Source organism: Procambarus clarkii, chromosome 77 (genome assembly GCF_040958095.1).
Source record: "Procambarus clarkii isolate CNS0578487 chromosome 77, FALCON_Pclarkii_2.0, whole genome shotgun sequence".
Taxonomy (NCBI): Eukaryota; Metazoa; Arthropoda; class Malacostraca; order Decapoda; family Cambaridae; genus Procambarus; species Procambarus clarkii.
Genome location: NC_091226.1, coordinates 16,876,356 through 17,013,008, shown reverse-complemented (window position 1 = coordinate 17,013,008; position 136,653 = coordinate 16,876,356). Strand labels below are relative to the sequence as shown.

General features: G+C 40.6%; 4 protein-coding genes across 10 annotated transcripts; 2 read left to right on the top strand and 2 right to left on the bottom strand.

The window, feature by feature from the left end:
• Positions 1-18,002: 18,002 nt before the first annotated feature.
• dgt1 (dim gamma-tubulin 1) lies at positions 18,003-42,648 on the bottom strand. Of its 5 annotated transcripts, none has more exons than XR_011224900.1 (10): positions 42,343-42,632; positions 38,928-39,065; positions 38,509-38,648; positions 36,730-36,872; positions 35,890-36,122; positions 29,383-29,479; positions 27,336-27,472; positions 22,386-25,247; positions 20,485-20,613; positions 18,003-19,180 (listed from the first exon to the last, which is right to left on the bottom strand). XR_011224900.1 is itself a non-coding variant. In XM_045729211.2 (10 exons), exons 2-10 carry the CDS (start codon positions 39,024-39,026, stop codon positions 18,950-18,952), a joined length of 1,341 nt encoding a protein of 446 aa, XP_045585167.1. In that variant the 5' UTR covers positions 39,027-39,065; positions 42,512-42,648; the 3' UTR covers positions 18,003-18,949. The 5 variants fall into 5 exon arrangements, 4 of the variants coding, with proteins under 4 accessions (XP_045585167.1, XP_069170051.1, XP_045585168.1 ...); XM_045729211.2 differs by having other exon boundaries at positions 25,116-25,247; positions 42,512-42,648; XM_069313950.1 differs by having other exon boundaries at positions 25,116-25,247; positions 36,730-36,869; positions 42,512-42,648.
• A 411-nt stretch (positions 42,649-43,059) lies between these two features.
• LOC123747172 (cyclin-T2) lies at positions 43,060-78,179 on the top strand. Of its 3 annotated transcripts, XM_045729208.2 has the most exons (8): positions 43,061-43,250; positions 46,809-47,019; positions 47,158-47,281; positions 53,618-53,663; positions 65,440-65,530; positions 69,651-69,939; positions 71,266-73,421; positions 76,650-78,179. In XM_045729208.2, the coding sequence occupies exons 1-8, from the start codon at positions 43,105-43,107 to the stop codon at positions 76,698-76,700; spliced, it is 3,114 nt and encodes a 1,037-aa protein (XP_045585164.2). In that variant the 5' UTR covers positions 43,061-43,104; the 3' UTR covers positions 76,701-78,179. The 3 variants fall into 3 exon arrangements, with proteins under 3 accessions (XP_045585162.2, XP_045585164.2, XP_069170050.1); XM_045729206.2 differs by lacking the exon at positions 76,650-78,179 and having other exon boundaries at positions 43,060-43,250; positions 71,266-73,957; XM_069313949.1 differs by lacking the exon at positions 53,618-53,663 and having other exon boundaries at positions 43,063-43,250.
• A 14,402-nt stretch (positions 78,180-92,581) lies between these two features.
• On the top strand, positions 92,582-117,317 carry LOC123747171 (tubulin alpha-1A chain). The gene is made up of 8 exons (XM_045729205.2): positions 92,582-92,743; positions 107,185-107,407; positions 108,868-109,040; positions 110,257-110,385; positions 112,563-112,762; positions 115,300-115,474; positions 115,909-116,061; positions 116,317-117,317. Exons 1-8 carry the CDS (start codon positions 92,741-92,743, stop codon positions 116,614-116,616), a joined length of 1,356 nt encoding a protein of 451 aa, XP_045585161.1. The 5' UTR covers positions 92,582-92,740; the 3' UTR covers positions 116,617-117,317.
• Positions 117,318-117,481: 164 nt separating this feature from the next.
• On the bottom strand, positions 117,482-135,500 carry LOC123747169 (inositol monophosphatase 3). The gene is made up of 7 exons (XM_045729203.2): positions 135,347-135,500; positions 132,422-132,645; positions 130,718-130,864; positions 126,674-126,839; positions 125,481-125,632; positions 123,446-123,566; positions 117,482-123,082 (listed from the first exon to the last, which is right to left on the bottom strand). The coding sequence occupies exons 2-7, from the start codon at positions 132,605-132,607 to the stop codon at positions 122,826-122,828; spliced, it is 1,029 nt and encodes a 342-aa protein (XP_045585159.1). The 5' UTR covers positions 132,608-132,645; positions 135,347-135,500; the 3' UTR covers positions 117,482-122,825.
• Positions 135,501-136,653: the final 1,153 nt, after the last annotated feature.

Genomic DNA, 136,653 nt, shown 5'->3' with positions numbered 1-136,653 from the left:
TTACTCTCACATGTGTATCCAACATACATGCCCAGATACTTGTACTTCTGAACACGGCTCAGTTCCACACCATTTAGAGTAAGTGTTATATTTCTTCGTTTCCTATACTCATATTTGGTTTTATCTGCATTTATAACTAAGCCTAACTTGTGACAGGTTGTACCAAGTATGTTAAGAGCCGTTTGAATTTTGTTCCCGGAAGTGCCTTATTGTATAAGAATGTCATCAGCATATAAATAAATAATAAAATAAATAAATATGTTTATTCAGGTAAGGTATATACATACAAGTGATGTTACATTAATGGATTGATATATAGATAGAGCTAGTACATACAATGCCTAAAGCCACTATTACGCAATGCGTTTCGGGCAAGAAAAACATTAATATCTAGAACTTAATACTAATTGAGCATAAAGAATAAAAAGTGTTGAGAACAAATACAAATAAAGATAAAAAAAAAGGGGGAACATGACTGAAAAAGCAGCACAAATACATTAGGTTGACAGTGTTGATTAAACAAAAAAAAATTAGACATGGGTTGACAATAGAGGAGTGAGGTAGGTTACAGGGAATTTATTAGGTAGTGTTTAGTTTTTATCTTAAACTGGTTGAGAGAGGTACAGTCTTTAACATGGTTGGGAAGGTCATTCCACATTCTGGGCCCCTTGATTTGTAGAGCATTTCTAGTTTGATTAAGTCGTACTCTAGGAATATCAAAACTGTATTTATTTCTGGTGTGGTGCTCATGGGTTCTGTTACAACCTTCTATGAAGCTTTTGAGATCAGGATTGGCATTATAGTTTAGCGTTTTATATATGTATAATACACATGAGAGAATGTGCAGTGACTTAATGTCTAACATATTCAGAGATTTGAGTAGGGGTACCGAGTGATGTCTGGGGCCAGAGTTGGATATTGTCCTAATAGCAGCTTTGTGTTGGGTAATTAGAGGACGTAAGTGATTTTGGGTAGTAGAACCCCAAGCACAAATACCATAGTTGAGATATGAATAGATAAGGGAGTAATAGAGAGTCACCAGGGCAGGGCGTGGTACATAATATCTGATCTTAGAAAGAATGCCCACAGTTTTTGAAACTTTTTTTGATATATTTAGAATGTGTCCCTGGAAATTCAGCTTGTGGTCAATGAGAATGCCAAGGAATTTGCCATCTAATTTGTTACAAATTTGGGTATTGTTTATTTTGAGATTTATTTGACTAGAGGATTTATTGCCAAACAGAATATAGAAAGTTTTGTCAATGTTAAGGGTGAGTTTGTTGGCAGTTAACCAAAGATGGACTTTATTTAGCTCAGTATTTACTGTGGCATTTAGAGCAAGGGGGTCAGGACTGGAGTAAATGAAGGTTGTGACGTCAGCAAATAGAATTGGTTTGAGGTGTTGGGAGGCATTTGGAAGGTCATTAATGTAGATGAGAAAGAGGAGAGGGCCAAGTATGCTGCCCTGAGGAACACCAATGTTGATGGGTAGGGTGGGAGAAATTGTATTATTCACAGAAACATATTGGAGCCTATCAGTAAGGTAGGATTTGAGGTATTGTAGGGAGTGTCCTCTGACTCCATAATGATGTAATTTAAGAAGAAGGTTTTGGTGGTTGACAGTATCAAAAGCTTTACGCAGGTCCACAAATAACCCAATATATATAACCCAATATAATAACCATATATGATCGTCGTGACCCCTGGAGGATACATCTCTGATGCTAATCTGTTCATTAATACATTAAATAAGGTGGGACTTAATACTCCCCCTTGTGGGGTACCTAACTGAAACCTCCGTTCCTCAGACATGTATCCCTGATAATACACCTGACCTTTTCTGCCTTGTAGATAATCCCTTATCCAGTGTAGCAATCTCCCTGTTATTCCCAGATTGGCTAATTCGTATAAGATTACTTCCCCATTGGCTTTATCAAATGCTCCTTGTAGATCAACAAAAACTCTACAATTGTCATCCATATTAGACAAACACTTTAAGAGACAATCCGCAGTACTTTTGCCTTTGATAAAACCAAAGAGATTACTGGACATGTTATCACCTACAAGGTAGAGTAGCCTATTTAACAAAATCCTTTCCATCATTTTACAAAAGCAGGATATTAAGGCTGTAGCCTCCGTTTGACTTAGGGATAGGAATGATGACAGCCTCTTTCCATTTTCTTGGTAACTTTCCCTCTCTATAACTCATATTAAACAAATCAAGTAAGGGACTAGGTTTCATACCGGCTAAATAATTAAGAATGTCATACGTTACTCCATCTTTCCCAGGAGCAGTAGAGCTGCCACTTTTTATAGCATCCAGTAGCTCATCGTGAGTTATCTCAGTGCACGCTATAGATCTTGTATTTAAGGCACATAAAGTTACTCCATTTCTAATATTTTCCCATGACTCAATGGTGACTGTCGTGTCTGCAGGTAAGGACTCCATACCAGCAGCACTAGCCCATTTATCTACTAACTCATTAGCAACCTTCCCTGGGTCTGAGTGAGCAATGAATTTGGTCTTACAACCCCTGACTTTATTTACTGCTCTCCATATGTCTTTAAGGTTCTTAGTATTACCAATGGACTGAGCAAAGTCTTGCCAGTATCTGTCCCGCGCCTCCTTCCTCACCTGACTGCATTCCCTAGCCACTTCCAACATTGTATTTTCTCTTCATCCCTCATTCCATTTTTTAACCATTCTTTATGTGCACTCCGTAGCATTCTCTCCCACCCCTTGACTTGCTGATCATTGGAATATTTAAATTTCTTAGGTCCATGCGTCTTGCTTCCCCTGCCCCCGTTATGTTTCTGAAGAGGGGGACAAAGAAACAGTTGCGCAGTGCGCCCTGCGCAGATGCGCGGGAAGTCTGGGGGCATATAAATTCTGGGGTAGAGAGGGGCTCACCATAGCCCGTGCTACTTGGAACTTTATGTTCCAGGTAGCGAATCTTTAACAACAACAACAGGGGCTCTCCCTCACTTCCACCCGACCGTCGCAGTACTCGAAACTGCTAGGCTTAGGCTTGGCTACAAGTACCTCTGGGAGTTTGTATAACATCTGCTGATGTAGATTTGACTAAATGTAAACTCTGTCAGCAGAACTACTCGCATACTTTGCGTCATTATATAATGGAATGTGAAAAAATCGCGGAATTTAGAGATAACACATTCAATAGTGTCCAAGAAATGTGTAAGTACTTCATTCATAATGATGTGCTGCCCGAAATTTTAGCGAAGTATCCAAAATTTGCTTACTGTAGGTAATGCATGCACATGACTGTAAAGCTGCCGCCCAGTTGGGTGGGTGTGGAGCACATGACTGTAAAGCTGCCGCCCAGTTGGGTGGGTGTGGAGCACATGACTGTAAAGCTGCCGCCCAGTTGGGTGGGTGTGGAGCACATGACTGTAAAGCTGCCGCCCAGTTGGGTGGGTGTGGAGCACATGACTGTAAGCTGCCGCCCAGTTGGGTGGGTGTGGAGCACATGACTGTAAAGCTGCCGCCCCGTTGGGTGGGTGTGGAGTACATGACTAAAGCTGCCGCCCAGTTGGGTGGGTGTGGAGCACATGACTGTAAAGCTGCCGCCCCGTTGGGTGGGTGTGGAGTACATGACTGTAAAGCTGCCGCCCAGTTGGGTGGGTGTGGAGCACATGACTGTAAAGCTGCCGCCCCGTTGGGTGGGTGTGGAGTACATGACTGTAAAGCTGCAGCCCAGTTGGGTGGGTGTGGAGTACATGACTGTAAAGCTGCCGCCCAGTTGGGTGGGTGTGGAGCACATGACTGTAAAGCTGCCGCCCAGTTGGGTGGGTGTGGAGCACATGACTGTAAAGCTGCTGCCCAGTTGGGTGGGTGTGGAGCACATGACTGTAAAGCTGCCGCCCAGTTGGGTGGGTGTGGAGCAAGACTAGTAACTGTGTGACTCACCATAGATGTAAAGTGCCTTGTATAGTGACTGTTGTGAGCCTCTTGTTGAATCACTTGACACAAAAGATTATTGATGTGTGTATTTGTGTGGGCGATTAGATATGTATGTGTATGTATATATGTATACGTATATATATATATATATATATATATATATATATATATATATATATATATATATATATATATATATATATATATATATATATATATATTAGTATATTTTGGTGGCAGTCTTTCCTGTAGACATATATTATTAAATATGACCGAAAAAGTAAGATTAATAATTCTAACACGAATTTTCTCAATCTTTCGTACATTTCTTTTCACTGTTGGAGGTAAATAAAAAATCAATTCTCCAAAATTCATTTTTATTTCTAGTCTAACGCGACACGAGCGCGTTTCGTAAAACTTATTACATTTTCAAAGACTTTTAGTTTACAAATACACAACTGAATAGAACTTACGCATCTCCGATTTTATATCTACATTTGAGTGAGGTGGATGGGGTGAGGTGGCATTAATAGGGTATTAATTTCATCAACACAAGACAGAACAAGAGGTGGCATTAATAGGGTATTAATTTCATCAACACAAGACAGAACACGAAACAATGGGTATTGAATAGAAGTGTTTGTAGAAAGCCTATTGGTCCATATTTCTTGATGCTTCTATATTGGAGCGGAGTCTTGAGGTGGGTAGAATATAGTTGTGCATTAATTGGCTGTTGATTGCTGGTGTTGACTTCTTGATGTGTAGTGCCTCGCAAACGTCAAGCCGCCTGCTATCGCTGTATCTATCGATGATTTCTGTGTTGTTTACTAGGATTTCTCTGGCGATGGTTTGGTTGTGGGAAGAGATTATATGTTCCTTAATGGAGCCCTGTTGCTTATGCATCGTTAAACGCCTAGAGAGAGATGTTGTTGTCTTGCCTATATACTGGATTTTTTGGAGCTTACAGTCCCCAAGAGGGCATTTGAAGGCATAGACCACGTTAGTCTCTTTTAAAGCGTTCTGTTTTGTGTCTGGAGAGTTTCTCATGAGTAGGCTGGCCGTTTTTCTGGTTTTATAGTAAATCGTCAGTTGTATCCTCTGATTTTTGTCTGTAGGGATAACGTTTCTATTAACAATATCTTTCAGGACCCTTTCCTCCGTTTTATGAGCTGTGGAAAAGAAGTTCCTGTAAAATAGTCTAATAGGGGGTATAGGTGTTGTGTTATTTGTCTCTTCAGAGGTTGCATGGCGTTTCACTTTCCTTCTTATGATGTCTTCGACGAAACCATTGGAGAAGCCGTTGTTGACTAGGACCTGCCTTACCCTACAGAGTTCTTCGTCGACTTGCTTCCATTCTGAGCTGTGGCTTAGTGCACGGTCGACATATGCGTTAACAACACTCCTCTTGTACCTGTCTGGGCAGTCGTTGTTGGCATTTAGGCACATTCCTATGTTCGTTTCCTTAGTGTAGACCGGATGGGCACATGTATAAGCAAGTAGATGGGGTCGCCATGGGTTCTCCCCTAGGTGTCCTGTTTGCAAACTTCTACATGGGTACCATCGAGCAAAAAGTCTTAGTCGACATGAACTTGAAACCGGCCATATACTGCAGGTATGTTGACGACATTTTTACACAGGTACCTGATGTCAGGCATCTGCAGGAGCTGAAGGAGGCATTTGAGCAGAGTTCCGTGCTGCGTTTCACTTTCGAGATGGAAAAGGATGGGAAGCTGCCCTTTCTAGATGTAACAGTCATGGAAAAGAGCGGAGGTTTCCACACTGCAGTCTACACTAAGGAAACGAACATAGGAATGTGCCTAAATGCCAACAGCGACTGCCCAGACAGGTACAAGAGGAGTGTTGTTAACGCATATGTCGACTGTGCTCTCAGCCACAGCTCAGAATGGAAGCAAGTCGACGAAGAACTCTGTAGGGTAAGGCAGGTCCTAGTCAACAACGGCTTCTCCAATGGTTTCGTCGAAGACATCATAAGAAGGAAAGTGAAACGCCATGCAACCTCTGAAGAGACAAATAACACAACACCTATACCCCCTATCAGACTATTTTACAGGAACTTCTTTTCCACAGCTCATAAAACGGAGGAAAGGGTCCTGAAAGATATTGTTAATAGAAACGTTATCCCTACAGACAAAAATCAGAGGATACAACTGACGATTTACTATAAAACCAGAAAAACGGCCAGCCTACTCATGAGAAACTCTCCAGACACAAAACAGAACGCTTTAAAAGAGACTAACGTCGTCTATGCCTTCAAATGCCCTCTTGGGGACTGTAAGCTCCAAAAAACCCAGTATATAGGCAAGACAACAACATCTCTTTCTAGGCGTTTAACGATGCATAAGCAACAGGGCTCCATTAAGGAACATATAATCTCTTCCCACAACCAAACCATCGCCAGAGAAATCCTAGTAAACAACACAGAAATCATCGATAGATACAGCGATAGCAGGCGGCTTGACGTTTGCGAGGCACTACACATCAAGAAGTCAACACCAGCAATCAACAGCCAATTAATGCACAACTATATTCTACCCACCTCAAGACTCCGCTCCAATATAGAAGCATCAAGAAATATGGACCAATAGGCTTTCTACAAACACTTCTATTCAATACCCATTGTTTCGTGTTCTGTCTTGTGTTGATGAAATTAATACCCTATTAATGCCACCTCTTGTTCTGTCTTGTGTTGATGAAATTAATACCCTATTAATACCACATCTTGTTCTGTCTTGTGTTAATGCCACATCACCCCTTCCACCTCACTCAAATGTAGATATAAAATCGGAGATGTGTAAGTTCTATTCAGTTGTGTATTTGTGAACTAAAGTCTTTGAAAATGTAATAAGTTTTACGAAACGCGCTCGTGTCACGTCAGACTAGAAATAAAAATGAATTTTGGAGAATTGATTTTTGATTTACCTCCAACAGTGAAAAGAAATGTACGAAAGATTGAGAAAATTCGTGTTAGAATTATTAATCTTACTTTTTTGGTCATATTTCAGATTCAGATTCAGATTCAGATGTTTATTCAGGTAAGGTATATACATACAAGTGATGTTACATTAATGGATTGATATATAGATAGAGCTAGTACATACAATGCCTAAAGCCACTATTACGCAATGCGTTTCGGGCAAGAAAAACATTAATATCTAGAACTTAATACTAATTGAGCATAAAGAATAAAAGATGTTGAGAACAAATACAAATAAAGATAAAAAAAAAAGGGGGAACATGACTGAAAAAGCAGCACAAATACAATAGGTTGACAAACAGTGTTGATTACAAAAAAGAAAAAAAAAAAAAAAAGAAAATAACAGACATGGGTTGACAATAGAGGAGTGAGGTAGATTACAGGGAATTTATTAGGTAGTGTTTAGTTTTTATCTTAAACTGGTTGAGAGAGGGACAGTCTTTAACATGGTTGGGAAGGTCATTCCACATTCTGGGCCCCTTGATTTGCAGAGCATTTCTAGTTTGATTAAGACGTACTCTAGGAATATCAAAACTGTATTTATTTCTGGTGTGGTGCTCATGGGTTCTGTTACAACCTTCTATGAAGCTTTTAAGATCAGGATTGGCATTATAGTTTAGCGTTTTATATATGTATAATACACATGAGAGAATGTGCAGTGACTTAATATCTAACATATTAAGAGATTTGAGTAGGGGTACCGAGTGATGTCTGGGGCCAGAGTTGGATATTGTTCTAATAGCGGCTTTGTGTTGGGTAATTAGAGGACGTAAGTGATTTTGGGTAGTAGAACCCCAAGCACAAATACCATAGTTGAGATAAGGATAGATAAGGGAGTAATAGAGAGTCACCAGAGCAGGGCGTGGTACATAATATCTGATCTTAGAAAGAATGCCCACAGTTTTTGAAACTTTTTTTGATATATTTAGAATGTGTCCCTGGAAATTCAGCTTGTTGTCAATGAGAATGCCAAGGAATTTGCCATCTAATTTGTTACAAATTTGGGTATTGTTTATTTTGAGATTTATAAGACTAGAGGATTTATTGCCAAACAGAATATAGAAGGTTTTGTCAATGTTAAGGGTGAGTTTGTTGGCAGTTAGCCAATGATGGACTTTATTTAGCTCAGTATTTACTGTGGCATTTAGAGCAAGAGGGTCAGGACTGGAGTAAATGAAGGTTGTGTCGTCAGCAAATAGAATTGGTTTGAGGTGTTGGGAGGCATTAGGAAGGTCATTAATGTAGATGAGAAAGAGGAGAGGGCCAAGTATGCTGCCCTGAGGAACACCAATGTTGATGGGTAGGGTGGGAGAAATTGTATTATTCACAGAAACATATTGGAGCCTGTCAGTAAGGTAGGACTCGAGGTATTGTAGGGAGTGCCCTCTGACTCCATAATGATGTAATTTAAGAAGAAGGTTATGGTGGTTGACAGTATCAAAAGCTTTACGCAGGTCCACAAATAACCCAACAGGGAGCTCCTTTTTATCAAGGGCTGTATGAATCGAGTTAAGCATACTAATGAGTGCATCGTTAGTGCTTTTTTTGGGTCTGAAGCCATATTGGCAAGGGCTAAGTATATTGAGTTTGGCTAGATATGAGTAAAGCTGCTTGTATATAAGTTTTTCAAAAATTTTTGACAAGTTTGGCAGGATTGATATAGGTCTGTAGTTGTTAACATCTGTGGGATCACCACATTTGTGGACAGGCGTTACTCTCGCTTTTTTTAGAATATCTGGAAAGGTTTGGAGTTCAAGTGACTTGTTGAAGAGCAAAGCAATAGCAGGGGCTAAAGATCTGGAGGCTTTTTTGTATATTAAAGTTGGTATCTCCTCAAGGGCACTAGACTTGGTTTTAAGGGAAAGGATTATCTCATTGACGTCAGTGGAATTAATAGGCTTTAGGTACAGAGACTGTGGATAGTTACCTGTAAGATAGTCCTTAATGTCAGTACTGGAAGATGGAATATCATTTGCAAGGGATGAACCAATGGAAGAGAAGAACCTATTGAACTCAATAGCAGAATCAGAGGCTGAAAGCTGACCATCGTTATTAGACAGGAGAGTCGGTTTGTTATTTAAAGATTTCTTTGATCCCAATATTTGTGAAATTGTGCTCCAAGTTTGTTTAATGTTGCTCTTTATTTGAGTAAATTTATCTTCGTAGTAATTAGTTTTGGCTCGTCTAATTATCTTAGTTAGCAATAATGAGTAATTCTTTGAGAATTCTTTGGAGACAATTCCTAACCTATACTTCTTCTCAAGGTCGTGTTTTTTGTTAATGGATTTCAGTATTCCCTTTGTAAGCCAAGGATTGTTAAGCCTTTTGCTTGTGACTTGTTTTGTAAGCCTAGGACAGTGGGTGTCATAAAGGCTAAGAGTTGTTTGTAGAAAAGATTGCACTGCTAGGTTGATGTCCCCTATGTTACCTAACTCGGACTCCCAGTTGACATTATCAGCAGCAGTTATAAAATTGTTTATAGCAGTTTCATTGTGCAGCCTAAAGCTTAACTCCCTTGTTTCTAGAGGTGGTTTGCTAATGTTAGTTAAGAGAAATGTGGGGTAGTGGTCTGTAGTGCTATCGGTGATTATACCTGAAGTAAGCGGAGAGGTTATGTTGGTCCAGATGTGATCTAGAGTCGTGGCAGTGCTATCAGTGATTCTAGTAGGTCTAGTGATTAAGGGTATGAGGAGGCAGGAATTCATACAGTTGAGGAAGCTAACAGCAGTAGGGTGTTCTGGCTCGCAGAGGTCAATATTAAAGTCCCCTGCGATAATTAGGTGGTTTTTGTTCAGTCTGTTATCAAGTATTAGATTTCTAAGGTTTGAGTTGAATACAGACACATCAGTGTTGGGAATTCTATAGACTGCACCCACAGACAGGACAGACTCAGCACCCTTGACTCTGAAGCTGGCGAAGATATACTCCCCATAGCAGTCTCTAGTTCTAATTTCTTTTAAGCATGTTAGTTCTTGGTGGTAGTAAAGAGCAGTGCCACCACCTCTCTGAAGTTGACGACAGTTGTGAATTGCTGAGTAGTTAGGCATGTTAAAGAGTTGAGTAGTATCCTCTTTCAACCATGTTTCAGTAAGTATAATAAAAGAGAATTTGTTGCCAATAGTTTCAATCAAGGCACTAACATCATCGAAGTGTTTACCTAGGGATCTAACGTTCAAATTGATTACAGAGATATTGTGATTATGAGTTAATACATTGTTTACATCATGTGCTGCAAAATATCTGCAATTTAGATCATTAAAGTGATTATTGTCATAGATAGTGGATAAGAGGTTAAGTTCTGGGTCTATACTTGACTGCATAAAAGAAGCTGATTGTAGAATCAGAAATAAGTAGAAAAAAGCTATAAAATAGGGAAAAAAATATACACAATACTGTACAAAACAAACACAAAAGGGGCTTACAGGGGTACAATGGAGTAAGGGAGTATGGCTAGGCTAGGCAACCTAGGCAATTAATGAGATTAAAGAAAAAACATGTAAACATGGACTATACAAAACACAAGATATGGAAATACAAAACAAAAATATAAGCAAGACTAAGCAATACAAAAAAAAGAACAAAAAAACAAATTGAGCAAAAAAGAGGTAGATTGCTTACGAGTACTCACAGGTACACTGTAAGTAACAATTTGCAATTTGAGATGCAGGCAAAGCCAGGGGTACAATGGAGTAAGGGAGCATGGCAAGGCTAGGCAACCTAGGTAAAAAATGAAATCAAAGAAAAGTTGAATAATAAACATAGGCAAATTTGAGCTAATGATTAATAACTATAGATAGTTCAGTAATGACTGTATAATTAAAAAGACCTGAAGAACTACTTTAATAACTCAATTAAATAATTTCGGTAAATGACTAGGTAAGAGTAAGTTAAAAATTAAGTCAGAAAATGAACCAAGGAGACTTAGGATACCTAGCCCCACTAGTTGACAGGGGGTTAATTAAGTTAATTCATTGGGAGTGATAGGGTGAGACAAACCACATTGGGAGAGGAAAGTGTTGAGGTTTTCTTCTCTAGTAATAGTAAACATTTTGCCCTCTGCGGTTTTTCTCACCTTTATCAGACCATCTCTAACGAAGCACTGATGAATAGCATCTGGGTTTTGTTGTATATTTAATAATATATGTCTACAGGAAAGACTGCTACCAAAATATACTAATATTAAAGCGCACGACCCAGCAGCAAGGAATCAAGCCTTCACGATAAAATATCGCCAGGATCTGATTCGTGATCAGATATACAAGGCAGAGAATGAAATCAAAGACAACAAAACGCAACTACTTCATGCTACAAACGAGTGGAGAAATAGCAACATCGACGATAGTATCCGTACCTGCATTGAACAACACCTCGACATCCTCACAGACCAACATCACCTCAGCACTGAAACAAGGATTATCAAGAAACTAACAACATTATATGGAGGACCTATGGCAATTCCACGACCAAGAGATGGCTTCCTGAACCTTGCAGGAATTAACCTCACTGAGGACCAAGTCACTCTCCTAAATCTGGGCATAAACTGTCATGTTATGTCCAGACCGAGTGAGATGGCCCGGAAAGTAGAGTTGGAAATTCTGTTGCACGACATATTCGACCTCGAGACACAAAAGAAGGTCACTACCAAAGATACCTTACAAGCAGAACTTATTGCAGAAGGAGGAAAGAATCGAGGCAATTACTGAAGCACCATACTGTCCCCCGAGCTTAAAGCGGCAGCTAAAAGCCTTCGTGAGAACTAGGAGATAGTTGTCAGCAGAGGTGACAAGTCGCCAATATATGTCATTCTTAAAAAAGACGAATATCTGGCGAAAATGAACATCATACTCTCTGACCAAACTAAGTTCCAAAGGGTAACGAAGGACACTACAGCCGAATTAAAAGCAAAGGTCAACAAACTGATCGAAACTGTGAACGCCAAGAAATCCGGACTCCACCTGCCAAAGATCATTGGGGAATATAAACCTGGATATGCGTATGGAAATGTCAAGACGCACAAGCCTGGAAACCCACTTCGGCCAATCATTAGCCAGATACCCACACCCACGTACAGACTGGCGAAGCGACTCAACGGCCTGCTGACTCCTTATGTTCCTTGCGCCTTCAGCCTGAAGTCTCCAAAGGAATTTGTTGACTTACTGCGGGGCACACGGGCCACAGGGATAAGAGCCTCGTTGGACGTAGAATCGCTGTTTACCAACGTACCTGTGGACGAGACAATCGGAATGATAGCCGACAGAGTGTATCGTTATCCAGCCTGTACTCCTCTTGACATACCAGAAAATATTCTGAGGAAACTACTCCAAGCTTGTACTAAAGAGGCACCCTTCTTGAGCCCGGATGGGCACATGTATAAGCAAGTAGATGGGGTCGCCATGGGTTCTCCCCTAGGTGTCCTGTTTGCAAACTTCTACATGGGTACCATCGAGCAAAAAGTCTTAGTCGACATGAACTTGAAACCGGCCATATACTGCAGGTATGTTGACGACATTTTTACACAGGTACCTGATGTCAGACATCTGCAGGAGCTGAAGGAGGCATTTGAGCAGAGTTCCGTGCTGCGTTTCACTTACGAGGTGGAAAAGGATGGGAAGCTGCCCTTTCTAGATGTAACAGTCATGGAAAAGGGCGGAGGTTTCCACACTGCAGTCTACACTAAGGAATCAAACATAGGAATGTGCCTAAATGCCAACAGCGACTGCCCAGACAGGTACAAGAGGAGTGTTGTTAACGCATATGTCGACCGTGCTCTCAGCCACAGCTCAGAATGGAAGCAAGTCGACGAAGAACTCTGTAGGGTAAGGCAGGTCCTAGTCAATAACGGCTTCTCCAATGGTTTCGTCGAAGACATCATAAGAAGGAAAGTGAAAAGCCATGCAACCTCTGAAGAGACAACTAACACAACACCTATACCCCCTATTAGACTATTTTACAGGAACTTCTTTTCCACAGCTCATAAAACAGAGGAAAGGGTCCTGAAAGATATTGTTAATAGAAACGTTATCCCTACAGACAAAAATCAGAGGATACAACTGACGATTTACTATAAAACCAGAAAAACGGCCAGCCTACTCATGAGAAACTCTCCAGACACAAAACAGAACGCTTTAAAAGAGACTAACGTCGTCTATGCCTTCAAATGCCCTCTTGGGGACTGTAAGCTCCAAAAAACCCAGTATATAGGCAAGACAACAACATCTCTTTCTAGGCGTTTAACGATGCATAAGCAACAGGGCTCCATTAAGGAACATATAATCTCTTCCCACAACCAAACCATCGCCAGAGAAATCCTAGTAAACAACACAGAAATCATCGATAGATACAGCGATAGCAGGCGGCTTGACGTTTGCGAGGCACTACACATCAAGAAGTCAACACCAGCAATCAACAGCCAATTAATGCACAACTATATTCTACCCACCTCAAGACTCCGCTCCAATATAGAAGCATCAAGAAATATGGACCAATAGGCTTTCTACAAACACTTCTATTCAATACCCATTGTTTCGTGTTCTGTCTTGTGTTGATGAAATTAATACCCTATTAATACTCTTGTTCTGTCTTGTGTTGATGAAATTAATACCCTATTAATACCACATTTTGTTCTGTCTTGTGTTAATGCCACATCACCCCTTCCACCTCACTCAAATGTAGATATAAAATCGGAGATGCGTAAGTTCTATTCAGTTGTGTATTTGTGAACTAAAGTCTTTGAAAATGTAATAAGTTTTACGAAACGCGCTCGTGTCGCGTCAGACTAGAAATAAAAATGAATTTTGGAGAATTGATTTTTGATTTACCTCCAACAGTGAAAAGAAATGTACGAAAGATTGAGAAAATTCGTTAGAATTATTAATCTTACTTTTTCGGTCATATTTAATATATATATATATATATATATATATATATATATATATATATATATATATATATATATATATGTGTACATGTATAACTAAGAACTCCATGGGTTAGGTACATATATTAGAGGATTATGCACTCACTGCAATGAGTGGTCTTGCCGCTCTAGTGTCTTTATTTCATGTGTAGCCTTCTGGCTATTTTCCTCATGCTGTGCCTTGCGGAGTTTGTGGGAAAATAAAGTATACCTCGGATATATGCAGCATTTGACCATTACCCAGGATGCGGGCCACAATAGTCAATTTAGGAAATGTAGATGTTTATCTCTCAGAACCTACCTACCTACCTAGGTAGGTAGGTAGGTACCTACCTACCTACCCTGTAACCTACCTTACCTCTCTATTGTCAACCCATGTATGTTTTTTTTTTGTTTTTTTTTTGTTTTACAAATCAACGCTGTTTTAATGTAATTTTCTGTAATAATTTGTAATTGTATTTGTGCTGTTTTTTCAACAATGTCCCCCCTCTTTTACCTCTATTTTTATTTGTACTCAACGCATTTTTTTCTTTTTACCCATTAGTTTTAAGCTTTAGTCAGTAGTGTTTTTTCCTGCCCGAAACGCTTTGCGTAATAGTGGCTTTAGGCATTGTATGTACTAGCTCTTATCTATAAAGCCAACAAACTTTAAAATCTCTTTATGTATGTACCTTTGCCTAAATAAAAATTATTATTATTATTATTATAGAATGTTTCGTAATATGTTTATTGTGATGTGTTTATATGTATGTATTAACACGATGTACTGAACGGGGTGAGAATAGCTTGAGCTACCTCATCCCTTTGTGTGTATTTTACCTCAATAAACTTATTTCAATTTCAATAGTCGATTTGGGATGGGACGGAGGAATGGTTCCCAACCACTATGACGGTCGGGAATTGAACGCCGACCTGCATGAAGAGACTCTTGCTCGACCGTCCAGTCAAAGTGGCTGGATGTCTCACATGAAAGGTCTTCAATTTATCGACATTAAAAAGCATTTATCAGTCTTCTGACCATTTATGTACTGTATATCTCTTTGTAAGGTCTAAATATAATTTTCACTCCCCACTTTACCTTAGATTTTAGCGTCATCCGCAAATTTGATGAAGTAGTTTACAATATTCTTATTTAGGTCACTCATGTATATAGACAAAAAGGGTTGGCTCCCTTTTGGGAGCCAACCAAAAGGTTGGCTTGGTTTGGTTGAGTTTATCTTTGTCCACCCTGTCAATTCCCCGGAGAATTCTGTAGGTGGTTATCATGTCTTCCCTCACTCTTCTGTTTTCCAGGGACGTGAAGTTCAGCTCCTTTAGCCTTTCCTCGTAGCTCACCTCTCAGTTTTGGGACGAGCCTGGTGGCATGCCGCTGAATCTTCTCTAACTTTGTCTTGTGTTTAACTAGGTATGGACTCCAGGCTGGAGCTGCATATTCCAGGATTGGGTTGACATAAGTGGTATACAGGGTCCTGAACGATTCCTTACACAAGTTTCTAAAGGCAGTTCTTATGTTGGCCAGTCTAGCATATGCCACAGATATCCTTTTGGGTGAAGCCTTTACAGCGCTGTGGTTCAAACAAAAGCAGTCAGCGGAGCACTTGTTCTGGAAGTGATTGGATGTCATCAGCCGAGAGTTGTGTAAACTGTTTTTCATTTATAAGCAGGGGGTTTGGCAGTTGCATGGACTGGATTTTGGCCTTTGTTTATGAGGATATTCTGCCTGAAGGCCATCAGAGGTGCTTCTAAAACTGACACTCCTAGCTTCTGACTATTTATACTCTTATTTCATAGTCTGTCGAGTCTAGTCCATCCAAGGCTCGATAAAAGCCCTACTTCCATGAGGTGACACTAATGGGAGGGGAGAGGGAATGCAAACAAATTATTGTCTGCTTCAACGGAGTTTCCAGTCTCACCTGCAGTGAATGACCAGTTGTCCTGACAATTGGCTTTAGAAGCAAATTCTGAAGGCTGATTTGCTATTGTTAGGAGTTCTTGTGTCACACTTAAATACACTGAAGATTGATAACCCAAATGAATTCTGTATGAATGTGATACCAACATCAACTCATATATCAGATGTCACTTTTAACTCCACTTTATTTTGAAGAAGCCATAGACAGTATGCCTATTCACTGCACCAGGCTCCCAATTCCTGGAACTCCATATTCATCAAGAACTGTAAAAGAAACACTATTGAAGGTCCTAAACATTTTTTGGAGACGGAGCTTAAATACTGGTGTTATCCCCGATATACTAAAAACAGCACCACTCCGTAAAGGAGGGAATAAAGCAGAGGCAAAAAACTATACGCTGATAGCACTAACATGCGACATCATAAAAATCTTTGAAAGTGACAAGTAGTAAGATCACAAACCACATGGACTTACATCGTCTACATAACCCCAGAGAACAGTTTCAGAACATTGCGCCCTTGCCTATCACAATTGCTAGACCACTATGACATGGCCTTAGATGCCATGGAAGACAGACAACATGCAGATTTCACAAAATCCTTCAACAAATGTGAGCATGGTGTTATTGCACAAAAAATGCGTTCAAAAGGAATCGCTAGTAAAATAGGCATGTGGATCTACAATTTCAAAACTAACAGAACCCAGCATGTAATAAGTCAACAAAGCAAAATCTGGACCATCAACTGAGAAGAGCTCAGTCCCCCAGGGTACTGTGCTTGCTCCTGTACTCTCATTCTATCGGACATGGACACAAACCACAGAACAATGTCCTCCTTTGCAGATGACAAAGATTTTTATGAGAACAGACAACATAGAGGACACAGCAAACTTCCAAACTCATGTAAATCAGGTTTTTCAATGGGCCACAGAAAATAATATGGTACTTAATATAGATAAGTTCTAGCTCCTGCACCATAGAGAAAATTAAAATATAAAAAACTACATACAAAATGCAGTCAAATCATACTATAAAATGTGAAATGTAAAGCATTTAGGTGTAATAATGTCAGATCTTGCCTTTAAAAAATACAATAAAGTCAGTCACAACTACAAGAAAAATGACAAGTTGGATAACAAGACGCTTTCAAGCAAGAGATGCCGTACCAATGATAATTTTCAAGACATCAGTGCTCTCTAGAATGGAATATTGTTGCACAGTAACAGCCCCATTCAAATCTAGTGCTTGCATAGATCCTTTACTGCTAAAATCCACTCATAAACCATCTAAATTACTGGGACTGACTAAAATGCCTAAATCTGTATTGTCTAGAGCGCAGGTGGGAAAGCTACATAATTTACACATGGAAAATACTAGAGGGACTTGTCCCAAAACTGCACACAGAAATAACATCACCAGAAACCAGAAGGTATGGCAGGATGTCCATAATACCTTTGTTGAAAAGCAGAGATGCAGTAAGTATGCTGAGAGAGAGAGAAAACTCTATTATCAGAGGCCCAAGGCTGTTTAGCACGCTTCCACTACACATAAGAGGTATAACTGGCTGACCCCTCGCAGCATTCAAGACAGAACTTGATAGACACCTTCAAATAATACCTATCAACCAGGCTGTGAGCAGCTGCATCCAACATTCTGGTTGACCAGACCATTAACCAAGAGGCCTGGTCAGAACTGGGCAGCAGGAACCTGACACCCAGAATCAATGCAAGGTAACTGCCCCCATCTCCACACCATACAAGTGTTACTTCCCAACCCCCCCCCACCCAGGGACACAACCATTGGGTAGGCTTAACTCTCAAATGTAAGAACATAAGAGCATACGCAGGTCTCCATACACGGCCATCATGTATTTTGAACGTGCACTGCCACAGTACACAGGAGTTACCCCCCAAATTGCGGGCGGCACATAAGCGCCACCCCTCACTGCGTCAACGCACCTTCCACTGAAGATAAGCATGCAATTAAGTAATTATCAAAAGAAGGCACCAAGCCAGGAAGGCTATGTAGCACCATCAAAGTGCTGAATAATCAGAGGGCGCTAAATATCACCAAAGATGCCAATACGAGAACAAAAACGCATAAGGCAAACGATATCAAAAGTATCCGAGTCACCAAGAATTCTATTGAGGGACAGGTGACCGCGTGAAGATAAGCAAACCATAAATTATGTAGATAATGCACATAAAAGTAAAATTCCCAGGTTTAGAATGTTATGTGAAGGATAATTACAGGCACTAAAGGGTAACAATATTTTTATCTTTTTTTTTCCAAAGCTGTGCTGGCATTTTGAAAAATGAGGAATGACCATCAAAGCTGGTCAGTGATACAAGAATAACATTTATCTATAGACACTAATTTACAGCTTGTAGATATTAAACTCTATACACAGATGTAATCAATGTAACACTGAGCAGAATATATATGCCATATTACCATGAAGCAATGAATGTGATTTTAGAAAATTAATAAAAATCTATATAAATGACAGTTTCATTGTTTTGTAGATATTCCTAACCAAAAGTCTTATAGACAATAGGCAAGTATTAGTTTTTTAATTGGAAGCAATGTTATTACTTTGTATTTTAGCATTTGATAACTGTGCCAATATAATTGTCCCTTAAAATTTTGTAGAGGTACTGTATTTACAATTAATTACCAACTGATTTTGGTCATATTTGTGCTATATATGCATTATTGTTTTTTAAGGAACCCTAAAATAAATGAATTTGACCAAAAATGGCTTCCAAACTATGTAAGACGCAAGTCATTGAAATGAATTTGTCTCGGTTTCACCAAGGATATATTGCACAGATTGCGCCACAGCACAACTTTATGGGAGCCAGTCGGCCGAGCGAACAGCACGTTGGACTTGTGATCCTGTGGTCCTGGGTTTGATCCCAGGCGCCAGCGAGAAACAATGGGCAGAGTTTCTTTCACCCTATGCCCCTGTTACCTAGCAGTAAAACAGGTACCCGGGTGTTAGTCAGCTGTCACGGGCTGCTTCCTGGGGGTGGAGGCCTGGTCGAGGACCGGGCCGCGGGGACACTAAGAAAAGCCCCAAAATCATCTCAAGATAATCTCAAGAAGATACATCCACAATGCTGGACCAACATTATCAATGTCGGCTCAACCTCACTTACACATCATTATCCATCTTCTACACATCCATTATCCACTTATTAATTTATTCTTTAGTATTTACAGGAAGTGGGTCATCAGTTTCCTCGCCATCACCTTCCATGACATTTTCAGGAGGCAACTCTGTCACAATAAAGCTGTGACTCTCAGAGAGATCAATAATCTCCTGGGGTCCAGGAGGGGGCAGCTGACTAGCACAACTCTGAATACTGAGCTCTTCTGCACCCGTGTCTACACTGCTGCTCTCAGTGTCCTCCACCGCTGCTAAGCTCACTGCCTGTAAAAGATCAACTATTATCATCAGAATATCAACTTTAGCACGTGCGTGTGTGTATGTCTATACACACGGCCTATAAAATATGGTGTTTAGAACTCTAATAAAGAACGAGCCCTAGGGGTGGTTTTGTATAGTAAGTGTTCCTTTGTGTTCCTCTGTCGCCAGAGGGACACAAAGAACATTGTAAGAGGAGTGTATGCATCGCTTTCCAACTTCACACTTGCTTTTAATTATATGGATGGTGAAACACTAAAGAAACTGTTCATGACTTTTTTAAGACCAAAACTGGAATATGCAGCAGTTGTAGAGTTCCCAAATCTTAAGCACAAAGAAACTGGAAAAGATGCAGCAGTATGCTACAGGAGAGGCTACAGACATTAAACACACCAAAACTAGAAGATAGAAAAAAATAGATGATATGATCACCACATATAAAATTCTTACAGGAAATGACCAAATTGACAAGCAAGAATTCCTGAAACAAGCAACATTCACGAACAAGAGGACAGATTCAAGCTAAGAAGGAAACAAAGGTGCCAAAAAAACATTAAAACATTTTCTTTTGCAAACATAGTAGATGGTTGGAACAAGGTAAGTGAGGTGGTGGTGGAGGCCAAAACCGCCAGTAGTTTCAAAGTGTTATACGACAAAGAGTACTGAGAAGACGGGACACCACGAGCATAGCTCACATCCTGTAACTCCACCTAGGTAATTACACACACATACACACACAAGGCTAACGTGTATTGTAGAGGCTAACTCCATTCATAACTTTAAAAACAGGTACTGTATGATAGAGAAATAGGCCAGTAGTCATTGCATTAGACAACCAATGGCTAGAAAAGCAGAGTCCATGAGCTAGAGCGCGATCCTGCAGGCACAAATAGGCGAGTACACACACACACACACAAATGGGTAGTTTCTTTCACCCTAATGCTCCTGTTCACTCAACAATAAATAGGTACCTGGGAGTTAGACAGCTGCTATGGGCTGCTTCCTGGGAATGTGTACTCACTTATTTGTACTGGCAGGATCGAGCATTGACACTAGGATCCCACCTATCTAACCATCGGTTGTTTACAGCAATGACTCCTGTCCCATGTGTGTGCGTGTGCACATGTGTATAAGAGAAATATATATACTTAGACATAATACAGGAAAATTCAATTGGTTAGAAAGGCGGGGGTCCAAGAGCTAATAGCTCAATTCTGCCGATACAAATAGTAAATACACACAATCAAAATATAAATATATATATATAAATAAAATTTTTGGTGAGAGAGATTGAGAATGTTGATACTAACCAAAGGATCTGGTATGGGAGTATGATAGATACAAGTGGTTGTATAAGGCAGGCACATCACTGGCACAGAACACTGGTCGTCGCCACATCTCCTCACACCACACGCTCCAAACAACACTTGATTAGGATCCTGCAAGATTAAAATCCCCATAAAGTACTCCATGAAACTGCATCCTAATAATGCGTTAACTCATAAAATGCAGATCTTGCCATTTTTATCTTCCATATCATAAATATGCTCCAATAGTTCTTATAAAATGCCTAATATAAAATTAGAAAAATATTAAATATAAAGTAAAATTATAAATTTCAGCAAAACAAATGAATGCTTGTTCATTACATAATGTTTGCACACACATTTATTTTTACATATATACACACACATTTATTCATGTTTGTTTATTTACACACACACACACATCCACGCAGAGAAAAAAAAAGTATGAAAATGATATAGCAAATGTCACTTTCTTCTCAATCATCAATCACTTCTGTGATTGATGTGGTGACTTTTAGTATGAATAATCTTGACAAGATAGCTTTAGGGAGCCAATCATCCCCCCACAGAATATAGGTTATAGATGTTAATAAAACATTTCATGAGGCATCATGAAATGCCTCATCAGTCACAACCCACTACTTCATTAGACTAGATATACACTGTGCTTTTTGTGAACGGCAATTCATTGCACACCACTTCCAACCAGCCTTGTCCCTCATGGTATCATGTGCGATATCTATACTCTGCTTCCTCACCGACCATGTCCATCTACTGTCTACACTCCAACTTACTCGAGTAATCTCTCTGCCAGTCTACCATCATCCATTCTTTCAAGCTGCCCAAACCACTTATTACAGTGTGCTGTAGTGAACTTATGGTAGTGGGAATAATAATGATACACCTGCCCATCTCCGTATCTATAGGTGTCTATAATTTCTAGTGCACTAGGTGCAGGGGTGAAAAACAATGATGGCAAAATCTTTTTACACATATATGCTGCCGATATATATTCAATATAACAGGTCAAACTTGAAGAATTTGCTCAGATTGTTTGCATAGAATATAGGAAAAACAACTGTATAAATGGTATCTTCTGCAGTTTTGCTTAATGAAATTTGGAGATGCCCCTATATTTTCAAGAGCAAGACTAAAATTTCTACAATTTACAGTAGCCAATGAAACTGAAGGTGGCCCACCAATTTTTGCCATTCATGAATCATCATTATCATCTACTGCCTCTTTCTCTAGTAATTAGACTTCTTCACTCTTCATAAAGTCAGATAAGCTGGATAATTTGTATTTCCCATTATTCAATGTAAATACAAAGTCTATTAATGTAACTGTCCACCTATATTTTTGTTACGTTCTTTTTTGGTGGTTCAGGTACACAATTGCCCTCCATTCACAGCATGGGAGCCGGTCGGCAGAGCGGACAGCACACTGGACTTGTGATCCTGTGGGCCTGGGTTTGATCCCAGGCGCCGGCGAGAAACAATGGGCAGAGTTTCTTTCACCCTATGCCCCTGTTACCTAGCAGTAAAATAGGTACCTGGGTGTTAGTCAGCTGTCACGGGCTGCTTCCTGGGGGTGGAAGCCTGGTCGAGGACCGGGCCGCGGGGACACTAAAAAGCCCCAAAATCATCTCAAATCAAAATCATCTCAAGATAACATCTGGATCCAATTTACAAATGACCAATCTGCAAACATGTTTCTCAAAATGCAACCCATTTTAAAAGTTTGGGACACTGTATCTTCGAACTGTGTCAATGTATACATAAACACTTTGTGTGATACTGTATATACGATCAGTGTTTCCTTGAAAGTATTATTTATATTTTTAAATCTGATTTGAGCACCAATAACTTGCATTAAAAGGCCAGATACTGGCAACTTTACCCTACCAAATGTACAGTGCAGTAGTAGGCATCCTTCAGTCTCGGGAGACTATGGAGTTGCGCCCTAGTTGTCAATCCTGGTGCAGCGTCTGGTGTGACTGATGAGGCCAATCCGAGAGTGGCAGTCCATCCCACACCGAGCACAAACGAAGTCCGATTCTGGTCTGTCTTCCTGGTTACCGGCTTTCCTTCTCTGTCTCTTTGCCTCCGATTCCTTGGCAAGTGACTCCTCGAACTTGGAGAGACCTCGTTGAACAGACTGCCTCCAGGCTGAACGGTCTGCAGCCAGTGTCTCCCATATAGCAAGATCGACGTCCATGGCTTTCAGGTCCCTTTTGCATACGTCTTTGTACCGTAGCTGGGGCTTGCCTACTGGACGCTTTCCCTGCCTCAGCTCTCCATACAGGAGATCCTTGGGGATCCTGCCGTCGCCCATTCGCACAACGTGCCCGAGCCAGCGCATTCGTCTCTGTTTCAGCATTGTGTACATGCTGGTGATTCTTGCTCTCCCCAAGACGTTGTTGTTTGTCACCTTGTCCTGCCAGGTGATGTCCAAGATGTGTCGAAGGCAGCGCATGTGGTAGGCATTCAGCCGTCTTTCCTGACGGGCGCGGAGTGTCCAAGACTCACTGCCATAAAGGAGAGTGCTCAGGACACAGGCTCTGTAAACCTGAATCTTAGTATACTCAGTTAGCCTATTGTTGGCCCACACTCTCTTTGTCAGTTTGGACATGGTAGTAGATGCCTTACCGATGCGTTTGTTTAGCTCCGTATCAAGAGAGAGGGAGTCAGAGATTGTGGAGCCCAGGTACACGAAGTCGTGAACAACTTCCAGTTTGGAATCAGAGATGCCGATGTCAGGTGGGGAGTCCACTCCTTGTCCCATGACTTGTGTTTTCTTCAGACTGATGGTGAGTCCGAAAGCCTGAGAGGCCTCGCTGAAGCGGGTTATGAGCCATTGGAGGTCTTCAGCTGAGTGGGCAGTGACTGCTGCGTCGTCGGCAAAGAGGAAGTCGCGCAGACACCTCAGCCGAACCTTTGTCTTGGCTCTCAGCCTGGCGAGGTTAAAGAGCTTTCCATCTGACCTGGTCCGGAGGTAAATGCCTTCCGTGACAGATCCGAAGGCGTGCCGCAGCATAACTGCGAAGAAAATCCCGAATAGGGTTGGAGCCAGTACGCAGCCCTGCTTTACTCCACTTCGGATGTCAAAGGCGCCTGATGTTAGGCCATCAAAGACCACGGTGCCCCTCATGTTCTCAGGGAAAGATCTGATGATGCTGAGGAGCCTGGGTGGGCATCCGATCTTGGGGAGGATCTTGAACAGGCCATCCCTGCTGACGAGGTCGAAGGCCTTCGTCAGATCTATGAAGGCTACAAAGAGTGGCTGCTTCTGTTCCCTGCATTTCTCCTGCAGTTGTCTGAGGGAAAAGACCATGTCGATGGTGGACCTGCCAGCTCTGAATCCACATTGTGATTCTGGATAAACTCTCTCTGCAAGTACTTGGAGCCTCTTCAATGCGACTCGAGCAAACAGCTTTCCGACAATACTGAGGAGGGAGATTCCACGGTAGTTGTTGCAGTCGCCCCTGTCACCTTTATTCTTATACAGTGTGACGATGTTGGCATCCCTCATGTCCTGTGGCACCTCTCCTTCTTCCCAGCAGAGGCAGAGAATTTCGTGCAGCTCCATGAGCAGGCTACCTCTGCAGCACTTCAAGGTCTCAGCAGGAATGCCATCTTTGCCAGGAGCTTTACCAGAAGCAAGGGAGTCTAGGGCATCGCTGAGTTCTTCCAGGGTCGGTTCACTGTCGAGCTCCATTAACACAGGCAGACACTCAATGGCGCTCAGGGCATCTTCGGTGACCACATTGTCCCTGGCGTATAGCTCAGAGTAGTGCTCGACCCAGCGCTTCAGCTGCAGTGTCTGGTCCTGAATCACCTCGCCAGTGGCAGATTTCAGAGGAGCGGTCTTCCTCTGGATTGGGCTGAGGGCCTGCTTGATGCCGTCATACATTCCCCTTACATTGCCTGTATCCGCTGCAGTCTGTATCTGGGAGCAGAGCTGGAGCCAATAGTTGTTGGCACATCGCCTGGCGCTCTGCTGCACTTTGCAGCGGACGGCCCGAAGGATCTGTAAGTTGCGCCGACTTGGGCAGGCTTTGTAGGCTGCCAAGGCGTTTCTCTTCTCTTCGATTACAGGTGTCATCTCTTCCGAGTGAGCCTCGAACCAGTCTGCCGACCTGCTGGTCTTCTTGCCAAAGGTGGAAATGGCAGCGTTGAACACAGCGTCTCTGAAGTGCTCCCATCTTTTACAGGCAGTGACCCCAGCTGGGCCAGGGAGAGCTTCCTCGAGCACGTGTGCAAAATCTTCCACCTTGTCCTGGTTGCGGGTCTTGGTGGTGTCGATGCGAGGTCTGCCCGCCTTTTTCGAGTGATAAATCTTCTTTGGTTGCATCTTGACCCTGCTACATACCAGGGAGTGGTCGGTGTCACAGACAGCACTCTGGTAGCTACGCGTAATCTTGACGCTGGGTAGACTTGCACGCCTGGTAAGAATCAGGTCAAGCTGGTGCCAGTGCTTGGATCTGGGGTGTCTCCAAGATACTCGGTGTTGAGGCTTTGTGCCGAAGAACAAAGCCTCATACTGTAATTACATTACAGTATGTAAATTACATACTGTAATTTATACATTCTTTCTTTTTGCTAATCAGAAACTACTATTATGTATAGACTTACATGTAAAATATGTTTTGAACAATACTTTGACAGAGGAACAGATTTTTCCCCACAACGCCATGATCCCTCACTGTACACACATTTAACGCAGCCAACACTTGCTCCTGGCTTGTAGTTCACTCCCTCGGTCACCTGAAAAGAGATAATGAGAAAAAAAATAACAAAAAGATCACCTCAGAATTTATTTGACAGTAATGAGTACACCAGTACCATTGTTGAACAGAAAACATGAGACAAAATATTCCAAGGGCGTTCCGCGAACGCTTTGTCATGGGTTCGTATCCTGGCCAGGGAGGATTTACTGGGCGCAAATTCTTAACTGTAGCCTCTGTTTAACTCGACAGTAAAATGTGTACTTGGTTGTAACAAGGATTCTTCGCGGCGGGGATCATATTCCAGGGACCTGCCCAAAACGCTACGCGTACTAGTGGCTGTACAAGAATGTAACAACTCTTTTGTGTGTGTGTGTGTGTGTGTGTGTGTGTGTGTGTGTGTGTGTGTGTGTGTGTCTCTCTCTCTCTCTATATATATATATATATATATATATATATATATATATATATATATATATATATATATATATATAGAGACACACACACACACACACACACACACACACACACACACACACACACACACACACACACACACACACACACACACACACACACACACACACACACACACACATATATATATATATATATATATATATATATATATATATATATATATATATATATCTCAAAAGAGCATTCCAGTGGTTGCATATTCCTAAAAAGGGATAGAACCTATCACCATTATTCCATTATGTCTACACAAATTAATTACTAATGCTGAATGTGGCATCTAGCACATGCAGGATTTGTACGGAAGATTAATATATTCCCCAGTCAGTCTTTCAAAATATTAACAGGGTGAAGTTATGGGTTGAAACCTATTTCTACTTAAGAAAACTTAAACCTATTTCTACTTTGCTGCAGGTAGCGCGCCTGTTTATTTGTATCTTATATGCATATATCCCTTCAGAGAATTCTATTGCAAACAATTTGATACCAAAATGAGCGATGTAACACAATAAATTGACATAAGAAAACTGAAAAAAAAGAGTACCGTACACTCATTTTAGTGCGGGTTAAGTGCTCATGGGTAATGGTTGGCCGATTTTCGGGTCTGCTGCGGGTGGCAAGCGGGGTTTTTTGACCTTATATGGATATATCCTTTTAGAGAATTCTACTGCGAGCAATTTGATATCAAAATGAATGATGTAACACGAACATTGATAAGAGAAAACTGAAAAGAGTATACATATTTTAGTGTGGGTGGACACTCACTTGAAATGCTTGGCCCACCCCAAGGGGCGCGCACGCCGGAGACGCGAAAGTGTTAAAAGCGATTCTGAAGTTGGACAGTACAGCTCTTGCAGCCCTTCACAGCTCCCTTAACCAGTAGAAATGTACACATCTATATGTTTTTGTTTTCTTACATTTAAAAAAAAAAAATTAATAATCACGTAACAAAAATGTTGGGATTTTGTTAATTTTTGTGTGTGCATGACCTCCTTCCTTTGAGAGTGAGGTTTTGAGGCTAGGGCAAGGGAAATATGCTAGATGTGGTGTAAGCGCATTGCAGACAGGTTCTCTTGGTAGATTCTTTCATATGATTTGTTGAAATTACAATTTTGCTCACTGAAATTAGCCCATAGAGCATGGAAAATATTAAGATATGAAGGGTAACTCCCTTAATATGGCTCCAATCATATTTTTAATGATTTTTTGTAGATGGGAGCCAGATTAGACGAAAGAAAAACTAAGGAAGCAATGTATTTTTATCTTGACAAAATAAGCTTTCTCACAACACTTGATTAGAAAGGCTAATCATTATTGAATGCTTGTCCATTAACCTAAAGTGGGCTAATGGAAGCCCTTCTGGAGATGCTCCAGAAGGCATTTCTGGTTGCAACGAATCCCTAACTCCAATAAATCACGTTTAATGCAGCATAGTTTACCAAATTAACGTTCCAAACGTACTAGCATAGCTAGAGGTATCTGTATAATTAACTAAAATGGTTAATTTTTTATCTGAACCCCCAGCAAATCTTTTAACTCACAACTAGCACCAGAACAATTCTTGACACCCATGCTCCTACCTTTCACCAGGATGTATGTTGCATAAGTAGGTCAGAACTACCCACGACAGAAACAAGGTAAAGTTACACACCTGGAGACGACGTTCGAGCTGCTGCCGATAAAGGAGCGAATGTGTCCCGAGGTGCTTGTGATACCGATTCATAGCTCTCAGCTGATTATATGCTGCTCTCTCTTCTGGGGTAGTTTTAGGCTGAGCATGTATACTAACTGAGGATTGACAAAAACAAATTGCCTTAGAATGTAATTCACTTCAATTTCTTAATATTCTCAATTCTGCTAGAGGTAAAATGTTTATAATTAGCACCTATTACATATTTAGCTATTGCAAAATATGCTAAAATAGCAACTAAATGACATTAACACATTATGAGTTTAAAAACGACACTACTGTATTTAAATTTCCATATGCCATGCAATTGTCAATGTTTATTCCAGACAAATCCACAGAAAATTTAAAATTAAATTTAAAGTTTTTGTAATGCATGTGAGGATAATAAGTAATGTATTTTTAACCACAAGTCAGACACTGAAACTGAGGTTACTTATTACAGTATTTAGATTTAAACAAATCTAACAGGTAAATATAATTCTAGTTTATTAAAAATCCCATTAGCTGGAAGTAAAACTTCATAATCTTGTATGGTAAATCATGGTGCGTGTTCGTGGCATACTGGCCGACCCCTCACAGTGTTCAAGAGAACTTGATAAGCACCCCCATAGGATACCTGATCAATCAGGTTGTGATTCATATGTCAGGCTGTGAGCAGCCACATCCAACAGCCTGGTTGACCAGTCCAGCAACCAGGAGGCCTGGCTGACCAGTCCAACAACCAGGAGGCCTGGTTGACCAGTCCAACAACCAGGAGGCCAGGCTGACCAGTTCAACAACCAGGAGGCCAGGCTGACCAGTCCAGCAACCAGGAGGCCTGGTCGAGTACCGGTCCTCGGGAATGTTGAGCCCCAAAATCATTGCCAGGAAAGATAAGGCAAGGTGGCTGAGCTGGCTGACTAGGTCCTCCCCAACAATACAAATGGCTGCTTATTGCCAATTGGTGGGTCAAGTGTAGGGATGCATTATTTGTTGGGGTTGTGCTACATTTGAGCAGCCTAAAGCATATGGCATCTATGATGAGGTTCTCAGAATATACTAATGTGTCACAAGGGCTTTATGAAATACCACCCCTTGCTGTATCTTGAGGTTATCTTGAGATGATTTCGGGGCATTTTAGTGTCCCCGTGGCCCGGTCCTCGACCAGGCCTCCACCCCCAGGAAGCAGCCCGTGACAGCTAACTAACACCCAGGCACCTATTTTACTGCTAGGTAACAGGGGCATAGGGTGAAAGAAACTCTGCCCATTGTTTCTCGCCGGCACCTGGGATCGAACCCGGGACCACAGGATCACAAGTCCAGCGTGCTGTCCGCTCGGCCAACCGGCTATGGTTAGTTAACCCTCATGTACCAGGATTGTACCTAGAGTGGGTTCTTGGAGTAGTAGTTCTCCCAAAGCCCAGCCTGGAGTCAGGCTTGACTAATGAGAGATTGCTCCAACAGATTTGCTTAGTGACCCACAGGCCCACATGTCCACTACGGGGCCTCGTAGCCTGGTGGATGGGGCCTCGTAGCCTGGTGGATAGCGCGCAGGACTCGTAATTCTGTGGCACGGGTTCGATTCCCGCACGAGGCAGAAACAAATGGGCAAAGTTTCTTTCACCCTGAATGCCCCTGTTACCTAGCAGTAAATAGGTACCTGGGAGTTAGTCAGCTGTCACGGGCTGCTTCCTGGGGGTGGAGGCCTGGTCGAGGACCGGGCCGCGGGGACACTAAAGCCCCGAAATCATCTCAAGATAACTACAATCCAGTTGGTTTGGCACTTCTTGCACGACAATATTTTGATCTTAAAGAAGTGCAATATTGTTCCAGGATATTTCTAATACTTGCTGGTCAGTTAACTCCTATGCTAATTTGATGATTCAACAATTAGGCAAGTCATGAATAATTCTTGATAACTTTTTAATTTAGTAAACCATACTCTTTAATTAAACAAAAAAAAAAACCTACCCCAAAACCATATAGCTACAACGTATGATAGGAGCGGAACACAACGATAAAAACTTACCCATGCTTTCCTTCTCTAAACGTATTGCCTGTAGATATTTTCTCCTGCTCTCTCGTAAGATGTGGGCAAGCCTTTTATACTCTCCTATATACATGGACTGCAGAAGAAGAAAATTGTGTAAGTATATAAATAACAAATATACTAAATAAACACATTAGCAAAAAGACAGAACACCTATTATTAGTCATTCTTGAATTTGCGGGTTGGTTTCGTGGCTTTGTTCACCTTACTTGGATTTATTCTTCACTAGTGACATTATTAACAAAATAAATATTAAACAATGTAGGCACATTTGCACCTAATAAGGGATAGAAGTTGTTAAATGTACTGTACAGTTTACTATTAAACAAAAAACATTACTTCAGACCAATTCTGACAAACATATTGACCTAAAACTTGACCTTACTCCACATACGTCATTGTGATGCTCAAACTTATTTTAACCATACTTAAAAAACAAATTTTGGGGACCCTCATGCACCAGGAAGCTGTCTCGTGTAAACAGGGGGCACAGCCATTGAATCTAGCTCCCCCCCCCCTCTCCCAACCACTTGGGCTGGACGGTAGAGCGACGGTCTCGCTTCATGCAGATCGGCGTTCAATCCCGACCGTCCAAGTGGTTGGGGGCACCATTCCTTCCCTGCCCCGTCCCATCCCATCCCATCCCAAATCCTTATCCTGACCCCTTCCCAGTGCTATATAGTCGTAATGGCTTGGCACTTTCCCTTGATAATTCCTTCCTTCCTCCCCCCCCCCTCACTTTCAACCACAACTCGGCAGGCTTTACAATTTACACCGAGAATATTCATAATTTTTTAAATACTGTATATTATTGGAAAGAAAAAACTTTTATTACAGTATACAGGCAATGATACAACTTTCACTGATGTTTCCTTGATTTACTGCTCGTATTGGGGCTATAGTTTGCAAAGTCATTTACTCAGAAATGATGAACACACTTTGTTGTTTGACTGCTCAGTCTTTGGTCAGGCAGACGCTGAAGACCAATAATGTAGCTGCTGGATTGGATGCCTAGAAGCACAAGTGTGGTGGTGATGGTGTTTATACTGGCTTGGTAACAGTTCGTTGACTCCCATCCACACCTTGAGTACAGTATATTAAAAGAAAGTTTTCTTTTCCAAACAAAGTGGTAGACAGTTGGAACAAGCTAAGTGAGGTGGCGGTGGTCAAAACTGTTAGTAGTTTCAAAACTTTATATGACAATGCTGGGAAGACGGGACACAGCGAGTGTAGCTCTCATCCTGTAACTACACTTAGGTTATCTTGAGATGATTTCGGGGCTTTTTAGTGTCCCCACGGCCCAGTCCTCGACCAGGCCTCCACCCCCAGGTACCTATTTTACTGCTAGATAACAGGGGCATAGGGTGAAAGAAACTCTGCCCATTGTTTCTCTCCGGCGCCTGGGATCGAACCCAGGACCTCAGGATCACAAGTCCAGCGTGCTGTCCGCTCAGCCAACCGGCTAGGTAATTACACTATTTCATCAACAGCATTCTGCAATGTTCTTTCAAAACACCAGGGATGTCTCGAAAAGGCCTTCAACTTCAACATGTTTCACAGCAAAAAAATCTACGTGTTTATATTTTTAGTGCACATCGTAGGAAGCCAGATGGGCGAGTCGTTGGGTCTGGACTGCCGGAGAAGCAATTTGCTGACTAGTCATGCAGGTATAAGAGCTGTGATGTTCAAGTTTAAGGAATTACATGCTCACTTTCACTTGAGTTTACACAATACAGTATACAGAATTACTCTATGTAAACATAAATGACAAAAACAGTAATGGAGTACTGTATATAGGCATACAATGTAAAATATACATCCACATTGAAATTAAATCTGTTGCCAGCCCAGCTCAAAGGAAGATGCTTGCCATTATGTCTGGGAATGTCATCCAGAAATGTGGAGATTCAAACACTGGCAGAAACAACCAAATTGTGATTTGATGATAATTGCAGGCCACTAGTATATAACCTCATTCCATTATAAGCAATTAAAAACAATAGGCATACTTTTTCATGAGTCTAGGTTAACGCTCTTACATCAACATAGATGTATTATAACTATATATATATATATATATATAATTTCTATAAAAAATGGGGAATAATAACCTAGATATAAAAACTGCAATACCCCTGGGGGATCAACATATGATGATACCTGCACTTTAAGCCTTCAACTGCACATAGCGATAATGGTTGCTTCATCACATGCACACAGCAACCAGGGGACAGTTTCAGGAACAACCGTGGACATCTTCAAGAGAACACTAGATAGTTTTCTTCAAGAAGTGTCGGACCAACCGGGCTGTGGTGGATATGTGGGCCTGCGGGCCGCTCCAAGCAACAGCCTGGTGGACCAAGCTCTCACAGGTTAAATATGGCCTCGGGCCGGGCTTGGAGAGTAGAACTCACAGAACCCCATCAAGCAGGCCAGATTTAAAGTTCCTGCAGGTACACAGTCTCACATCCTCTTCATCAGGTGTTCAGTAAACAGATGCCTCCTTGGTGTGAGGGCCTCAGTACTAACACAGCAACATTGGGTAGCAAGCGATGAGTCACAATAACGTGGCTAAAGTATGATGACCAGACCACACACTAGAATGTGAAGGGACGACGACGTTTCGGTCCGTCCTGGACCATTCTCAAGTCGAACATCGACTTGAGAATGGTCCAGGACGGACCGAAACGTCGTTGTCCCTTTACATTTTAGATCCTGCCATTTCAAAAGTGAGAAACAGCCACAACACAAAGTTGCAGTTTCTCACCTCTGCACATCATGCAATGGGTCATATGTTCATTTAGAAAATGAATGTGAACCTTATTCATATTCAGGATTTAGTGACCACGATCATGATGAGTGATCATAAACCAGTGACATCACGATATTCTCTCTCTCCACCATAGCCAAAACTACATACAATTTTTTTTTAGTTTCCTGTGATCAGGGAACATATATTCTGATATGTGCAGGTGTCCAAATGATACTTCCTTTTGATCTCTTCTTCTCCATTCCATCTTCACTATCATACACTTGCCATGGTGAATATCAAACATTCATATGACCACACACAACATATTAAGGAAGTTCTAAAACACGGGTGGTGATGGTGGTGTCAGTAGTGGTGATGGTATTGGGGGTGAAAGAGTAAGTAACTGTATGTGTGTCATGATGTAATGACTGGCCAATACAGAGTAAGCAGGAAGAAACATTACTGAAAGGCAGTCAACTGGTGGATGTTTCATGCCTGCACACTTCAGTTTTATATAAAATACTTAAAATACTATTTTGTCCGTTTTCAACATTATTTCAAACCAAAATTATTGTTAAGCAATTTATTGAATGAGCTTCACTGCTGAGCCCTTAGATCTCTATTATTAAAGGTTGTGCTCGGCAACCTAACCCCCTTTTACAGTGGGCCAGAGAGTGAAACAATCAACAGAACTCCATACCCACCCTGCACACAAGGCTTGGTCAACCAGATTCATGAAGCACACAGCCTTCCTCTGGAAGTGGCCAACTATATACACAACCAGAAGTGGGGTGCTCCAAGGTGTACTAAGATATTCCATAAATAAAATGAAAACACATCGAGGAATATCATTTTCCCGTGTACCTTACAGTTACCCAAATAATACAAGCCAGCCTCCACAAGAAGCCTACCTCAACAAGCAATGCCTTGTTCTGCAACCTTTCCCGCTCCTCGTCACTCTCTCAAGCCAGGTACCAAGCTACTGCTTCCTGCTGTCCATCTTGTGTATAATGCCCTCTTCATAGCAACCAACCCATCACCTCTATGCTAACAGCCTGCAACATAACAGCACTGAAGCATCAGCACCACCAGTGTTACCTAGCCCTTCACAACACCTTGTGTGTAGCATCACACCAGCTATTAACCTAATGTGGACTAGTATTAGTATTAGACCTAATGTGGACTAGTATTAGTATTAGACCTAATGTGGACTAGTATTAGTATTAGACCTAATGTGGACTAGTATTAGTATTAGACCTAATGTGGACTAGTATTGGACCTTGCTTGCCAGTTTTACCAGTCAGGCTGCGAGCAGCCGCGTCTAACAGCCTGGTTGATTAGTCCAGCAACCAGGAGGCCTGGTCGACGACCGGGCCGCGGGGACGCTAAGCCCCGGAAGCACCTCAAGGTAACCTCAAGGTAGTACTGTCCTGTCAGATTGCACCTTCATCACTTAAACAAATTGATTCACAAATGTTGAGTGCGTATGGCATTCACAATGGTATAAATGGAGCTACGCTTTCCAGATAAACAAAACAGAATTACATCAGGGTTAATGCACTTCTGGACAATACAGTATTATAACATTTGTCTCTCAGTGCTACAGACTAACCATTTTAATCATTCAAATTAATTCCAAGGCAGATCACATGGTGCCACAGAACCAACCTTGCTTGCTAGTTTTACCAGCAATTATTCAAAATTAATGGTTATCTTGCATTTTTCAGTCATACGTTTTTACAGGTAGCAGATTGAGAAAGGTTTAAAAAAAACAGGTGAAACTGTCTTCCATGTCAATACATAAAAATGACAGTACTGTACTTTATTTCTCTAAAACTCCAATTTTATCATAAATACAGGTAATATTGGTTTTTCAACTGTGCTTTAGCAAACTACTGACAGAAATGAACATGTAACTACCTGTTCAAGCCAAATTCTTTCCAAGGTGGAAAATACTGAACAGAACATGAAGCCTTAGCTAAGTATGGGAAGTCAAAGATATCAAAGACATCTCTACAACTTCCTAGCTGTTATCTCCTTGTTCAAAGGTAAGAATCTTGTTATGCATTCAATGTGTTCGAAATATCAGAGCAATCTCACACGTAGGACTTCACTGAATGCTTCTCATGGGACCGAAGAGATTCAGCCAACCCTACCATTTCTCTGGCACAATCTGGGATCATTATAATTATAGAAAGTTCAAGAGCCATGGTCTTGCTGCCATAAAAACAAAATTTATGCAACCCACTTAAAAATAAAAAAAAATTACTTATAGCAACTATTGGTGGAATGCACAAAAATATACTGTTTTACACAAACAAAATCACATTTCATACTACTGGAATACCACAAAAGGCATGCAAGCACTGGAACATTACCTATACAACCTAACCTATCCTGGGCATAGGTAAGTAACCCTAAGCGTAAAACATACCATCTGAGGCTAATTCAGTACATGTAATATAATCTAGGTCTAATAAAATTTAGATTTAGTTGCCGTTTTCTTTCTCGTGTCTTATGAAATTAACAGTACAAATCGTGATTTTTTGGGGGGCAGTACAACAATCCATTTTTGTATGTTCTACCCATACAAAAATAGAGGAACATACAAAATTGTAGGGAGCCGGTCGGCCGAGCGGACAGCACGCTGGACTTGTGATCCTGTGGTCCTGGGTTCGATCCCAGGCGCCGGCGAGAAACAATGGGCAGAGTTTCTTTCACCCTATGCCCCTGTTACCTAGCAGTAAATAGGTACCTGGGTGTTAGTCAGCTGTCACGGGCTGCTTCCTGGGGGTGGAGGCCTGGTCGAGGACCGGGCCGCGGGGACACTAAAGCCCCGAAATCATCTCGATATATAACCCATAGCTGTAGTAAGTACTAGAATTTTTGGATGACAGGTTGAATTGTTATAGCGTTCCTTCAATAATTTTCCACTATTTAGTTTTGTTGCCTTTAAAAGTATTTTGGCTACTACACTGGTCAATAAAGGCAGTATATAATTTAGTGCTTCTTCTCTGTTGGATGTTTTTATAAATATGAATGAAATATGTCATTTTCCATGAGACTGCTAGTGTTCTTGTTTGCAAACATTCTTAAATAAACCTTAATGGATAGCTTTAAGTCATGAGCACATTCTCTCAGCACCAATGGTGATACATTATCTGGTCCTACAGTCTGGTTTCTGCCGAAATCCATGAGCAATTTTTTGGTGTCGTCTATTAAATCTAAATATTACTGTTATGCTCCAAAATCCATGGTATATCTGGCGCTGTTAATCCAATACTTTGCATAAGCTTTGAAATTGATCATTCAATGCTTGATACATTTCCTCCTCATGTTACCACAGAACTGTTATCCACTCATAATTTACAGAATAACCTGAGTTGTTACTGAAACATTTTAGACAGCTTCCTCCTCCTATCAGTCATTATTGAGGGTAGAGGTTAATTAAAATGACACCCCCATTGCAAATGACATAAGTGGGAAAGATGTATGTACCAGTATTATATAACCTTTCAAGCTCGCATCAAATAGTATTTTGAGAAATATTAATTGATGTGCTTTACTTATACTGTAATAGCTTAATGGCAATTATTACAAGCTGTAAAAGGTGAAATTTGGAGACCATTCTGACTGTGCCATGACTGCTTTAATAAGGGGCATCACACCTTCATTTACAGTAAATGTGCAGAAAGCACACATTTTACATCAGTAAATCTTCAGAGCACACCCACCTTTAATCTCTGAAGTTTCTCCAGATATATTCTTGTTATTTCCTCAGTAGTAAACACTTGTGCATGTTCAAGGGGGTCGGCATCAGAATCTGCAGAGTCTAACTCGCTATCAGCCTCACGTCGAGGAAGGGAGTCGTGGGGAAGTGCGGCTAATTCCTCTTCACTGTCCGTCTCGCTTGCATATTCCAGGGAGGCCGAGGCAACACCAGTCACACTTGCAGGGTCAGGAATGGCTGTAAATAGTAACATACATAAATGATGTCATTTCCTGTAATATTCTATGCAATACTGATGTTACATGAAATCAACGGGAGCTCTAATGGAAAATACGAAACAACGGAATCAAAGAATAAAATACTAATCTTATACAATGTATTACAGTAATTGAAGGACTAAATACATTATCCTTAAACAGTGTAGTTAGTAATGTACTCAATCTGTTTTTGTAATTTACATGTACATAAATCTAGCTATTCAATACAAATATGATTGTGAATGAGCTAGAAAGTGAAGAAACAATCATAGAAACAGCCAAGGTCAACTCTGGAGTCCTCTGCTACACATTGCAGTACTAGTACGACACCAGATTTAGTGCTTACAGATTCAGCTTGGCGCATCACCCACCAACCTTCTACAGCTCAACAAGTAATTATGTAGATATTTACATTTAAACTTTTCCTTACATTTTACATCCAAATTTATCATTCTACAAAGAAAATATATATATTTTTTTTACACGTTTTGTATACCTGGGCATACGTGGGTGAATATCCATATCCATATCTAAGGGTTAAGCAAGAGGTTTTTATGAGTACAAAGTTAAGCAGCAAGTTTAATTACCATTTTGACCAGCAGTTTGTGTATCCATCTGATGGTGACTTAATTGATTGAGAAGTGTCTCTGGGGTTTCCCGGGGTTGACTCCTGCGTGCTGCTCTCTGTCTTGAGACCAGAGATTGCCTCGAGTGATCGCCACAGTACCTGCTAGACGCAAAACAATACGCTTCAAACTTCACCTTGGTATAATGTTAATTTTCATTCAAAACTATATTAAACATTCTATTACTGCCACCTAACTACAAGCTTAGAGAACATTATCCTTAATTGTTTTGTAGAACAGCAAGTGCAATACGTTCCTTTGTATTCACTTAGTGCTTGTGGGGGTTGAGCTCTGCTCTTTCGGCCTGCCTCTCAACTGTCAATCAACCGTTACTAACTACAAATATTTTTTAACCCCCCCCCCCCCCAGGAAGCAGCCCGTAACAGCTGTCTAACCCCCAGAGTTAGACAGCTATTATGGGCTGTCTATTTACTGTTACGGGCTACTATTTACTGCCAGATCACAGGGAAATCGAACCTCGGACCACAGGATTACGTGTTCAGCGTGCTGTCCACTCAGCCACTGGCCCCACCGGTGTCATAGTGGACAATTTTGTTGTTTTGGATGCCGTTTTGCACTCCACTGTGCTCTCTGCCCCAATACAGTAATACTTAACAATATCTTTTTAGAAGTTACTTTTATCAGTGGGGTTCACTTAAGTAATGTGCTCTCTTGCTGCATCAATACTCACATCACTACTCAGTCAATGATAAACCGAGATGATGGGACTCATGACAAGGAGCAAGCAACACAGCACATCATATCTCAAGAAGGAAGTGGATGAAAGGAGAACAGCACTCATGGTTCAACAATGTAAGGAGGAAGAATATGAAGACTATCAGTATTAAAGCAACACAGGTCACCAAGATGGGCACACATCACCTTAACACCTACCACGCTACCTCCCACCCTCTGGGGATAGAATCCTAGCCTAGCGAGTCCTCTGGGAGGTTGCCGAGGTCCCTGTGTTTTGACTGGTACACATGGGGGTAAAGTGCTGACTTCAGTACAAAAGTAGAGGAGTGCAGGGAAGAGAAAAGGATTCCCTGGTGAGCAGCGAGTGTGCGTGTCTCAAGTAGATACTGTTCCTCCTCTTCCCCCGTAAGTCTGCCACCTTGATAAATATGGATTTATACTGTTCTTTACGTATTATCTGCATTCTGATCAAAGATGGATCTTTATCTTTTCTCAATGAAAGGTACACATTTATGCATATTTTGCATACTTCTAACACTGATGTCAAAACAATGTTGGAGCCAGAGCTCAGTGCAGTTTTCCAAGGTACACAATTCCTGCTCATTTCAACCAAGTCAATACTGTACATATGCTACCGCTTGTTGTGTGTATGCTTAAGTCATAAATTAGAGAAAAGCTTTTTAAAATTGCAGATGATTCACAATAACATGGCTGAAGAATGTTGACAAAACCCGGGGGGGGGGGGGGGGGGGGGGGGAGCCAGTCGGCCGAGCGGACAGCACGCTGGACTTGTGATCCTGTGGTCCTGGGTTCGATCCCAGGCGCCGGCGAGAAACAATGGGCAGAGTTTCTTTCACCCTATGCCCCTGTTACCTAGCTATAAAATAGGTACCTGGGTGTTAGTCAGCTGTCATGGGCTGCTTCCTAGGGGTGGAGGCCTGGTCGAGGATCGGGCCGCGGGGACACTGAAAAGCCCCGAAATCATCTCAAGATAACCACACACACATCTGTTGTCAATAAGATTGTATAATTGCCTTAACTCACCCCTCTTTCCTATCACTGGTTGGTGCTGGACGCAGGCACCGCTTGCCAGTGCTTGCATATATGTAATTGCATTGTCGAAATGGCGCTCCTTTGTCCTCAAGAATATGTCGGCTACAATACTCAAAACCATCCAATCTTGTCTGAAGGAAATAAATCAAATCAATCTTTTAAATTACCAACTATTGTAGAACTTAAATATTACACAGTTGTAAAAAATAACTGTATACCCTATACACACACAATAATAATACCCATAATGATAAACTTGTATAAACAACATGCATAAGACCATGACTGCCAGTGATCTTTTTTTAATTAGCACAGTACAGTTTAATTAATTGGCTTACACAGAAAATTTGCATTAAAAGGGCCACTAATATGCAAAGCGTTTTCGGCATTGTGAACAAACCCCCACGTACCATTGAACAATTATAGGTGGAGCAGGCACAAGCTGCCTCATTGGATGGCCGGCTGAGAGTCCTCACCGTCTTGACCACACGACCACTGCGAACCGACATCTTTACTACAATTTCTAGGTCCTTATGTAATTTCTCATTCTGAAATCAAACATTTAACAATTAGTGTGAAACAAAATTATGCATAATCAGGCCCCCCTCCTAATTTTTTTGTTTTAAAAGGCATAAGTCAAAGTAAATGTGATTGCATGAGGGTATTCAACCATCCTGGGCTATCAGAATATGAACAGGCGGGAGAAAGTACAGAAAAGGGCAGACACATCCGAAATGGTGCAGGTGATGGTCAATGTGATTCAAGAGATGGTTGAGGAGCTGCATTGAGCAGCCATAAGCTGTCAATATGGCAGAAAATGAAGTATAGAGCCAGTAAAGAGTAGAGGTGCCACAGGCTCATTCAGAGAACACTGTAGGAACATCAGAGGTAAAAAAAAAAAAAAAAAAAAAGTTCCTTATCCTCCAAGCTAATGTAAATATACACAAGTTTGCAAGAACAAGAGTACACACCTAGTTGTGCTTGCAGGGGTTGAGCTTCAGCTCTTTGGTTCTACCTCTCAACTGGTAATTACCTAAGTGTAATTGTAAATGTGTAATGTGTAAATGTGTAAAACCTAAAGTGTAATTGGTGTACAGGTTTCTGAGCCTATTGGGCTCTATCATATCTATATTTGAAACTGTGTGTGGAGTCTGCCTTCAACATATCACTTCTTAGTAGATTCCATTTGGTAACTACCCTGACACAAAAAAATTATTTCTAATGTATCTGTGGCTCATTTAAGAACCAAGTTTCCTTCAGTGACCCCTTGTTCGTGTTCTGCCCATGCTAAATACTTTGACTTCAATTGAAAAAAGTGCTGGACCAACCAGGTTGCAGTGGATATGTGGGCCTGCACATTACCCCAAGCAACAACATGTTTAATAAAACTAATAAACCAAGTCTGGTACTGGACAGAGCTTAGGGAGTAGAACTCCCAGAAACTTATCTAGGTACAATCCAGGTACATATAGATACTCATCCAAATCAAACAATCAAATGCCCACCTACACGAGACCTTGCAAAGGAAGATAGAGAAGCTAAACAATGTCTAAATGGGAGTAGGAATGGAAAAGAAATATTTTTTCTACAAGGTGATAATCAAAGCCTGTGAAATGTTACTTAAAAACCAACAAAATTATAAGTGAAAGGAGGAGTAAAGGACAGAGGCAACATGTTCCTGAAAATTGTATTGTACAGTATATACTATTTATTTATTTATTTATATACAAGGAACATTGGGTTTGTGAGAATACATAGCATAGTACAGTATTTACAATCTTGTAAAGCCACTAGTACGCACAGCGTTTCGGGCAGGTCCTTAATCTAACAGATAATTTTAAGTAGGTAAATTCTATCAGAATTAATAAAATGATAAATACATTGCAAGAAAAAAAATAAGATGAGAGAGATTATTAAGTATATTAAAGCACATTGGTATATTAAAGTTCTGATTGATTACATTGACAGCTTGATTGGTAATTTAAACAAGATTAATAGACACCATACAGCAGATTGACAGCACATATAAGAAGACAGCAATGATCACAATGATAAAGATGTTCAGATTGGGTACATAAAGATTGGGAGATTGGGTAGCAATAGATACAGTACAATTTTAAAGCAAAAGGTAAAAAACTATGAAGATGAAATTAGGTACTTTTTAGTATTGTTTTTGAATGACGCAAAAGTTGGACAGCTTTTCAATTCAATAGGCAGCGAGTTCCATAAACTGGGTCCCTTTATTTGCATAGTGTGTTTACACAGATTAAGTTTGACTCTGGGGATATCAAAGAGAGATTTATTTCTGGTGTGGTAATAATGGGTCCTGTTATATCTGTCCAGGAAGAGTTTCAGACAAGGATTTGCATTTAAGAACAGGGTTTTGTAAATGTAATTGACAAGAAAATTTGTGGAGTGAGATTATGTTTAGCATGTTTAGGGAGTTAAACAAGGGGACTGAGTGTTGTCTGAAAGCAGAATTTATTATTCTGATAGCAGATTTTTGCTGGGTAATGATGGACTTGAGGTGGTTTGCAGTGGTTGAACACCCATGCACAGATACCATAGTTGAGATAGGGATAGATTAGTGCATAATATAGAGAGATGAGAGCAGAGTTAGGTACATAATATCTGATTTTGGAGAGTATACCAACTGTTTTAGAGACTTTCTTAGTTATGTGTTGTATGTGGGTACTGAAGTTAAGTCTTTTGTCTAGGAATATGCCAAGAAACTTTCCATCATTTTTATTGCTAATGTTTACATTATCTTTCTGAAGCTGAATTGCATTTGTAGATTCGCTTCCAAATAAGATGTAGTAGGTCTTTTCTATGTTAAGTGTTAGTTTGTTGGTTGACATCCATAACTGGACTATTTTTTTAGTTCATTATTAACAACATTATTTAGTGTATGTGAGTTGGGGTTATAGTAGATGAGGGTAGTATCATCAGCAAACAAAATAGGTTTCAGAATGTTAGACACATTAGGCAGATCATTGATGTATATAAGAAATAGAAGAGGTCCCAAGATGCTGCCCTGTGGCACTCCAACGGTTACTGGTAGTGGGGGAGAGGTTATATTATTGATGACTACACATTGGTGTATCACTAAGATAGGATTGGATATAGTCCAGTGTATGGCCTCGGATTCCATAATGATGGAGTTTACGTAAGAGGTAATTGTGATTAACAGTATCAAAGGCCTTTCTCAGGTCAATGAAGAGTCCAATCGGAAACTCATTTTTGTCAAGGGCTGAGTAAATTATATCAAGGAGACTAATAATTGCATAGTTGGTACTCTTATGGGAGCGGAAGCCAAACTGACAGGGGCTAAGAATGTCGAATTTTACGAGGTAGGAGTAGATTTAGATTTAGGAAAGACTTGGGTAAATACTGGTTCAGTAACAGTGGTTGATTAGTGGAACCAATTACCACGTATGGGTCAATAGGCCTTCTGCAGTTACCTTTATTCTTATGTTCTCATTTAATGGAGTATTAAAAGTCTCAACACAAGACAGAACACGAAACAATGGGTATGAATTGGACAAGTTTAGATTTAGGAAAGACCTGGGTAAATACTGGTTCAGTAACAGGGTTGTTGATTAGTGGAACAAATTACCAGGTATGAGCCAATAGGCCTTTTGCAGTTACCTTTATTCTTATTTAATGGAGTATTAAAAGTATCAACACAAGACAACACGAAACAATGGGTATAAATTGGACAAGTTTAGATTTAAGAAAGACCTGGGTAAATACTGGTTCAGTAACAGAGTGATTGATTTGTGGAACCAATTACAAGGTATGAGCCAATAGGCCTTTTGCAGTTACCTTTATTCTAATGTTCTTATGTTAAGACAGCCAGCTTGGCTGCCAGACATGATGAGCCGCCGCTCAGCTAGAAGCCATTACAAGCCAACATTAACACCAGCTGCCTTACACAACACCTCCCACTGACAGTATACCCGCAGCTCCTCACTCCCCACACACTCCTCGTCACCTTAATACACTTCTCTCCCAACGCCAGCACTTGACATCTCGTGTCCAGTGAAGCCAATACTGTGAGGGGGAGGCGAGAGGCGGCGACACAGTCCTCACGTCACGACACTTAGGAGTAAACTGTCGCAATTCTTTCCAGGAAGGTGAGTGTCTTGCCTTCACCCAACGCTGAGGTCTTCTTTTAAAATATATATAACAATCCCTTTTTTCAAATATATAGCAATATATTGGAGTGTAGGGAAAGATATAGCATTTATATGATGTAGATTATAGTTGATAGAGAATTATTGTGGCTAAAAATCAGCATTATCTTTTTTCCTACTGCTAAATATGGGAAAAGGCCATAGTATTTGTGCTTTAATATATACTTGTAAAATATGTTTAGTTTGACAACAAACTTCTCATTTTATCTTTGTATCACATCATATTACCAAACTCATATTTAAAAATACTAATACCAACATTTCAAGCTAAATAAATAGCTTAGAAGGTGAAATTAAGTGAAATACTCAAGTCAGAGTCAAATTTTGTTAGAAAAGTTTTTGGAACCCTGGAGTTTCCGGCGTGACGTCACAGCAGTCCGGTGTTGTGCTCATGGCGGCGGAGGAAAGATGGTATTTTACCAAGGAAGAATTAAACAATTCACCCAGCAGGAGATGTGGAATCGACGCGGAAAAAGAATTATCGTATCGACAGCAAGGCGCAAATCTCATCCAGGATATGGGCCAGCGGTTACAAGTGTATCCTTTCGTACTAAAGTCTTGAGGTGTTTGTCGGCCTTGGCCAAGGTACTCCGTCATGTTAAGTAGAATATTGATTTAATCGCGGGTTTGGCTGGTGTATCTGGCATGCAGTGAGGACCACTAGAGTCTAAAGACAAGCTTGGCCGTAATTAAAGGTTACTGTGGCGTGCGTGGTGACTTAAAAAGAGGAATGTTGTTGTGGTTCATCTCGAGGATGTCAGGGGCATGGCAGCCATGTTGGTTCACATGACCTCTTAATCGTCAAGTATTTAGCCTTATTACGCTGCTATTAACACCTCTGAAGTGTCTGGAGCTACTTATCTTGCACGATAGCTGCTGTGGTTCACACGTTGGGTTGGAATTCGTGCTCAGAGGTCTGGTTGGTGAGAAATGGGATGGAACATGCGTGGCTCTCGTCCAAGCAACATGTTCAATATGCAGGATGGATGCGATTCGAGTGCAATATTTAATTATTGGCTACATAATAACGGTCTAACTGATGTTAACACATGTATGTCAAGTCAATCATGCTTGTATTAAACTTTGGCAGGAGTGGAATACTTATTCCTGTTTGAGTTTGATGTTACTATTTGCAACCTTGATTGCATGATATAATGTTAATTGAAATTGAAATTGAAATAAGTTTATTGAGGTAAAATATACACAAAGGGATGAGGTAGTTCAAGCTATTCTCACCCCGTTCAGTACATCGTGTTAATACATACATATACACACATCACAAGCAATAAACATATTACCAAACATTCCAAGAGAATGTTAATTGTATCTGTTTGTGAAGCTCAGAATTGTTTCCAGTAGATATATTGACTGCTAGGAACTATTTTTATTTGGTTAATTGGGTTCAGTATGTGTAAGCTAACATAACTTGAACAGTTTGTTGTGTAAACAAGAAATATGGATTGCAGAATTTGTATGGCTTTATCAGTGATGTTAATAATTCCCAGTCAGATATCTGGCACTAGGCCGGTCGGATCTGGCGTGGGGAGCCGGTCAGCCGAGCGGACAGCACGCGGGACTTGTGATCCTGTGGTCCTGGGTTCAATCCCAGGTGCCAGCGAGAAACAATGGGCAGAGTTTCTTTCACCCTATACCCCTGTTACCTAGCAGTAAAATAGGTACCTGGGTGTTATTCAGCTGTCACGGGCTGCTTCCTGGTGGTGGAGGCCTGGTCGAGGACCGGGCCGCGGGGACACTAAAAGCCCCGAAATCATCTCAAGATAACTTCAAGAAGGCATTTGCCATTCCTAAGGAACACTTGCAAATGGATAACCTGCTTGTGAGCAGTTAATCCATAGTTAGTTCCTATGAAATTATATTTTTCTTTGAATGATATAATCGTATGGTTTTACTTTTTAATCTTGCTAAGAAAAGGCTTTAATAATCCTTTTGTCATATTCTCTTCAAAAGTATGTAAATATAGAAGAAAGGAATACTTTAAGAAGGACCAATTTGTGGAACCAATTACCACAATATTATAGAAGTAGGATCCCTTGATTGTTTCAAGCATAGGTTAGACACACACATATGAGATTGGGTGTATATTAATGGGAGCTGCCTCGTATGGACCAATAGGCCTTCTGCAGTTACTGTCATTCATATGTTCTTAATGCAGGGTATGGTCAAATCGTACATTAGTAGGTGTTCAGGTTCGTTCATATTTCCCTGTAAGAGGAGGACTCGGAGGATGGCATCTGTTCTAGCTGCTCAGGCTTTGGCTCTGTTACCTCACAAGAGGTAACTCCCCCATAAGAAAAATACCAACCCAGAAGGGAAATACTAAGGATAGTCAATGAAATTGCTTGAATAATTATGTCATATCATGCTCACACACACAGGGTGATGCACATGATCAATGTGGATGCAGATCTTTGGCTACAGGAATGTTCACAAATTAACTTATTTTTACAGTTGCAGTTCATGTAGGAGCTCGGCACACAACTGAAAATGTGGGAGACCTACAGGTCGTCTGATAATCCACACTAAATGTTTGTAATGTTGACATTTTCCCACTCAAGAATATGGCATTAAGGTCCTAACCTGAATACCACAGAATTTGACTTATTTTTATACTATTTTCTTTTTCATTATACAATAGTACAATAAGATAATTACCTGTTCTTTCCAGTGGTATAATTAAACAGAATGTTTTTGAGTTCATTTATTTGTTGACTTTGCTGTTCTCATAACTCAACACCAAACCATAAGTATTCCCTAGAAATAAAATGTTGATATGTAATATAATTTTTGTCCCTGGGCAGTAAGTGTTATTTTCTAATTGCTTTGCCTCCAAATTACAGTACATATATAAAATATTTACCTGTATTTTCCCCTCAAATTTTACTTATACCTTTACCCTAGACAGCTCAAGAAATATGTTTTGGAGGTTACAGAGCTTCTGTAACTGGAAGGCTGCTGACTCCTTATCTGGAGCTGTGACAAGTTGTCACAGATAAGAAGTTGCCAATCTTCAAGACATCTTCCCTTAGCCGTCTAAGGCACAAGTAAAAAAGAAGCAAAGTTTGAGAGAGAATAATAATAGAATAATAAAAGGGCTGGTTCCTTTCTCCCCAATGCTTGGAGACATTGTGGTGGTGGGCTCTGGCCCTCCTTTATCTTTGAGATTGAGTGGAGCCATGTGTGGCGCCTGGATTTGGGAGACTATAGGTGGGTAGCTCAAAGATATTGAGGGAACCCGCTAGAGAGAGATGATTCATATTGTTGAGTGCTAGGTTTTACACTAGAAAAATTGCTCCAAATACATTGAATACCATCATACATAGATGAAAGGAGCTTACCTGGAACCACAAGCCAGAACCTGGCCCCCTCAGAGGCACAAGGAGCAATGGCCTACAGAAACCCCCGTGTGGTTGGAACATTTTATGTCTGCCATGTACTGTGTTATGCACCCAGAAAGGTAGGCGTCTCAAAACAGACTCCAACTGGTGAAAATTGCTACCAAAAACCGAACTATCAAGCACATGGGGGTTTCTATAGGCCATTACTCCTCGTGTCCATTTTATGTCTGCCATCTACTGTGTTATGCACCCAGAAAGGTAGGCATCTCAAAACAGACTCCAACTGGTGAAAATTGCTACCAAAAACTGAACTATCAAGCACATGGGGGTTTCTATAGGCCATTACTCCTCGTGTCTCTGAGGGATCCAGGTTCTGGCTCAAGGTCCCTGGTAGGCTAGAACTCTAATCGAATTGACTGATGCCACGGTCTAATATATGCATATCAGCCCGTTATAGCTCCGAGGAGCTGGAGGGGAATCTCCACAGAAAATGGCATTTTAAAACATTCACTGCTGGTTTTTTCCTTATTAATTTGTTTTTTCCGGTTTATTTTGAATAAGAAAATGATTATGAATATTAATTAGGGGCAAGCCATTGTGCCCTAAACCTTGGTTCATTTTATTGTATTATTAACCTTTGTCTTGTGTTTGCTGGTATGCATGTTGTGTGTAAGTTTTATATATATATGTTAGTTTTAAAATACAGTTTAATTCAGTATATTCCTTAACCATACATCAGTAACCAACTAGCAATCAATACCGCCATCGTATATATGCATCGTTTCTACATGTTTCATCCCTTCACTCGTTTTCATCGTAATTCTATAGCACCCGCTGCCCTCTTTCTGGCTGCCAAAGTGGAAGAGCAGCCAAGAAAGTTGGAGCATGTAATTAAAGTCGCCTACCATTGCCTATTTCGTGACCAACCTGCCTTGGACACTCAGTCGGAGGTCAGTATGTTTAATTTAATGTCTTTTAAGTCTGAAATATCATGTTCTAAATCTTATTATTTTAACACATGAAGATCCATTTAGTAGCAATATGAATTCTTGTCTAATTTTTATTTAGATATTATTCAACATCTTCAGGGCTATTTGGAACGTGCACAGGAATTGGTTGTAAATGAAAATATCTTACTCCAAACTCTGGGATTTGATGTTGCCATAGACCATCCTCATACGCACGTGGTCAAGTGTTGCCAGCTCGTCCGCGGTGAGTACACATAACCAATCTAAAGAGTATTTTCGGAAACGGAAGGATCTCCACCACCCGTTGTCACTGCAAAGACTGTAAACTTATTTTAGAAATGTATATTTTCCTCTCATTGTTCATTATTGTCCATTGAGTTTGGTTTTGAAATGTTAGCTATATTGATTTTGAATACAAATAACTGATGTACATTTGAAGTCTGTCACCATGACCTCATTATTTGTATAAGAATTATTTCATATGGTTGAACCTCAATGATTATTACTTAGTCATTCCTTGGTATAACTGCCTCCTCAGGTTTAAACAAAAAAGTGGCTTGAAACTAAGCGAGATCAGTTGTAAAGGCTTCTTCAAAAGATGATAATAGGTTCATTTGGGTAGGACTTTTGACCAACTTGTAACATAAATACAACCTGTTCTCGCAAAATTCGTAAAGTAAATATTGACTTATTAACTACGTGCATAGGTGATATACTAAACATAATAGATACCCTTAAAAAGATTCATAGAAAACACCGACCTTACCTAACCTTGTTAGTATCTTAAGATAAGCATCTTATTGCTTCGTAATTACAATTATTACTTAACCTATACCTATTATAGGTTAGGTAATAATTGTAATTACGAAGCAATAAGATGCTTATCTTAAGATACTAACAAGGTTAGGTAAGGTCGGTGTTTTCTATGAATCTTTTTAAGGGTATCTATTATGTTTAGTATATCACCTATGCACGTAGTTAATAAGTCAATATTGACTTTACCAATTTGCGAGAACGGGTTGCATAAATACCATATGGAGAAAGAGCATGCATCTGGTGTCAGGGTACTGGCAGGCATCCCCCTAATCACTTAATTTTATACCTGGCTTCATTTCTCATTAAATAACCCCAAGTAATGAATTCTCTAAGTGATCAATTTATGTACACTGCAGTAAATAATATTTATTATTCACCCAACAAATTTGATACTTAATGTTCCTATGTGTTTTATTTATTTTATTCAGGTTATAGCAGTATTTATCTTTTGTTAAAAAACTTTGAATCACATTTTATATTTTAACCTGTCATTCAAATGCTTTGTTTGCAAGGGGTACTGCATGTGTAATTTTCATGTGATGTGGTAATTATGGTTCTTACCAAAATGCTAAACTTAATTCACAACACTATGTTAACGTATATATTTATTTAAACTCGTAGTCCCTCTCATGCCCTCCCCAGTAGCATGACCATTATTAGTGAGTTTGTACTTTTGTCCTCTTTAATATTTGGGTTCCTGCAGTGCACTTTCCTCTATTGAGTACCCCTTTGGCTGCACTCACTTGGTAATGCCACTTTGTGGTCTCCTACGTTTTCTTCACTTCCACATATAATTGTACGCTATTAACTCGTTCTTTGTCTACTCTTTTTCCATTACCTTCTCCGGGATTATTCTAGGATGTCCATTGGATACGTCATGGATAATTATTGGTGTGCCCAGTATTTTTATTTAGCTAATTACCGTATACAGCATCTTGGAAGTGTTAAAATAATTAATAATTCCAAGCTCTTTACTATTTTTTTAGAAATAATTTTCAAGGCAATCAAAAATTATATTTGTATAAATGTACAAATTAAACTATGGGTTGATAAAATTTTAAGTCGCTAAAACCACTGGTCGTTAAGCAAAACTACTTGACGTAAAGCACATTTGCAACCACCTTTTACTCGCATAATATATTGAGCCCAGGAGCTTAGTACTTAGTACACAAGTACTAGGTAATTACATAGGTTATACAGGTACTTCTATAATTACAAGCGCACACGCGTGCACACATTCATTCAGTCATTCACTTTAGGAAATTCCATTTAGATAGAGTATGCCATCATAGGCAGAATACTTCATATCGTGATGGTTGTGGCCATCACTGGTGGCTATCTTCTTGAGTTATCTTGAGATGATTTTGAGGCTTAGCGTAATTACTTAGACTTAGCGGCTAGTTTAATGCTGTATTGTGCTCCCGATACTCTTCCTGTGAGCAATAGCGCCAAAAATTTTTTGAGCATAAACGTTCTTAGCCACTGCACTGCGCCGTATTAAAATAGGACAACACTGTGGTGTGCCGGAAAAAATTATTTAAAAAATGTATATATTTTCTTGCATTGTTAAAATGCGTTCTCTGATCACAGGAAATTTGAAAAAAAAAGTATTGTATGTGACATACTGTAGTAATGATGGAGCAGAGAAGTTGAGCAATTTATGAGCACTGGGTGATTAGGTACAATACTCAGAGACACTTAGCCCCAGTGACCCCCGTGTGGCGGTAGTTGCCACGAATATTATATCTAGTTCGATAGTGTGTAATTTGTGGAATTTATAGTTAAAAAATGTGGAAGATTGCTTTAGCACCTTTAGGCACTATGCACATAGGGTCTTTAGGTACTATATGCACCAGTTGAGCGGCTTTAGGCATTATATGCACAGGTCGCGCGCCTTTAGGCACTTACTATATGCACCAGTCGAGCGCCTTTAGGCACTATATGCACCCGTCGAGCGTCTTCAGGCATTATGCGCAGTGCAGTGGTTAATCAGACCTTAGTTGATGTTATTGGACATTGAAACAGTTTTCATATACATTTCACATATATTTAATCATAATGTTCTTGCTATGCTTATCACCATTTGGTAAAATATTGTAAATTGTGATGAGATAATACTAAAATTTTGAACAATTCGGATACCGATGCTAATTTCACCAAAAAAAAAGTCTTCTGATGTGATTATTGATTCCAGTTCTTTAAAAAATTATATAGTTGGATACTTATTTTTCTTAAAATGTTGTATTTTACTTTTGAAAAGTTATTTATATTTTGAGCATGGAAAATTATTATTTATAATTGATTTAAGAATAGAAAACAATTTGGTAAATTCAGCTTAATCTTATGACATAAACCGGAGAAGTGAGAACATCTCATTATCATGTGGATATCTATTTGAAATAAAGTTAATATTGCAGCACTAGGGCAATTAAAGCATGGATTTATATACTTTTTATTGAAAAAGTAATCCTTAATCTTCAAAGTACACAATAAGAATCACTGGAAACATTCCACTACCCATCACAAGTGCATATCTTATACAGGTATACAGTTTCCAATACAATAAAAAAAATTATTTTATTTAACTATAAAGAATTACCGTGCAAGTAATTCAAGTAAAACAAAATTCATTTTTAACTTGTACTGAAAAAGCCATGTTTAACCTATATAATGCATACACTGTACAGTACAAGTGAATAAGAAAAAATTATACATATATGAACCCTAAGACTTAAATTGTAATGTACAAAGTTAGCATCTCCTGTTTCTTTTTGGTGAATATATTTGTTATTAAATGTTAAAGAATCCTTTTAAGAATCGGAATAGTGATAAAATCAATTCGCGATAACGATTCAGATTAGTTCCGTCACCAATTGTAGTATAAACGATTTTTCCTGGTGAGGATTAGTTTCTTCAAACTAAAAATATAACAAGACAGGTTTTACCAGTGTACTCTACTTCCTTAGCCATCCTTGAGGTTATCTTGAGATCCTCTTTTTATAAAAATCATCGGTAAAATGATTTAAATTTGAGTGAGTCATATGCTGTACAGTATTTATTTCCATAAAAGTTCATTCATATACAAATCACTATACAGTACTGACATGGGTAGATTCCACAGTGAATTTTCACTTAAAAATAATTATTCTAAATTAACTATATATGTGGGTTAAGCAATTACTTCATTGCCATAACTGCTAGAATACTACAGTGGTAGTTATATATGTATTATGTTTTATAGTGCTTCCCTGATCACAAACAGATGATAACATTAAATTCTTTGATGTAAAGCAGCAGTGTAAGATGACCTGGTACTTGAATATTAAAATATTCGGTGTAATGTTCATTAAATGACAGGTGTCCAGTCATATACAGGTTTCAATGGGTGGGAAAACGCACCAGCTGGTGACAGGCTCTCATCGGAGACTGAAACAAACTCGGTTTTAAAATATTATATTAGTGTGTGTGTATGCGCCACGTACAGAAATAAGTAAATAATGAATGTACAGTAATGTACATTTTTCTTGGTAATGGTGTGTTTAAATTGTATAATACATTTGGTTGTATAGTGACACTAAATTGATTGTCCCAGTGTGAGATGTACTAGATAAAGTTATGTATTCACCAAAAGAGAAACACAGGTGCCAGTGATACAATGGCACAACCTCGAATTATCCCTTTTGAAAGATGTACACATTCTTGCTTCTCATTGGAATCACTTGACTGCTAGTCAACAAGCAGGTAGAATTCTTTGACACTTTTATGCTCATTGGCTTTATGGTATTTTTTCCTTCCCTCACTTTTATTATATTTTAGCACAATATATAAGATGTCTTAAGAAGGTTCAGCCAGCACTTATTTACTTGTTCAGCACTTTGTTAAGAGTTTTGTTAAGGAAGTAGTATTACATATGATTAAGAAGTTCTACCGTAATAATCTTGTGATGAAAGAAAGATACCTGGATCCATTTCTGTTTTGAAACGTGAAGTTTCTTGGCAGCATTGGAGGGAGGTGACATATCTTTAGCTATAATGGTATTTCATGCACAGTCCTCGTGTTGAGAGGCTCCATGTTGCTATGTAGAGTTATGGTTATAATTGGGAGTCTGTACAGTTGTTGGACCATTTTGCAAGATTAATTAACACTAATAATGTGTTAATTGTCTTTATAATATGGTTATTCATCCCTCAGCTCAGCACTAATATCATTAATTTGACAGTCTTAAGATTGCTGTCTTACAATATACTGTAGTAAGCTTTTTGTATAATTTTATAATTTCATTTCTTTCTGCTGTGTCTTATTTTGTAGTGGTGGCTAATGAAATGCAAACAGTTTTTTGCTGTTCTAAATATAGTTTTTAATTTGTGTTGTATAACTGTTGCTTAAAGTGGAGTATAGTATCTCTTAGTTTTCACTTGGTACAGTTGTTATCCTCTTAACTATGTAGAATCACTTGCAACATGTTTTAAGTTTATGTGGCGATATATGTTCGCTACTATAATTATTCAATCTTGAGTGATTATTTGTTTTAATTACAAAAGACAAACAATGTGTAACTGCATAGCCACTAAATATTGAGTACAATCCTAAACCTTACTCACTGGATATCTAAAATAATGAGCTAAAAGTTTACAGTATTTGGTTGAGAACAACTCACGAGTGTCCGAAAGTGGTGTAGTTTTTGTTATAGTCGAAGCTTTTTCTTGAATTTTAAGGCGGTCACTGTGTGTACTGGACTTACAAAATGTAATGGCTAGGCTCCAGTATCATTTTAATATTGGATATATTAGGTTATCTCTGGCCATTCTCAAAATTGACCAGTTTTGTAACGTGAGATAGGTTTTGCAGATGACAAAAAAATATGTAACTTGCTCTTATCAGTCTTAGTGATCAGCCTTTACCCTTTTGGAATATACCTTATATGTAAATGATTTACATGTATTTATATCATCATGTGGAATATTGGCCAAACATCAGGTCACTTGGGGTTACAATGTTGGTTGTAGCTGCGGATTTTCTTATGTATTACTGGTTATTCTGGAATGTTTCTTTTTCCTTTCATGTTCATATCATTGAAATGTTAAGCTTTAAATCCAGTGTGGCTTCAAGGATGGGTTGCATTTTAAAGTGAATTTAGTAAGATATTATGTAGTTTTAGATAAATATGTTTTAAATCATTTGATTAGATTTAATAATTGTGTGCAATGAATGGATGAACCTTAATTATGCATTTGCATCAAGTTTTATAATAATCTTTGATTTTCACGCTGTCATTATGACATTTTAAACATGAGCGCTTTTCTTAAATCAGATCTTGTAATTTATCGTAAACTGTTGCAATTAAGATTCATCCTAAGGTCAAGTAAGTACAGTATATTTATGGTGCTAAAGTTTGTTAGTTATTAATATAACTAACTAAACATTGTTAAATAATAGAGGTAATTATGATACCAATATATTGTCAGTGTTGCTATGTGCCATGATGAGATGTGAGGTGGGTAACATTTGTAAGTATGCATATTTAGATAAGTACGTTTAATGCTGATATTTAATCGTTGGCTGTATAACGCACTCGGTAAGTAAGGAGTGAAGATCCTGGTCAGGTGTTGTAAGGCAAAAAAACACACGAGGTAATGCAACATTATTCTAAAAATGTTTGTCTTTTCTTTTCCCGGTGGTTGGCTGCCCTGGTGGGGCGGTCGGCTGCGGGTCACCCACTACCTGTGCTGTGGTGCTACTGTCCTGGCGTGCGCCCCAACAACAGCCACCAAAGATTTGGCCCAAACCTCGTATTTCATGGCTACTAGCAGGTTATTATCACTGGCTGACTGTTTGTCACTACTGCCAGTAACAAGTTTCAGTGGGCCCCTCCTAAATTTAATAACTGTCCAATAACAAGATGGCGGACCACCAAATGTGCTGCGCTATGGTCTACTGCTGTTACTTGTAATGGTAGCTCTGTTATTGGTGATTGTAGCTGTTACTGGTGATGGTAGCTCTGTTATTGGTGATTGTAGCTGTCACTAGTGATGGTAGCCCTGTTACTGGTGATAGTACCTCTGTTACTGGTGATTGTAGCTCTGTTACTGGTGATGGTAGCTCCGTTATTGGTGATTGTAGCTCTTACTGGTGATGGTAGCTCTGTTACTGGTGATGGTAGCTCCGTTATTGGTGATTGTAGCTCTTACTGGTGATGGTAGCTGTTGCTGGTAGCCCTATTACTGGTGATAATAGCTCTGTTACTGGTGATGGTAGCCCCAGTTACTAGTGATAGCTCTGTTACTAGTGATGGTAGCTGTTGCTGGTAGCCCTATTACTGGTGATAGTAGCCACAGTTACTGGCAATAGTAGCTCTGTTACTGGCGATGGTAGCTGTGTTACTGGTAATAATAGCTGTTACTGGTGATGGTAGCTGTGTTACTTGTAATAACAGCTGTTACTGGTGATGGTAGCTGTGTTACTTGTAATAACAGCTGTTACTGGTGATGGTAGCTGTGTTACTTGTAATAATAGCTGTTACTGGTAATAATAGCTCTGTTACTGGTGATGGTAGCTCTGTTACTTGTAACAATAGTTCTGTTACTGGTGATGGTAACTGTTACTGGTAATAATAGCTCTGTTACTGGTGATGGTAGCTCTGTTACTGGTAATAATAGCTCTGTTACTGGTGATGGTAGCTGTGTTACTGGTAATAATAGCTGTTACTGGTGATGGTAGCTGTGTTACTGGTAATAATAGCTGTGTTACTGGTAATAATAGCTCTGTTACTGGTGATGGTAGCTCTGTTACTGGTAATAATAGCTCTGTTACTGGTGATGGTAGCTGTGTTACTGGTAATAATAGCTGTTACTGGTGATGGTAGCTCTGTTACTGGTAATAATAGCTCTGTTACTGGTGATGGTAGCTCTGTTACTGGTAATAATAGCTCTGTTACTGGTGATGGTAGCTCTGTTACTGGTGATGGTAGCTGTGTTACTGGTAATAATAGCTCTGTTACTGGTGATGGTAGCTGTGTTACTGGTAATAATAGCTCTGTTACTGGTAATAATAGCTCTGTTACTGGTGATGGTAGCTCTGTTACTGGTAATAATAGCTCTGTTACTGGTGATGGTAGCTCTGTTACTGGTAATAATAGCTCTGTTACTGGTGATGGCAGCTCTGTTACTTGTAACAATAGTTCTGTTACTGGTAATGGTAACTGTTGCTTCAGGATAGTAGTTCTCTTACCTATTAATTAATAGACTACCATGCATACCTAATTTTGATAAGCTGTACACACATCCTGTTTAATTTTGTTTATATTTTTGGCCATTTTCTGTTATTCCTGTTAATGTGCACACAATAACCTTAAGTTTTAGTTGTAAACTCTTAACACATTGACACTTTAGTGATTCAAAAAGGTGAGATAGAAATATGTATTATTTGAATATTGTTTTTATTACTATATATATATATATATATATACATATATATATATATATATAGAATACATTTGACTGGGTAAGCCCATTTTACCTTGTTTTATTGGGAATAGAGAAGGGCTAAGGAATTTCTTGGCTAAAGGCATAACATGGACTGACTTGGTAATTTGTAATTCTATTATTATTACGCATTCATTTAGCCCTTTCGCTGATAATTACGTAAGTGTAGTTACAAGATGATTGCTACACTCGTGATATTCTGTCGTCCCGGGACTCTGTCATATGATGCTTTGAAATTTACTGGCGGTTTTGGCGTCCACCGCCTCCTCACTTAACTTGTTCGAACCATGGACCGCTCTGTTTACAAAAGAGATCTTTTTAGTATTTTTCAGCACCTTCGTTTCCTTTATTTGAATTCGTGTGTCCATTGATCTGCATTCCAGTGATTTATCCCAGTAGGATAGTACCGGGTCCCAGTAGTACAGTCGGGTTCATTCTCGACTCGGAATCAAGAATTTCGGGTTCGGGCGGGACAGAAATGGTTGGGCACATTTCCTTTCACCTAATGCACCTGATCACCTAGCAGTAAGTAGGTAATCAGGAGCCAGCCAGCTTGCTGTGGGGTTGTATCCTGGGCGGGATCAGTAATTTGACCTGGGGGTGGGGAGGGGACGCTTGAAATAAGCCTAATGTGTATGAATACACTCTGGCTCCCTGTCCCCCAACATAATGAATTATTCATAATTATGATCACTGACAACTTTTGTATATCGTCAACTAATTGTTTCCGCTATAAATAAAATTTGGACTTGTAAGGGCTCGGTAATACGAATAAATTTATGTTCGTCGTTTTTGAGCAAACAGCATAAGTAAGCAGATATGCCATGGAATGAGCGGGTAAATGGCTGTAATAACCAGTTAAAGTGCTAAAATGAAGCAGGTAAACAGTGAAAAGGTGAGAGTAAATAGTGGGAATAGCCAGGTTGTGACCGGAAAAAAATATAAATGTTAATTTTTAGGATTTTCCTGGTAAGAAATTTGAATGTTCGGATTATTGAACTTCGACAGCATTTCAGTTCACCCTACAAATTCATAATTTATTTGGAAACCATGTAATTTATATAAAAAAAATGCTCTGATATCTAAGAAGTTTGCCAGTAGGTTTCTGATTTGTGAGAATTTCACAATTTCAATTCAAATGTATAGTGAGTTATCATTCATGTGACAGGTATTTAGTTTTAAATGTCTAGGAATAGAGTACAGTATGGTTATTATTTCAGTTCTGCAAATCTTAAAGTATTATGCTTTTGGCTGGAGTTGAATTGTTTCCATCTCATAATGGAAACTTAAGATTTTTTTGCCTCTTATTTCCATTTCAAATAGATGCACCATTAAAATTGTACCCTTTTTACCACAAGAAGGCCATGGAATACATAAGCATTGCCTGTGATGGTCACACACCCACGGGTGCCGGTCGGCCGAGCGGACAGCACGCTGGACTTGTGATCCTGTGGTCCTGGGTTCGATCCCAGGCGCCGGCGAGAAACGATGGGCAGAGTTTCTTTCACCCTATGCCCCTGTTACCTAGCAGTAAAATAGGTACCTGGGTGTTAGTCAGCTGTCACGGGCTGCTTCCTGGGGGTGGAGGCCTGGTCAAGGACCGGGCCGCGGGGACACTAAAAGCCCCGAAATCATCTCAAGATGACTGCTTTAGAGGAAAAATTATTATAAATACAGTACAGTACTGTATTTCTAGAAATTTAGTTACAATGATAGGAATATAGATACAGTATTGCAATTTATTTGCTTGTATTTGTTGGCCATTCTGGTACAGTATAAATTTCTCACTTGCAAATAAGAGTTAACAATCTGGAGAATTTTAAGAAAAAATATACTGTACTGTACAACAAAATTCGTATACAATTACGTATCGAGAATTAAAATGTTCCTTAATTCTGATTATGGTCTTGATGGAGAGTTGCGCCTTAATTGTACCTTTTTCTTTTTTATAGGATTCATGGAAAATATAAAATATTTATAGATGAATGAACAAAAGTATCAAAAGTGACGTCAAATTTATTTTCCACAATAAGTGTTTTTGGGTACAACGGTGCCACATGCTCCAACGGTGCCACATGCTCCAAAGAGAGTTCTTTTGATTAATGGTTTTATGTATAATAACAAGGTTATAATTTGATCAGGTAATAATAGCCAGAAAGATGTCAACTCTTGGTAAATATAGGGATTGATAAGCTAAACCCAATATCCTTAAATATCTATAATAAAAAATTATAAGAAAGCCGCGTGTAGCGTGGGCGATTAGTTATTACTGTACATTCTTTGAACAATAAAACATAGTTTGTTCTGTTATTACACTATATACTCTCACAATATATACCTATCTACATTTTTATGCACCATAACTAACGACAAGACACACTTTATGGGTGTGGTAATGAAATCTGCACACAGCATTGAGCCACATGCTACAAGCCGATGATATCAGCTGATGCATCAAAATGCCTCCAGTACACTACGCACAACGCCATGTCTAGCTACAACAGTGTTTTTACCATCAGATACCTGTTATTAAATCATGAATACAAATCATTTTCCTCAACTTGATTTTCTAAAGGAACATGAGGTCCCATTGGATGATACATAGATTCCTGAAACAATGGCTGTGTGCTGCGAATGTGTGGTTCCTGCTGTAAACATCATAGCCTGTGTTCACTGATATCTTAATCTTGTACATGGTTTTTATCACAGAATCTTCTATGATACTATTGTCGCAAAATAATTGCAGTTACGTATTTTATTTCGTTGTTATCAAGTGATACTGTGAGCATAAGTTTTACAGTGATGCTGTGACTGCTGCGGCATGTGCTACTAGTGGTCACCCTCACAATACTGGCACACTCACCCAGGAGGGGTGCCTACAATTTTTCTTTTTATGGCATTTGTTTACTGGAAACCTGAGGAAGTGGATGAGAGCCCCATGTACCGATGGAAGTTTTAAATCTAAAGCTAGACCTGATTGCCAAGTGCAGTTGAAGGTTAAGGCATACTGATCATTCACTTTATCTGGAAATTTTATATTATCTTCAATGTTAATTGCAGGCGATGAGTCACAATAACGTGGCTGAAGTATGTTGACCAATCCACACACTAGAAAATGAAGAAACGACGACGTTTCAGTTCGTCCTGGACCATTCTCAAGTCGATGAGTCACAGTCGACTTGAGAATGGTCCAGGACGGACCGAAACGTCATCGTCCCTTTATTTTCTAGTGTGTGGATTGATCTTCAATGTTAAGTCTGTGTTAATATTTTAGTTAGTAAAGGTAAAAACTTTATTGGATTAGATTTGGCCAAGATACATAAATAATTTGTTATTTGTCTATCTTTAATACTGTGTTCCATCTGGAATCTATCCTTTATTGTGAGTGTGGGTCATGTGTAGAATATTTTCTAGACATCTTGTCAACAGACAGACAACTGACTTCAGGTGTTAGGGGGATTTGAAGAAACACTGGAAACAAATGGAGGAATTCAACATGCTTGTTTGGCTGTCATATGTTTGAAACAGTCATTAACTGTACAGAGAAGCAAAAATGTGGTAAAGAACAAATTGAAATTGCCTTAGCAATGATAGGTAAAGAATTGGCAAGCAATGATAAGAGCAAATGGTAAATAATGTAAATTAAGGAAGATGAAGATTAGGAAAATATTGTCCTTTGTAAGGACAGTACAGTAGTTGAGAAGATGTAAGAGACCACTGGGTGTCGGTGAAGTGCGAGTATAACGGAGTGAGTTGTCATGGGTGGTCATTGGCTGCCATTTTCTGACATCTTGATACTTTGAGCAGCAAACTCTTGTAACCAGTATTATTATTATTATTATTCTCTTTTCTGTGCTGCTTATTATTTGTGACAATAGCATAGTATGTAGCTTGCACAATTGAAGTGTTTGATCGCCATACTGCGCACCTGGTTTCGGCAAAGACTTCATAATGCAATTGTCACTGACATATTTTTGTTGTTTTTATAAATGTTCAGGTAAAGTTAATGTCAAGATGTTTCCAAACTCAACCATTTTCATTTCAAAACACAAAGAGTGATGAAAACATTAAAAAACATTAAAATATAGGCTAATTAAAAAATAGCACAACTCTCAGAGCGCCTTAGGGCCTTTAACCACTGCACAGCAGAATGCCTTAGGGCGCTCTGCACAGTACAGTGGTTAAAGGTCCTTACAATTTTACATTTAACAGCATTTGTATACATGACCTCCAATAATTCCATTCTATCTGCTATACAGTATCTGTCTCTATACTTTGTTTTTTAATTTTAACTCACGTGCTTTGCTCATTTCCATTTCCCCTCCTTGCTGGTATTAGAGGTTTAAACAAAAATAATAGATTTTCCCCCACTTTAATCGGTAAAGAGCCAAGTGGGGGAATGATGGTGTCTGTGGACATTTTGATACAGTACATAGTTTTGTGTCTTGTCGTTTAGGGTCGGGCGCTCTGATGTTCCAGTGAAATGGTTTTTCTCTCTTTCACCTCACTTTACTCAGTGTGTGGAATAAATTGATATGTACACACTACCGACAAAAAAGTAAATAAAAGAGTACAAATTGTGTATAGCTCTACAATGTAATATCAAATCAAATTAGACTATTCATAAATGGTTGTACATTTAACATTGGGAAATGATGCTGAGCTTACACTGGGGGAGTGTTATGTAATGAGTAACGATGTCAAACCTTAGCAAATGCTCCGACAAAAGAATCGTTTACGATTCCTTTCTGCAGCCGAGAAAATCGGGCTATTAATTATTTGTTTCAATTTTATTTACTGAAATTTTACCAATATTTATTTGAAATTAGAATTTGCTCAGTTTTGTTGTTTGCAGTAAAGAAAATAAACGTGCCTCAATAAATTCAGTAACATAATGAAATTCAAAATAAACTTTAGTCATCAATAAAGGCCTAATAAAAATAAATTGCACCTTTATCTTGAGGTTATCTTGAGATGATTTTAGGTCTTAGCGTCCCCGCGGCCCGGTCCTCGGCCAGGCCTCCTTTTTGTTACACACCCCCAGGAAGCAGCCCGTAGCAGCTGTCTAACTCCCAGGTACCTATTTACTGCTATGTGAACAAAGGCATCAGGGTGAAAGAAACTCTGTCCATTTGTTTCTGCCTCAGCCGGGGATCAAACCCGGAACCTCAGGACTATGAATCCGAAGCGCTATCCACTCAGCTGTCAGGCCCCTTTATAAAGTACAAGTTCATAAGAAAATATCAGAGATAACCCCAGAACAAAAATATACTAATCTAAAAAATATATTAATTTTTCAAGGGAGATTTGGACAAGGAAAAAGTCACATTTTGTTTAATTGAACATGTCAACTGACCGACCTCGTGGTTGACAGAAAATGAACTGAAATAATTAATTGTATTTTTTAATATACCGAACACTATATTTATAGTTGCTGTAGGCAGGATAAAATCTTGTGGTGGTCTGTGGTTTGGAGACCTTTTCTAGAGTATAATCCCGGTTTGGTGCCTTCTGTTGATAATTTACTTACTTCTAGAATATAAATGTAATAACAGGTGTATTAATAACAGATTGTGTAATGGCACTGAATATCTGAACGTTTATGAATATTTCAGTGTTCTTCATTTATAATTTAATGTAAATCAAAAATGGAAATACCCTGTATGTTCATGTGATCTGTTTATATAGTTATAAAATAAAAATAACTCAAATATTTCCATCAGTTAATTTGCAAATCCAGAAATAAAATATGCACGGACAGAGTAATGAATGATTTGGGTGATGGGGTAGGTGGTGTCTGATCAGCTGGCTGCACACTCCTTGTGGTTCAAGAGTTCCCCAGGAAAGTGCAAAAAAAATTCTTAAGTAATTTTTGGAAACTTAGCACTAATGCTAATCTAGGTTAATTTTTGTATTTAACGTAATTTACAGCAGCTTTTTAACAAGTTGTTTAGAGAATTTTATTGGAAAGACATTCTTAAACAAGGAAGTAAATGAGATGCGTGTCAAATTTTTTTAGGTACTGTATATGAAGGCTTTGTGCCTTATTCTTACATACATACATACATACATTCATGTACAGCCACTAGTACGCGTAGCGTTTCGGGCAGGTCCCTGGAATACGATCCCCTGCCGCGAAGAATCGTTTTTTCATCCAAGTACACATTTTACTGTTGCGTTAAACAGAGGCTACAGTTAAGGAACTGCGCCCAGTAAATCCTCCCCGGCCAGGATACGAACCCATGACATAGCGCTCGCGGAACGCCAGGCGAGTGTCTTACCACTACACCACGGAGACTGTGAATTCTATACCAAAACAAATGCAAAACTAGAAAGCAAGATTCATTGAAGAGAATTGCATGAAGGCCATGAAATAAGAGACAAAACAAAATATGGTTTTAGTATAGGAAGAGGCCGAACTCTTTAACATACCAGTAATACAAAAAAACAAGAAACCAAGGGAGCCGAGTGGACAGCACGCTGGACTTGTGATCCTGTGGTCCTGGGTTCGATCCCAGGCGCCGGCGAGAAACAATGGGCAGAGTTTCTTTCATCCTACGCCCTTGTTACCTAGCAGTAAATTAGATACCTGGGTGTTAGTCAGCTGTCACGGGCTGTTTCCTGGGGGGTGGAGGCCTGGTCGAGGATCGGGCCGCGGGGACACTAAAGCCCCGAAATCATCTCAAGATAACCACTACACTGCAGTGAGAAAAGCGGCAGAAAGAAGCTTTGAGAAAGGGGTAGTTAACAAATGTAAAACAGAACTAGGCTTTTTTCTACACATTTATTAAAAGCAAGTTGCATATAAAGGATAAATTCCAGAGAGAATTGTGGACAGATTCACAGATTCTCCAGCTATGAATGGAGTTTGCAATAATCTACCTTAACGCTAGTGTCTTAAAGTATCATCATCGGTATGACATCTCTTGTTTGAAAGGTTCTTGTTATTCAACCTGTCACTTGTAGTTGTGACAGCTACTTTATTGTGTTAATTAAAAGTATGGTCTTCTGGTATGATTACTTCCAAATCTTTTACGTTGCTATTTTTTTTAAATAGTTTGGTTTGACTGTTTTATATGCGTTTTCCATTTGATATTAATTTATTCCATGGTGCTGCAGCTGAAACTTATCCTTATTAAACATTCATATTGTTTTCTGTGACCTATTGAAAGACCTGGTCATTAAGTGTGTGGAGCAACAATTGTCAAATGGAATTCGATGTGAATAAATGTCATGTTATGGAATAAGGAATAGGAGAAAATAGGCCCCCACACAACCTACAAATTATATTGAAAGACATTAAGGAACTTTAACTTTGAAGGAAAAAAAAGGGATATGGGGCTGGTTCTGGAGTAGACTGTCAATAAAGGGTCACATATAGGACATTGTTCCAGTAGTATATACTATGCTTTCCAATTTTATAATCACTTTTAAGTACAGTATATGGATGATGAAATATTAAAGAAACTGTTCTCAACCTTAGTGAAACTTAAGTCGATATCTCAAGAAGAACATAAGTGAACTTTATGAGGTGCAAAGACCTCTAGCTAAATGGCTTCCAGAACTAAAAAGAAAGGAGCTACAAGGAGAGACTAGAAGTGTTAAATATACCAAAGTTAGAAAATAGAAGAACAGAGATATAATCACTACAACAAAGTAGTTACAGGAATTTGCAAAGAATAGTTATTGAAACCTGTAACATCAAGAATAAGAGGTCATAGTTTCATACTAATGAAATTAAGCTAAAGAAAAAATCTAAAAGTTTGCTTTTGCAGAGCGGTAGGCGAAACAGGTTAAGTGAGGTGGTGGTAGAGGTCAAAATTGTCAGTAGTTTCAAAGCGTCATGTGACAGATTACTGGGAAGATGGAACACAACAAGTGTAACTTGTAACTACATTTAGGTAATTGCTCAACACTAATCTTCACACCCATCACCAACTACACACACATTCACACCACAATACTTATCTCAAACCAACAATTGCATACCCCACTCCATTCATACCAGTCATAACCCCAACAGCATTCACACTCGCCCATACCTCATCTGGACGTTTCCCACACACCCACCATCCAGCCACTGCCCACACTTCATACCTAGTCGCTGCCTCCCACACCTACCTACCCTCCCGAAACCCAGCTGCCACTATCAACCACTACCACACCTAACCACCACCACACCTAACCACCACCCACCCTTCCCACATCCATCCCCTGCCACCTACCCACACCCAACCCCAGCCACCGACCCCTCCCGCACCTACCCACACCCAACCCCAGCCATCGACTCCTGCCACATTTACCCACCATTTCCTTAATCTGCTACAATAAAAAAATATATAGTTTGTTTTCTCACCTTTTTTCCGAGATGTATTGATGGTCATAATTGCATCTCTATTGAACAAATAATTATATTGAGAAAATCAGGAGCCATGAGGAGGATTTGAACCCACACATTTGGTTCTCCCGAGCACTCTCTGATACATCACATTAATGTGATTTCATTGTGCAATAATCATACTTCATTTCAATTATTTAAGCTTTATTTTTCAAAGTTGTGTTAATTTTTCCCAGCTTGGGATTCATGATGCTATCTCAACACCATTTAATTTATTTCTATATTTGTGAGAAGATAGTGTTACTCTGCTAGATCTTGCATGTCAGTCAGTTTTTTCTGGATGGAGAGGTACTGTTGACTAGTAGACATGCACAGCCATACTTGTTTAGCTGGACAGATGTGATTGAAAATGTGAAGGGCATGGATGGCTCACTCTAACTTGTTCCTGGTGGCACTGGGCTAGCTAGTGCTCCGCTCCTCTCTCTCTTGCTATACATCTGTTTATTGCACAAGAGCCAACTTCCCTCATTGTTGAACCTCTTGGGTCAACAGATATGGGTTCTTTTTACTGTTAAGTTAACTCAGAGGGAGTGGATGTGCAGCTGCCCTTTGGCTGATGAGTATTCAACAGTGCAACGGCCTGCTCACTACCCGCCCATATAGTGCAAGCTACCAAGCCTTATGGTGATCATCATAGCTGAAGTGGTCAAAGGCACATTACTAGTTATTTGCAATCATAATAACACTATTAGAAATTATTTATGTAAAACTAAAATTTTGACTGTACAGTATTTACTTACATCAATGTCTGTATTTGTTGCAATAACGTTGATAACATTAGCTCATTTTGAAACTTTGATATTCAGGATTTAGAATAAGTATGTTAAAGTATTAAGTTAATATCAATTGCATGAGGTGTCAATAGTGTAGACCAGATACTGGACATATAGCTGGGGTTTATTTCTTTTATTGAAGGTTCCTAACAAGCAGGACTCTTAGTTTATTAGTTAACCAGTTAAGGTTATTGTTAACTTTATTTCAACCCGTGATGAGGATGGGGAATTATGCGCAGCAGCTCTGCACGTTGTCTATAAATTTTCAGGATAATTAACTAATCTTTTCATAGGGGGTTTTAAAACTGAGAATACAATAGTGTTGTATAATATTTGAGTGTTTTAATTATTAGGTGAATTGGGATTTTGATTATTCATTTTATGAATTGATGAAGTGTAATATTACTTATCTGTAAATGTTTTGTAGTGAATGGTTGTGACTATTCATGTCATTACAAATGAGGGTTTCTCTAAAGTAACAGTTTGCTTAATGTAGCTTTATCATAAACCTCATCATTAAGTAATGAAGACTTGAGTGGTATTATGTAGAGGGTAAGGCAAATGGCTGGTAATGTGCTTGTTACCTAATCGGCTGATGATTCCTTCAGTAACTGACTTCCGCACCATAACTCGAGGGCAAACATTTCATGGGGCTCCCACTGTCTTTGGAGGTTAGATCATATGTATATGCTAATCTTTTTTTTTTTATCTGCATATAATCTTCTCTCTTCTAGGTGTTCAGTCATTTTGTGGCTGGAAGGTTTTGCTTTACTATTGACACCTCTTATTGCAGGACTACTACTATCAGATCCTGACCAATGGGGCCATTCACAATTTTGTCACACAATCAAGACAGCTTCCGGGTTCATTCAGTCAAGAATATATATTGTGTTGCTCAGGAAGTTTGTTGATTACCCATTTTCTTTTTCCTCAGTCTTCATATGACGACGATGTGTTTGCAGTACAAGCCCACTGTAGTGGCCTGCGTGTGCATCTACATTGTCTGCACATGGAGTCATTATGAGGTGAGTTTTTGTTACATATTTGGCAAAATGTCGGTGATAATTTAAAAAAAAATAAAATGTTTATTTAGGTAAGGTACATACATACAATAAATTTTTACAAAGATTGGTTGACTTATAGGTAGAGCTAGTACATACAATGCCTAAAGCCACTATTACGCAAAGCGTTTCGGGTTTTTGTTGTGTGATAGAGGAACTGTATCGTCTAGGACCACCAATGTGGGGGAAGTGTAACAGGCACCTATTACCAGGTTGATGGGGCTCTTCCTTGGCTAAACATAAGCCACAATTCTCCTTCATGTTAACTATTTATTAAATATTTAGTTTTTTATAATAATGTTTCTTTTCCACTATTGTTTAATAGTTTAAAGTTTCCATGATTAGCCACTACTTCATCAAGAAATAGTAGTTCTCATATAGAACAAAGCATCAATAGACAGATAAATAATTGTATTATAAATTTATATTGTCAGCTTACTTTTAGGTCCTTTGCCAATTTTTGTAAACGGTTAGTAACATTAATTCTAAATATGTAGAAAAAAAACTTTCATTGAGCACTTTTCATGTATGGTTGCAAAGTTTGGGTCAAAAATTGCAAGAGGGCCAGAGACAGGCAAAAATGAAATCAATATAGGAAGAGGCCAAACACCCAAACATACCAACGATACAAAGATGCGAGAAACAACTACACGGCAGTGGGAAGAGAGGCAGAAAAATTTTGAGAAAGGGATAGTGGACAAATGTAAAACTGAATCCGGCCTATTCTATAAATGTATCGACAACAAATTGCAGGCAAAGGATAATTCTCAGAGGTTGACTATAGGAAAAAGATTCACGGAAAATGAAAAGGAAATGTGTGAAACATTAGGCAAAATGTTCCAAAGTGTGTTTGTACAAAATTAAATCTTCAGGGAACCAGACACATTTAGAATTCCAGAGAACAACAGAGCACATAGGTGCCTAGAGATGAAGTGGAAAAAATGCTCAAGGAGCTAAGTAAGAACAAAGCAGTTGGTCCAGGGGTTTCACCATAGGTTCTGAGAGAATGTGCACCTGAGCTCAGCATTCCACTTCAGCTGATTTTTCAGGCTTCCCTGTGTACAGGAGTCATAACAGATGTGTGTAAAATGTATAACATAGTTTCAATCTACAAAAATGACAGCAGGGAAGACCCTCTCAACCTGTATCATTGACAAGTGTAATAGTCAAAATATAGGAAAAAATAATTCAAATTAATGGGTAGAAAACCTGGAGAAAACTATAATAACACAGTATGGTTTTCAATCTGGAGATCCTGTTTAACAAATTTAATCAGTTTCTATGATTGTGCCACAGAGATATTACAGGAAAGAGATGGTTGGGTTGACTGCATCTATCTGGACCTAAAAAAGGGCTTTGGACAGAGTTCCACATAAGAGGTTGCTCTGGAAACTGGAACATATTGGATGGGTGACAGGTAGGCTTCTAACATGGATGAAAATTTTTCTGACAGAAAAATGAGGGCAGTAATCAGAGGCAATGTATCGGACTGGAGATATGTCACAAGTAGAGTACCACAGGGTTCAGTTCTTGCACCAGTAATGTTCGTTGTCTACATAAACGATCTACAAGATGGAATACAGAATTATATGAACATGTTTGCTGATGATGCTAAGATAATAGGGAAGATAAGAAACTTAGATGATTATCATGCCCTTAAAGAAGACCTGGACAAAATAAGTATATGGAACAGCACTTGGCAATGGAATTTAATGTGAATAAATGCCATGTTATGGAATGTGGAATAGGAGAACATAGCCTCCACACAACCTATAAATTATGTGAGAAATCTTTAAAGAATTCTGATAAAGAAAGAGATCTAGGGGTGGTTCTAGATAGAAAACAATTACCTGAGGATCACTTAAAGAACACTGTGCGAGGAGCCTTTCTTTCTACACTTTCTAACTTCAGAATTGCTTTTACATGCATGATGGCAAAATACTAAAGAAAGTGTTCACGATTTTTGTTAGACCAAAGCTGGAATATGCAGCGGTTGTATGGTATCCATATTTTAAAAAGCACATCAACAAACTGGAAAAGGTGCAAAGGCATGCCACTAAGTAGATAGAAAGGAGACGAGAGAGATACCAAATAATATACACATGGAAGATACTGGAGGGCCAGGTCCCAAATCTGCACAGTAAAATAATATTGTACTGGAGTGAACGATATGGAAGAAAATGCAGAATAGCACCAGTAAAGAGCAGAGGTGCCATAGGCACAATCAGAGAACACTACAGTATAAACATCAGAGGTCCATGGTTGTTCAATGTCCTTCCAGGGACTATAAGAAATATTGCCAGAACAACCGTGGACATCTTCAAGAGGAAACTAGACTTTTCTAAAGAAGTTCCGGACCAACTGGGTTGTGGTGGATATGTGGGCCTGCGGGCCGCTCCAAGCAACAGCCTGGTGAACCAAACTCTCACAAGTCAAGCCTGGCCTCAGACCAGGCTTGGAGAGTAGAAGAACTCCCAGAACCCCATCAAGCACGTAAATGGCTCCCAGAACTGAAGGACAAGAGCTACGAGGAGGCGATATGATCACTATGTACAAAATAGTAACAGGAATCAATAAAATTGATTGATAAGAATTCCCGAGACCTGGAACTTCAAGAACAAGAGTTCATAGATTTAAACTAACTAAACAAAGCTACCGAAGAAATATAAGAAAATTCAGTTTCGCAAACAGAGTGGTAGAGGGTTGGAACAAGTTAGGTGAGAAGGTGGTGGAGGCCAAGACTGTCAGTAATTTCAAAGCGTTATATGGCAGATTGCTGGGAAGACGGGACACCACGAGTGTAGCTCTTGTACTGTAACTACATTTAGGTAATTGCAAAACGTATTTATAGATTTCCCAGCTTGATGTCTTCTTTTGGTAATTACTACTTTCTTTGGAATGGAAAAATATGATGGTACAGATTTGTATTCTTCGCTTAGTAAAAGAGAGTAATTGAAAAGTTTGTATAGTGCAAGTATTTAATGACTGTACTGGGAGAGAGAACGTAACTCCCAAGTTTCTGAAAACAGTCATTGTGTATTGATAGAAAATCAAATGATTTACCTTTGGGGAAAATCATTAACACAGGTTTAGATGTGAAATCAGGTTAACTGATCAGAAGGTTATCTTTCCTTCAAATTGCATCAAGAATTTTGATAGGAAGAATATAAATTTGTGAGAGGGTATGGTTGACTAGGCTGTTGGGGCAGTTACCCTCTCAGAACCATTTACCAAAAGGTAAGTTAAGCAGGGAGGGAGCCGGTGGCTGAGCGGACAGAACACTAGACGCATGATCCTGTGGTCCCGGGTTCGATCCCTGGCTCTGGCGAGAAACGATGGGCAGAGTTTCTATCATCCTGATGCCCCTGTTACCTAGCAGTAAATAGGTACCTGGGTGTTAGTCAGCTGTCACGGGCTGCTTCCTGGGGGTGGAGGCCTGGTCGAGGACCGGGCTGCGGAGACACTAAAGCCCCAAAATCATCTCAAGATAACCTCAAGATAGCAGTACAGTGATAGTCATAGTCTTGAAAAAGATGGAAGACTTTTCTGGAGTGAAATCTTTGGTGAAATATTGTTTGACCTGAAGTGACTCCCCAAGTTTTTGTAATTACTCGTGGTAATCATTTAGAGATAGAATTTTTATTACTTTTATTACAAATCAGCTTTAATATATTTATCAAAACCTTAATTATAATTATGTTTGCTTTCTAAGTGTCTTACAGAAACTGAAGATGAGCCATAAGTGCTTCATAACCAGCATGTTCCAGCTCGTGGCCTTGGCCAAATTCAATTATTCAATTAATTAAGATCAGGCGTGAAGATAAATGTATTTATTATTTGACTTGTAATTGAAGAAGTTTACTGTATTTAGTCACACCTGTATGTACATACACATACACAGTACATGTGTATGACTGTTGGCCATGCATTCTGAGGTCCAAGGTTCCTATGTATATCCAGTAAATCATCTTTCTTTGTCTACCCTTATGTAGTCTCCATGCTTTGCTTCTTGAAAAAATTATCATATTAGATGTAAGTGATTTTGTAAGTTAATTGATAAACTAATATGTTACAAACCCAACAGATTCAGCGGGTAACAGAGGGCAAAGATTGGTTTTGGTATGTTGACAAAACTGTGACCCTTGAGCTACTAGAGACACTGACAGCAGAGTTTCTTGCCATCCTTGATAAATGTCCAAATCGGCTCAAGAAGATCATGAATTCATCACAGCACACAGACGATCGGACCAAAGGCAGCCAGCCAGGATCCTCGTCCACAGTGCCTTCATCACGCTCCATTACAGCAGTGGGATCGTCATCGTCATCGGCCATACCTTCACGTGCTCATGATCACAATTCACACAGTAAAACCGGTAATGTAGTAATACATACAATTATTTTTTCTATTCATTGATTTTGTATAATGTTTTGTGCATTTATGTTTGAATTGGTGATTAGTTTAACAAGGGTATTATATTTTATTCTTGCAAATGTATACTGTTTCTTTTTTCTTAATTACTGTAATAACTAACAGGAACAGTCGTTTATCTTCATCAGCTCGATCATGAGGAAGGGTTTTGAGTGTCGGTAAATCCGTCACAGAAATATTTATATTCTACAGTATTTAATTAAAGTGTCATTTTGTTTCATAATGGGGAGAAGTAGAATTGAGTTTAAATTTATGGCAATATTTGATATCTGTTTTCCTGTGGTTCCTTGTCTCCTAAGTGCCTTAGTCATCCATTACTGTACACAAATGGCTTAATGATGTTCATTCCCTTATGAAAATGCTTGGCCATCTTGCATTTGCTTGTACTACTGTTAAACAGCATTAACAACATTTGTAACTTAAGGCTGGCTGACTGTTTCCTCTTCTGTATTGGTATATCAATCTTGAAGCATAACAAGCATAGGTCTTAGATACTACTAATTTTTTTTACAAAATAATATGGTATAGGGGTGAAATCTTCAATGGTTGCGGAGTGCACAAGAACAACAGTCTTAATTTATATTTTTGGAATGAGAGGAGTAGGTAGGTATATGGTGCTGCAGCCATGTCTTACAGGGCAAATAAGTTGTAGTTATTATCAATTATAGTAACATGAGTCTTCTACATCAGCTCTGGACCTCCCAATTGTTGCGTATTTTTAAATCTACCTCAAAAGTGGGTAAAGAGTTCATGATCAAGTATATTGTATATGTATTTCAGTCGGTGATATTTTAGATAATTTGGACTAAAAGAAATTACTTTTAAAATTTAGATTAACTTAGAAAATTATTAATGTGTGAATTTGATATATCAATAAGTTCCACAGAGGAATCACACTAACATTATATATATATCAACGGGAAAGTCAAGTGAAGCTCGGTGGCGACTCAAACCCGCGACCGGAAGACTCCCAGCCGATGACGCTAATCACTGGACCACCCTGTAACAAGTCAGGGTGGTCCGGTGGTTAGTATCAGCGGCTGGGAGTCTCTTGGTCGCTGGTTCAAGTCACCTCCGAGCTCTAGTTGATTTTCTCATTTCTTATATCAATAAGTCTTTGAAGTTTGAATTAGCCCACTTGATAGTCTACTGTCATTCCCTGTATTCTGATTTGCAGCGCATTAAATTAAAATTGTGATGATTTTTGATAAACAGTATATAATTTTGACCATTTTAAAATGTCTTATTTTATTTTATTTGTGTTTACCAGGTTTGAAGGTGCCTCCATCACAACCTCACCAGCACCAGCAACCACCAAAGCTGAACCTAAAGGAGTATAATGAGAAACGAGAGAAAGAAAGACGCGAGAGGGAGAAAATGAGAGACCGAGATTGTATCGATCCACGTGACAGCAAACAATTCACCATAGTGGCGACGTCTCACTCGTCCCAAAATGTAACTTCTACCGTAGCGTCCATTGCTTCCACTCATGCAGCCTTGCATTCATCTCTCCCCATGCGTGCTAAGAGTGGGAAGAGTAGCAGTGGACGAAGTGCTCACCCCGAGCACGTCAAAACCTCGGCGGTTCATAGCAGCAATCATAAGGCACATGGCCACGGTGCCGCTCAAGTGGCACGCGACTCGCAGCCATCTTTGGAGGCCGTGCGTGTCGGTGCAGAAGCTCCACGTCCGGAGCAGCGGAGGGATATTAGTGCACGTTGTGATAGTGAACGTTATGAGAAGGGTAACAGGACTAGTAGCAGTGTTGTTGATGGCAGGTTGCCAGCAGTGGACATTAAGCCTAGTGTATCTGATATTAGACAACAGCAATTATTAGATGTAAAACCCTCTAGACAGTCTTTAGATTCTTCATTAATAGATAGAAAAAAAGATATTAAAGTTGAACAAAAAACTGCAGATCGTAAACCTCCCGAGGTGAAGCAAGAGCCAGTGAAAGTAAAAACTGAAATAAAAACAGAAGTAAAGACTGAGCCTAAAGAAGAGGTAAAATCACAGTACAACACAATTTATAACAACAGTGAAATGCCTGAGTTTGCACTTGGTGATTTTTTGATGAGTGAAAGTACTTTTCTTAATTTGGGCGATGGTCCCCCAGACGAGCTGTTTGACAACTCTGATACAGAAACTAAACCTGATATTTCTGCCATATTAGAAGGTAATAGTTTATTACCTTCTGCAGCTCATCAAAAGAGCAAGTCTCCTGCATCCTGCCAGCAGCAAGTTGGACACCAGGCTCAACTTACACACAGCAGCAGTAGCCATGTTGCAGCAAATGTTAGTAGTGTAAGTGGGAACGGTGACCAACGGGTTAGTGAAACCGCTGGCTCAACAACAGTACCTAACTACCATAGTGCGCGACACCACCATACCACCACAAATGGTTCAGTACCTGCTCCCCAGCCCGCCCAGATCACTTCTCAGTCTTCAAAGAGCTCCAGTAGTAGAAAGTCTCGTGATAGCGAAAGAAGAAACAGTGAACGTGGCGAGGCTGAGTTGGTTCCTATGGTTACCAAGTTGGAAGACACTAGGTATCGTACTGCTCTTAGTGATCCGGGTACTCCTATCAAAGTGCGCGCTGAAGCGGCCATTGCAACTGCTGCAGTTTCATCCTCCAAACCACCATCTGCTCCATCCTACAATACTACTGCAGTGAATGCTGAGCCAACACAGAAGACTCCTAGTGATCCAGTATTACGTGTGAAGGTGCCTCAGGCAGAGCATCTGAAAGTTCAGGAGCCCCAGACTGAGCCTGCACCTGGTGTTGGTAGTGGTGGCGTTGGTACAGAAAAGAAACACAAACACGACCATCCGCACCACAAGCGCAAAGAGAAAAAGAAGCATAAACATAAAGAAAAAGATAAGCACAAGGATAAGGACCACAAAGAACATAAGGAACACAAGGAACATAAAGAACACAAAGAACACAAAAAGGATAAAAAGCACAAAAAACACAAAGATAAGGATAAAGAAAAAGGACGTAGTAGTGGGGAAGGTGGAACTGGGCCTATTAAAATTACTATTCCTAAAGATAAAATTTTGTTTACACCTGAACAACCATTAGCTCCTTTGCGCCCTAATACAACCGCAGCACCAGCCACTGTTCCTCTACCAGCTGCCACTCCAAATACTACTCCAGGTATCCCAAAGTTTAAGATTACAAAGTCTAAACTTAGCAAAAAGGATCTATTTGGTGGCACTTCCTCCACTTCTCCAGAAAGTAGTCCTGCTGGTGACTTGACTCGCGACAATCCCACTACCTCTTTAAAGATCAAGATCAGCCGGGACCGCCTTCGTCCAGATAAGGAATCCAAGAAACGAGACAGGGACCGCAGCCCAAGTGATGTCCATCCTGCAAAGATCCCACGCAATGGAAGTGAAGCACGGTCCACCCATGCAGCCCCTCAGGTGGGTGGTGGTCAGTACAGACCTCGAGGTGGTGGGGCTGCTGCTCATCGCCTATATCCCCAACAAGAGCAGAGGAAGCACCTACCTCCCCACCACATGAGATCCCAACATCCCCAATATCACAGTGCTCCCCTTCCATCTGGCATGATTCCTATGGTTCAAGCTGGACCTTATCCATACCAACAGTTCTACCCATACCCAATTCCTCCGCCCAATTTTAACTACCCTCCACCTCCATATCATCATCCACTACACCACCCTCATGCACCTCTGCCTTTCATGCCAGCACCACCACCAGTCTACATGCCAGCTCTGCCGCTGCCTTCTCACATGTCTTCAAGCTCGAATCCTCCTCTTCCTACAGAACCACCCCCTCCCACACCTCCCCCGCCTCCCCCTGAATAGTGATAGTTTTTTGTTAGGTGGTGGTAGTTTGTGTACATTATGCACTAATGTAAATTATATCTATATATATATATACATACAAACATACAGTACATATATATGCAACAATGATCACAAAAACACTGATCCAAGTATGCGGAAAAACCACATTTGAAAAATAGATAATGCTTAACGTGTTTTCGGCTAATTTGCCTTCAACGGAGCGAATTAGCCGAAATTAGAATTCGCACTTCATTCTTGTTTGCTCTGGTGAAGGTTAATTAACCGAAAACGCATTAAGCATTCTCTATTTTTCAAATGTGGTTTTTCCGCATATATATATATTTAAAAATATAAATATAAATATAATTTTGCCAGTGTTATAGAGCAAAAAAAAAATTATTTATTTTTTTATTTGCTACTGCTCTTTTTTTCATATTATGTCATACGATAGAATTCCATTCCAACCCCAAGCTCAGGTGTTAACATATAAACCTAAAACGTGCTGCACGCATGCATGGCCACATGCATTACATGTATGTATGTATGCATGCATATATACATACATACACATAGTATATATTTATATATATGAAATGAAACACTAATATGGTAAAGAAATGTTTTATGTAAATACTGTATATAAATCTTGACAATATTGACTCAATATTATACATAAGCTACACTGCACAACGGTGCCATTAATTAAATACATATCCTTACTTAACTGTATCGGGAGTCGAGGGTTAATTTAATATGCTGTGTATGTGGTTTATTACCATATATGTATACCAGCATGCAAATATGTATGCATGCATGCATTTTTTGTACATGTACATAAAACTTATTTAATGCATATATAGGATTCTTGTTAATCTTTTGTGTATTATATAAGATTTCCTTTGCTGTAGCAGAACAATGCTTTTTTTTTTTGTGTGTGTGTGTGTGTGTGTGTGTGTGTGTGTGTGTGTGTGTGTGTGTGTGTGTGTGTGTGTGTGTCTGTGTGTGTTTACTAGTTGTGTTTACTAGTTGTGTTTTTGCGGGGGTTGAGCTTTGCTCTTTCGGCCCGCCTCTCAACTGTCAATCAACTGTTTACTAACTACTTTTTTTTTTTTTTTTTTTTTTTACCGCACCACACACACACCCCAGGAAGCAGCCCGTGACAGCTGCCTAACTCCCAGGTACCTATTTACTGCTAGGTAACAGGGGCACTTAGGGTGAAAGAAACTTTGCCCATTTGTTTCTGCCTCGTGCGGGAATCGAACCCGCGCCACAGAATTACGAGTCCTGCGCGCTATCCACCAGGCTACGAGGCCCCTAAGTGTGTGTGTGTGTGTGTGTCTGTGTGTGTGTGTGTGTGTCTCTGTGTGTGCACTATTCACTATTGAACAAACAGTAGAGTCAATTCCATGCAAACTTAATACTTACTTCATATTACAAGTGCATTTTTCTTGATTTTTTCATTATTTACATCAAATATATCAAAACTCGTGGTATTAATGTTTGGTGTAATTTTGAAAATGTATCTGCGATTCACTTTGTAAGACAACACACAGGTCTTTCTAGTTATTTACATATGCAGTTGAATTTAAATAACAGGTTACTGTTGAGAATTTTTGTGAAAGTGTTGGTCATAGAAGTAATCTTGTGTACAGTATATCATTGTGTGATGGTAGTATTCTCATTTACAGTAAAAAGTTCCTTCTTGCATGCTTCTGCCTCTAATAACGTATACAAGTATAATCAAAATTTATAAAGTTCTTTGAGTTAATAGCCTCTAGTTCTTAACCACTGCACTGCGCATAGCACCTTAAGGTCCTCGACCCATGGTTAAGAATGATTGTTAAGTGTAGGAGTTGAGAGTGATTGTTTTGAAAGTTTAAAGGGAAGTCTTAAGCTTAAAATTTCTCGCCGAATGTTGAACCGACTCTGAATAGCATGGCACATGAAGAAAATTCCATGGAACTCTGTACGTCCACTTATTGTGATAGTATAGCGATGTACTAAACATTTTTGAAAGTCCCAGTTAGATTTTGTTAAGGATCGTAATATTACTGCCAAATAAAAGTACCCGAGAAAAAAAAATAGGTTCACGGGAGCAGGTGCATTAAAACACTTAGAATGCAAAATGCGTTTGAAGTTAAATGCAGTTGACATTGATATGCTCCGTAATTGAAGACAAGCTGATTAATACGTAAAGTATGTATATTTATACAAATCACCCAGTGCTCAGCTTTAAGTTTGTTAAATATAGCATTTAATGCAAAAAAAGTGAGCTTTTCATGTTGATATGGATGTGCCTTTTAGTTTTTGCATGTGTGGCTATGTTTGTGTGTTTTGTACATAAGCTTCAATCTTTTGCCTATGGGAGTGGTGTACCATTTATATATTCTTACTTTTCTTCTCTATATGTATTTTATGTATTTTCTTAAATACTCAGACATTCATATTACACTACTTTCATTGTCATTGTTTCCTAAAATCACATTCCATCTTGTGTGTGATTATATTTATTGAAATTGTTTATATATTTTTATATATATATATATGTACAGTATTGTAATGTGAAGTTGTTCAATAAGCCATCTTAGTCTTCCTAGTGTATTGTAGTAACTGGTGTTTTCTGCATGTGTGTATATATGCTTTCTTATCTACACTGTAGACTTAGTCTCTTGTTATTGCTTTGGTTATGCCTTTATATATAGACATCACTTCTTAGAGGGACACACTCACATGTATTATCTATATAGTATATGTATACATGTTTCTTCTTTGTCCTTGATTGTGGTGTACTAATAAGCTGTTTCCCTGGTGGTTTCTGAGTGGTGTTTGGATGCTTTGCAGGTACCCATAAAGGACTTGGATCCCAGTAGGTGGAGCTCTCAGAGGCAGTAGTACTGGCAAACATTTGTAGGCAACTGACCTGACATGACCTAGCCTCCCTGACCCAACATGAGCTGGTGTTATGTTCCCTTACCTGATCTTGGCCACAAGGCATTTATATCAATGGCACGTACAATTTAGTGCCTGTTATATAGAGTTGTGAAGGGCTAGTAGATATCTTCAAAGTAAACATAATGTTGATTCATTATTAGATATAATTTTGGTACATGAAATGTGTCAATAGTTTTGTGAGCCAGTCGGTGAGAGGGGGAGTGGTGAGGACCAGCTCGGGAGGGTCAGGAGCGTGGGGCTGTGCTGGTGGTGGGTGCAGGTGGTTGGATATGGCCTCACAACACACGTGTAGTGTATTCTGTTGGTGTCTGCTTAGTTTGGGTATGGCTCTTGGCCAGCCTGCACTGGGAAGTCCTTGTTGCAACTCCATGTTTACACACAATCTTTGTTTCTTGTAGCACACTTACGGGTCAATTGGCAGGCAGTTGTGAGTTTCTTAGACAGCTAAGCATTCCATGACTAGTCGAGTCAGTTTTAGCACGTCCCAAAATTAGGGTGCCCCAGACCCTTAGCCCCGCCCATCCTTTGCCACTCGCTCCCCACCACCTGCAACACCAGCTTGGGTAATACCAAAACTCGTCCATGCTTGGTCAGTGTGGCAGCGTGTCAGGCTCAGTGCACATTTACTTGCTAGTACACACAAGAACCCTGAGAGCCACGGGCTGCTGCAGAAACCAACCTTCCTCTGTGGCTGTTCGGGATCTTCCTCAACACTGGAGGACGAGGCGCTGCACAGGTCTTCTGGTCATCGGCTGTGATGAGTCACTACCACGGTCCAATACTGCTACTGCGGCTGTGGTTGTGACATCTTTAACCTCAACATTTTCACTTTATATAGATTCATTTTTCTTTCCCCACAACATGACTTTTTAGAACCAGAAAGTCATCTATACTTAGAAATGTTTAATCTTGAGCCGCTCTTTTTTTTTTTTTTGTATTGTACTTACTACTTATGCATCATAATCATAATCATACTACGCAGAGCTTGTATCATCAGCATGTATGTGTTATGTTGTGAGGGTTTTTTAATTTTGAAAATCATCTTCTCTGTGAGAAGATTTGTTGGAACTCCGTTGTATGTGTAATGGAGTTTCTCCCCCTAGTTTCCGTATGTCCCAGTGACTTTTGGAAGCTAACTTTGGTTCATACGCCTCAGGTACTCTCATGGTAACACCAGCAGTCATATTTACCCTGCATAACATGAAATAACCATTTCTGTTTATATATATTTATTATTTACTATTAATGTTATTCTTGTGTTGTTAGTTTGTGGAGCGAAAAAAAATATTGATGCATCAGGCGAAGGAAACTGTTCAAGTTTTGCTCAATGCTTTTTGTGATGAAACATGGACAAACCACATGCATTAGTTTTTGTATAGCAGTTGTTGTACAAAATGAAACAATGTTTTTGTAAACTGACTTGCTTTTTATTTCCATTTGCCTCATGTTATCAAAAGCATATATGAAACAGCAGTTAGGAACACACATTCTAACTGGTAGTAGAAATGCTGGTATAGTGTTTGTGAAATGACTAATTCATTTTCATTTTTTCAAATACTATTAGACAGTAAATGATTACAATTTTGATTTTTAGTGATATAAGGAAGGTTGTGTGGACCAACATTTCTTCAAAAGATCTATATTTTGCCTTGCAAACCCTAATGCAGTATTGGTATACTCCAAATTGGTAATGAGCCATGAGATGCTTCTGAATTTGATCTTAACTTTAAATTGCTCAAGTATTTTCTATCTTGTATTAATCAGAGATTGTAAATATCATCATGTGATGCATCTGTTGCTGAAAGAGGCACGTTGATTAGAAATAGTCATAGAAATAGAAAATATTCTCTTGAACTATAATTCCAATAAAAGTCATTACTTCATACATAAATGTTTGAGAACCAATCTGTATGTTACATGTTTTTTATTCTAAGTGTCAACTTTAATTACAGTAAAGATGTACATTTTATGGGCATTGATTAAATATTTAATTTTTTATTTTTGTTTGCCTAAAGATCAGGCTAGAAAATACTAGAAAACTATATTTAATTTAAAATGTTAAAAGAAAACAATTTAGGCTCTGAAGACAAGTCTGTCATTTATTGATCTTAGTAGGAAGCTAAAGATGATAATTTTGGTAACTTGGTTGTGGTAGATTAAGGAGCTTAAGGAGGAGTTAAGGAGCGTTGAGGAGGATTGAGGTTACGACCTTGTTATGACCTTGAGCAATACTACAACAAAATATAAATATAACTTTACCAAAATTTGAAGAAGTCCTGATGCCGGGGGAGCCGGTGAGCCGAGCGGACAGCACGCTGGACTTGTGATCCTGTGGTCTTGGGTTCGATCCCGGGCGCCAGCGAGAAGCAATGGGCAGAGTTTCTTTCACCCGATGCACCTGTTACCTAGCAGTAAAATAGGTACCTGGTTGTTAATCAGCTGTCACAGGCTGCTTCCTGGGGGTGGAGGCCTGGTCGAGGACCGGGCCGCGGGGAAACTAAAAAGCCCCGAAATCATCTCTAGATAACCTCTAGATGCCATGGGTTGTTTCCAGACTGGGGCAGGGTTTCAGAGATTTTCTATGCAATATTCTACTTTTGTAAGTTGGTCTTAAACTGCTGAGGATAGGCATCTAGTGATTTATATACAAGGACTAACCAGATTTAGAATGTCTATTTTGATTATCAGCACTTTAACCATATCATTTGTGGTGATTAGCAGCTCTATGCAGCTGACTTACCCCATTTTGCAGCCTGTTTTATATTACATCTGTAAATATTGAATTTCAGTATTCATTCCTCACTCTCATAATGATCTTTTGTGGAAGTTTTAGTTAAAGCTGCAAACATTGCATTTGTCTCATTTAGGAGAACAGTTATAAAGGGGACATTGTTTTGCATGTTTTGATGCCTTATATGTTGCTAGAGCACTTTGTCATGGGTTCGTATCCTGGCCGGGGAGGATATACTGGGCGCAAATCCTTAACTGTAGCCTCTGTTTAACTCAACAGTAAAATGAGTACTTGGTTGTAAAAACGATTCTTCGCGGCGGGGATCATATTCCAGGGACCTGCCCGAAACGCTACGCGCACTAGTGGCTGTACAAGAATATAACAACTCTTGTATATATCTCAAAAAAAAAAAAATACAAAAGATGTTATCGTGTTTGTGGAAGTGTTGGGTATTTTTTCTTGATATTAATATTTGTGGCTCTGGTAGGGGTGCCACTTTGTGTCCTGTCTAGTGTTTGACCAAGTTCATGGTAGAGTTTAGACATTTCTTGGCATATTTTTCCTCTCTCTCTTAAAAATCTCCCTGGTGTGTATGGGTGTTACTGTATTCATAATGGCATTCTTTTGATTTTATTTACTTGGTTCCTTTGATATGAAATGCTGGGCAATCTCTCTTAAAACATTCCTTCTTGTTTAGTGACTTTACAGTTTTGGGTGGAAAAATTTGCAATTTTCAGAGCAACAGGTACCTATATTTTGGATAGTTCTGAAATTTGTTGGGTGTTTATAATTGCATGTTCCATTAGTTCTTCCTGATAACCCATATTTACATACACGCCATGCATAATAGTGGCAGGTTCCAGGTGATGCATTTAATCTTCACTGACTTATTGGATCCATGACCTCAATATTAACATGGGTAACTCTGGGCACTTAATGGATCAGAGATCTGTTTCTTACTGCCAGAGCTACATTCTCCTGCTAACAGTCACAAACCTCTTGGAAATATCCTGATGTTCAGGATCAGCCATTTTGCTTTACTATTTTGATCAAATTGTTAGTGAATCTGATTCCCTTTAACATCACATGTTTATGCCTTTCTGCTCTCTTATTGGCATTCTGAACTTTTGAACAAGCACAGATGATGCTTGGCATTTTCTTTTGATAATTGCTTTGCTCAGTATTAACACATTTGCTCAAGGTAAGGTCGAGTTTGGTGGTATACTAAATGGCTTTTGCACTCTCCTGCCATGTATGGTAGCATAAAAAATGCATAAGGCTGACTGTCCTGTGAAAGGCCGTTCCTATTTAAAACATCCATGAACTGCAACTCTCACTTATACAATTTATGCCTGAAACTTCGTAACTAGTTTGTTTATACTTTCATAGGCAACTCACGCAACATCTGTAACCCTATTTGTGAACAAGTGTTTACCAAAATCCAAACTTAAAAAATTTAAGTAAACCGTGTTGTGTTCTAATTTGGATTAATTATATAGAACTTTATTTATTCCCTTTGTTAAACCTTTTTTTTTTTATCCATTTGTACATTTCAATCATGGTCCATCTTACTCACTCAGCAACTTTAAGGGAATGTAAATTTAATTTTCTTGGACTTGCAATAAGTAATGTTCCTAATGCCTGTGATTGACCTAGTCATAGTCGATTGACCTGTGTATCCTCAAGCATTAAATCCATTTTGTATTACAGTGCCCAAAATTGCATTTTAAAATCCATGTGGTGTCTTACCAAAGCAAGATTAAGTTTATAGTAGGCATCCATCAGTCTCAGGAGACTATGGAGTTGTGCTCTGGTTGTCGGTCTGGAGTGGCCTCACCAGGGCGCAAAGCCTGGGTAGGTTGATATGGAGAAGCTGTTACCCAGGCAGCAGGTCCCCCCTCTCCACGGTACTGAAAGTCTCCAATGGAAAGGCATACACCAATACGATTGGTTCCAGCGCCGTCGCAGAGATTAAGTTTAGGAATATTGTAACATTAAACCTTTTATTATTGTAGAACTTAATATGAATTCCAGTATTCTTTTTGTCTTATTTTGAACATTCGCGCGTTTTCTTCTTGGTTTTAGATCCCTACTAATCATGACTCCGATCCTTCACAATTTACTTGGGGCCATTTCACTGTTGTTTAGTTGATGTCTGGTACTTGCTTCTTATTTTCCTAGGTTTAGAACCCTAATTTATCAGCACTGACTGGACTGAAAATTTTCAGTCTAATCTGAAAGTGTTTAGACCCGGTAACATTTTTTGTCTTTGCATTTATTCCCTGCCCTAATTTAGTGACCACACACATTTGGAAACCACTTGTCAATTTTTAATCAATTCTCTTAATTCTGAGATATACTGTACAGTACAATACAGTATATGATAATCCAACCCATATACAGTATATGAAATGAGAGGACTCTTATGAAGTCGAAACTGCAGTACAGGGAAAGGAAGCCATTAACAAGGCCAGATAATAGGTGAGATTACAGCAGAAGTGTTGAGGTTATCTTGAGATGATTTCAATGCTTAGTGTCCCCGCGGCCCTGTCCTCTACCAGGCCTCCACCCCCAGGAAGCAGCCCGTGACAGCTGACTTAACACCCAGGTACCTATTTACTGCTAGGTAACAGGAGCATAGGGTGAAAGAAACTCTGCCCATTGTTTCTCACTGGCGCCCGGGATCAAACCCGGGACCACAGGATCACAAGTCCAGGTTGACCGGAAAAAGTAAAGTATGAAAAATGCTGCTGAAGATAGCGCCCTAGATGAAAATATCTTAGAGGAGTTTAGTTTCTCTTCATCTAGCCTTTAGCTCCATTTTTTATACCTTACTTTTTTTTTCATTTGCACATCACCTCATCCACTCTGGCTTCCTTCCATTGTATATCTGAGATTTGAATTCATAAGGGACCTCTTTATCTTCTACTTCTTCAATGCCTTTAACCTTTCCTCGTAACACTTGTCTCAGTTTCTGCAGCTATTTAGTTGCATGTCTTCACCTTTTCCAGTTTGTTGATGTGCTGCTTAAGATATGGGCACAACACAACTGCTGCATATACCAAATTTGGTCACACACAGGTTGTGAACAATTTCTTTAGTATCTCACCATTCATGTATTTAAAAGCAATTCTGAAATTGGAAACTGTAGCATAGGCTCCTCACACAATGTTGATTGTGTGGTCCTAAGGTGACAGTTTTCTGTCTAGAAACCACCTATCTTTCTATCAGAAACCGCTCTTTCTATCAGAATTTTGTAAAAAAAAAATTTTCACATAATTTGTATGTTGTGTGGGGTCTATGTTCTATTCCCCATTCTATAAAATGGCATTTATTCACATTAAATTCCATTTGCCAAGTGGTGCTCCATATACTTATTTTGTCCAGGTCTTCTTGAAGGGCATGACAATCATCTAAGTTTCTTATCTTCACTATTATCTTAGCATCATCAGCAAACATGTTCATATAATAATGTATTCCATCTGGTAGATCGTTTAAGTAGACTGTGGTTGTATCAGAAATTAAGTAAATTCGTTACACAGGACCTTCCAAATCGAATACCATACCATTTGCCCCTGTTATTGTATAATTTTGCTCTAGGTTTTCTACCAATTTGGCTTTAATTATTTTTTGCAATATTTCGACTACTACAATTATCAATGATACAGGTCTATAATTAAGGGGAAGGGTCTTCTCTACTGCCACTTGTGTACACTGCAACTATGTTAGCATTTTTCCATACATTTGCCAGGACATAGAGATGCCTGAAAAATCAATTGAAGTAGAATGCCGAGCTCAGGTGTGCATACTCTCAGAACTTAAGGTGAAACTCCATCTGGGCCAAATGCTTTCTAATTAAGCTCTGCTTTGTTCTTGGCGCCTCAAGCATTTCTTCAATTTGGTCTCTAGACACCTCAATGTTGTTTTGACATTTGTCTACTATCCTTTTCTCCAAATTTATTTTTCTTTTCACAATAACATGTAGTTGTTTCGTGCTTCTCTCTATGGCTGGTATTTTTAAAGTATATAAAATCTTATATAGTACGATGGTAATCCTAAAAATCTCATTAGTTTAAGAGATGGCTGTGGCTACTGCTGGATGGCTTCAAGGTGTACATTTAAAGGTGCTATACTTCCATTGCTAGTGACATGACTAAGATAACGCACTTTAGCTTTAGCAAATGTGGACTTATCCAAATTAATGGTGAGGCCAGCCTGGAACAGTTTGCAACTTAGTTGATGCAATCGGAGTAGGTGTTCTTCCCAGGTGTTGGTGGCAACAACGATGTCATCCAGGTAGGCGTAGGTGTCGTCGAGGCCTTGGATGACGACGTTGACAGCTCACTGGAAGGTAGCCGGGGCACTGCAGAGTCCAAAAGGTAAGTGTTCGTACCTAACGTGGCCAAAAGGAGTGGTGAAAGCAGAGATATCCTTAGCACGCTCAGTGGGTCATTTGATAATAGCCCTTTAAGAGGACAATAACTTAGCATTCCTGATTGCATTTAGGATGTCATTGCGTGGCAAGGGGTAAGAGACTTTACCTGTGGCAGAGTTCACTTTTCTATAGTCAGTAGACAGTCTTACCTTGCCATGATGAATGAATACCATCAAGCAAAAATACAATTTGTATTTTGTATTTGTATGAGGGATGGATACCAGGATACAAGGCCAGCCCCAAGGGGGACTCACAGGGTGTAGCTAGTCCATTGTTACAATGTACCTGTTGTTACACACGGAAATTACAGTAGCATGGTGCATCAAATGAACAAATCTACAAGGAGGGTAGGTTCGAACCCTCGTCACGGCCCTTGTGGATTTGTTAATTTACCTGTTGTTGGTCTTGCGGATACATGTCATATCGTACACATGAATCGCTTGTGGATTTTGAGACCTATTTAACTTAACCTAGCTCAACCTAACCTAACCCTCCCTCAACCTGAGCTAACACAGCCTAGCATAACTATATATACGGTTTTAACAAACACAAAACTAGCTTCGAGGAAACGTCTCGTGTACGGAAGGACCAGTTCCCGTTCTTGCGATAAGGTCCTGAATATTTGCTTTGGAAAGGAGAGCTAGAGAAAGGAAAATAGGCAAGTACATAGTCGCCCACTTTATATTTACTTTAGATTGTTTATAAACTTTCATATTATTCTGAGAGGGTAACAAATTAAAGCAAACTTCTGAACTTGTTAAAGCTTATGTCTTTTTAAGAAACTAAGAGACATTGAATGAATCACTGAAGGTGTTAGAGGTTAATGAATCTATAAAAGCCTTACGGGCGAAGAACATCTCATAAGGAGATACTCCAAGGGATTCATTAGGAGTGTTTCTGAAAATAAGCATGATGAGGTCTAATTGAGTATTGCAATCTTTCTCAGTACTGATGCAGAACTTCTTTAGCAATGACTTTATGGTCTGATGACTATGTTCTAAAGTTCCTTTCGACTGTCTGTCACAAGGAATGACAGACTGTCCATGTACGTCTGAACTTCAATTAGGTTGTGATCTGAGTAACATGTATTTGTAATCATTATGTCCCTAATCAGTTTATCATTGTAAAAATAAGATATGAGGTGTTTTCTTCCCTAGATGGTTCTACTCTTTGCTGGTTTAAGGCAAATCTGTCACACAGTTGCCAGAGGTCATCGGGGCGTGTCCCGATGGACAGGTGTGTCTGGCATGGGACAGATGTGCCTGGCATGGGACAGATGTGCCTGGCATGGGACAGATGTGTCTGACATGGGACAGATGTGTCTGGTATGGGACAGATGTGCCTGGCATGGGACAGATGTGCCTGGCATGGGACAGGTGTGCCTGGCATGGGACAGGTGTGCCTGGCATATGGGACAGATGTACCTGGCATGGGACAGATGTGCCTAGCATGGGACAGGTGTACCTAGCATGGGACAGATGTGCCTGGCATGGGACAGATGTGCCTAGCATGGGACAGGTGTACCTAGCATGGGACAGGTGTACCTAGCATGGGACAGATGTGCCTGGCATGGAACAGATGTGCCTGGCATGGGACAGGTGTGCCTGGCATGGGACAGGTGTGCCTAGCATGGGACAGGTGTGCCTGACATGGTAGTGATGTGTCTGGATGAGACAGGTGTGCCTGGCATGGGACAGATGTGCCTGGCATGGGACAGATGTGCCTGGCATGGGACAGATGTGCCTGGCATGGGACAGGTGTCACTGGCATGGGACAGGTGTGCCTAACATGGGACAGATGTGCCTGGCATGGGACAGATGTGCCTGGCATGGGACAGGTGTCACTGGCATGGGACAGGTGTGCCTAACATGGGACAGGTGTGCCTGGCATGGGACAGATGTGCCTGGCATGGGATAAGTGTGCCTGGCATGGGACAGGTGTGCTTGGCATGGGACAGATGTGCCTGGCATGGAACAGGTGTGCCTGGCATGGGACAGGTGTACCTGGCATGGGACAGGTGTACCTGGCATGAGACAGGTGTGCCTAGCATGAGACAGGAATCCCGTCATTGGCACTATTTGTGACTCGGGGAGTAACGATTTTCCTACGTAGCCTCGCCCGCAATGCAGACTGGCGCCTGCCCTTCCCTCTGCCCCCTCCCCACCCTCCCCCTTCCCCTCCCCACGCCTTCCCCTCCCTATTCTCCCCACGCTTCCCCTTCCCTTTGCCCCTCCCCACCCTTCCCTCTTCCCACGCCTTTCCTTCCCTATTCTCCCCATGCCTGCCCTTCCCTCTACCCCTCCCCACGCCTGCCCTTCCCTCTACCCCTCCCCACGCCTGCCCTTCCCTCTACCCCTCCCCACGCCTGCCCTTCCCTCTACCCCTCCCCACGCCTGCCCTTCCCTCTACCCCTCCCCACGCCTGCCCTTCCCTCTGCCCCTCCCCACGCCTGCCCTTCCCTCTACCCCTCCCCACGCCTGCCCTTCCCTCTACCCCTCCCCACGCCTGCCCTTGCCCTCCGTGGTGGACAGTGTCCTGGTGGAGCCTGTAAACAATATGGACAGTGACAGACGCAGGGTTCTTGTGTCAGGGGACGGGGAGTGTGGACAGTTACAGGTAAGGGTGAGAGGTGGCAATGTCTCCAGCAGTGTTGTTCACACCCCGGCCGCTCCCTCTCACCTGATACACAACACATAAGGCTCACGGTAAACTTGTTCCAGACATCTTAGATCTCGGTGGTACAGTCGGGAACACACACTCCAGAATTTCGGGTTCGAATCTAGGACGGGACAGAAATGGTTGGGCATGTTTGTTTTCACCTAATGCCTATGCTCACCAAGCTTGCAGTGAGTAGGTACTCAGGAGTTAGTCAGCTTGCTGTGGGATTGATCCTGGGCTGAGTCAGTAATTCGGCTTTGAAGGGAAGGGACTTCGATATAAGCCAAACGAGTATGAATACACACTGGCTTCCTGTCCCAAGACACAATGAATAATATCGCCTGTCCATCTGTGTCCATCTCTGGTACTCATTTTCCTCCCACCTTCCTTACTCGTAAGGAAAGTATACTTCTTGAATCTCATCCATTGAACTTTCGCATTTTCCTACAGCTGCCCTTTAACGATCTTCTCTGTATGAGAACCCCGGCCTGTCCCGCCCCTCTGGTATTCTACAGAGGTGGGCTCACACGCTCTGTGAGAACCCCGGCCTGTCCCGCCCCTCTGGTGTTCTACAGAGGCGGGCTCACACGCTCTATGAGAACCCCGGCCTGTCCCGCCCCTCTGGTGTTCTACAGAGGCGGGCTCACACGCTCTGTGAGAACCCCGGCCTGTCCCGCCCCTCTGGTGTTCTACAGAGGCGGGCTCACACGCTCTGTGAGAACCCCGGCCTGTCCCGCCCCTCTGGTGTTCTACAGAGGCGGGCTCACACGCTCTATGAGAACCCCGGCCTGTCCTGCCCCTCTGGTGTTCTACAGAGGCGGGCTCACACGCTCTGTGAGAACCTCGGCCTGTCCTGCCCCTCTGGTGCTCTACAGAGGCGGGCTCACACGCTCTGTGAGAACCCCGGCCTGTCCTGCCCCTCTGGTGTTCTACATAGGCAGGCTGACACGCTCTGTGAGAACCTCGGCCTGTCCCGCCCCTCTGGTGCTCTACAGAGGCGGGCTCACACGCTCTGTGAGAACCTCGGCCTGTCCCGCCCCTCTGGTGTTCTACAGAGGCGGGCTCACACGCTCTGTGAGAACCTCGGCCTGTCCCGCCCCTCTGGTGTTCTACAGAGGCAGGCTCACACGGCGTTCACTTCCACATGTTCCCTATGGGTTTCCCCCATTATCCTGGCTTTTTGGACGTATGGTTAATGTACATGTAATGTAAGTCTTAGAACATTATTGCCAGTCTTCCCCTCTTAATTTACCTATCGCAGCTAGAGTATCAGTATGACTGATGTCTTAGCTGCCAAGAACTCCTTGTTGCCCCTCATTTTGATCTGGATAAGTCTCGTGACACCACCTGGAGATACAATATTTTATCCCAATTGTTCAACTTGCCTATTGGTGTCGTGTCGTCCTGTGCCACCAATTACAGCTTCAGGTTCTCTACAACTAGGACTTGTGTTATGACTTATGCAGTAGCTGGTCATTCTTCATCCTCCATTGTTGCTCTATAGCAATTCCCTCCTTTATAAAGATTCTACTAAACATTTGGGGTTCATGTTTGATACTGGTTAGTCTTGGTCGTCCCATATTACTCAGTGAGCCGAATAATCTAAGGTCTTTACCTCACTTAAAGCCTTGTCCAATACTTCGTGATGAGCTGATAGATGCTCCTCTATTTGAACTACACCCTCGTGCTGTCTGAGCTCTTATGGCTGTCTCGCCTACTCCTCCTCCTCTCCTTCGATTCTTCATCACCTTGATGCTCTGCACCACACTAGGTTACACCTCAGCTCTATCTGTCTTTCGTCCCCTACGCAGAGCTTTTATGATGACTCCGGCGTCCTTTATAGAATCGTGGTGATGGTTAATGCCTTCACTACCTCACGATCCCTGCAACATCCTCGCTCTTGTCTATACCACTCATGTTGGCCTTAGTTCTCCTCCATCACCTCCTTCTCTTGTATGGATGTCTCACTTGCACGATTCCCTCTCGGTTCACATTTGTCTCTCCTCGTGTTCTTCTAGCCTTGCCCCCCTTGGAGGACCCCACTTGCAAAATTGTACAAGTCCTTGAGCCGCGTGGTAAAGGCTTCTACCCTCTAATACGGTTATAAACCTTTCCCCTTGAGCTCCTGTCTTCGCACTCCCGCTCCATTGCCCTATTGACTGCTGTAAACCCATCAAAATGTGTCGACGGTGTAGGCTACTCCGTTGTCTTTCCTGGCCATAGCTGTATGTCCTGCTCGCCTCCGGAGACTACGATCTTCACGGCGGAACTTTTCCAAAATAAGCAATTTTGTATGCTATTCGTCAACTGATTCCGCAACGCCAACGTTGTTTTCTTATTGTTATTGAGTCTTGCAGTGCCCTCGTGGCTCTGGAGTCATTTAACTGTTTGCATCCTGTGGTAGTCGTTGTTTGTTATTGACTATTTTAGTTATTGAATCATAAGCCAAGGGATGAAGTACTTAATATCCACCTTAGAATATGCTCTAGTACCCATTACATGAGGCTTCCAAATATCTATTAATGAAACCGCTGCGCTCGACACAATCATACGCCACATTAACTGATTTTTAGATGTTTGCCTGAGCCGTTTTGGGCTCCCAATCCAGCCCTGCAAACAGGCAAACATAAAACAGAGGTGCAATTGCTCTACGCTCACAGCTTTAAGATCAGATTCGATAGAGGACTAGTTGGTGGCAAGACTTGCCCGGTGCAAGTCTAGCTATTACTACAAGTCTAGCTAACTACCAAGTCTAACTAGGAGGTAGAGCCCGAGAGCTAGAGCTCTCGAATCTTAAAACACAGGTACACACACACACACACATACGAGAGTAAGACAGCTGGGCGGACATTCGATATACAATTATAAGTAGCCTATCAACTATTACACTGAGTCATGGTAACGGTATCAACACAGGGTTGCCATAGTCACAAGCAAGAAACACTCGCCATGTGCTATATTATAGCGTATATATCAACTATATATATATATATAGCGTATTGTATGATGTATTCTACTGTTTCCTCTATAGTATTACTTTTTGTCATTGTTGTGCAATGGTCCATTTTATTGTAGTGCAAGGTTTCCGCAGACCCCGTGGTGTAAGGAACATGGGCGTGGGCAGACTCCGGGGTTATCTTGAGATGATTTCGGGGCTTTAGTGTCCCCGCGGCCCGGTCCTCGACCAGGCCTCCACCCCCAGGAAGCAGCCCGTGACAGCTGACTAACACCCAGGTACCTATTTTACTGCTAGGTAACAGGGGCATAGGGTGAAAGAAACTCTGCCCATTGTTTCTCGCCGGCGCCTGGGATCGAACCCAGGACCACAGGATCACAAGTCCAGTGTGCTGTCCGCTCGGCCGACCGGGTCCCAACTCCATGGTCTGAGGACCATGGGCGTGGGCAGACCCCATGGTCTAAGGAGCATGGTCGTGGGCAGACCCCATGGTCTAAGGACCATGGGCGTGGGTAGACCCCATGGTCTAAGGACCATGGGCGTGGGCAGACCCCATGGTCTAAGGACCATGGGCGTGGGCAGACCCCATGGTCTAAGGACCATGGGCGTGGGCAGACCCCATGGTCTAAGGACCATGGGCGTGGGCCATATGACCACTATTACAACCATTGGCTCATCCACCTCATCAACTCACTTCCCGCACTTGTCTTGCGTCTCGTTCCTCCCTCCCGGCTCTGGCTTCCTCTTCATGCTCTCTTATCACCACAATTCTTTTGTTTTTTTTTGGTGTAATTAACGGAAGTTGCTCACCAAAACTGCATTTGGCATACGTTCTGATGTTCCAGAGTTTGGCATATTATGGTAATTGACGGTTTTATAGGCATATGATTGGTTAACAAGGAAGCCATTCCGTTGTTTATAACATCTTGCGACATGACGGAGGAAGATGGCGCGCTAACTGGTAATTTTTAACAACTTTTTCTATGTCATTTGGTAGTTTGGTTTATTGTTCTTACAACTATTTAGACCAGAGGTTGAGTTCCCGGGCAGGGGTAGGCATTAGGGTACGTTTAACATGTGAATCACCGTCTGGGATGCTCCCGGACGCAGGTTCGAATCCTCATCACGGCCGTTGTGGATTTGTTCATGTGATTCACCTAGTATAGTAGATAGATACCCGAGGAGGAAGCCAACTGTTGTGTATTGTATCCTGTGGAGTGTCAACTGTCTCTATAACCTTAACAGGCCTCCTAGTTGTTCCCGACAATACGAAAACATTTAATTTCTTATCGATTTAGAATATCTTTATTATCAATTAGTAAAACAAATGACCACACCAGAAATAATAGATAATAATTAATATAACATCGAGCACACCAGAAATAAATATATCTTTGATACCCCAAGAGTCAAACTAACTCTGTGCAAACATTCCATGCAAATAAATGGACCCAGTCTACAGAACTCACTCCCTAATGACTTAAACAAATTGTCCATCAATTTGTAGAACACAAAAAGTACCTAATTTCATCCTTATAGTTTCCTACCTTGTGCTTCAAGCTCATACGGTATCTTGTACTGACCATTGCCTCAATGTGAGTACTTAAGACATGAAACTTCCCCAGTTTAATCCTCTTCATCAATTTGTATTGTAGTTATTATGTGGAACTCAAATTTTGCTCCACTGCACCTAATTTTACCTTGTCTCTTAGATAAAGGACCTGCCTCCAACGCTATCCATGTTAGTGGCTTTGTAAGAATGTAAAAACACCAGTGTTATGTATTCTCACAAACATAATGTTCATTCTTGTATATAAATAAATAAATAAATACAAATAACTCAACCCATCTACCTAATGTGATAGTACATTATAGAAAGTATTTGGTCAAACGTACAAAAATTAACCATTGCCGCCAATAATGCATTATTGGTATTATTATGTCTGGTATTATTAGTCTTATAGAGGGCACAGAAAAAAGCCAAATCCAAATGTTCCTAGGCTTAATATAGCATATAAGTTAAGGGCCAATAGGCCTTCTGCAGTTGCCTTTGTTCTTATGTTCTTATAAGTTATACGTATACTATATTAGGCTTAAGTATTTGACCAGATAGTCGCTATTAATACTATCATTATTCGCGGATGGGCTTAACTAGTCATGAAGATTAATATCTAGCAAATTAGCAAACTAATTAAATTTTGCGAAAAGTTCATTCTTAAAAACGAGAGAGAGAGAGAGAGAGAGAGAGAGAGAGAGAGAGAGAGAGAGAGAGAGAGAGAGAGAGAGAGAGAGAGAGAGAGAGAGAGAGATAGAGAGAGAGAGAGAGAGAGAGAGAGAGAGAGAGAGAGAGAGAGAGAGAGAGAGAGAGATAGAGAGAGAGAGAGAGAGAGAGAGAGAGAGAGAGAGAGAGAGAGAGAGAGAGAGAGAGAGAAAAGTGATATATATAATATTTTTCAGGCCAGAGGCCAGCCTACTGAGGCGCGCCACACCCAATACACCTCCCGCTTGCTGAATATACATAATTGAGCACTCACACGCCGTCAGTCAATTGGTCAGGTGTGTGTAGCGTGTACCAGTAAGGGCGTGTCCCTGCCTCCTCCTCCCCCAGCAGGGGGGTGAGGTCTGGGGTGAGGGGAGACTGGGCTAAGGGCCTATCTACTACATGTATCCTCTCCCCCTCCCTCCGTCTCCTTCCCTGGTTCTGGAAGGCCCATAATGTCTCCACGTGATCATGAATTTTTTATATAGTATCGGTAATCTATGGAGGAAATCCAGACTAAAATTCAGGCGCTCGGTGTTCATTATTGGAAAGCAGTTTTCGGTCTCCCTGATCGTATTCATTTCCATATGAAAAAATACAGTTTTGGCTTTAAAATCATGCATTAATCTGTTTCCAACAAGGTATTATAATTATAAATTTTGAGTAAATAGTGTAATTGGTTTGGTAAATGGGCTATAGTGTGGATAATGGTAGTTAATGGGGAGGAAGAGTATATGGGAGTGGCGGCGCGCGCACCGCCCACCGGACCACAAAAGCGCCCCACCCTGGAGCCAACGAGCAGTTAAGCCGTGAGTGTTGCGAGGGCTGCTTCTCATAGTTCTTGCAAGCCCAGGGCACTACAGCTCCCTCCCCCCTACACACACACACACATCCTGCTAGTTCTTCCTTTCGTTAACGGGACATTCGTAAAGCTACAAAAATGGTGAGTATAGGGACCCGCAAGTTTCTTTCTGTTGGTGATGTGTGATGGCCCCGCTAGGCTGGTGGGTGTCTGGCCGCCCTCTTCTGGCATCGATCTGCTGAAGGTTCTCTGCAAGAGGAGACCTGTCAAATTTTACCACCATAGGCCTCCTGTCTGCCTGTCCCTTCCTTACCCTCTACCTGCTCTACTATATGCCAACCCGTACCCAAGAGTTAACAGCTCTATACCTATATGGTATATATTAAACTAAACTCTATATACTCAGTATATTTCTGCTCTTCAACCTATCATAGGGGGAAAAAATCCAGTATTGAATCGGGATTTAAATTTTGTATTGGGAACGTCAGCAACAAAATCCGATACGACTGCAAATTCGAGTGATTTAAAGCTTGAGTAATAGATGTTGCAAGGAGCCATAGTGACGGCTTGAGCAATAGATGTTGCAAGGAGCCATAGAGACGGCTTGAGTAATAGATGTTGCAAGGAGCCATAGAGACGGCTTGAGTAATAGATGTTGCAAGGAGCCATAGTGATGGCTTGAGTAATATATGTTGCAAGGAGCCATAGTGACGGCTTGAGTAATATATGTTGCAAGGAGCCATAGTGACGGCTTGAGCAATAGATGTTGCAAGGAGCCATAGTGACGGCTTGAGTAATAGATGTTGCAAGGAGCCATAGAGACGGCTTGAGTAATAGATGTTGCAAGGAGCCATAGAGACGGCTTGAGTAATAGATGTTGCAAGGAGCCATAGAGACGGCTTGAGTAATAGATGTTGCAAGGAGCCATAGTGACGGCTTGAGTAATAGATGTTGCAAGGAGCCATAGTGACGGCTTGAGTAATAGATGTTGCAAGGAGCCATAGTGACGCCTTGAGCAATAGATGTTGCAAGGAGCCATAGAGACGGTTTGAGTAATAGATGTTGCAAGGAGCCATAGTGACGGCTTGAGCAATAGATGTTGCAAGGAGCCATAGAGACGGCTTGAATAATAGATGTTGCAAGGAGCCATAGTGACGGCTTGAGTAATAGATGTTGCAAGGAGCCATAGTGACGGCTTGAGTAATAGATGTTGCAAGGAGCCATAGTGACGCCTTGAGCAATAGATGTTGCAAGGAGCCATAGAGACGGTTTGAGTAATAGATGTTGCAAGGAGCCATAGTGACGGCTTGAGCAATAGATGTTGCAAGGAGCCATAGTGACGGCTTGAGCAATAGATGTTGCAAGGAGCCATAGAGACGGCTTGAATAATAGATGTTGCAAGGAGCCATAGTGACGGCTTGAGTAATAGATGTTGCAAGGAGCCATAGTGACGGCTTGAGTAATAGATGTTGCAAGGAGCCATAGTGACGTAAGGCAGCCCCGCCTACAAAGTCATCCATAGCATATCTCCGGTGACTCACTTTTATATATTTATATATACAAGAGTTGTTACATTCTTGTGAAGCCGCTATAGCACGCGTAGCCTTTCAGGCAAGTCCTTAATCCTAATTTCCCCTGGAATACGACCCGCCAAATTGTTACACAACCAGACCCAATCACTTCTGGGCGATGAGAGGCGTACAGTTCAGGATTGGAGCCCAGTCAATCCTCCCCTGCCAGGATACGAACCCAGGCCAAATCGTTTGCGAAGGGCCGTACGAGTGTCTTACCACTGCGCCACGAGGACTGCCTTCTTATCAAAGCAATTATGATACCTGATAGAGCAGGACCGCCCCGGACTAATTGTTCCCAGTATTGGGAGAAGTGGGTACCCTCTGCCCTCAGTACCCGCTGACCAACCCATCCTCTTGTTTAGATAGTACCTATTGTGACAGTCGTCAATTTGGCTCTTAAACAGTAGTATACCGACTAACAAGTTATTCTTAAAAAAATGAAGCTAAAAACAAACTTAAATATTCCTAGGCCTAGTATAGCACACATATGTACTATATTAGGCCTCAGATATCGCGTATTAGGCCTCAGATATCGTGTATTAGGCCTAGGAAGGCTAAGTTCAGATTGTCAAACCAACACAAGTCAAAATTAGTTTCCCAGCTTGACCAACTCAATAGTTCAGATTTCTAGTTTCTAATTTCGTTGTAGGTTTGTATATATACTATAGTCCTCCTATATATACTATAGTCCTCCTATATATACTATAGTCCTCCTATATATACTATAGTCCTCCTATATATACTATAGTCCTCCTATATATACTATAGTCCTCCTATATATACTATAGTCCTCCTATATATACTATAGTCCTCCTATATATACTATAGTCCTCCTATATATACTATAGTCCTCCTATATATACTATAGTCCTCCTATATATACTATAGTCCTCCTATATATACTATAGTCCTCCTATATATACTATAGTCCTCCTATATATACTATAGTCCTCCTATATATACTATAGTCCTCCTATATATACTATGGTCCTCCTATATATACTATAGTCCTCCTATATATACTATAGTCCTCCTATATATACTATGGTCCTCCTATATATACTATAGTCCTCCTATATATACTATGGTCCTCCTATATATACTATAGTCCTCCTATATATACTATGGTCCTCCTATATATACTATAGTCCTCCTATATATACTATAGTCCTCCTATATATACTATAGTCCTCCTATATATACTATGGTCCTCCTATATATACTATAGTCCTCCTATATATACTATGGTCCTCCTATATATACTATAGTCCTCCTATATATACTATGGTCCTCCTATATATACTATAGTCCTCCTATATATACTATGGGCCTCCTATATATACTATAGTCCTCCTATATATACTATGAGCCTCCTTGTTACTATAAGTACTATCAAGAGAGGAGGATAGGCTGTAATTTCATATACTTAATATTCTGTTCAGTTATTTCACTCAATTGTTTGAGTTAGCTGTAACAACATGGTCCGGTGGTTTGAGTAATTTATGGAAAAAGTCAAGTGATCTGAATGAAAAATGCACATGTAATTGCAGCAATTACTGTTCAGTGATATGTTATTACATAAAGATATTACTGCTGTCGTAATAATTAGGCTATGACTATCATTGCCGCAGTAATTAGGCTACGGCTATCATTGCTGCAATAATTAGGCTACGGCTATCATTGCTGCAATAATTAGGCTACGGCTATCATTGCTGCAATAATTAGGCTACGGCTATCATTGCCGCAGTAATTAGGCTACGGCTATCATTGCTGCAATAATTAGGCTACGGCTATCATTGCTGCAATAATTAGGCTACGGCTATCATTGCCGCAGTAATTAGGCTACGGCTATCATTGCTGCAATAATTAGGCTACGGCTATCATTGCTGCAATAATTAGGCTACGGCTATCATTGCTGCAATAATTAGGCTACGGCTATCATTGCTGCAATAATTAGGCTACGGCTATCATTACCGCAGTAATTGGGCTAATACGACTATCGTTACCGCAGTAACTAGGCTAATACGACTATCATACCGCAGTAACTAGGCTAATACGACTATCATACCACAGTAACTAGGCTAATACGACTATCATACCGCAGTAACTAGGCTAATACGACTATCATACCGCAGTAACTAGGCTAATACGACTATCATACCGCAGTAACTAGGCTAATACGACTATCATACCGCAGTAACTAGGCTAATACGACTATCATACCGCAGTAACTAGGCTAATACGACTATCATACCGCAGTAACTAGGCTAATACGACTATCATTACCGCAGTAACTAGGCTAATACGACTATCATACCACAGTAACTAGGCTAATACGACTATCATACCGCAGTAACTAGGCTAATACGACTATCATACCGCAGTAACTAGGCTAATACGACTATCATACCGCAGTAACTAGGCTAATACGACTATCATACCGCAGTAACTAGGCTAATACGACTATCATACCGCAGTAACTAGGCTAATACGACTATCATACCACAGTAACTAGGCTAATACGACTATCATACCGCAGTAACTAGGCTAATACGACTATCATTGCCGCAGTAACTAGGCTAATACGACTATTTATAATACTAATATTCTAACTACTACTCCTACCACTGCTACTATTAATGTTATTGGTATCACTACTGTCAAAATAGGTTTGTCCGGCCAAGTCACACGTAGTAGAACAGCCCGTTCTCTCCAATGCTCTCAACTTTAAGAAACTGTCGTGCTAAAGTGCCTTAACCTAACCTACCAAAGGACTCACAAACAGAAAATGGAACAAAATCAATTTCGCGAGCCGCAATCATTTTTTTCTAGTATGGCAGTTTCTGGCCTTAGTTAAAGTATGCGTATGTGTATATCTGTATGTGTGGTCTTCCGGGCTAGGCGCCTTCTTTTGATAATTCTGTTACAGTATAGCACTATTGTAACTAGAGCTTTGAGAAGGTAATCAATACCAGACTATTCTAGAAGGTCGGTGAGCTTAGTGGATGCTAATTACTTTAACATACGTGAGTTTACTGATAATTTCCTAGGTTTACTATCTGAATTCACGGATTAATACTTTTTGTAGTAATTCGAGGAACTATAGAATAGCATTTTGATTAATTGGTTTAATTGGGCTACATGGTAATGGGGTGGGGCTGCATGGTAGTAGTTGGGAATTTATGGTAGTAATGAGGCCTCATGGTATGGGTGGAGGTACATGGTAGTGGGTAGGGCTTTGTGACAGTGGGTGGGGTTACATAGTAGTGATTGGATGCTTGGCCTTCATGGTAGTGGGCTGGATTATAGAGCAGTTAGTGAGGCTACATGGTAGTGGGTGGGAGACTGTACTCACCTAATTGTGCTTGCGGGGGTTGAGCTCTGGCTCTTTGGTCCCGCCTCTCAGCCGTCAATCAACTGGTGTACAGATTCCTGAGCGTATTGGGCTCTATCATATCTACATTTGAAACTGTGTATGGAGTCAGCCTCACTGTGAGGGAGATACTGTGAGGATGAGGGCGGCACTGTGAGGTATCCTCCTCCTCCTCCTAGTCATCAACTACAGTGTGTTAAACTCATCAAGTGTCATTTATGTGTTGTGTATATTGAGACTTCCGCTTGAGGGGCGCCTGCTCGCCCACCTCTACACAGTTCGCTTCTGTTGGAAATCTGTCTTGCCCAGATTTCGTTTAGAATTTTGAATTTTATTGTGTTTTCCAACGCTATAGGGAATTACGAAGGGCTCTTTCTTCAAAAAATGTTTCGGTCTCTTCTAAGACAAAAGGAACCACTTTAAATAGGACCTGGAAGTGGGTGGTGAAAGAAGGGAGAACTCGTGAAAGAAGCGATAGCTGGATCTGTGATTGAAATAAGTTTATTGAGGTAAAATACACACAAAGGGATGAGGTAGCTCAAGCTATTCTCACACCGTTCAGTACATCGTGTTAATACATACATACACACATCACAAGCAATAAACATATTATCAAACATTCTGAGAGATAAACATATACAATTCCTCCTTTACACAAGTAGTATGGTATCAGACGTACACATAAATACCATTGAAACAGGAATTTCCTTAAGTACTTTCGTATATTAATACATCTTCAGAAGGAGTGACACTGTCTGACACTGTCACATTTTTTATCACGTGTTTATTTTCGTGATTTACACACATAAATATTCTTATGACCTAGGTATACTGTATAGACAAGGGATCTGTGATGGTGTTGGCAAGTAGCATCATAAGGTGTGGCGGGAATATCGGAGCCCCGAGGCTATGGTAGTCATGGTAGCCTAGCGACCTCAATTCTCCAGTAGCAACGCATGGTATATTATCTGGAGTTTGAGGGTGTTTACTAGGTCAAAGATGCTGCGAAGGGATGTGAGGTATTTGGCTCTTGGGACCCGCTTCTCGTACCTATAAGGTCGCCTCTATGTTGCAATTTAACCTCCAGATTTGGTTTTGTTGGTCTATCATAACTCTTAAAGGTGGGAGTGAAGGTGGCTTCTACCACTTCTGCTTCATTGCACTTGCTTATTTGTTTACTACGTGTGAGTATTGTCCTTGTGACTTAGTTCTCTGAAAACTGTATCTGTTTAAACTTATTTTGTTTCTTCCCGTGTGGAATATTGTTCTACATGATCTATCCCACTCAGTATGTTGTGATCATGTCTCTTTCTGTTTGTTTTTAATAATGTTACTCGTCTCTCTTGTCCATTTCCCCCTCACTCTCTTTCTCTTAATTGTTTTGTCAAGATTTTAACAATTTGAGTAATTTATCATCGTAGCGTAACAGATGAATAAAGACTCGGTAATGGAACTTACTCTTCCAATTACAATATAAATGATGTAGTTATGAGAGTGACCAATAACCCTGGCACTCCCCCCCCCCACACTGGTCGAGACTACAGTAGTTCACTTGGTACAGCGTCTCCTGCCAGTCCGCAGTAACGCAAATATCCTCAGGAATTAATTTTAATAGAACTACGGGCTCACCATAGCCCGTGCTACCTGGAACCAGGTAGTGAATCTTAAACAACAACAATAATAATTTTAATAATAATGTTATTAGTTATTACAAGTTGCCGTATTTGTATATTTGTGAGTTGAGTTTACATATTGTATTATTTGTATCATGCAAATTAAGAGTTGTATTTAAGTTGTAAAAGTATGTGTACGATAACCTATATGCTGCGATAGTAGTGACCACATCCTCTGAGCCAATCAGGGACCAGACGATGCATTGATATCATCTGGTCGTGACACTGTGCTCCCCACAGGGGGGGGGGGCAGCATGCAATTGCAACATGGTCAGGGGGGGGGGGTGCCACCAGAGGTCATGGGCGTGACCATGCATGCTCTGGTCCAGTGACGGGCGGCCCCTCGCTATAAGGAACGCTGGAATAGTCGTACTACTACATTTTATTAAACCAGATTAGAGATATATCGAAATGTTAATAAAAAATAGCCTAGCTTGCATATGGAGAGTTTGAAGGTGTGATGGAATTATATAGTTATCTGTATGGGGGTCCTTCCCGGCTAGCTCCTATGGACTAGAGTGAAGAAGGCCTTGATGGCAGGTTAAGTATTCTAGAAGTTAGAGAAATAAGAATGTTGGAAAAGAACACAGAGAATAATATAATGGAAGAGCAGGGAAAGGGGGAGACGGTGTTAAGGGGAATAGTGGTTAATGGAAGGGGTTGCTGTGGAGGGAGGGAAGGTAGGACTTATGAATGAGTCGTGCTGGAATTTCCCTCCCAATTTCCTCTTTCTTCCTTCATCGTCATTCCTCCCTCACTGGTCTCCTTCCCTCCCTTACTCCTTCTGTCCCTTTTCCCCTCCCTCCATCACTCGCTTCCCTCCTTCCTTATCTTCCATCCCTCCTCTCTGACTCTATCTCTCTCTCTCTCCGGGAGAGAGAACTTTACAATCTCTTGGGCAAAGATCCATAATCCGCCAGAAATCTGAAATGGTTTCACTCGGTGTTTGGCGACTTCTGTTACGGCAAATATTTTCGGGGAAGGTGGCGTCTCATCTCAAGTTTTGCAGTTGGTCACAAGATGGCACTGGACGCGTCTTACCAGGCTGTCATGACCTCATTCAAGATAACATGGCGGAGAATTATGGCGTACATGAATGTGTCCACTGCCCGCGTCGAATTTAGTTCTAGAGTATGTTGGTCTAAGCCACCAAGGTGGCCTCAATAACCCTCCCGAGGGTGATACAGGCTTTAATGGTAATTTCAATTAAATTACAAAGCGCAATAGGCTTAAAGCTCAACAAGCCACAATGTAGGGCAGAAAACTGTAGGTGCTCTTTCACCCACAAGGTTATAACCCCATGGAACCCCCTACCCGCCGTAGCCGTAAATGTCAAGACATTACTTCAGTTCAAAATCAACTTGGAAAACTTGAGAGAATGAGAGAGGGGGGGGGGCTTCGAGTCCCCGTCGAGGCCACTAGGAGGATGATGACGTTCATGTGAATACTTGGAGAGTATTCACCTGAACGGTGAATGGAGTGGAGAATGGAGAACGGTATTGGAGTGGGTAGTGTTGGTGACGGGACTATGATGGTGGTGGGCGTGGTGGGTCAATACAGGTGGCGGCCCTCCGTCTGCTGCCAGCTGTCTACCTCCCCTTCTCTCGCTCTCATAAACCTCTGTGCCTCGACATTTTGCTTATATTCTCACTCATAAGATTTCACAATGCCTCAGTATTCCCACTTGATACCTGGTTGATACCTGCTTGATGGGGTTCTAGGAGTTCTTCTACTCCCAAAGCCCGGCCCGAGGCCAGGCTTGACTTGTGAGAGTTTGGTCCAACAGGCTGTTGCTTGGAGCGGCCCGCAGGCCCACATATACCTGCTTGATGGGGTTCTGGGAGTTCTTCTACTCCCCAAGCCCGGCCCGAGGCCAGGCTTGACTTGTGAGAGTTTGGTCCACTAGGCTGTTGCTTGGAGCGGCCCTCAGGCCCACATATACCTGGTTGATGGGGTTCTGGGAGTTGTTCTACTGCCCAAGCCCGGCCCGAGGCCAGGCTTGACTTGTGAGAGTTTGGTCCACCAGGCTGTTGCTTGGAGCGGCCCTCAGGCCCACATATCCACCATAGCCCGGTTGGTCCGGCACTCCTTGAAGGAAACAATCTTGAAGATGGAGCATAATACAGTTACATGGTCAATATTGAACCCCTACTTTCAATCTTGTCTCCTCTTGAAGATGTCCACGGTTGTTTCTGTAATAAACTTGCACTCACTATATATCTCTTATAATCTATCCCCACAATGTCATTTTCGCTATATCACTCACTATCAAACTTTCAGTTTCACCATCTTATTCCGTCTTAATTTATCAATTATATTCCCTCACTCCATTGTTGTTGCCCCTCACTGTTCTCACACTGAAGAGGAGGTTGTAGAAGCCACCTCCATCCTCCTAAAATAATAATACACCAACTGTTTGGTCAAGCGTGTTAATATGTATTGTTAGACCCAAAAAGTTGACATTTTTGTTTTAATGAATTGGCTCAAATGGCATTTTAGAAGGTTGTAAATGCAGCTTAGGAACCCTAACTGTCCAACCACTCCTAGGCACTCACCATGATAGGTAGTTCCTGACAGGTCAGTACTCACCATGATAGGTAGTTCCTGACAGGTCAGTACTCACCATGATAGGTAGTTCCTGACAGGTCAGTACTCACCATGATAGGTAGTTCCTGACAGGTCAGTACTCACCATGATAGGTAGTTCCTGACAGGTCAGTACTCACCATGATAGGTAGTTCCTGACAGGTCAGTACTCACCATGATAGGTAGTTCCTGACAGGTCAGTACTCACCATGAGAGGTAGTTCCTGACAAGTCAGTACTCACCATGATAGGTAGTTCCTGACAAGTCAGTACTCACCATGATAGGTAGTTCCTGACAGGTCAGTACTCACCATGATAGGTAGTTCCTGACAGGTCAGTACTCACCATGATAGGTAGTTACTGACAAGTCAGTACTCACCATGATAGGTAGTTCCTGACAAGTCAGTACTCACCATGATAGGTAGTTCTTGACAGGTCAGTACTCACCATGATAGGTAGTTCCTGACAGGTCAGTACTCACCATGACAGGTAGTTCCTGACAGGTCAGTACTCACCATGATAGGTAGTTCCTGACAGGTCAGTACTCACCATGACAGGTAGTTACTGACAGGTCAGTACTCACCATGACAGGTAGTTCCTGACAGGTCAGTACTCACCATGACAGGTAGTTACTGACAGGTCAGTACTCACCATGACAGGTAGTTCCTGACAGGTCAGTACTCACCATGAGAGGTAGTTCCTGACAGGTCAGTACTCACCATGACAGGTAGTTACTGACAAGTCAGTACTCGCCATCATTGCCCATATTATATTAATCACAATAAACCACTCGTAAGGTCACGTAAGATTAATAACGGTTAGCCGGCAGTTTACTGTGAATGACTTTGCTTAAGTTACATGACCATGTTAAGATTAGTTTGACCCTTCTGCTGTAAAGGATTAATGGAACACACAAGTAAAGATGAACTTTACAGACAGACAAGTACAGACAGAAAGTAGGGGTTCAATATTGACCATGTAACTGTATTATGCTCCAAACTGTGATACAGAAGAGAGAGAGAGAGAGGAAGAGATAGATAGAATTATAAGAGAGGGGAACTGAGTACTGAACATCTATACCATAAGAGTGTCTGCCTCTCTTGAGTGTCCAAAGTTGGAGGTCAGATGCTTTGGGTTAGTCTCACCCAAATTTAAATTTCAGCCTGGACAGGTCCAAGTTGAATAGCTCCAGCCTGGAGTCAATACCTAGCTAAACACAAGGCAAAGTTAGAGAAGATTCAGAGCTATGTCACCAGACTAGTCCCAGAAGTGAGAGGTATGAGGAGAGAAAAGGTGGAGACATGATCACCACCTACTAAATGCTTGGAATTATTGACAGAGTGGATAAAGACACACTATTTAGCATGGGTGGAACATGAACAAGGGGGGGAGGGGGAGACAGGTGGAAACTTATGATTGTTAACAAATTGAATGCATATGGCAGACTCCATACACAGTTTCAAATGTAGATATAATAAGAGCCCAATAGGCTCAGGAATCTGTACAATAATTGACAGTTGAGAGGCGGGACCAAAGAGCCAGAGCTCAACCCCCGCAAGCACAAGTAGGCGAATACACAGGTACGTACGTAAGTTGCCTGAGCCCAGGTATTGACGTGAATGTCATTATTGACACACACGCAGGTGACACTACCTTCATGCATCTCCTAATCTACCCTGTTTCCTTCCTTTCCTCCTCACCTCCCTGCCTTCACCTCTTCCTTCTTTCCCTGCTTGCCTTCACTTCTTCCTTCCCTGCCTATCTGCCTTCACCTCTCCCCTTCCCTTTTTTTTTTAATTCTCATAATTTTATTATCCATTTTTCTGTGAACAATTATTTTATTGTCCTTTTATTTCATTTTTCTTATTCAAGAAATTATATTGTCAATTACTATACTTTATTACAATAGTAATTTACTGTATTATTATTATTAGTGTTTTACCATAATTATTTTTAATATTAGTACAGTATGTTACTGTAATTATTTGTATATTAGTGTTTTACTGTAATTAGTTTTAAAATTAGAATCTTACTCCAAGCAAAATTACAGTAATTCACTGTACTTGTAATTAGTTTTCTTATATTTAGTATCATCAATAACTTTGCCATTTCACTTCAATCAGTTTTCCAAATGCACTTTAGCATAAACCCTGAATTAAACCTCTTTACTGAGTATTTGTGTGTTAATCACTTTAATGTTCAGAACTACAGGTATCACATGACAAATCATGCAAACAATGTATTGTAACAGTTTTAGTTTTAGTTTAGTTCATTTATTATGCACCTCATGCCCATCTTGTGGGCGGTAGTGGAAAGGGTTACAGAGGCACATAATGGGCTCAGGGACTGAACCCCACAGTTCATTTAGCTAAGCAAGTTACAATCTTGATAAGCTAGTTACCAAATTCAATATAAGTCAATTTTGTAACTAGCTCATCAAGATTGTAACTTGCTTAGCTAAATGAACTGTATCGCCACAATGTTTGTTCTCGACTAAGAGTTGGAAATTCCGGGATCGAATCCCTGGTGGGACAGATATGGTTGACTGCATCTCATATCACCTAATGCACCTATTCACCTAGCAGTAAATAGGTACCCAGGAGCTTGTTGTGTGGTTACATCAGGGTGAAAGAAGCTCTGCCCATTTGTGTCCACCTCTGCCGGGGATCGAACCCAGACCTTTAGGACTACGAACCCCCCCCCCCCCCCAAGTGCTGTCCACTTGGCTGTCATGCCCCTAAACTATACTGTGTCATCCTAGGCTGTACAGTATATAATTCATAGTGACCTTTCCTGAGTTTCGACATGACTTTTAAAGGGTGATATTTACCGAGCAGTGACGCACACTCCTGGGATAGTTATGGTTTGTTTACTGCCCCTATTGTTAAACACTTGCCCTGAAATGCTATACGTACAAGTATCTTTGCAAAAATGTTGACTTCCTAGCGTATTATAATGAATCTTCTTCATGAATGAATCTAGAGAAAGAAGCTCAATTATACTTTCACCTGAAATCTAAAACCAGTCATATACATTAGGGAATAGAAATTCAGCTATTTGTATTTTAACTTGTCCCTCCCCCCCCAAAAAAAAACTTCTTCTATCTACCCTGTTGTGATTTAGAGATACTAGTACTGTAATGTTTTTAGTTCATTAATTATGCACCCCATACCCATCAACCAGGTATCAACCAGGTATCATCTCACTTCTGGGCAGTGCATAAGAGTTATTCTTCCTTGTTGATGGGGAGAGGACAATTTTTTATTTAAAAACTATGGAGACTATGTGCTTATGCACATTAAATAATTGCCTATCATTCTCAGCCCTGATCCTAGGCCATGTTGGGGCCTTTCACTTTAACCAAAGTTGTGCATGTGATTTATTGAAACAGTTTGGGGGCATATGCCATCTTTCCCTAAGTAGTTTACATTGAAGTTTGGTGTTTGCTTTGATGCATTGGTCAGTCAGATGTTTTTGAATTCGCTTGTGTGATGTCGCTGCTAGACCATTTTTTAGTGCTCATCCTACATACCTATCCTGTGGGCAGTGGTAGAAAAGGTTACAGAAACACGTAACGAGTTCATGAACTGAACCCAAAATCTGTTTAACTAGCTCAAACATATGCAGTCTCATTTAACATTTAGCAGTCTCCGTGGTGTAGTGGTAAGACACTCGCCTGGCGTTCCGCAAGCGCTATGTCATGGGTTCGTATCCTGGCCAGGGAGGATTTACTGGGCGCAATTCCTTAACTGTAGCCTCTGTTTAACGCAACAGTAAAATGTGTACTTGGATGAAAAAACGATTCTTCGCGGCAGGGGATCGTATTCCAGGGACCATAGGATTAAGGGCTTGCCCGAAACGCTACGCGTACTAGTGGCTGTACAAGAATGTAACAACTCTTGTATATATCTCAAAAAAAAAAAAAAAAAAATATATAACTTTCTTAAGAGTTTAACATGTGCATCAACAGGCTAATCAGAGTTGATCAAACTATTATCACTGTGACCCCCAGGGCCTGAGTTTAGTTTAGTATGTGGGTTACATAATAAATAATAATCATCCTGCAAGTGAACAGAAGAAAGGTCAGTGTCTTCTGATATGATGAAATACTTATACTGTATATAATTTTAAAATGTTTATTGTGCACTTAACACCTTTCCAGCAGGCTGCAGTGGAAAGGTTACATTCTCATGCATGTACTTGCCTACCTACAGAAGGCAAGCTTTCTAGTTTCTAAGATTTCTGGTAGAACTGTACATAGTTTTGAATGAAATACTAGCAGATATCTTGAACATTTATCAGTTATCTCTAAATTTATAATTTTGTTTACATTCCATCACATATAGTGATGCAGAGTTTGTGAATAGTTCTGCTGACAGTTTACACTTGGCAGGTATATATTTTCTGGTATTTAATGTAAACTTCCAGGTGAATTATATACTGTACTGTACTTCTAACCAAACCCAAGTTTAGTAACATCGTAGTCTTCTGATTGTACGTGATGATCTATAGATATGTGGGTCTTCTTACATGGTGGTATGCAGTGGCATCTCGTGACAACATGAAGGGACCACTACAATACCATACAGCATGAAGCCTCTGTTTTTGTCTTGTTTTAATGAAAATTTTCAGAATTCAGTTATAAATATATTGAAAATAACATATAAAGAAGGTAAACTTTGGTAGACTTAAACAAAGGTAGACTTTGTTATCGAAAATTTTGGACTCTTCTAGTTTTAGGTCCTTTCGATGTTGTTGAGGCAAGTGTGCAATTTGCAACAGTGCATGCAGGGCCTCATTCTCTTTTGAGTTGTCAGTCTACACACATACACATTTGCATAGGCTATACAGTATATCTTCAGAAGTCTTCGTGGTCTTACCATCACCATCCGTCACCATAGTCTCCGTGGTGTAGTGGAAGACACTCGCCTGGCGTTCCGCGAGCGCTTGTCATGGGTTCGTATCCTGGCCGGGGAGGATTTACTGGGCGCAAATCCTTAACTGTAGCCTCTGTTTAATGCAACAGTAAAATGGGTACTTGGTTGTAACAACGATTCTTCGCGGCAGGGATCGTATTCCAGGGACTTGCCCGAAACGCTACGCGTACTAGTGGCTCTACAAGAATGTAACAACTCTTGTATATATCTCAAAAAAAAAAAAAAAGTACAGTATATGTGAACAGTATTTACTCTTCATACCTACATTGACCAATCTGCCTGAATTAGCTCTAATCTACCTACAGTAACTGTTCACACCACATACACTGACTATTCCTCCTCCTACACTGAACACACTTTCTACATAAATCACATCTACATTGACCGTACCTCTTGCACTGACCATACTTCCTACACTAACTCTCCGTTTTGTACCACCAGCGTGAGTGCATCAGTATCCATGTGGGTCAGGCCGGTGTCCAGATGGGCAATGCCTGCTGGGAGCTGTACTGTCTGGAGCATGGAATTGCCCCTGATGGCACCATCCCTTCAGACAAGACTGTGGGAGATGGAGATGACTCCTTCACCACCTTCTTCAGCGAGACTGGCTCCGGCAAACATGTCCCCAGGGCCATCTTCGTTGATCTGGAGCCCTCTGTTATAGGTGGGTTGGTGTTGGTGTATGTAACAAACTTAACTGGTGCTTTTGATAAATACTTCACGCTTGCAAATTACAATATCTAATTTTGGGACATTTCACCTACATATACTTTGTCACTTTATTACATGATATAGGCCTACAATACCATACAGTAAACCTCTAGCATGGTGATTGATACATTACTACTGATTACCACTACCATTTCTGTCAGAAAAATTTTCAGCCATGCCATTAGTCTGCCTGTCACTCCTCCAATATGTTCTAGCTACCAGAACACCCTATGATGTGGGACTGTTAAAAACTTTTTTTTCGGGTCCAGATAGATACTTTCAACCCAATTATCTCTTTCCTGTAAGTTTTCTGTGGTTCCATCATAAAAACTAAGTAGATTAGTTACAAAGGATCTTCTCATTCAAACACCATTTGTCCCTGTTGTCATATAATTTGTAATCCAGGCATTCTACCCATTTGGTTTAAATTATTTTTCTAGCAATTTGATTACCACGCTTGGCAAGGGTTGGAACTGTTTTTTTGTTATATATATATATGCTACATTCTCTGTATGTCTGAAAAATAGTTTGTAGTGGAATGCATTCTCTTGGAACCCAAGGTGAGACTCCATCTGGCCTTGTTCCTTGGCCAGTTTTTCTGTCTTAACTATAGGCACTTCTAGGTAATCTTTTTTTTTGTACTTTGAAGTGTATGTGAGAAAAAGTGTGGGCGAGTGTGTAATTACCCAAGTGTAATTACAGGATGAGAACTATGCTTGTGTCCCGTCTTCCTGGTACTCTTTGACACTACTGACAGTTTGACCTCTATTATCTTCTCACTTAACTTTTTCAACCATCTACCACTTTGCAAAAGTGAATTTTCTAATGTTTTTTTTCAACTTTGTTCCCCTAGTTTGAATCTATGACCGCTTGTTCTTGAATTTGCAAGGTGAGAGTGTACTACCACCAGAAGTACTAGAGGAAGTACTGTATAAGAAAGTGGAGTGTCTGAAATGATTAAAAATATATATTGGGAAGCTGAATTCAGTAGAATGCAAAACATTAATAAAGGTAGTGTACATGTCTATTTCTGTGTAGCACTCTCAGACTTAATAGCACAATATCCCATGCGTACTATCCAAATTTAAGTAGCCCATGTCTTACAAAATACATACAGCATTTTAATCAGTCAACAAAAGCTTGAGGCAAAATACAGATGGTGTATGCCATCAGCTAAAGTGAAAGACTACTAACACCCACAGAAGCAGAGCCAACACAATAGGTGGGACTTTTATGTGCACAAGCACTGCCCTGCAGTGAGATGACTAAAGAGGAGTCAGCTTGTAGTGATGCGAACCTGCATACTCTAGGAGGAAGGCTCTCTAGTAGGATATTATGAAAGAATATTTATGTTTTCATTCACACGCCATTTCCATTGTCATGGTTTGTCACTTTAAAATTTGTCCGTATCAGATGAGGTGCGGACTGGGGCATACCGTCAGCTGTTTCACCCAGAGCAGCTCATCACGGGAAAGGAAGATGCAGCCAACAACTATGCCCGCGGACACTACACCATTGGCAAAGAAATTGTTGACCTCGTCTTGGACAGAAGTAGAAGGCTAGCTGACCAGTGCTCAGGACTCCAGGTGAGCCAGCATAATGTTAAGAGGAGATTTTGCGACATGAGAAGTTTGAAGGCCTCCCTGAGGTGTACAGTGGAACCTCCAAGTGCATGTGTCATGTCTTAACATTTCAGACAGCAAGTCACAATAATGTGGCTGGAAATTAGACACCCAACCTTAACATCTGAAAATAAAGGAAGTGACAACATTTCTGTCCAGGATGGGTTGAAACATCATCACTACCTTTATTTTCAGATGGGTGGATTGGGTGTCTAATCTTTTACATTCATTAGAAATACTCAAAGTTCAAATGAGAAACTCCATATGCACTAAAATACCTTCTACTGTATTAAAGAGCTTCTTGGTGTACCGAAGAGACCTCCAGTTGCCCTCAAAATCCTTGAGATTCATTCCAGAGGAAATTTTGAGTTTACATGAGAACTTCCAAGTTATCTTAAAAGTCACTTTGAGGCACAAATTGAAATGACATCTGGGTGCACTTAAACGGGAACTGCAGGTTCACTTTAAAGGGATTTATGGGTATATTCTGCAGGGACATCCAGGTACACTAGAAAGGGCTGTGCATGTGTATTTGAGAGGGATTTTTAGATTTACGATTAGTACTTGCAAATGGACTTGAGAAGAAGTTCCAGGTTCACTCAAAGTATTTCTGGGTTTATGATTGATTTTCAAGTGCAGCTGTAATCTTTGCCTTTTCAAAATGGTGCATTTCTGAGTTTCAAAGAAAACAAATACTGTAAAGAACAGTACCGGTATTAATATTTTTATTCATTTATTCTATTTCCTCTTCATTGTTTGATTGCATATATTGTTTAAGTACTGTATTGTAATTCTATTGTTTATTATGCAATTCCACAAGGAAAATTAAGTTTTTTCTTTAATATTTAAAAAAATTCCTACATTCCCTCTGAATCCAAAATAATGTACATTAATCTTAAATTATGCAGACGATGAGTCACAGTAACATGGCTGAAATATGTTGACCAAACCACACACTAGAAAATGAAGGGACGACGACGTTTCGGTCTGTCCTGGACCATTCTCAAGTCGATTGTGTCGACTTGCCCTTCATTTTCTAGTGTGCGGTTTGGTCAACATCTTAAATTACATTTAATATTCAGTAGTTTACTATTATTTTTGTTGGTAAAGGATCTTAATTGTGCTAATTCATGTTAATAATTAAGTACTGTAATTTATTTTTTACTGTACTTTACACTAGGGCTTTCTGGTGTTCCACTCATTTGGTGGGGGCACTGGCTCTGGCTTCACCTCCCTGTTGATGGAGCGGCTCTCAGTTGACTACGGCAAGAAAAGCAAGCTAGAGTTCGCTATCTACCCCGCACCACAGGTACAAACACTGCTTCATAAAGTCTGTAAACTAGTTCTCTGGATTTTTATGTCATGGATTAAATTATCTACAAATAATCTCTGGGAATTTATTTATTATTTTTATGGTAAGATTCCAAGTTAGATGCCAGATCCTAGTGGACTTGCATTCAAGTTCATCCATGATTAAATGATCATTGAATGGAATTTACAGACCTTGGATTCTTCAGCACCTGGTATCACAATTTTGCTCTTCCAGTACCAAACTACCTAGCATGCACACATACACACACACACAATATTAGTAAGAATATTGTGCAAGGAGCCTATGCAATGCTTTCTAACTTCAGAATTGCATTTAAATACATGGATGGCGATATACTAAAGAAGTTGTTCATGACTTTTGTTAGGCCAAAGCTAGAATATGCAGCTGTTGTGTGGTGCCCATATCTTAAGAAGCACATCAACAAACTGGAAAAGGTGCAAAGACATGCTACTAAGTGGCTCCCAGAACTGAAGGGCAAGAGCTACGAGGAGAGGTTAGAAGCATTAAATATGCCAAAACTAGAAGACAGAAGAAAAAGAGGTGATATGATCACTACGTACAAAATAGTAACAGGAATTGATAAAATCGACAGGGAAGACTTCCTGAGACCTGGAACTTCAAGAACAAGAGGCCATAGATTTAAACTAGCTAAACACAGATGCCGAAGAAATATAAGAAAATTCACCTTCGCAAATAGAGTGGTAGACGGTTGGAATAAGTTAAGTGAGAAGGTGGTGGAGGCCAAGACCGTCAGTAGTTTCAAAGCGTTATATGACAAAGAGTGCTGGGAAGACGGGACACCACGAGCGTAGCTCTCATCCTGTAACTACACTTAGGTAATTACTTAGGTAATTACACACACACACACACAATGCATTAGGCAGTGATGTGGTGGAGGCTGACTCCATACACAGTTTCAAATGTAGATATGATAGAGCCCAGTAGGCTCGGGAATCTGTTCATCAGTTAATTGATGGTTGAGAGGCGAGACCAAAGAGCCAAAGCTAAACCTCTGCAAGCACAACTAGGCAAGTACATAAGCAGCTGAAACTCGACTCCTACAAACACAAACAGGCGAGTATACACACATTTAGTCATACAATATTTAACATGTAGTTGTCTCAGGATCTGGACCTAGATTCAACAGGGCAGTTATGCATCTACTTATGAACCTGCACATCTTTCCTCAATCTTTGGTGGCTTTATATACATTTACTAAAATTGTCAAAACTTTCCAATCAACTGTTATTGTTATAAACAGCCTCCTGGTACTATGGAGCTCATAAATGGCTTAATAAATGTAAACAAATATTGAGAAAAAATGTACAGGTTCTTAAGTAGAGGAATAAATGTTTGCTGAATCCTGGTCCTCCAGTACGATACAGGAAACCCACTATAATATACACCTATAACCTCAACTTAAAACTCTTGATTTCTGGAGTGGCCAAATGGTGGTTCTGAAGTTAGCTGACTGAGGTAGCTCCACACACACGAGTCATATCAGGTTTAGCAGTCTTGAATAGCCTACTGAGACTAGAGCCAGAACCTGGCCTCCCCTGACAGAGGCACAATAAGCATGGGATTGTTACGACCACCTCACCAAAGGAAACATTAAGTAATGAAGCAATACAAACAATTGCAAGGTTTAGAGAAAAGAACTGAAGTAGCAAATGACTTATTGAGAAGTTATTTGCATATTTACAGTCATTTACAAGTACTTATTTCTTGGGAGAACGTACTTGGAATTCCTGGAATGTTAAAGTAGCCGCTACAATATTTCTAATGAAATTGGTTTTCTGGAGAGAAATGTAGCAATGAAATATAATGAAACCTCTCTCTGGTTGGGCCTCAATGGCTCCTTGGTCCCTTCCCCACTGTCAGGTGCTTCAGCTTATGGGCCTTCAGCTCTGATCTGAGGTCTGAAGCTGTATTGCTTCACCTACTTTCCTGGCGTTTTTTTTTTTTTTGTGAGGGTGATTGTAACAATGCCCTGCTTTGTGTGCCTCTGAGAGGACCAGGTTCTGGCTCTGGTCAGATTCATTCCATTCAGAGAGTGAGCTTCAGGAAGTCACCGAGGTCCAACCAGAAAGAACCATTTTATTACAATCTATGTTGTTTTCAACAATAACTAACGAGCTGTTGATGATTCGCAGGTAGCAACAGCAGTGGTGGAGCCATACAATGCCATCCTAACGACGCACACAACATTGGAACACTCAGAATGTGCTTTCATGGTAGACAACGAAGCCATCTACGATATCTGTAGAAGGAACATGAATATCGAGCGACCTACCTACACCAATCTCAACCGACTCATTGGCCAAGTTGTCTCCTCCATCACTGCCTCTCTCAGGTATACCAAGAGCCGATTGGTAATTGGATAGATAGGACAGAGATGTAGACAGAAGTCATCTATAACAAACTTTTAACACTTTACACAACACAACAGAAACCATTACACAAACTTCAATATACTCCTCATCCAGATAATTATTTCCATTGCATATGTCTGTCAACACCCAAGAAATGGCTAGATATTTGCATGTTGATTTTACGTGAATATTGAATGTATAAAAATAGGAAATATACTGGGTATGTTACATAGTACAGTGTATGCAGAATTCAAAGTTTTTTGCCTAAAGTCTTTTCTCAAATATTTAGATACTAAATTTATGGTATGGTTTAAGCCTAGTTTCAATTTCATCAAGTCCTGTACTGTAGTGGTTAGTAATCAGCTCACAATTGACTGGTTCTAGGTTTGATTCCCAGAAGGATGAGGCATTTTCCAGGTTTTTAGATGCCCAACGCCTCTGCTGGGAAGCCGGTCGGCTGAGCGGACAGCACGCTGGACTTGTGATCCTGTGGTCCTGGGTTCGATCCCGGGTGCCGGCGAGAAGCAATGGGCAAAGTTTCTTTCACCCTATGCCCCTGTTACCAGCAGTAAAATAGGTACCTGGGTGTTAGTCAGCTCTCACGGGCTGCTTCCTGGGGGTGGAGGCCTGGTCGAGGACCGGGCCGCGGGGGACACTAAAAGCCCCGAAATCATCTCAAGATAACCTCAAGATTAACTTGGCAGTAGATAAGTGCAGTACCTAAAAATTAGTCAAGTGTTGTGGGTTGCAGAGTGGGTCACTTGCTAGCTAGGAAGAACTTGATATGCTTAACAGACATCTTCTCCTCAAACAATTGGGAACATTATCTTTGATGTCTAGTTTTCTTTGGCATTATGTAGAATTTTTTCTAGGTCTTGAAAACATTTAAAGTATTTGTCAAATAATTCCACATGCTTTTTTTTTTTTTGCTATGTAAGAGTATTAATTGCCACTTGTTTGTACTGAGAAATGAGACATCTAGTCAGTATGCAGCTCAAGCCAAGATGGATTAAAAACCCTTGGCTAACTTAACATCCAAGATACAAGATGACTCAAGGAATCAAAATATTCTGTCTTAGAAAATTTGTAATGTTCTGTATAATGAATTCTTGGTATCATATTTTAGCTCAGATTTTAAATAAGTAAAAGACAAGATTTGAACTGGATAAAACATAACAGTTGAATATCTTCTAATTTGTGTGATTTTCAAAATGTTGTCTGTCAAGTGAGTATTGTATGCAAATGAAACCTAAAAGTAAATACAATAACTAAAACTTGGGTCTGGAAAGGGGCAGAGTTCTCACACTTACAAGCAGTGGAAATGGGTTTCCTTAGAAAAGCGTCCAGTATATGTGGGATGGGTATATCGCCGAGAAAATGTGAGGTGTTGTGAAGGGAGCAATGAAGTGGAAGCTGAAGAGATGGAGTCGGTGAAGCACAATACACTTGAGTGGTATGGCTAGGTCAGTAGTATGCTGGAGAATACATTGAGACAGGTGTATACAGGTGAAATAAAGGTATCATATGGAAGAAGCATCTGACTAGTATCTTGAGAGGGAAAGAATGGGAAAAAATGTATGAAAGCAAGGGTGGGGATTTTTTTTTTTTTAATAAGGGAAAGTGCCAAACCATTATGACTTCATAGCACTTTGAAGAGGCTAGGATAAGGATTTGGGATGGGATGGGGGAAAGGAATGGTGCCCAACCTCTTGAACGGTCGGGGATAGAACGCTGACTTGCATGAAGCGAGACAATCGCTCTACCGTCCAGCCAAAGTGGTTGGGTAGAGGAGGAAGAGTGAAAGGTTGTAGTCTTATGAAACTTGTGCTGTGGTTCCCTGCAGTATGGCATTGGGGATATAGTTCAATAGACTAAAGTAGGGGAAGTTCATATACCTATCTCAAATGCACTAATAAAAAAATCACAATGTGATGTGTGAGAAAATCAGTTGGAGCTGTGAAGATTCGTACCTGGACACTTGGTACTGATTTTCTCATTGATACATCATGTTAATGTGAATCCATTGAGCATTTGAAGAGGTGTTGGAGATAGAACTACTGGACCACTGGTAGAGTGCATGGATTGGGGGGGATGGGGGGGAATATGAAACTCAACTGAGCTTCAGTGGAAGCTTCAGGACCCCTAGCGGATTCAGTTGAACCTCGGGTTGCATTTCTTTTACTGTGTCGTGGTGTAATGGTCTAGGGCGTGGGCTTAGGAGTACCAAGTGTGCAGGTTCAAATCCTCCTCAGACTAGAAACATCTGTAGGAGCCATATCTCGAGTACACTTGGGGTGTGTGTATAGCTTCAGGTGAGTTATGAATATTAAAGACTCCTTCACAGTCATCAGACACAAGAGTTGTCCTATGGTTCCACTCTACTATTTAAATAAATTTATAATAAGATTATTCATCAAGTATGACATGGGAAAATGTTGACAGATCTTTTAATAATTGTCCACTCTAGTATTCACTTGTGCCCACCTCATTTAAAGCTAACAAAGGTCTTGTCTTACAGGTTTGATGGGGCACTAAATGTGGATCTGACAGAGTTCCAGACCAACCTGGTGCCCTACCCTCGTATCCACTTCCCTCTCGTCACCTACGCTCCTGTTATCTCCGCTGAGAAGGCCTATCATGAGCAGATCTCTGTGGCTGAGATCACCAACTCCTGCTTTGAACCTGCAAACCAGGTCCTCAATCTTTCCTTGCTAACATATTTGTATGACTTGGCCAGATGTGTGTGGTGAATGAAGAGCTGCATACCTAGTGGGGTGTGTGTGTGTGTGTGGTGTATGTTCCTGCATGCAGTCGCAAGGGTGGCCCAGATTAAATCAAAAGTTGAATGGAATGGCAGATATAAATCAAGAGTTCCCAAAAGGGAAAGACAATTACATATTTTCTTGTCTTGCTTGTTTGTCTATCACTAAGTGACAAATTGGGACAATTTACATTTAAAAGTTAGTGAGAAAGGTAAAAACATATGGAAAGAAAGATTGCCTCAACAAAACATCAAGAGAATATAAAAACAGGAATAGGATAATGTGGTGAGTAATTCTATAGACCAGTACTGCTAGATGACAAGGGAACCATGGCAGGTAATTAATGCTCAGCTTTCATCTGACAGATGGTAAAGTGTGATCCCCGCCATGGAAAGTACATGGCGTGCTGTTTGCTGTACAGGGGAGATGTGGTCCCCAAGGATGTCAATGCTGCCATCGCCACCATAAAGACAAAACGGTCCATCCAGTTTGTGGACTGGTGTCCTACTGGTTTCAAGGTAGGTTGAGTCTAGAAAATATTTGTATTGTACTGCAGTTATTTAATAGCCCCCTCTGCTGTTTACAGAACTCCAGGGGAGTTTTATATTTTAAATTCCTTTTGCTAATGGATAGAAGTCTGTTAAAATGTTACCATTAAGGTTTAACTTGTTTTATTCTGCAAAAAACAATGTCAAAATATTATATTGTGATCTCTCAATTAAATAAGATATTGCTAAAATAACAGAAAAATTAATTTATTTGGTGTGGTATAGGTTGGTATCAACTACCAGCCTCCTACTGTGGTGCCTGGTGCTGATCTGGCCAAGGTGGCCCGTGCAGTCTGTATGCTCTCTAACACCACTGCCATCGCCGAGGCCTGGGCTCGTCTTGATCACAAGTTTGACTTGATGTATGCGAAGAGGGCCTTTGTTCACTGGTATGTGGGTGAGGGCATGGAAGAAGGAGAGTTCTCAGAGGCCCGTGAGGATTTGGCTGCCCTCGAAAAGGACTACGAGGAAGTTGCAATTGACAGTGTCCTAGAAGGTGAAGATGAGGCTGAAGAGGAAATGTAAATTTTAAGTGTAAGCTTGGCTGTCTCCACTGTTGCCAGCACACAAACTTGTACCTCTAGCGGCTAACATGTAAAGGTGTCTGTGTCAAGCTTGTCGTCGGTTGATTTTCTTAGATTCTTAGCACACTGCCATCATCACATTCCTAGGCAGTGAAAGGTCAAACCAGGCATCTGGTGAGTAAGCAGTAGCATGACAACAATGTCTTGCTCAAGGTTTAGAACAATTTTGATATTACTGAATGGAGTAACAGGTGCTTGGGAGCCCTCAAGTGTTACTTGGTAATCAAGTTATGCTGTAGCTTTCTTTATCACTGTGGGCTCAACATTTATGGGAATACCTCTTATGTTGCTGGGAAGCCCTTGTATCTGGGGTAGCTCAGATAACCTTCTAGGGCAGTAGGGCTCCTTGGTACTCTGCTGACACCAATCACCAAGTTGATCAAGGTGGCATATCCTGCTAACTGACATTCCATATTATTATTATTATTATTATTATTATTAGTGGTTGTGTTAACATCACTCAACAGCTGACACGTGGCCAGGTGTTGAGGACGGCCCAAAATGCTGCTACGGATTATTTTGGTTCATCTCTGAAAGTTTGTTCCTCATCTTGCTGATTAAGTATGTTTTGCTACTTTTTTAAGGTGAAAAGGGAAAAGGCTCACTGAACAACGCCAATAAATGCACTTACAAAGCACTTAACTCTTTGTTTTATTCCCCCTCACAGGCTACCAATCACTATCATCATCTTACTGGATTATATATATTCTAATTATATTATTGGGAAAATCTATTTATCTTTAAGTAACCATTTATCAATTACCAAAATAAAAAAAAGAACATGTTTCAAAAACTGCAATACTGTCAACATTATATAAAGTTTATTTAAAATTCATACAACAATTTGAATATAAAATATTTGTTACTCTTGTTATGTCCACTTAAAAATTAAAAGTTGTACACAAAATAAAATGAATACATCTCTTAGAGAACAAACACAATAATATATATATAACGGGGTTACAGTTGTGTAAACACAAACTCTTTAATTACAATTACTGTGCGTCATGATGATAATCTCAACAAGTATGGCTCTGCTTGATGGGTCATCCGAGCATTAATCTTCCGTCCTACTGTAGTCTCGGTAGTACAGTAGGACGATGCCTACTGTACTAGTTCTAAAGTCCTGTACTGTACTAAAGTCTCGGTAGTACAGTAGGACGATGCCTACTGTACTAGTTCTAAAGTCCTGTACTGTACTGTACTAAAGTCTCGGTAGTACAGTAGGACGATGCCTACTGTACTAGTTCTAAAGTCCTGTACTGTACTGTACTAAAGTCTCGGTAGTACAGTAGGACGATGCCTACTGTACTAGTTCTAAAGTCCTGTACTGTACTGTACTAAAGTCTCGGTAGTACAGTAGGACGATGCCTACTGTACTAGTTCTAAAGTCCTGTACTGTACTGTACTAAAGTCTCGGTAGTACAGTAGAAAAAACCGAGACTAAAGTCTCGGTTTTTTTCCTAAGCTCACAAACATTCCTTTTTGATTTGGAACATCTTACTTAATTACCTGTATTATAATAAATTTTCAAGCTTTTGTGCTTGGTACTTCATATTCCATATTTAACTGAAAAACATATTTATAAACCAAATTGCTTGTTTTTTAAGGAATATCTAGATGCCGGGTTAAGTTGATAGTAAAAAAAAAAAATTGTGTAAATTCGGCATGTAATGGGTCTAAGGAGACAAATCAATGAAAAATTATTTCCATAAGAATTAGCATCCACACAGAAAATGCTGCTTAAAATTTCATTATTTTACAGTAAACAATAGTGATATTGCCTTTGAATCCATAAACAGCAAATGTTTGTGCTAGCAAGCAATCAAAGTAATTAGCTGCCCTATACATTACAAACACTAGCTTGGTACGTTTAACTACATGATCATTAGCAACGAAGTTATCTTCTCTTGTTTTGAGCAACACAGTCACAGGAAATATATATGAACACCCACTGTGAAACCTGCCAACCATATTGTCCAACTATAATTTGATTTTAAAATACTGTACATTGTTTTGTATTTATGGTATATTACTGTATCAGAAAACAAATCTTCCTATCTGGCCTTTTTTTTCAACAACAATGCAGTCCATATATAAATTTTTTTTGTAGTAATGCTTGCTTGTGACATCATCAATTAGACATTTCACCCTGGGCAGTAGCTCGACCAAGGAGGCCTGGTCGACGACCGGGCCGCGGGGACGCTAAGCCCCGGAATCACCTCAAGGTAGCTACTGCTCACTATATTAAACACACAATGTTTTCTTGCTTGACGGAACACGTTATCAACCATGCAGATGTCTTGCAGTGAGTGCTTGGATACATTATCAGCCAAAATGCATGATATGAATTAAAGTACACAGTTATATTCCATCAAAATACTACAGTCCCTATTTCAATACAAAAAAAAGAACTTGATGATGACTTTTTTTCAGAGAAAACAGTTTGAAAAAGTTTAAAACAAACCAGTTCACTGTTGTCTTAAAAAGTCAGGTACAAAACATAGGACTAGTAATCTTGGCAAATTTAACAATTGATTTTTCAATAATAAATGTGCATGGTTATTGCACCATCTTGAATGCACTACATTTTGTTAAAACATATATTATAATCCTTGAGCCCAACAACACATTAATTGAAACAAAAACTGGATGTAAGTTAGTTATAATACATACTGTATATACAGTGTTTAATGTTATTAGACAAGTTTTTACTAAACCAAGTTTGAGGTATTTCATGATACCGTACAGTGAAGCCTCGATTCAGTGAACTCTATTTTGGAGAATGTGGTTACAACGCGCACACTTCAGGCCAAATTTACTTGCTCCATTTGATGAGCTAGAGTTGGGTGAAGCAGTTGGATACCTGCTTGATGGAGTTCTGAGAGTTGTTCTACTCCACAAGCCCGGCCCGAGGCCAGGCTTGACTCGTGAGAGCTTGGTCCAAGAGGCTGTTGCTTTGAGCGGCCCACAAGCCCACATATCCACCACAGCCCGGTTGGTCCAGCAATATTTCTTATACTCGCTGGGAGGATGTTGAACAACCATGAACCTTTGATGTTTATAGTATTCTCTGAATGTGCCTATGGCACCCCTGCTCTTCACTGGTTCTATTCAAAATTTTCTTCCATATCGTTCACTCCAGTATGTTATTTTACTCTGAAGGATAATGAAGGCAGTTGGATGAAGTGGGGATGTGTGAACTTGCTTAGAATGTTGGGCCAGAGTTCACAGACTGGTGGGAAAGTTGCCCACCATATGACAGCTTGAAATTAAAATGTCACTCAGTGAAATGAGCCCATAGAGCATGACTGGTAACAATATTTGTAATTAAATTTATATATGGACACAACATTACAAGAGCCTCAATAGCCTTCGAAAAGCTATTGAGGTTATTTAAACCCAAATTCTATGGTTCATTTTAATTGCCAGTTGGTTTTCATTCACTAAAATATGGGCACACATTCCTTTTGAAAATTAGGTTTTGAGGCTGGGGCATATGCAAGATATACTCACCTAGTATGTGAACCTAGTATGTGAGTACATCTAGCATATTTTCCCAGGCCCCAGTCTCAAACATTTTCAGAGGAATATGGACCCATAATTTAGCAAATGAAAACCAACTGGCAAGGTGAATCAATGAAGGTGAAGGGGATGGGAGCCGGTCGGCCGAGCGGACAGCATGCTGGACTTGTGATCCTGTGGTCCCGAGTTCGATCCCAGGTGAGAAACAATGGGCAGAGTTTCTTTCACCCTATGCCCCTGTTACCTAGCAGTAAAATGGTACCTGGGTGTTAGTCAGCTGTCACGGGCTGCTTCCTGGGGGTGGAGGCCTGGTCGAGGACCGGGCCGCGAGGACACTAAGTCCCGAAATCATCTCAAGATAACCTCAAGATGTAGTGATGTGTTTTTACCATCAGTTTCTCTTGCTAGATGTCCTTCATGTGATAGGGTGAAATTAAAATTTCCCTGAAATTAACCCATAAAGCAAGGGAAAAGTCAGGGTATAGATAATTCTCTTAATATAATGCCAATCATGAACAAATCCACAAGGGCCGTGACGAGGATTCGAACCTGCGTCCGGGAGCATCCCAGACACTGCCTTAATCGACTGAGCTACGACAGGGTAAAAGGGAAAGGCTACGGGATCCAGCAAGTTCAGTAGAACTTCAGTTTCAACCTTTCAGTTTCAACCCTCATTTGATGCATCACGTTATTGTGATCTCTGTGTGTGATGCCAATCATGTTTTGAATTATTTTTGTAAATGGAAGCCACATTAGAAGAAACAGACAGATGAAGCAATGTATTTTTCTTGTCTTTTAAAATACAAAAATAATTGTATCTTGAATGCCTCTAGCAGGCATTTTCGATTGCAACGAAATCCCTCACTCCAGTGAATCGGGGTTGGTCCCATATAGTTCGCCGAATCGAGGTTGCACTGTACTGTATTTCCATGAACAATCTTTAAATGTAGGAAGTATCTGGAGCTCTTTCTCCAGTTACTTGTGCAGCCATTGTTGCCGTTGTTGTTTAAATTTAAAAGGTCAAATAAGACATGAAATATACTGTCAACCCTAAATGTGTTGAATGGTTATGTTCCTGGAAGACCATATGCAGAGCAAATTAGTGCAGAGTGAATTTAGTTTCATACAATATAATACAAAATAGATTGGAAGCCAGAGACCTCAACAATCTCACCTTTTCAATAAACAATCTAGGATGCAGCACTGAAATCCAAAAGTGAGGAAAACGTGAAAGATTTTTTTTAAGTTCACAAGGGCTGAACAATGTTTCTGACTCTGCTGGATACAAGAGGGAGGCAAGGCAGGTGAGGGCCAACATGCAGGGTTAACAAGAGATCAGAAAGATGCCTCGTGCACCACAGCAACAGCTAAGGTGCCTGTGATGACTCGTGCACCACAGCAACAGCTAAGGTGCCTGTGATGCCTCGTGCACCACAGCAACAGCTAAGGTGCCTGTGATGCCTCGTGCACCACAGCAACAGCTAAGGTGCCTGTGATGCCTCATGCACCACAGCAACAGCTAAGGTGCCTGTGATGCCTCGTGCACCACAGCAACAGCTAAGGCGCCTGTGATGCCTCGTGCACCACAGCAACAGCTAAGGTGCCTGTGATGACTTGTGTCTAACCAAACCAATTCATGTACTCAATTTGAAATCTCCCACACGGCTGAATTAGCCTTTGCTAACACCGTGATGAACTGTACGAGACTTGCCCTGATGCCGTACACCCTGAACAAGTACAAGAGTTGAAAACAAAATTCACACATCACCAAACTCAAGCATTTTGAACCTGTGAAGATTGAGGGTCAATAGTTGTAACCATTTGTATGCAAGTAATATCTTTGATAACCATTTAAAGAATGAATACCAAAATACTCGAGTCAAGTTAGAGCTTAGTTCCGTTCTCAAACATTGATTCTAAGAAATATAAATTAAAAGTTATTGACAGCTCTAAATAAATAAAATACTGAAGAAATATAATGGATGACTATTGTAGTCCCAGCAAAAATATTAAAACCTCAGCACTAATAATGAGTTAAACAACACCTTGTCCAAACACATTCAGACATTGTCCAAACGTGTTTGATAGTTATTAGTACGCCAGTGCACCATGTTTTATCTATCCAAGGTGCAGTGCATTGTTCCCTCTAGTTCACAAAGGGTAGTAAGAACCCTTCCCAAATAGTTGAAGATGAGACAGAGACCCAAAATAAAGAGTCAAAAAGTTTAACAAAAAATCCCAAGACGGCTAAAGTTGAAGTAAAATAACAGGATCAATTACAGGATCTGGCCACTTTCTTGAGCATTTTTAAGCATTTATATATATATATCAGTACAGTACTGTACATATATACACATTATTTTAATGTTTTCATAGAAAATATTAAAAGGTGTTATTTTCAATCTAACTGTTCCACCACACTAGATGTACAGAGCAAGTGTGGCAATGTTTACTGTCAAGAATTTTTGCAAAGACTACAAAAATCTAAACTGCATTTGAAATGCTCAGACCCATAAATAATTATACCTGTAATTTAATTTCAAAATACAGTAAATAATTTACTGAATTCAAGTGTCCATGTGTAAAGAAATAAATATATTCAAAAGTATTAATTACGACCACATTTTAAGGTGTTTTTTTCTCTCTGAGATTTTGTAGCTTTGGTAAATAATACTTGTGTTCATATAATGTAGCTAACACGCCCCCTTCGTTCTTGTACTGTTCCCGGTGGCTGTAATCTATTGGTAAACCATCTAAGGTTGTCATGTTGCCCTTGACAGCATTTAGAATAGCATTCCCAGCACATATGTCCCATTTCTTTATAATCGTTACATGAATATACGCATCAACATCTCCTTGAATGACTGCAAGGGTCTTGTAGCCTGGAAGAGGAATATAAATCATCCCTTAAGAAAAGAAAAACAAATGGGGATGTTTGGAGTCCCTCAATAGATCAATGATCACTACATACATTAACCCTCTTGTCTATGCTAATACTTCTGTGGGAAATTGGAAAATTTTTAACATCTTCTCCAAGCTTTGCTTTATTGAATAACAGTAGAGTCAAATTACAAAGGTACAAATAGAATGCAAAACAGTGCTTCAGAATGGTGAGAAGTCGTCTTGTACAATAAAGTTGTATATGCTAATTTCTTACAATAACTAATAAGACAAAATACTGTAAGGAAACAAAAAATTCAGATATATGTAATAGGTCAATAGGAACTGTTGATGCAATCACATACCTGCTCCACCAGCTGGAATTACTTCAGTCTTGTCTCCAAAGGCAGCCTTGGCCACTGCCTTCACATCGCCAGCATGTGACCGAGACACGATGATTTGCGGAATGTTGTCTTTTGGGCCTCCCTGTTTAAGAGTGATTCAAGGATGCATACATGACCTTTGATCTCCTTACCCAATGCATACCCTGGAAACACAAACCGAAACTGTCTCTATTTTCCGCTTGTTACAACTTGTAATAAAGTTGTTACATCTTGGCTTAACGTGTTTATGACGTATTAGAACGTTGTTACAACTTGCTATATTGGTTGTTATAACTGGTTAGGAGGTGTTAAAACTTGTTCCAACGTTGTACCAACATCGTAGTTTCGGTGTGTGTTTGGCGGGTAAACATTTATTTTCTTGGTAAAAATTATCATTCTTACACTCTCAGAATCCAAAGTGCTTGTTTATTGTGAAATTGTTTATTTGCTTACAAATGGGTTTTGTATGTTTGTACAATTATCACGAAGGCTAAGTACCACATATCACCTGTCAGAACTCAGAAATTAACTATACTGTACTGTACTTCTGATGACTTTATATTTAAAAGTTAATAATATTTGTTTTCATATAATTATGTACTAGTATACTCTTTTTGTGGAATAAACTTTGAAAATCTCTTTGCTACATTACTTTATCTCCTATGGGTAAATGCCTTCCCACACCACAAAAATGAAAATAAAGACAATAATAATGTTGAATTTTAATATATAATTCTTTATAATAAATTAATGTTAATATATATATATAAGTAAATAAGTAAATTTACAGTGTAGTATATATATATAAATATAAAGTGTATGCCAGGACTTGTAAGATCTCATCCTAGTTCTTCAATACACAGTATAAAAAAAGAAATATGATGAAAATGTTAATACTGAGAGGGGGTAATTAGCAAGGTCAGGAGGTGTGGTATAGAGCTAAATCTCACCCCACGTTGTCACCGACAGCTATACATTGCCTCATGCTACTGCAGACTGGCTTTCAAGGATGGCTTTCAGCTACAAAAAATAGACTATATACTACTGTAAAACATGAAAAAGGCCAAAGTGATTTTGTGTGTTCTTACAAACAACACAAAGAGGATAAAGACACACAAAATAGTCCCAATATAGTGCAAAGTGTGTGTGCTGCTGCTGCTGCTGCTGCTCTGTATTACGTAAACTGCTTCACCATGTATCACTTTCTACAACTTTTGAGTGTTTCTGAATGGAACATAAACATGTACATATTGAGTGAGCAAGTGTATATATTGAGGAAACATTATTATTATTATTATTTGTGTAATTTAAAACAAAACATTATTTTTTTGTGCATATTAGTGACACGCATATATTAGCGTGTATCAATGTTCTGAATATTTTATTATACTCTATTAGAACATCAATTGACACCCTATTGAACAAATTCAGTGGAAAATTTATGAATAAATACCCAATTGATATTGTAAATATATGAAATTTTTTTTATTCGTGGCACCGCTCAGTGACTGAATGGCGACCCCTTCGGGATATTCACTGCTGGGAGAAGTATGAATTGATGACACCGTCGCATGTTTTCTCCTCTACAACCATGGCAAGGCTTATTTATTTTTTTGTTCCTGTTCCCTTGGTCAAGGAATACTTTTTATCAATAGAAGGAAAACATTTTGGACATTCTTTCGCGCACCAGGGTGTTACATCACATCAACAGTCAGGGGTTACGAACATTTGATTAAATATAACTTCTTGGAATATAATACTTGCTGGAAGTGTGTGAAACAGGTCATGTAAGCGAATTGCTTATACAAGTAATACAAAAAATTATATTTAATAAGTTATGTACTGTAATAAAATACCTCTGGTCATTTTTTCCCTAGCAAGATTCTTAATAATAAACCACACACCACGATGCTATACAGTAATAGCAAGAATGCAGCATGTGGTATCAGGAGTTGACTATAAGTACAGTACAGAACAGCACTGTAAAAAAATCATTAAACTTGAATAGCACACTAACCTGGCTTTCAGATATACGAAGCTTTGGGGAAACTCCTTTTCCAGACCAGCCCCAGGCAGTAAAGTTGACAAATGGTTTGTGGATGACCCCAATTGTTGGATAACCTTTCACAGCCACACACACCATTGTTGTCACGTACTCTCGCAGGTTTTCTGGGTGAACAAGGTTAGTGTAAGTCTAATAATCATAACAAAAAAAAAGTAGACTTGAAAGTGTATATGAAAAGTGCCTTCTGGGCAAGATATTCATCTGGGGCCAGATTCACGAAGCACTTACGAACATGTCCATCTTTTCTCAAAATTTGGCGGCTTTGTTTACAATTATTAAACAGTTAATGAGCTCGGAAACACTAGGAGGCTGTTTATAACAATAACAACAGTTGATGGGGGAAATTTTCATGCTTGTAAACTGTTTAATAAATGTAACCAAAGCCGTCAAAGATTGAGGAAAGATGTACACGTTCGTAGGCACTCGCGTAACTGCTTCGTGAATCTGGCCCCTGCTCCGTAACGTAAGAGTCCCCCCTGTCTTATGGACAGGGTCATAGCAGACAAGGTAACAGTCTGGCACCAGATCACAGTGAAATCTTTAGTCAATAATCAAATAGGTCAATAAGAACTTTGTGAGGGATGCCTTGTATAATATACGTAATATATGTAATACTGTATATGTAATGTAATATAGTGCCTTGTAGTGTGGCATTATATTGATATAGTAGTGTCATTGAGCCTCAAGGGGGGCTCTCTCCAGAATAAAACTAACTTAACACCTTATCTTGAGGTTATCTTGAGATGATTTCGGGGCTTTGGTGTCCCCGCGGCCCTGTCCTCGACCAGGCCTCCACCCCCAGGAAGCAGCCCGTGACAGCTAACTAACACCCAGGTACCTATTTTACTGCTAGGTAACAGGGGCATAGGGTGAAAGAAACTCTGCCCATTGTTTCTCGTCGGCGCCTGGGATCGAACCCAGGACCACAGGATCAAAGTTCAGCGTGCTGTCCGCTCGGCCGACCGGCTCCCCTTTACAGTACTGTATTTTACAATATTTCTTTTTGACTTGTATTTTTTTACAACAGTAATACATACGAGAACAAATCTTTAGTATTTATAGCACGTCTCTTATTTTAATTGTAATTTTGCATATAGATACAAAACTTTCACTACAATCAAGCAGACAAACTCGCACTCCCTCACCAGTGTACTCCTGAGTAGCATCAAGAGGATCTATCCAGACTCGAACATCTTTAATAGGGACAATGATGTCATCTGTGATGACACTATTCACTTCAGAGTTGTACGTCGAGGCTCGTGATACAGAGGATGTCTCCAAGTTACCGGAATCATGCTCTTCAGATATAATCTGGAGAAAAGAAATACAGAAATTGGTCATCCAAACAATGGCAAGCAAGACTAAAGGTGAAGCTCTAATGCTCATAATGACAAATTATGAAATCCTTGCTCAGTATTTAGAAATGTACACACAAACCACTTTTCCTAGAATGTATATAGATGCCTTAATGAACATTGTCAAGTATCACATTTAAGACAAAAAACCAATGTTGAATGTAATGAAACACGAGTGTTTCCACGAGCCTCACCCGAGCTAGGTGAGCCCCGGAGCCTCCCTGAAGCTATCAAACACTGATCAGTGCAATACTACTAGGTGCCATCAGCCATGGAGTTCCATTGACCTACCAGGGACCACGAGCCAGAACCTGAGTCCCCTCAGAGAGGTGCAGGAAGTGATGGCCTATGATCACTTCACATTTAAAGTGGTCTTGGAGGCAATTTGGGTGCTGCAGTCTTGTTTTAAAGCATACCGTAGTTCATTTTGGTTCATCTATCTTTCTGGGTGCCTTTCCCGATTGGAGGCAAGTATGATTCTTATAATATAAAGTGTTCATAGGCCATCACTCCCTGCACCTCTCTAATGCAGCCAGGTTCTGGCTCGTGGTCTCTGGTAAGCCGATAGAACTTCGCGACTGTTGGCACTTAGTAATATGGCACTGATCAGTGCTTAATAGCTTCAGAGAGCCAATGGAACTTCCCTCAGAAAACAGGCACTGAATGTAATGAAATGGCAATTTATGGGTAAACCACGGTGGCTCTCTGAAGTTGCTATCACTGATAGTGTGCCAACTACTAAGCCGCATCAGTTGCGGAGTTCTATATGGCCTACCGGGGACCAAGTGCCAGAACCTGGCCCTCCTCACAGAGGCACAAAAAGCAGCAGCATTTATTTACTTACTATGCCACCTTCAGGGAAGGCACCCAGAAATTCAGTGAGATAACACAGACCACTGCTGGCTTTAAAAAAGACCGAAGCCTCAAGAACCGCCAGCAGAACTCCCACCAACAATAAAAACAAATGATCAAAAAGTTTTGAAACTTGTACCACTGTGTTTATCCCAATCCCCTCCACCCCCTCCCCTTTTTTGGTGGGAAGGGTAAGGTAGTTTGCAGTCAGCCAGCAAAACCATCCTCAGTTCTATGGAAGATGTGAGAAACCCCCTCAATGTTTGGAGGGAGGGTGCCAGGGAGCTACCGGGGCTCACCCAGAAATTGGGGCTTCATTACATTCAATGCTGGTTTTCTGGGGGAAGCCCCTTGTGACTTCCTGAAGCTGTCTACCCATGGAGAAGGAACCAACTGGGAACCCACCAGTAAGGAGGAAGCACCACATGATCAGGATGAAACAAGAGAAACCAGGCCACAAGAACCTAAAGTCACAAGGAAGTTGGGGCCTGGGCACAGGAACAAGATACCAGGCTGTCAGAGACCCGCACAAGCACCAAAAACCCTGCAACCAAATATCAGTCCAGGATATGTTTGCTAACACATCTGAGACAGTGGTATAGTTCCAAACATCAAGGGCACAAGGACAGAGCGAAGGCTGGCAGGACTTAATGATACTGCAGATGACCGGAAAAATATGAGCCGTGGATTCGGGGGCCAAACAGATTGGATCGACCCACAGAACACTCACCAAGGCAGAACCAGTGGTCCAAAAGTAGTGGTGGAGAGCTACAACCAAACACAACACACAATGCGCCCCTGACCAAACCAACAAAGCATCAACCACCAAAAAAACCCTCCAGAAACGACCAACTCATTCTTCACCCAAAAAAAGGAGGGGAGCCTGTTGCAGATGAGTAACCGCTCACTTGGGCCCTCCAAAAATAAAAAAAAACATCTCCAGAGAAGTGTATGAAGCTCCTCAATCCTACAATCAGAGGTGAGGGAAACCAAAAACAAAGACTGGAAGAAACAGTTCCAGATTGAAGGGAACAACGGAAATGAGAAAAAAAACAAAACAAGAGAACATGGTCCAATGACCATGCAGGGTCAGGTGACACCTGAATAGGCCAGAGGTGAAACAAGGCACAAGATAATCTGCGAAAAGGAGCCTCGGAAGAACTGACCCTGAATACAAGATGCAGTGGCACCGCCAGCCCCGCACAAAATGAGGCAATAGCATCTGGCATGAGATGCCATTCAAGAAATCAAGGAACAATGACGCAAAGACAGGAAGTGGTGAACGAAGCACCACAAGATCACATACTGCCACCGAGAAACAATTTTTTTTTCCTCATCGCGGGGATGTCAGCATTTAACAGTTGCGCAGTGCAAGGGTTAAAGGGTGCAAGCAGCATGCCTTAGAAAAGTAAACATGAACACCCTGAGCTACCTCTAAGGAAGCAAACCCCCAGACTGTCATCCTCAAAGTCTAGCAGAGGAATAAAAGACATGTTAAGGATGGTACCTTACCTTACCTTGAGGTTACCTTGAGGTGTTTCCGGGGCTTAGCGTCCCCGTGGCCCGGTCGTCGACCAGGCCTCCTGGACTGATCAACCAGGCTGTTGGACGTGGCCTGGTAAGGGCAAGGCTCTCCCTCATAGAAGTACGGCACTCTCAGGGACACCCATCCAAACAAACCAGGAGAAGTAACCCTGGATAGGCAAGGGCAACACAAGTGAATGCCCAGAAATGATCACTCTAGATTTGTTCAGTTTGAGGTGAACAAGTAATCAGTCACACTCAAGAAGTGATGCATAAATAAACGCATCATGAAGTAAACACTGAAATATAGACAAATATACAAGCATATGGCCCCCAAAGGACAAAAGCAGTGTCCATGATGGCTAATATTTATCTGAATAACCAGAAATTAAAGACATGTTGAGAATGAGAGCATTACCGCAATGTCACAAACATGTATGCCAGACTAAATGACTGAGGTTCAAGACCAAGGAATCAAGGAGGAAGGTGCATACATGGAATTAATGAGTGAACTGCTTCACGACTAGATAATTCACCCGTTTGGGAGGTTTGTTGTCTCATTTTCTATGCATTGTTTACCATGCTGATTGTATGTTTTTGGTTCATCCACTTTTCTGGTGATCTTTTCTTGGTTAGGGTAATCTAGGATCTCCTGCTCATTGTGCCTCTTTTAGAAGAGGGTCAGATTTTGGCCTATGCCCACCAAACACACACCGAAACTACGACGTTGGTACAACGTTCAAACAAGTTTTAACACCTCCTAACCAGTTATAACAACCAATATAGCAAGTTGTAACAACGTTCTAATACGTCATAAACACGTTAAACCAAGATGTAACGACTGTATTACAAGTTGTAACAAGCGGAAAATAGAGACAGTTTCGGTTTGTGTTTCCAGGGTGGTCCCCAGTAGGCTTACAATGACTCACAATGGCTAGGTGTGGATTGAATTGGATAGAACTATCCAGGTAGTTAACACCATGGAGCCACCATAGTAGCCCTCCCAGACAACATCCATGTAACTGCTCTCAAAACAGAGTTGTTTTCCACAATCCCTGTACTGTATACAAAAGGTTATCTTGGTTATCTTGAGATGATTTCGAGGCTTTAGTGTCCCCGCGGCCCGGTCCTCGACCAGGCCTCCACCCCCAGGAAGCAGCCCGTGACAGCTGACTAACACCCAGGTACGTATTTTACTGCTAGGTAACAGGGGCATAGGGTGAAAGAAACTCTGCTCGTTGTTTCTCGCCAGCGCCTGGGATCGAACCCGGGACCACAGGATCACAAGTCCAGCATGCTGTCCGCTCGGCCGACCGGCTCCCCTAGTTTGGCTGGCTAGTTTTGTCCAGTTTAACTCTTAAGACCCTTTGAACCTTGGGATTGCACTAAATACTAGTGGGAAGAAGATACACAAAATGAAATTAATGTACTCAAAACTAAAATCCTACTTATCCATACCTCCACTTCTGGAAAACTCTTCTTGAGCGAGTAAAACATGGTCAAATGAGACTTCAAATCACCATTAGTAACCGGATCATTTGCACCCTCCTTTGTCTTGCCTTTGCTCTTCTCATTTAATTCAGCTGCCAAACGAATGTCGTATACCTGCAAATAATACATTTATATACACCTCATTTTAACATCATTCACTGTCTTGTAGAATATAGGAGAAAGAAAGATGGGGTCATGAATGACAAGGGTGGCAAAGGAAATGTTGGAGAATTGAGACCAATATTATGTGTTGGTAAACGTGACAAGAACCAAGTAGATGTACACTGGGGTCTGGTGGGGAAATATGAGAGAAGTGAAGCAGAGTAAACAAAAACAAAAGAAAAAATAAGAGTATGCACAATCTTGAGGTTATCTTGAGATGATTTCGGGGCTTTAGTGTCCCCGCGGCCCGGTCCTCGACCAGGCCTCCACCCCCAGGAAGCAGCCCGTGACAGCTGACTAACACCCAGGTACCTATTTTACTGCTAGGTAACAGGGGCATAGGGTGAAAGAAACTCTGCCCATTGTTTCTCGCCGGCACCTGGGATTGAACCCAGGACCACAGGATCACAAGTCCAGCGTGCTGTCCGCTCGGCCAATGATGTGATGACTTGTATTGAATTTTGTAACTAGCTCATCAAGATTGTAACTTGCTTAGCTAAATGAATTGTGGGGTTCAGTCCCTGAGCCCATTATGTGCCTCTGTAACCCTTTCCACTACCGCCCACAAGATGGGTATGGGGTGCATAATAAATGAACTAAACTAACTAAATGTTTCAAAGTACTGAAGTGTATATAGTACTAAAATGTATATCCATAATGAAAGTAACAGCTTTAATATAGGTAGATTAAAAGTGGTTTAATGCACAACTACTGGGCATAGTATGAAAAGATACAGTGAATGATAAATGCTTCATGTACAGTTTACAAAAAAGTTAGTATGAAGAGTATAGGTTATATAATCTATACTATAAAAGAGAATGTCTGACTTTTTTCTGTTCAAAGTTGAAGGCTTGCCTCACCCAAACTTGCAGGGGGAATGATCTGGGGCACAGGTTAATTAATCAATATAAAAGCACAGTGATAGCATAAGATTCCAATACCTTGTGAATGACTTTAGCGTGGTTTGAGCCCAAGGAATGGAGGGTTGTATGGGAACCTCTACTAAACTGTTTCCCTCTGCTCAGCATGCAGATTTGGGGTCCTGGTTGTAAATCGATTGGAGGGTTAGGTTCCGTGGAAAACTAGTAGGTAGGCTAAAGATGACCTATTGGAATTGAAAGCTCTAAAACCTGGTGACAAGAGTCAGAAGTTGTCTGCTCCTGCATCTGTGCTTAAAAATAAAAAAGTAATAACACCAAGGAGTTATTACTTATCAGGGGCCGGCCAGCCGAGCGGACAGTACACTGGACACGTGATCCTGTGGTTCCGGGTTCAATCCTGGGCGCCGGCGAGAAACGATGGGCAGAGTTTCTTTCACCCTATGCCCCTGTTACCTAGCAGTAAATAGGTACCTGGGTGTTAGTCAGCTCTCACGGGCTGCTTCCTGGGGGTGGAGGCCTGGTCGAGGATCGGGCCGCGGGGACACTAAAAAGCCCTGAAATCATCTCCAGATAACCTCCAGATAAAGTTATTATTAATCTAATATTCTTCACAATAAAATTGACTCACGATTCTTCCGCCTCGCTGCGCAGCATCTATGGCCGCAGAGAGAAGGCTTCTCAGGCTCACCACCGTGGCATTCTTCCCCATGCTTGACGGGTGCCCATACCTGTACAGCATGACCACCATCACCACACTGGTCACGATTATGGAAATTCCATACTTGTTTATTCGTATAGTGGCTCCCAGGTTCATCCTGCAGGCTGTGGTGTGGGGGGCCTCAGGTATATCATCTGAAACTACTGCCATTAACTAGATACATTTATTACAAGCTTAAACACTACTTGTAATCATAAAGCACTATCAAGTGCATTAATATTCTACTGAAGACTTTCTGTAGCAAAGAAAGGTTGTTGCTGTAAGCAAAGGTACTCTCAGTACCTGGGGTTAGCAATTTTGTTTTTTTGAGATATATACAAGAGTTGTTACATTCTTGTACAGCCACTAGTACACGTAGCTTTTTGGGCAAGTCCTTAATCCCACGGTTCGCGGAATACGACCTCCACGAAGAATTGTTTTTACAACCAAGTACACATTTTACTGTTGAGTTAAACAGAGGCTACAGTTAAGGCTTTGCGCCCATTAAATCCTCCCCGGCCAGGATACGAACCCATGACAAAAGCGCTCGCGGAACGCCAGGCGAGTGTCTTACCACTACACCACGGAGACTTACAATGTCATTAATTACCATTAATTATCTGCTATTAGAACAATATCTAACTCTGGCCCCAGACATCACTCTGTACCCTTACTCAAATCTCTAAATATGTTAGATATTAAGTCACTGCACATCCTCTCATGTGTACTCTATATATTTAAAACTCTGAACTGTAATGTCAATCATGACCTTAAAAGCTTCTTAGAAGGTTGTAACAGACCCCATGGGCACCACACCAGAAACAAATCTATTTGATATCCCAAGAGTAAGACTAAATCAAACTAGAAATGCTCTACAAATCAAGGGACCCCATAATGTGGAATGACCTTCCAATCATGTCAAAGACTATGCCTCTCTCAACCAGTTTAAGATAAAAACTAAAACCTACCTAATAAACTCCATGTAACCTACCTTACCCCTAAATGTCAACTCATGTCTTAGTATTGTAATCAATGCTGTTTGTTGACCAACTTGTATAATTGCTATTCTCTGCCTTGTTCCCCCCTTATTTTATTTTTTAGTTTTTCAACACAATTTATACTTCAAGCACATCTATGGGTCATCCAATAATGTTAGCAGACTTCTAGATGTTACCACTGCTAGGCTAAGGCTCGGCTACAAGTACCTCTGGCAGTTTGTAACATCTGCTGATGTAGATTTGACTAAATGTAAACTCTGTCAGCAGAACTACTCGCATACTTTGCGTCATTATATAATGGAATGTGAAAAAATTGCGGAATTTAGAGATAACACCATCAATAGTGTCCAAGAAATGTGTAAGTACTTCATTCATAATGATGTGCTGGCCGAAATCTTAGCGAAATATCCAAAATTTGCTTACTGTAGGTAATGCATGTACATGACTGTAAAGCTGCCGCCCAGTTGGGTGGGTGTGGAGCACATGACTGTAAAGCTGCCGCCCAGTTGGGTGGGTGTGGAGCACATGACTGTAAAGCTGCCGCCCAGTTGGGTGGGTGTGGAGCACATGACTGTAAAGCTGCCGCCCAGTTGGGTGGGTGTGGAGCACATGACTGTAAAGCTGCCACCCAGTTGGGTGGGTGTGGAGCACATGACTGTAAAGCTGCCGCCCAGTTGGGTGGGTGTGGAGCACATGACTGTAAAGCTGCCGCCCAGTTGGGTGGGTGTGGAGCACATGACTGTAAAGCTGCCGCCCAGTTGGGTGGGTGTGGAGCACATGACTGTAAAGCTGCCACCCAGTTGGGTGGGTGTGGAGCACATGACTGTAAAGTTGCCGCCCAGTTGGGTGGGTGTGGAGTACATGACTGTAAAGCTGCCACCCAGTTGGGTGGGTGTGGAGCACATGACTGTAAAGCTGCTGCCCAGTTGGGTGGGTGTGGAGCACATGACTGTAAAGCTGCCGCCCAGTTGGGTGGGTGTGGAGCACATGACTGTAAAGCTGCTGCCCAGTTGGGTGGGTGTGGAGCACATGACTGTAAAGCTGCCGCCCAGTTGGGTGGGTGTGGAGTACATGACTGTAAAGCTGCCGCCCAGTTGGGTGGGTGTGGAGTACATGACTGTAAAGCTGCCGCCCAGTTGGGTGGGTGTGGAGCACATGACTGTAAAGCTGCCGCCCAGTTGGGTGGGTGTGGAGTACATGACTGTAAAGCTGCCGCCCCGTTGGGTGGGTGTGGAGTACATGACTGTAAAGCTGCCGCCCAGTTGGGTGGGTGTGGAGTACATGACTGTAAAGCTGCCGCCCAGTTGGGTGGGTGTGGAGTACATGACTGTAAAGCTGCCGCCCAGTTGGGTGGGTGTGGAGTACATGACTGTAAAGCTGCCGCCCAGTTGGGTGGGTGTGGAGCAAGACTAGTAACTGTGTGACTTACCATAGATGTAAAGTGCCTTGTATAGTGACTGTTGTGAGCCTCTTGTTGAATCACTTGACACAAAGATTATTGATGTGTGTATTTGTATAGGTGATTGAGTATGTATGTGTATATATATGTACATGTATGTATGTATGAGTATGTGTACATGTATATATTAATAATATATACATACCTCACCTTGCCCGAAACACTATGCGTACTAGTGGCTTTAGATATTGTATATACTATCTCTATCTTTAAATCCAACATTATATATGTACCTTTACCTGAATCTAAATCTAAATCTAATAACAGCCGCCATGTATCAAATTCACCTACAATTTCAACTAAGAGTGATGTCAGTTTACTGCCACCTGTGCACCACTAGTTTACAAACTCTAATTGTGTAATAATACAAGTAATAATACAACCAAATAAGTGACGTACAGAGGACGGGTCCCGTCAGCTGGCCGCAGGTGCTGCTGCTGCCTCCGTGGACAACAACACCCACTCTTCTTTACCCAGGAGCAACAACGACCGTCTCTTCTTTACCCAGGAGCAACAACGACCGTCTCTTCTTTACCCAGAAGCAACAACGACCGTCTCTTCTTTACCCAGGAGCAACAACGACCGTCTCTTCTTTACCCAGAAGCAACAACGACCGTCTCTTCTTTACCCAGGAGCAACAACGACCGTTTCTTCTTTACCCAAGAGCAACAGCGACCGTCTCTTCTTTACCCAGGAGCAACAACGACCGTCTCTTCTTTACCCAGGAGCAACAACGACCGTTTCTTCTTTACCCAAGAGCAACAACGACCGTCTCTTCTTTACCTAGAAGCAACAACGCCTGTGTCTTCTTTACCTAGGAGCAACAACGCCTGTGTCTTCTTTACCTAGAAGCAACAACGCCTGTGTCTTCTTTACCTAGGAGCGACAACGCCTGTGTCTTCTTTACCTAGAAGCAACAACGCCTGTGTCTTCTTTACCTAGAAGCAACAACGCCTGTGTCTTCTTTACCTAGGAGCAACAACGCCTGTGTCTTCTTTACCTAGGAGCAACAACGCCTGTGTCTTCTTTACCTAGAAGCAACAACGCCTGTGTCTTCTTTACCTAGAAGCAACAACGCCTGTGTCTTCTTTACCCAGAAGCAACAACGCCTGTGTCTTCTTTACCTAGGAGTAACAACGCCTGTGTCTTCTTTACCCAGAAGCAACAACGCCTGTCTCTTAACCAAGGAATATTACCGCCTCTTATTGCACTCAATACTCAGTCACACTTTCACTACAACATCCTACTTTACAAATCCAAATCGAAATTGTAATTAGGAAATTTAATGTCAATTAAACTCTCGATCAAGGTATTTCTGTATTTAGATTCAGCGATATTATGTGTATCGGCGTTGTTCATACTGGAATTCCATCCCACGAGAGATGTACTCACCTAGTTGTACTTGCGGGGGTTGAGCTTTGTCTCTTTGGTCCCGCTTCTCAACTGTCAATCAACTGGTGTAAATATTGCTAGATTGAAGGTTGCTAATGTAGTAGCAATTTTTAAGAAAGGAGATAGATCACTTGCGTCAAACTATCGGCCAATTAGCCTAACGTCTATTGTGGGAAAGTTACTTGAAACGAGTCACAACATGGTTTTATAAATGGCCTGTAGCGAGTAGATTATCCCAATAATATACTCGCTCCAAATGCATTGTTAATATTCCTGTCAACCTTTGGAGATGAATGAGGTGAGGCGTTGCCCGG

Excerpts from the sequence above, each read along its gene's own strand:
- dgt1 (XM_045729211.2), bottom strand. The coding sequence starts at position 39,026 with ATGTCGGTTCGCAGTGGTCGTGTGGTCAAGACGGTGAGGACTCTCAGC. Across the intron at positions 25,248-27,335 it reads AGCTCGAACGTCGTCTCCAG|GTGACCGAGGGAGTGAACTA; the intron begins GTGTGTAACTTT and ends ATCTCTTTTCAG. Across the intron at positions 20,614-25,115 it reads GTTCAAAACATATTTTACAT|GATCCTAATCAAGTGTTGTT; the intron begins GTAAGTCTATAC and ends TTAATCTTGCAG.
- LOC123747171 (XM_045729205.2), top strand. Across the intron at positions 109,041-110,256 it reads ACCAGTGCTCAGGACTCCAG|GGCTTTCTGGTGTTCCACTC; the intron begins GTGAGCCAGCAT and ends ACTTTACACTAG. Across the intron at positions 112,763-115,299 it reads TCCATCACTGCCTCTCTCAG|GTTTGATGGGGCACTAAATG; the intron begins GTATACCAAGAG and ends CTTGTCTTACAG.
- LOC123747172 (XM_045729206.2), top strand. The coding sequence starts at position 43,105 with ATGGCGGCGGAGGAAAGATGGTATTTTACCAAGGAAGAATTAAACAAT. Across the intron at positions 43,251-46,808 it reads ATGGGCCAGCGGTTACAAGT|TAACCAACTAGCAATCAATA; the intron begins GTATCCTTTCGT and ends ACCATACATCAG. Across the intron at positions 65,531-69,650 it reads GCACATGGAGTCATTATGAG|ATTCAGCGGGTAACAGAGGG; the intron begins GTGAGTTTTTGT and ends CAAACCCAACAG.
- LOC123747169 (XM_045729203.2), bottom strand. The coding sequence starts at position 132,607 with ATGAACCTGGGAGCCACTATACGAATAAACAAGTATGGAATTTCCATA. Across the intron at positions 126,840-130,717 it reads AGAGTTTTCCAGAAGTGGAG|ATTATATCTGAAGAGCATGA; the intron begins GTATGGATAAGT and ends TCTTTTCTCCAG. Across the intron at positions 123,083-123,445 it reads AATTCCAGCTGGTGGAGCAG|GCTACAAGACCCTTGCAGTC; the intron begins GTATGTGATTGC and ends TTCCTCTTCCAG.